We start from the raw sequence: 141,567 nt of genomic DNA, 5'->3' as shown, positions 1-141,567 counted from the left end.
AAGTTGTATTCAGGTGGAGAGTGGGGTGGGGTGGGGTGGGGTGGGGGGAACTCTGTTAATACCAGAAATAGAGCTAGAATGAGGAGTAGGTGAGTCAGGCCGTCCCTAGACACCAGTATATCCGTGGCATTAGAACATTGTTGAAAGAGATTAGAAGTTTGAAGCCTAAAGACACCTTACTTACAACTTCTTACACAATCAGCAAAATCTTAATTCATCTCTGTTCTGACACTGAGGAAGACACCTGAGAGGAAATTTAAAAATAAACATGGTTGGCTCTAATCTGTTACTGTTGATTACTTTGAGGACCCACATGTGCTTGTTGCGGGATCCAGCCGTTCGGCGTACCACAGACCCCACGACCAGCCAAGTAGGGCCTCCTGGAATTGGCAGTCACGGTCAGCTGAAATCCTGAAACCATATGGCATAGTGCTGTGAGTGGGAATCAGTCATCTGTTTTGTTCCAGATTGTAAATTCTAAACTCTCTAATCATGCCTCTAGTGGTGGGCTCTGAGAGTTGCCCACAATACCTCTGTTCCCCTTCTGTAATAGTAGTACACGGCTGTTCAGAATCAAGACTACGTTCCCCCAGCCTCCTGTGCAGCAAGGGGTGGCCATGTGACAGAGGGATGGCCGACGGGCTGTGAGCAGAGCAAGGGACCGCGAGCACGATGCTCGGCCATTTGGGCTTTGGGAGGAGGACAAGCTGATGACATTGGAGCAACACGTAGGGGCTGAGCCCCTGACGACTTCATGGTGGAGAACCGCCACCCAATTCAGGCTTCTGTGTGAAAGAGAAACTTTTATCATATTTCAAAGTCTCTGGACCCCACAGGTGAAATTATTTTCTGAATAATACACCCCTAAAGAAGTTGGTCTGGTCCGTAAAATATATACATGGAATAAATCCCCCCCTTTTTTTAAACGGAAGAAAGTACACAGTTTTAATTCACTTCTGTCAGTTTATTCCTGTTCAACAAACACTTTATCTATCTAAGGAAGACGCCCTTCCCAGGGTGCCCTGGTATCTTGGCTGCTATAACAAAACGACTCTTTAGCACCTTTACCGTAAGTCCTGCAGGCTCCTGCTTCCCACAGCCGGCTGCCCAGCAGGAGCAGATGGGGAGTCTTTGTAAAATACAGATTCCTGGGCGTTGGCCAATTCGTTTGAAGAAGCAGGATATTAGGAATCTGTCATTTTAGAGACCCTTCCCGTCTTACCAGCTGGGTGACTCTGGGCAGGTGATTTAAGGTTTCCTCAGTGAAGTGGGGCCGGGAATGGCCCTGCCACAGTGGGGCTGTTGGGAGGGGGGGTTTGTTTCTTGTCTGGAAGAGACACAGTGTCTGGAAGAGAGTGAGATGCTGGGGCACTATAAACTGACGCACGCTTTCCGAAGGACCATCTGCACCATCGACCAAGATCTTAAACACATACTTTTGGACCCAGCAACGTGGTGGTTGAAAACTTAGCCTACGATTGCTCCCATTCGTCCAGCCGTGTGCACAAGAATGCTCATTCGTGGCCCCGTGCGCTTGTTCAACCAGCGTTTACGGAGCCCCTGCTTTAGTCGGGGGTGAACTAGGGTCTGCGGCGGTAGCGAGCTCCCACACCCGCTGACTGCACGCGCAGAGGTTCACTTCTCGCTTGCGCATTGCAGGGCAGACTGAGGCCTCTTCTCCCTCTCGTTGCTGTGCCGCCCGCAGCAGGTGGTCTCGGAGATGCACATGGAAGCAGAGAGAAAGCTGGAAGGTCGCCTGGGATGTTTTATGGCCCAGGCCGGAAGCGGCTTACGTCACTTTTGCACATCCCATTGGGCTGAAATGAGCCACACGGTTCCAAGCCGACTGCAAGGGAGGCCGGCACAGGCGGGAGAGCGTGTGGACGCTGAGTGAGCCTTGTCTCTGCGATAGCTGCTGTGCTCAACGGCCTGTTCGAGGAGCTGGGGACCTGGAGGCACGCAAGACCAACATGGTCCCTGTCCTCACCGAGCTTCCCTTACTGGAAACCTCTATTCTACACACGACCCCGGGCATATGTCATTCTGTGCCTGAGCAAAAGTTAGCTGAAGGATCCATTTTCAGAGGTTAGGGCTGCGGCATCGAGGGTATGAGCATTCATCACTTCCTCAGATACGGTCCAGTTGCCCTGCACAGGACTGTGCCGGCTTCTGCTTCATTCCCGGCAGCCCTGCCGGCTCGGGGTGTTATCAGACTTGTGGATTTGTGCCCATCTGATAGGTGAGAAATGATCTCTCTGTGTGCTTTGAATTTGCATTTTTTTAATAAAGGAATTGAACATCCTTTCCTATGTTTATGAGCTATTTGTATTTCCTTTCCTGTGTGTTCATATCCCTTGTCCATTTTCTACTGATGTTGTTAAGTGAAAAACTGAAGGGGCAGAACGTAATGCGTGTTTTGGCATATACGTATAAATATTCTTACATATGCATAAAAGTTTTCTAGATGCAACCACAAGAAATCACTAATAGAGGGATGGACTTGGTGTCATTTTTTGTCTGTGAATTAAAAAAAAAAGTTATTCTTATAGTCCCCTGAATTTGGGGGTGGTTTCTTACACCTGAGTGCTATTTTTTGAGCCTTTCTGAACGACTTCACTTTTCCATGTACAAGTGTTAACTGTACTATTTTTTAAATGCCAATAAGAGTTATCTGGCCTTTTTTTGTTTGTCTTCATATTGTTTGTATTTTAAAAACTGTAATATATGTTATTTTAGTTCCAAAAAGCTTTAGAAGCACGCTATATCTGCAAAAACATGACAGTCAGGAATTGAGGCCACTCCCAGGATTCAGGTCAAGTCTTCCACTTTATAAATGCTCAAGAAATATTTGTTGGATTGAAAGAAATAGAAACTTCTCTTTAATGAAATCACCAAAGACCCCAGATGTGAAATTACAATATTCTTTTGTTTTCAAGATCAACAAGAGAGAGATCAAAGTTGCTCTCTTAGGATTCCTTTTAGGTGAGGAGGCTGCTCCCTTTGTCCCATAAAGTCCAGGGCTGCAGGAAACACCGGAAGGCGTTTTCCTGTGAGGACGCCTCTCTCAGTAATGTCTGTCAGTCCTCAGGTTGCATCCTTGATCAAGTCGGGGTCATGTGTCCATCTCAGCCCATTACTGTTGCCAGGAGAGGGACCAATTGGTCACACCCCATTCCTGAAGCTGGGGGCGGAGTCTACACTACCCAAACCACATGGACCTAGAGCAATGGAGGTGTGGTTTTCCCCAAAGGAAAGGCAGAGTGCGAATCCCAGAAGAAGGAACAACAGATAGCTTCCCACGTCTGCCACCGACACTTGCTATCTACAGGGCACCGTGCAAGCTGCTGGGGACATGATGTCAACAAGACAGACCTTGTCCGGCCCTCAAGGAGCTGACTTCTCAGTGGGAGAGACAAAAAAAAAAAAGTGAACTAACAAATGTTTTAAAAATTACAAACTGCAATAAATTCTATGAAAGACACAGACAATGGACTGAGACAGAAAACACTCAATGGGGCCGTCAGAGAGGAGGTGACATCTCAACTGAGATGAGGAGGATGAGAAGGAACAATCGGGTGGCCACAGGGAAAAAGTCAAGCTGGATTTCTACTTCCACCTAAACCAGGACAAATTCCAAATAGATCATAGAGTTAAACATAGAGAGTGAAACCACAGATGTCATAAAATAAAACTAGTGTAAGCCTTTTATAACTTCAGTCTGTAAAAGACCTTCTTAATAATGAGGAAAAGCCCAAATGTCCTAAAATGAGAGATTGATAAATTTGACAACATAAAAATGTTAAAAACAACCTTATTAAATTCAATTCCAAAAGACAATGTGGGCTAATTTGGGCTAATCTCAAAGAGCTAATTTACCTAATATATAAAGTGTTCTGACAAATCAATAAGAAAAAGATCAACAACTCAGTGAGAAAATTGGCAAAAAAAGTCGTTCACAGAGAAAGAAAAACAAATGGCTTTTAAGCATGTAAAAAGATGCTGAATTTTATGCATCATAAGAGAAACGATATTTTTCCCCCATCAGCTTAATAAAAATCCCAGTTTGACAATCCACTGCATTTGTAAGGGTTTCAGAACGTGAGCGCTCTCGTACGTTGTTAACAGGAGTACACACTGATACAACTCCACATAAGGAAGACTTTGCAACAGTCATTTGATTTAAAATGCCTATACCTGTTACCCGGGCAATTCTGCTTTTAGGAATTTATCCTACAGGTTTGTTCAGAATATGTTAAATGACATATACATAGTTATTCGCTGTCACATTGTTTATAATAGTAAAAAAAAAAAAAGGAAACAATGCCTATTGATAGAGGACGGGATAAATAAATGACAGTGTGTCCGTACAGTGGAATACTACTCAGTGGTATAAAAGAAAACGTCAGCTGTGTGTGAACTGGTAATAAAGCTCGTGCCAGGGCTTCCTAAGAGAAACACTGTGTGAACCACGTGTAGAGCGTGTACTCCTTTGTCATGTTTTAACGGGGTGGAGAGGAAATAAGTATATATATTTGTATTTGCTTATATATGCAAAAAATATCTCAGAAGGATCTGCAAGAGACTAACAACCAGATGCTGGAGGAAACCGTGTCTGCAAAAGGCCCCAAGGTGGAAAAAAGAAAGATGGTAAATTCCGAGGCCTAAGAGTGTGTCTGGGGAAGATGACATGCGACAGGTGGTGGCCACATGTGCTGGAGCCTTGCGGACCACCATTTAGGGGTCTGGTCTTGAGACCAAGTGCAGTGGGAAGACGTTCAAAAGAAGAACGTCACCCGATTCACGTTATAAGAGCATCTTGCTGCCATTTGGAGATACTCTTGGAGGAAAGCAAGATGCAAACAGAGGGACCGATTAGGGGGCTGGACAGTTATCTAAGGAGAGAGGAGTGGGCTGGACCTGGAGGAGGCAGTGGAGATGGCGAGGAGCAGACAGATTTAAAAGTGAGTTCAAAGTTGGAATCCATGGGAGGGATGTGGCACCGGAGGGGCCGGGGAAGAGGAGGAAAGCCCGGAGGCTGACTTCTGGATCCCGCACCATGTGGGTGGCCACAGTGTTGACCGAGCTGGGAAAACTGGGGAAAGGGCCCCTGGGCTGGCTTGGGCTGGGGGTGCACTCCAGGGTGAGCGTGTCAAGGTCGAGAGGTCATAAAACATCTAAGTGGCAGCATCAAGTAGACGGCTGGGGGCTTGAGCCTGCAATGGGGGACGCCCGTAAGAACCGAGACGACTTAGACAGAGTCACAAGCACAGATCCTGCAGGGATTCCAAACCGGGGCCCCGTGCCTCCCCTGGAGAAGTGCAGACACACGTCCACCAAAGGCATGTTCAAGAACGTTCGTGGCAGCTTTACTTACAATAGCCCAAAACTGGAAATGGCCCAAGTGTTCTTCAGCAGCAAATGGAGAAATAAATCGTAATAGATAAATAGACGGTATATGCTAAAATAATGAAAAAGAATAAACTAGTGATACACACAACAATATAAATGAATCTCAGAGGTGTTATATTGAGCAAAAGAAGCCAGACACCAGGGAATACATACTATATATTCTATTTACACAGGGTTCTAGAATCAGCAAAACTAACTGTGATAAAAGTCACAACAAGGGTTGCCTCGGGTGGGAGGGAGGGAGGGAATAGACTGGGAAGGAAACAGGAATTTGTGGGGGTTGGGGGTTGGAAATGTTCTTATGTGGATCTGGGTGGTGGTGCCCAGGTGTAAATGCAGGTAAAGAGCATTTATTTACTTTAACGTATGTATGTTGTATCTCAACTAAAAAATGTTTTTAGTAAGTGGATTAGTTTCATCTTAGCAAAAATCAACATATTCATATCAAATTGAAGTAAGTAACTAAAAAATTAATTCTTCAAGCGTCTTATTATTCTGATAACTTTAGAAAAAATTTAAATAAATGAATACTTTAAGGGGTAAAACATTTTTTATTTGAAATTCGAAAATCCCTTCCATTTCATTTTCATTTCTCTCTCCCGTTAAGTGAATGTATAATTAAACATTTTATTCAATATGTCATGTCTACAATTTAAAAAACGTTTCTTGGTGGCACCGGATGCCTCTGAAGGTGGAGAGCAGGGCTGCCCAGCACAGGGGCCTTGGCGGGAAGCTGGTGTCGGCAGGCCCTCCGTCCCCTCTGCCAGCCCGTGTAGCCGGGTGACTACCCCTCCCTCCTGGGCAGGGGTCTGGGGGTTACTTCCTGGAGACGCTGGCATAGAGAGGAGGTCGGCCTCGGGGACATCAGACATGTGGAGGCTGGGAGGAGACAAGGAGCTGAAAACAAATGGTCGGGCCCAGCTCCCTTCCCCAGCTCAGTTTCCAGAACACAGGCAGCCTGGCTCAGGCAGGACCCTGGAGAGTCCTCGGTGGAGAAGTGAGGTGGACCTGCTCCCAAAAAAGACTGGTGGATAATGACGTTTGGGTCCCAGAATGAAAGGACTGGCTCCCCGCCCAGCCACGTTAGAGGGAAACACGTGGGGATTCCAAATCGTTGTTTAGTGCCTCCCTCCCAAATATGAATAGAGGTCTGGAGAGCTCTTGATATCTAAGACACATGCAAGACAGAGAGCGGCATCCACAAACTGTACAGGGGATCTGGGGACAAACCGAGACATTACAGGGAGCAGAGGAAAAGGCGTCCAAGGAGTGACTAGAAACCAGGGTTTGCATCCCAGCTCTGTCACTATCATGCTGCCACAAACAGTTGTGCAAGTTGCAGACTGCCCAACCCTAGGGGGCGCCCTTCATATTGAGATGAGATTGAAATGGTGCCCCAGGGGCTGTACAGTGCATCTGTAGATGGAATCCTGGCCCACTGTCTTTCCCTGGAAGGTCATAATAACAACCTCCCACCGGGGGGCTCCTAGAGGGCAAACAACCATCATGGTTGTTTTCCTAGCCCCCAAGTCTAACGTAAGTCTATTTAGTTGGCTCTCAGTAAATGTTTGCTGACTAAATAAATGAATCAATAAGTGAATGAGTAAGTGAGGGAGGGAGATAATATGTGTCCAGTGATCAACAGTGTCCATAGCACCTCCACCGCCCTCCCAAGATCACAATAAAGCAGACGGCACAGGTAGTGGCCACAGCCCAGGTTCTGGAGGCAGACTGCCTGCTTCAAATCCCAATCACTTGGGGCCGGCCCGGTGGCGCAAGCGGTTAAGTGCGCGCGCTCCGCTGCGGCGGCCCGGGGTTCGCTGGTTCGGATCCCGGGCGCGCACCGACGCACTGCTTGGTAAGCCATGCTGTGGTGGCGTCCCATATAAAGTGGAGGAAGATGGGCACAGATGTTAGCCCAGGGCCGTCTTCCTCAGCAAAAAAAGAGGAGGATTGGCGGATGTTAGCTCAGGGCTGATCTCCTCACAAAAAAAAAAAAAAAAATCCCAATCACTTAATCCCTTCGAACCTCTGTCCCCTCATCTATAAAACAGCAGTGAGAATGATGATGCCTGCCTAAAAGGGCTGTTGTGAGAATTAACTGAGATGCAGAATAAGCACTTAACATGGGCCTGGCCAAGTCTTAGCAGTTAGAATTAGATTTGACTATATAAAACAGAAAACCCAAATAAGTGATTTAAACAAGATAGAGCTTCCTGCTCTCTCTTTCATTCTCTCCCTCCCTGTCCCTGTGTGTGCCCTTAAGAAATCAAAAGGTGTGGCATCTAGGGTTGGAACAATGAATATACAGTCATCAGGGTCCTAGACTTCTATCTTTTTGCTCCACCATCCTCAAGATTAGAGCAAAATGGCTGCCAGAGTGCCAGCCATCATATCCACATTCCAGGCAGGAAGAAGGAGGAAGTGAGGAGGGGCAAAAGGTGTGTACCTGCCAGCTATCAGCCCCACCCAGCAACTTCTGCTTGCTTCTCATTGGCCATCCCTAGCTGCGTGGGAGGCACATTGTTGCCCAGGACAAAATCAGGGTCTGTTACTAAGGACTGGATATTGGGAGGGCAGCCAGCCACCTCTGCCACATGAGGGCTCAATAAATATTAGCTGTTACTATTATTGTTGTTAACCTAATTTTAGAGAGGAGAAAACAATCCAAGAAATTAGGTAATTTGCCCCAGGTTTTATTGAACTCATTCAACACATGTTAACAATATACCTACTATGTGCTGGTCCCTTAGGATACAGATGCTGAATAAGGCACAGGCTCTGCTCTCCCGGACATGAAATCAAGTCATTTCTTTTTAATAATTTTATTTATTTATTTTTTCCCCCAAAGCCCCAGTAGATAGTTGTGTGTCATAGCTGCACATCCTTCTAGCTGCTGTATGTGGGATGCGGCCTCAGCATGGCCGGAGAAGCGGTGCGTTGGTGCGCGCCCGGGATCCGAACCCAGGCCGCCAGCAGCGGAGCACATGCACTTAACCGCTAAGCCATGGGGCCGGCCCGAAATCAAGTCATTTCAAAGAGCATGGCCAGACGGCTCAGAACACACACAAGGTGGCGTGATGGCTGGAAGCCCAGGGGGCACTCAGCCTGGGGTGAGGGCCTGGGGCTGGAGTCAGGGAGGGCTTCCTGGAAGAGGCGGAGATCCTGGCATCGGGATACCAGGTGCACCTACTTCGCAGGGCTGTGGAGAAGATTAAACGAGATACGTTAGTGACAAGCTCGGCACCTCCCTGGCGCACAGTGAGCGCTCCAACCAGCGGCAGCTCTTACGTGACTTGCATTATCGTCATCATCCTCCTCATCCGTATTATTATTACCTTATTATTATCTTGCTCAATTTGCAGAAATAAAAATGGCCGCTTCTCAACTTGAGAGTATTTTGCAGATGAAATGGTCTTCAAAGGGTGCCGACCTCCAGAACAACAGGAAACAAAAATTCCTCCTTTTCCGTCGACTCCGGGCCAGACTCTGACCTTGGGAATGGTAAACTCGTGCCCCCTCAGGAAGAACTGGATTTTCAAAGCTGCCATCTTAAGTTTTTATCTCAAGCACTTCGCTGCCATCCCTCTACTCAATAATAGGACAGAAATAGCAAGGGATTAAAAAAAATTTTTTTTTTTAAACATCAAGAGAGTTTGGTTCTCCTGAAAAGGCCAGAAGAAAGGAGGCTAATTCACGTCTTCCTCAGGCGACCCCAAGAGAAACCAAGTTTCCTGGAAGAACCAAAAGCCAGGCGGGGTCTGTTTAAAAGCAAACGCAGAGTGAAACCAGATTATGTGGGGGCCACAAGGCGGCCTTTACGCTGAACCTCAGAAACAGCGTCTGTCCCCTGGATATTTTGGGAGTGTCCTCGGCAGAGCACGGCGGGAGCCAGGGGCCCGTTGGGACATCTCCTCCGGGGCGCACCTACAGCAGGCCTCGCCCGGCCTCCCCTTGACCCCGAGCCCCACCCGGGCCCCAGAGCTGCGTCAGCAGCAGTATAAATGGTGCCGAGATAAAGGGAGATATTTAAACACTCAGAAATCATCTGCTAATTTAGGAACCGAGCTGCAAAACAGCTTTCTCCCTTAACGGCTTGAGCTGGGAATTTGCATTTTGACCCTCTTCTCTTGCCAGGCCCCCAAAACGTCTTCAGGCATTAATAGAAGGCAAGTGTCAGGCTTCGGGGGCAGGAGGGCTGGGGGTCTTAGATTGTCTGGAATCCAAAGATTCAGACCATCAGAGCTGTTTCGGGGTCCCTTTGTTTACTCCGTGCTTCCAAGGGGTTTATAATCGCCTCCTCGTCACTGCTGCTGGTGCAGTAATTATTAAGCCCTTTAATACTTGCACAAGGAGTGTGCAATCCTTTAGTTACACTAATCCCTGCACCATTGTCGGGGGCGAGCTGGCGTGGTTCTCCCTGTTTTGCACACAAGAAAATGAAGGCAGGTGAGTGAACCAGATCAGGGCAAAGATTAGTCAGCCCGAGGGAGAGGGCAGGACGTCGGGGGATCGGGCAGCTGCTGGTTCCAGCCCAGTTCAGAATGCGTGTGGGTCTAAATTCAAGATGCGTGCCAGATTCTGGACGAGGTGATTAAGGAGTGCGTGCGTATCTGTGTGTGTGTGTGTGTGTGTGTGTGTGTGTGTGTGTGTGTGTCCCTGTGTTGGAATGACTGTGTGTGGTGTTTTGTGAGTTGGTGTGTGGATGTTTTTGTCTTCGTTTATTTCTATGTGTGTGTGTGTGTCTATGTGCTTCTGTGTGTGTATCTATATATCTGTGTGTCTGTCTATGTGTGTAGAAGGAGGGACAGGTGGGGCGGAGGGCGGTCAGCAGACGAGGAGGGAATCAAGTTAATGAAGCCGAGACAGGCAAAGCTGGGAGGCCCCTTAGAATCACCTGGTCCATGTGAAGATCCCGTTGTCAACTTTGGCGGGTGTGATCACAGCATGATGACTTCATTTTTTAGAACAGTGATTATCATGTATTTACTAGTGAAATGACAGAGTCCTGTAGTTTGCTTTAAATTACCCTAGCAAAGAAAGAATAAGGTGAGGAGAGAGAATAAAATTTAGATTGGCAAAATGTTGAAGGTGGGTACCAGGAGTTAATTATACAGTTCTCTCTATTTTTGTATACGTTTGAAATTTTCCATAATAAAATTTTAAAATATATATATACCAGTCCTTGCAAACTAGCATCCTGTAGGTCAAATATCACTCATAAAATCCTTTTTAAAAATTGAACTAGTTGCCAATATTTAGAAATGGGAGATTGCATATAAAAATCTGGATTTCCAGCTTTTCTTGAAAGATCAGAAGCTCTAGTGACTTGGTCCCACACTCCCTTTAGGTAGTCGAGCTGGAAAGCACCCCCTTTAGATGGGGCCTTTGCTTTCAGTTTGTGGCAGTTCCCACCGTTCCCCGTTACTCCTGACACCAAGACTGTAGATCATCACTCTCGGGTCGCTGTTTCTCTTAGTAGAAAATAAGAGGAAAGTGAACAAGTTCTCTTGGAGCAAAGACTGTGTTTTGCCACCCAAATGTCCAATCTCCACTTCTTTCTTACTAATAGAAACTTCTATACTATTTGGGATGGCAATATACAAAAATCACGCTTCCCAGCTTCTCTTAAATCTAAGAGTGCCTCCATGTTTCTCAGTCAGGAGTGACTGTGTGCCCCAGAGAACACTTGGCAATGTCTGGAGACTTTATTTGGTTGTCACAACTGGGGAGAGAGTGTACTACTGACATCTAGTGGGTAGAGGCAGGGATGCTGCTAAACATCCTACAGGGCACAAACCCCCCCAAAACCAAGAATTATTCAGTCCAAAATGTCAACAGTGCCAAGGTCGAGTGGCCAATGCATTGTAAGTAGAAGTTGGTGGTGGGGCTTCCAGAAAAGCCCTTTGGTGCCTTGACATTCTCCTTCATTTTCCCTGAAATGCAAACATGATGGCTGGAGCTCAAGTAGCCATTTTGTGACCTTGAGGAGGGAAGTTCTGTGCTAAAGATGAAAGGAAATGGAATCCCTAACAACATCACGGAGTTACCATACTTGCCCCTTGGAATGCTGACCTCCAGACTGGTTTAATGTGAAACAAATAAATCTCTAATCTGTTTAAGCCTCTGGAGCCAAGTCTCTGTTACTGTCACCCAAGTGCAATTTCTAGACAATATATCTCTGTGCTTAGTTCTCTATGCTAGTGGGGAAAGGAAAGATAGACCAAGAGGGACACATGTTTAAAGTAAAAAAGGAGAAAGCATATTTTTTTTGTGGCAATGACCCAGGCCACTTCCCTCCTTTATGTCACTTCATGGCCCTTGCAGGCATTTGGGTTTGCAACGCCCAGCCTGGTCCAACCCCTTCACCAAAAAGATGAGGAATGGAGGCCCTCAGCAGGTTAATGATGACCTGGGGGCTAATCTACAGCCTGGTCCTTCTCTCCTCGTGTTCCCAAGAAGCCAAGGCCCATGAGCCGGTGAGAATGTGGTTTCTGGAGCCAGATTGTCTTGGTTCAAACACTGGTGCCACCATTTACTGGCTCTGTGACTTTAGGCAGCTGACAACCTCTCTGGCCCTCAGTTTCGCATCCATAAAATAGGTGTGATGATAAAGGCACCTATCGCCTAGGACTGTTAGGAGGAGTCACATGAGTCAGAGGACCAGAAGAAGGAGTGTGTTATCAATGGACTATTTATAAAGGTCTGGGCGGGACGTAGGGGACCCACAGATGCTGCAACACCCCAGGGCTAGTAACAGAGGGAGTGCTGTCACCACTCGCTAGTAACAGGGACATTCCAACCCCTCGACAGTAATAGTGGAGGTGGTATCACTCTAGGCCTGAAGGGACAAAGAAGGAAGTGGTCACTAGGTCTGGAGAGAAGGGGCCCTATGGAGAGGCTGCCTGAAGGAGCTGCGAGCTTCAGTCGAGGGACAGAGCAGCCACGGTGACCCAACAGGAGATCTGGGGGAAAAAAATACCCAGACCTACTCTGCTCCCTTCCTCTCATCTCCTGCCAGTATCTCTCATTGGTCAAACCCAATCAGAAGCCAGAAGGCAAGAGAGCCCTTTGATGCTGTCCAGATAAGTCACAGAGCAGTGTGGAGAAGACTGGAGGAGGAAGAGGCTGGAGACCAGGGCTTGGGTTCCCTGCTCTGTCACTGCGAGCTTCTGGGTTGTGCCGTTCAAGGAACAGATGTGCCTTCTCCCTCCCCTTTACCTATTTCCACTTGCAGGAAGGAATATGGACGTGATGGCAGGAGCTAAAGCAGCCCTTTTAGACCACAAAGTGGAAGCCACCTGTTGAGGGTGCCAAGCAGCAAGACAGCCAGAGTCTGAATCCCAGATGATGTGGAACCACAATGGCCCACTGGATACTAACCCTTGGGCTGTTCCATGAGAGAAGATTCAACTTTTATTTTGTTCAGGACAGTTATTTTGGGTTTTATGACAGCAGCTGAACTGATATCCCAACCAACACAAGATTTAAATCAGGTATTTGCTCGGATTTTGGAACTATTTTAGGCTGAGCTTTTTAAAACAAGCATCAGTGACTGGAAAATTACAGACTCTGCTCAAAAATATTAAGGAATCTGCTCTCCAGGGATATTTAACATAACACAGTAGAGAGTAGTGTTTGGTGGAGAAAAAAACTTCAACATCTAAAACTCCCCTGGAATTGAGACCTTTAGGAAGCCAAGCTCACTTGTCAGCGTCCCAAATGGGAAGGCAGGGTGCTGGCACAGAAGGGAAGGCAGTAGATGCAGGAGGGCCCTGAGTTAGCAAACGTCCTTCATCCTCACAGTATGCAGAGAAAGAAAGTTTAGACGATGGCGTAAAGCGTCGTGGCCCCGGGGGGTTGCTGTGGGCTTTCCCATCAGCCACTCTGCACAATTTCTTTTTGGCGAAGGAAGCAGTGAGCCAGGCTAACGCGTCCTGCCAGCGTTCAACACGTGTGCCTCTCCCGGAAAGTCACTGAGCAAATAGGGGCAAGAGACGCCCCGGGCGCGAGACGCAAGGACATCATTTCCAAAGCTGCCAACAGAGCACCCTCTGTGTTCCAGTAATTTCCTGTGAGATACAACAAAGGGGTTCATTTGAAATAAAGGGGGCAATTATGTCCCACAGGGTGGGGCGTGTGTCTTGTTAATGCCGCGGGAGAGATGGGGCCCTTCCGCCCGGTGAGGACAGTCTTCTGCTTCTGCTCCAAATGGCCTTATTACGGGAGTCTGTTTAGTGAACAGCAGGTGTTCCCCCCTATTCTCGTGGGGAGCTTTAAAGCGAGACTGTTTACACTTGGATCTCACTGACATCTCAGTTTGGAAACCCCCAAGAGCCTGCATCTTACTTTGGATTTCCCCAAAGGCGGACCATGAGACTACGATTCTAGGACGAATTAATTTATTTGGGAGGCAAAAGACACACCCATAGGGGAGAGGAAAGTGAGGCAGGGCAGGGAGGACCACAAAATTAAGCAAGTTATCAAGACGGTTACTACTGTGGGCAACTCTGAGAACACACTTCTGAGAGTTATCCCGCTGGAGGGGCCAGGGAGCCGGGGTGTGTATACACCACCTCCTTCTGCGTTGGCTGACAGCTGTTGGGAGCAAAGGAGGGAGCGTTCATTCTCCGGCACTTCTAGCCTGCTTGACTCCAATAGCCAGGAGAAAAAAAGCAAACTCATGCAGAAAGAGGCAGATGCTAGTAATTAGAAGTTGGGCGGATGAAGCTGGGCAAATGGTAGGACCTGAGGGGTACAGACAGCAACTGCTACTCCCTAGGGGCAAGCCGTTTATGTGGGAGACAATCCAGGGAGGAGCACGTGGGGAAATGAGATAGGGAAGGGAGGACCGCCAAGAAAGGGTGTGTCCCTGAGCTGCTTGCCTTTATGGGCACCTGGGGCTCCGTCCCAGTGGGGACCTCTGGGAGATGGTGTGCAGCACACTTCAGAATTCTCCCTTGAAGTGGTGAGGAAGCTGGGACATTTACCCACAGCACCCATCTCTCGATGGTTGTGCGTAGGGCCATCAGCTCCCAGGCTCTTCCCTTGCGAGCTGCTCTGTGCACACAGAGCACACGGGTCCCGGACAGAGATGCGGCTGGAGGTGGGAGACCACAGGCACGTGCGGAACTGTCCCCCAAGCTGCAGGCAGTCCTCCGGGGTGGGCTGCAGGGGATGACAGTGGGCACAGGTGCTGGCCACGAGGCTCAAGAGAAGGAGGAAAAAGGGAAGAAGGTACAAAACCAACATTTACAAAGTGCAGGTCATTTGACATCCATTAGCACATTTAATCTTGTTTTAAAATTCTCATTTTACAGATGAGAAAATGGGTTCAGAGAGGGAATGTGACTCGCTCTTGGTTAGGTGGGAGTTCTGTGGCCGTGCTGGAATTCCAGCTCAGGTGTGCTCTACACAGACAACGTCCTCTCTCTCTCTTTCATTCTCTCTCTCTCTTACTCATACATTTATTTTTTGCCAAAAGATGTTTAGAGAGTTATCAAGACAGAAGTCAAGAGAAGTCTGCTGCTGTCCTCAAATTTAAAAGATGCTTTACAAAAGATAGTTTCATTTGCACTTTCATTAAGTCGACACATTTATTAAGCACCTACTGTATGCAATACATTCAGACTATGACAGACAAAATCCTTGCCCCTTAGAGTTTATATTATAGCAGGGAAAAGAGGGATTAAACAACTACACACACATATGAGAGGCAAGGGAAGCGTGGATCTTAGAGTGGGGAAGTGAGATGGGGGAGGGAAGGCGGCCAATCAAGGGCGCTTACTTGCCCACAGCTGTGATGCAGGGGTCTGCACTTCAGCCCTATTGACACTTTGGGCTGGATTTTTTTGTTGTGGGGAATGGTCTTGTGCACTGTAGGATGTTTAATCTTACAGAGCTGGGCACTAAATAGGGGAAATCTTACTGTAGGTAGATTATGTCATAATACAAAAAGTAAAAAAAAAAGTATTTCAGAGGACTCTACAGTAGGACTATTAATTGCACATTTAGGGGGAAAAAAATCAAGCTTGGTGAGAACTCGGAAGCAAATCTTGACTCCACTGGGGACTTGTGTAAGAGGGAGAGAGAGCCTGGACCATTCAGACCAGACTTACCTGTGAACACCTGGAGAACTTCACGGAAATGAGGGCGTCTGGTGTTGGATGTCAGGACTGACTTTTCCAGCATGTTAAAAAAGGATTGTTCCAAACAGGTCAGTGCAAAAGCAGTCTGGGGGTGCCCTACCGGCCTTCACACCTGTCTGTGTGAGCTTAGCTCACGGGCAGGCCAACCTTGCCGAAGAAGCCGAAACTCAGCTAGTAGAAAAGAATCCTTTTTGCTCAAACCCTCGGCCATCTTCAGATTATAGATGCGTTTAGTCTCGACTCCATTTCAGAAGCTTTATCAATCTTCGTTAAATGTGTCCTTAAAACCTAGTCTCGAAAGCAGGAGGTTGGCATACAGTTAAGATCTTCAAAATCAGGCAGATTTTCAAAATTACATGTGGCCCATCCAAACCTCAAAGTGAATTGGGATTTCATCTCTTTAAATGAGACACTTTGGTGCCAATAACGATAAAGACTAATGAGTCAATGACCCTTTCGATTTCAAAACTGCGGTTTTCAGCTTATGGCGTGGGGACTTCCACAGAAGTCTCAATGTTAACATTGGAACAAACAACTTAAAAAAATGGCGACGTAACAGAGGCATAGACCAATGGCTCTATGTTTACATGAGTCCAAATAAATCCTATACTAGTGGTATTTCTAAGCGTGACCATAAATGGCAGGGTCAGCATACGTCCCTGGCTCTGCCATTTAATAGCTGTGCGGCCCGAGGAAGTCCCTTCACCCTCCAAGCACCAGCTTCCTCATTTCTAAAGTGGAGATGGTAAGAGGACTGCCTTATAGGGTTGTTGTGAGGATTAAATAAGATACTGTGTGTACAATGTCAATAAACTGATGGATTAGCTTCCTACGGCTGCTGTAACAAATTATCACAAATGTAGTGGCTTCAAGCAACACAAAGTTATTATCTTATAGTTCTAGAGGCCGGAAGTCCAAAAATGGGTCTTATGCTAAAATTCCAGGTTTTAGCAGAGCTGCATTCCTTCTAGAGGCTCTAGGGGGGAATTTATTCCCTGTTTTCCAGCTTCTAGAAGCCAGCCAAATTCCTTGGCTCATGGCACATCCTCCATCTTCAAAGCCAGCGGGGAGGCATCATCTGATGTCTGTATCTGGCCCTGCTTCCTTACAGCACCTTCTCTGACTTTGACCCTCCTTCCTCTCTTTTATAAGCACCCCTGGGCTTACACTGGGCCTACTGGATAATCCAGGGTCATCTCCCCATCTCAAGATCCTTAACCTAATCACACCTGAAAGTCCCTTTTGCCACATAAAGTAACATATTTACAAGTTCAAAGGATTAGGGTGTAGACTTCTTTGGAGGAACTATTATTCTGTCTACTATAAGTGGCTATTAATAGGATTATTAGTACAGTTTTCTGGTTACAAAAACTCTGTGGCAATGTAGAATAATGATGATGACATAATGGTAAAGGGAAAAAAAGATGCTCTTGAACTGCTGCTTGAAAAGCAAAGAAGGAAAGAAGGAAAGAAGGAAAGAAGGAAAGAAGATGGGGAGAGCACACACCAAAATGCCAAGAGTGACTGTGATTGGGGTTAGATCCGTGTAACCAGGGGTGGTGCTTCTTTTCACCATTTTTTATAACACTTTTATATTACTTTTATAATAAAAAATGTTTTAATTAAAATAGTAAATATGAAAATAGAAATAATTATATGTTATATTTGTATGTGGTTCTGGCTATCAGTTGATGCATGACAAGCCACCCCAAAACTTAGTGACTTAGCAACATCAATGTATTGTCACCCCTCACGGTTCTGTGGCTCTCACCTGGGGTCTCCCGTGCAGCTGCAGGCAGTTGGCCACTGGGGTCAACGTCATCCTGACGTGGGCTGGATGTCCAAGACGGCGTCTCAGTGCTCTCCCACTGGAGCGGCCTGGACTTCTTCCACGGTGGCTCAGGGCCACATGAGGCAGGAAGCCCAGAACCAGCCCAGCATCACTTCCACCGCGTTCTATTGGTCAAAACAGTCATGGGGTCAAGGCCGGTCCGGGTTCAAGGAGATGGAAGAGTAGATCCCACGTCTCGAGGGAAGGAATTGATGACGGCCATCTTTGAAGTCCAGTTAATGTACATCCTACTCTTCCTCTACCCACCTCTCCCCCTAACCACCCCAGGATGTTACATGCTTTCCGCCTCCCCTGTGTCACTGTGGGATGTCTCCCTCTTCTTCTTTGGGGGCAGGATCACTGAGGAAGTGCATCACAGTTTTGTGGGTTTTCAGTTAAGACATGAAACTCATCCCCTCCAGCAGCATCAAGAGCTTAAGTTTCTTGGAGAAGTTGAGGTGGGCTTTTGTTTGGTTTTGCTTGTTTAACATCCCTTCCCACTTCCTGGGCCAGGATCCCAAGCTTCCTGTGGGGGAACTACTGGTCAACCACGGTGCCTTGCACTCTGTTAGCCTACGAGTGGGCAAGTGACCCAGGCCAAGCCAAACAAACCCTCTCTGAAATTTGAATCTCAAACAGAGTGACAAAAAAATTCTGAAAAAAAGTTTGCAGTGGACACTGTAGGTGACTCTCCACCGATTATTACGCCCCAGGTGCAGGGAGGGCCTGATGAGTCTAGGCCAGGATTTCTCAGCCTCTGCACTGTTGACATTCTGGAACAGATAATTTTCCGTAGCGTGTGAATGGGGGAGGAGCTGTCCTAGCATTTTAGGATATTTAGCAGCATCCCTGACTTCCACCCATGAGATGCCGTTAACACCCCCCTAGTTGTGATACCCAGAAATGTCCCCTGACATTGCCAAATGTCCCCCGGGGGCCAAAATCACCCCCTCTTCCCCATGCTGATGATTGGTTCGGGGGTGAACAGGCCCAAGCCAGTTTAGCCAAGGAGACGCCAGGATACATGGCCTGGGAGCTTCTGGCAGCAACACTTCCTTGTCTTAAGAGAGAGCCGGCGGAAGCCACTTTCTCTCTTTATTCCCACTGGCTGTTAACAGTTTTGTAGCCTGATCACTACTGGCAGCCACTTTGCAGCCATGGACGGAACCAGCATTCAGATGAAGCCGACACACAGATGCTAGAAGGAAGAAAGAGCGAGAACCTGGCTTCTCAATTACATTCTTGAACCTCTGAGTCAACCAACCTTGGAGTTGCCCTACCTGCCAACTCTCTTACTGCTTAAGCCGGTTTGAGCTGACTTTTCTGTTACTAGCAACCAAAGCATCCTAAGTGACACCTCATCAGAGCTGAAAGAACACTAGCCAGTTTATGCAACCAAGATCCCCCAGGGCATCCTGTTTCCAATCCTTTCCAAACTTGCTTCTGGAGCTTTCTCTCTCCATTTCTATACTGCCTTGCATCTTTCTCACAAATTCCTCTTCTGTGCCTGTTGGTCAGAACCAATTTTGTGATTCACAGTGAGAGGATTCTATTACAGTCATGGGTCACTTAACGACAGGGATGTGTTCTGAGAAATGCGTTGTTAGGTGATTTTGTCGTTTTGTGAACATCATAGCGTGTACTTACACAAACCTAGATGGTACAGCCTACCATAAACCCAAACTATATACTACTAATCTTATAAGACCACCATTGTATATGCGGTCCGTTGTTGCCCAAAATGTCATTATGTGGCACATGACTACCTCAGTTGACTAACTTCAGCCAAAAAAACCCCAACATTCCCCAGCCATCATACTGCAACCACGGGGCTACCTTAGAACCTGTTCACTGAGTGCGACTGACTCACCTGGTGTTTCACAAAGTGCTGCTCGTGAGACCCACGAGAAAGATCGAGCCTCCTGTCAGCAGGTCGATGGGAAAAGCAACACAGAAAGCATTCCGGTAAGTTCTAAAGGCAGCTTTGCACAGAGGGGTCATGCCAAGGGCAGTGCAGTGGGGTCACTCCAATGTCTCCTGAGGACCGCTAGATCGGGCAGGAGACGAGAATTAGGTGAAAGGGCAGAGAGAAGAGCAGGATTCCAAGGTCAGAGAGGCCCTGGCTCCACGACCAGCTCACTCTGTGACCCCGAGGGAGTTGCTTCTCCTCCCAGCTCAGTTGCCTCATCTGTCAAACGAGTGTTATCGGAGTAACTTCTCAGGGTTGGTGTGCTCTGTAACTGGGATGACACACGTCTAACCGGTTTAGGGCGATGTCTCAACTCGTCGAGGTGTAACCACGAAATCACTTTATTTTATAATAACTACTACCAAATACTCTCTGTTGAAACCTCTTTTTGCCCTCTGGGTAATAATAAGCACACTAGAGTCATGGTAGTATGGTAGTAGAGCACCCACAGAGTGCTCCCCATGTGCCAGGCAAGCTCTAAACACCCTGATATATGGACTCACCAAATCCTCACAGTGACCTTCTGAAGTAGACACTTCTGTTATCCCATTTCATAGAAACAGACAAACAGGAAGTCAAGTAATTTGCCCAAAGTCATGCAGCTCCTAAGTGGTGGCTTCCTCAACCTCCCTCTCTCCAATTCCGTAATTTGTCAGGCTCTCTTGGTTGCCAAAGCTGTCTCATTTCAGCTCTGCAAACTCAAAACTCCTCCAATGAAAACATCAGTCTCCACAGTGAGCCACAACTACGCCCACCACGGGGAGGAATCTCGTGGTCACCATGTTGACCGGAGGAAGGCAGACACGAAAGAGCACGCTGCGTGATTCCCTCCATGTGAAGTCCGAAAGCAGGCAGAACCAACCCAGGGTGCCGGAAGTCAGGATGGTGGCAGTCCTCGAGAAGGGGAGGTGGCCGGAAGGGGGACAAGGTGGCTTTCTGGGGGGCTGGTAGAGTTCTGTATCTTGATCTGGATGCTGGTTACATGAGCATGTCCAGTTTGTGGAAATTCTTTAAACTGTATACTTATGTATATTTTTCTGTAGACATGTTATATTTCAATAAAAATTTACTTGAAAAAACTTCTGTCTCAGATTTGATTCAAAATTCTTCTACACCCACCCCTCCTCCATCACCCAGTTCAAGCTAGACTCGGGCTCTAGGGAGTTGGAGCCGGGGTGGTGGGGTAGGAGTGGGAGTGGGGTGCCATTCTGTTGAAATGGCTTCACAGTGAGCCCTGAAGAGAAGTGGCCGCCCCCAACTGCTTGGACAAGCCCTGAACTAGACTGATTGACTCAGAGGGCCAGAAGGCCCCTAACATCACTTTATTGTATATGTGTAGTGCCTGGTGCAAAGCAAGTGTCGTAGGGGGCCCCTAGTTGGAAAGCCAATGTTTGTGATATCTTGAGGACTAGAAGTTGGGATGCACTGTTCTTTGCAAGATGCCAGAAGTTTGTGGAGTCATAGTTGGTCGAAGAAGACACTTCTATTTGAAGCCTTTTAGTTGGAGAAAAGGAAAAGCCTAAAGTCTGCGGTCTTAGGCTGAGTTCCTTCAGAAGCCAACTCTGAGACGAGGATTTGAATGCAAATAACTTACCTGAGAGGAGAAATTAGGAGGCACCAGTTCAGGAGTGGGGAATCGAGGCGGGGAAGGGAAGGGGCACTCACAAGCAGGTTGCCACTCTGGGCCAGTGGGGCTCACCCCCACTGGGGACCTCTGGGAGACAGTGAAGTACATGCCTCTGAGTTGCCCTACCTGAGGAGCAAGGAGCTGAGGGACTTGTCCACCAACTTCCATTTGTCATTGGTTGAGGGCTGCTTCTGAAGGCATGAGCTCCCCAGCACTCCTGGCCAGACCCTAAGGTGAGCTGAGCCCATTTCTGTGGCCAGAGAAAGCTTTCAGCCAGAGAGCTGCAGGCTGAACACGGTGGGCTGAGGGGATGTGGGCAGGCCATTAGCATGACAAGTGAACACCCATCCCCAGGCTTCTTTCTGTGGGGAAAATAAACTCTGATCTGCTTAAGCTGCTCTTGGTCAGACTGAGTGTTACTTGTAGCCAAAAGCGTTCCTAACTGATACACGAAGAGGAAGGGAAGCCGGAGATTGGACCAAAGCAACAGTTTAGAGCGAGAGGAGACAAACGATAACCAGAGTTGGAGGAAAATGTATTCGGATTTCTCAGAAGTATCGTTGGGGGTTGGGGGGGACTTGATTTCCAGCTGCTTCGTCTGATGGGAATTAGACCACACTGACTGGTTATTGGATGACCCCCTCTGAAGGGCGAAGAACTTGGAAACATTTGAGTTTGATAGAGAGAGAAAGAGACAAAGAGACAGAGACCTGGAGAGAGACAGACAGACAGGGTGAAAGACAGAAGAGGGGCTGAGGTAAAGGGGGAGATTGAGACAGAGATGAAGAGACAGCGGGAACGAAAGAAATGTGAAGATATGCTCACCAAAATGGTAACAGCGACCGTGCGGAGCGGGGCAGACTAAAGAGCAAGTTTTCCCTCTTTCACGTGCATGTTTCAAGATTTCTTCATTAATTTTGTATTACTTTTGTGATTAGACAAAGAATTGAGAAAAATAAAAACAACCCCCCACCAATGCTAGAACTTACAACTCTGAGCGGAGTCAATGCCCACTTCGCATTGCTTCTCTCTTCAGCTCGTCCACATTTCTTGAAATGATACAAACACAGTTTCCTTCTTCCCTCCCTCCTGCCTTCTTCCTTTTTTTTTTGAGAAGACCTGGGTCAGAGCTGGCTCAGTGCCGAACCGGAGCTGAGGCTGGCAGTGGGTGGATTAAAGGCAATTTAAGGAGAGAAGGATTAGAAACTGCTTTGGAACTGGGAATTGGATTAACTTCTTCTTCTTCCTGGCTCTATCTCGGCAAGAACTGTCTTGTCCTAGAGTAACGTAGGAGGGCATGGGAGGAAACTGGCTCTGTTTAGAGAGGTAATAAAATTGGGTCTGGATGATTCATTCTTTCATATATTCATTCAACAAGCATTCAGGGAGCACCTCCTCTTGCCCAGGTCCTGAGCTACCCTGGGGATATATAAAGATGAATATTATACAGTCCAGGCCTGTGAGGGGCACCTGGTCAGCTGAGAGACTCACGTGTGGACAGATGAGACCAACACAAGAGGATGGATCCACACTGAAACAGAGGTGTGCACGAAGGCTGATGTTCTGCTTTCGTGCCGCCCAGATACAGATCTCGCTCCCGAAATGAAGAAGTAAGGAGAGACGAGGGAGATTCTTATTTAGGAGGACAGTGGTGACAAGTTGACGCAGGTGGTTTCCAAAAGATCTTGACTTCCAAAGCAGCTGATGCTCTGGGGAAGGGATGTGGCTGAATTTGAGACCCATAGCCGAGGAAGGTAGAGACAGAAGACAAAGACAGTGTAACAGCATGCTTTTGGCTGCGAGTAACAAAAAAGCCAACCCAAAGTGGTTTCAACAATAAAAACGTTTATGATCTTCACAAAGAATTCCAGAGCTAGGTGGCTCCGGGCACGGTTCAACAACTCAATGACGTTACCAAAGACCCAGGTGCTCTCTAGACACATTCCCTCCCGTGTGTCTCTCTTACGAGAGGGAGACCCCTTTCCCAGAAGCTCCTGGACAGACTCTGCTCCACGTCCCGGTGGCGGGAATTGTGTCACCCGTCCATGCTCTAACTGCAAAACTGGCTGGGAAGAGGAACATCTCACCTTTCCAGTTCTGTTATAATGGGTGTGCTCTGCCAGCCAAGAAGAAGGTGGAAGGGAGTGATGAGTAACCAAAAGTATCTGGCAACCAAAAGTATTTGCCTCAGAAGGGAATTAACATTCACTAGGCACTGTTTATAACCCCAGCCGTCCCCAAAATTTCCAGCTTCCCCTTTAATATCTGACTAATAATAGGGCCCCATGACTCTAGCTTTTATCAGGTTCTTTCTGGAGGATATTACTCAGAATGGGGGATGTTCGCACGTCCCATGGACCATCCTTGGGGCTGCTTGGCATCTGTAGTGAGCCATCTCTCTCAGGACTTCTCCTGCCCTTGTCTGCCACTCTTTACTGCCAGCACCAGATGCTGCTCCTGCTCCCAACACCGTCTTGGCTGGAGCAGGTACCCAGCCCGCTTCCTTAACATCCCCCCAAAACATGGCTGGGTTAATTAGAATATAGGTTCGATTTCTGTGACTGAGACTCTGACCAACAGTGGCTTACACAAAGCAGCAGTTTATGTCTAACAATCAGAATGACGCCTGTAAGCAACCAGGATGACTGGACCCGTGCATAGAAGCTGAATGCCAGCCCTGCTTATGTCTCTCTCATGTGACAGTCTGTGGATGATGGGGCAGATCCACAGGGTCCAGGTCCCAGGCGCCTCCTATCTTGTTCTTTTCCATCCCTTGCATGTTGTGCTTGTCTGCACAGTTCAAACTGGAGCCCACTATGTCCCATTCCAGGCAACAGGATGGAGGAAAAGGTGGAAGAAAGAACTTTTCCCTCCCAGCGCCCCCCTGCAGCACCCCCTGGGCATCTGAAGTCATGATTTAGAAGTGGACCACATCACCACCACCCACATCTTATTGGCCAGCATATAGTCACATGGCATATCTAGCTGCAAGGGAAGCTGGGAAATGTAGTCTTTAGCTGAGCAGCCATGTGCACAGCTATAATCCTATTTCTATGAAAGAAGAGGAGAATTGATATTGGGGACACTAAATATATTACCTCAAAGCTAGGATGAGCCCATAGCAGGGAACAAAAGTTTACTGAAGCTGTGGGGATAACAATGAAGAGAAGGAAAACACAAAATGAAATTGTAAATAAATAGCTCCTAGGGCCCAGGTACCTGCATTGCGCTGTCCCTCGTGCTGGTCTTCACCCTCCTTTCTCCCCAGCCTGCCACCATGTTGTGGGGGCCAGCCTACCTTCCCTGGAGGGAGGCTTCTTGCCCTTTCTCTTTAGAATTTAGAGCCCTCTTCTTCCTCGCCTCCCCCAGATACAGGCAGTGGGACTATCCGGTCCTTCAGAGGAAAGCTCCATCCAGCGTGTGGTTCCCCACGGCCCAGGGGAGGCCAGTATGAGAGTCGTAAGCACATTCCCCCAAGCCTGGGTCCCTCTGCTCTTGTTCACTCCAAGTGTGGGTCCTCTCCATGGGTCTCCCTCCAGCACAAGGGGAAGAATATTTCAGGCCAGCGGCCCCCCACCACCGCTCCCCACACAGTTGGGTCTCAAATGGAACACCATTTCTATCTTCAAATACAAAAACTACAGGAGCAAATTCTTGATCAAAAAGATACACATCTCTTCCAAGGACTACCAGGAACACTTCTATCTAAACGTAACCTTGGAAGTTAACTTCTTTTCTCTAAAAGGCTACTGTCCTGCTACAGACACACTCAACTTACAGACATTATGCCGACAGTGCTGTGTGGTAGTAGACAAGTTACATAACCACGCTGTTTCCTCATCTATGAAATGAGGTTAATGACAGACCCTCTCACAAGGTTGTTGGGACGATCTAGGGAGATTATGGAGGTAAAGTGCTAGTTAGCAGAGAGCCTCGCTCACAGTAAACACCCAATACATGTAGCTATTACAATTATTATTACTAAACAAGAGTGAACAACTCAATACAGGGAATCTGTATCTGGAGAAGGTCACTGTGTTAGGACTTCCCCCGAGAGCAGTGGTTCCTCCCAGAATAAAGGAGAAAGACCATTTCCAACTTCAAAGACAGCAGCTGCTTCTACCCCCTTCAAGAATTTGAAAATCTAGACCTCGTCTCCAGAACTGCCTACATAATTTGCAAAGTCCAGTGCAACATGAATATGCAGGGCCCCTTGTTCAAAAATTATTAAGAATTTCAAGACAGCAACAGCAGAGCATTAAACCAAGTGCAAGGCCCCTCTGAGCGCAGGGCCCGGTGCACCTGGCCAGATTGCACACACGCCCCCAAAGCTTGCCCTGCTCACCTCCACCAGCAGGACAAAAACTAGAGATGCAAAACAGCAGGTTGCAACATATACTACAAAAACATCTGGAGGCAGATGGGAGCCTGCTTTTTCCACTCAGCAACCTACACAACCTTAATAACAACAGCCACATTTATTGGGTCCTTGCCATGAACTAGAGACCATGCTGAGACACCATCTCATCCAACCAGCACATCCCTGCCTTAATGTAAAAGGTAATGTAAAGATCAGAGAGGGTAAGAAACCTGTCCAAGGACACACAGCCCAAGTCAGCCAGATTCCAGGACCTGCACCCAGAACCACTATGTGTGCAATAGGAGTGTCCCCCTACCTCCAACCCTCTAAACTGGAGGGCATCGCAGTGACCTCTGAAACCCTCCCAGACTCCTGCTTTGCTGAGAGCATGGGGCCAGGTCTAGTTTCCATCTTGGATCTAACTTCCCTCCTCCAACCTTCCCCCAGGCCTCTAAGCCTCCTTTCTCAGAACACACGTGACCCTCCTAGTTCCCCCTGGGCGCCTTCTCCTCCCCGCACTGGGCAGTCACCCTTGCAGGACAGGCAGCTCTGGATTAGATTTATATATTTAGTGGCTGGAGTAAAGTCTAAAATATTCTCTGGGGGTGGAGGGGTAAGGGAGTCTTCATAAGGCTGAGGAAGAACCCAGTGAGGATGAGAGTGAGGATCTTCTGGGCTGCTCACCTTCTTGAGAGTTCTGAAACACTGCAGAACTCATACGTCTTAGTAGAATGTCAGAACTGGAAGCAGCCCCTAGAGCTAAACTGGGTTCAAAGCCTGGTTCCACCATTTCTTAGCTGTGTGACCAGAGGCAAGTTGCTTAACCTTTCTGTGCCTCAGTTCAAATGTGGGATAATAATAGTACAGGCTTCACCATGTTGTTGTAAGTAATAATTATGTTTACTATTATTATCTCTTCATTGTTGTTATTATTTGTTTAGAGCTTATGAGAGTTCTTGGAGAGACTGGAGAGCATCACGGCTGAGAGCACAGATGCTGAAACCAGACTGCCTATATCTAAATCCCACTTCACTACTTATAGCTGTGTGACCTTGGTTAAGAAATTGACCTCTCTGGGCCTCAGTTTCTTCATTTGCCAATATTTCCCTTGGACAGAGAGACTGGCTTAGAGATGGCTTGTGAGACTCAACTGGACCAATGAGATTGAAAGCCAGGACTTGTGCTGGGACCACCAGGGAAAAGAAGCCCTCTTTTCTTTGGGGTTGCTGAGCTGGCAGGATGTGAGCCTGGCACTGCTGGGGCCATCCTGGTTCCCTCGGGAGGAGAGCCTGCCTGAGAGTGAATCTAACACATGGGGGAAGCAGATAGAGCTGGAGAGAGAGAGAGTCATGATGACATGGTTGGAGCCCCTGGATACGGCTGTGCCTGAAGCAAGCCCCTATTGGACTTCCCAGTTTCGTGAGGCCGTAAATTCCCCATTTTGTGAAAGCCACTTTCAGTTGGGTTTTTCTTACTGGAAACCATCCGGGCTGACCCCAGGAGGTTAAGCAACTTGCCCAAGGCCTGAAAGCTAGTAAGTAGCAGACACAGGGTTTAGAAGCTTTTACCTGCTGTGCTCAGGCCAGCACTCTGTATTTGGACGTTCATTGATTTCACTTCCTTATCCTCTCTGAGCAGCCATTTTCTGATCTGCAAAATGGGATAACACGAGGCTTGCAGGGCTGCTGGGAAATGTAAAATGCAAGATAACACTGTTGCCTAGCGCTGCCGTGGCTGGAGGCCGAAGCTCTGTGAACCCAGTTTCCGGTGCTGTGGGCCTGGGCGTGGTCCCAGGCGAGTTATCCCACCTCAGGGAATGTCTCTGGCTGACCCCACATCAGCCAACCAGTCCAGGCGCCCAAACTCTGCTAGGAGAGCATGTGTGAGTCTCAGAGGGAAGGGCCACTTCCCTTCCTGGCTGTGTGTCCTCCCTGGTGGACAGAGGGAGCTGGATGATGAGGACCCTCGAGCTGAGTCCACGAGGTGGAAAGAAGCCCTGTCATCTTGGTTTCTGGAACCTTCCAAGGACTCATGCTCTCATCTGGGAATGACTCGTAGCTCAAGGAAGACAGCATTGATCCAAATCGACTTAGTTTCTTTTCTTCACGCACTTTACATTTAGTAGTGGAGACGGCCGATAAACACATGAAACAAACACATTACATAACACCACGTGGTAACAGGGGTAGAAGGTACATCCTCGAATGCCTGATAAGTGCTAAGCAGAAAAAGGACGGAGTGACAGGGCTCTGTTTATTAGGAGGCGTCAGGAGGGGCCTCCCTGCGGAAGTGACAGTTCATCAGGGACCAGTCTGCTCTGGCTCTGCCTCCCCAGCTCTCAACACTGCGCTGTCTCCCAGAAAAGAGACTGGGACGGATTTTACCGGGAAACTTGCTGACACTGCTGAGTTAGGAGTTGATGATCCATTGGAGGCTTGGTAAACAGCCATCCCTCTCCACCAACAACTCTTTCGGACATTTTTAAAAGTTTAATGAGTCATTGATTTCCTCCATTAGCTAAATCCTCGAAGGGAAGGCCTGAGAAGCCGCGTGAGACCGTCCTCAGGCACGCCTGCCAGGAAAAGGTTTTAGCCATCACGACACACTGCCATTTGTTTATTTTCTAACCAGTCATCACCGACAGATTCCCAGTCATCGCTATCACATCTCCGGAGGATACCAGGCCTTGGCTGGGAACCGGCAGAGGTCTCCAGATGAAAGCTAAGCCTCGGAGAGTCAAGGAGGATCCCAGCACCTCGGGCCCCTCCTCCAGGCCAAATATCAGGTGCTTGGAACACGGATGAGAAGTTGAGGGCCCTGCCCTCATGGAAGATTACAATGGGGGGCAGGAAAAGGAAGCAAGCCAACAAATAAACAAATGGGAATTTTAAACAGAGAAGAGTGCAATGATGCAAAAAACAAGGTCTGTGGTAGAGAGTGACTGGGGGCTATTGTAGAGAGGGTGGTCAGAAGATCTGTGGTAGAGGTGACATTTGACCCGAAACCTGAAAGGTGAGAAGATCTGCAAGAATGGTCCGGAGGCTAGACAGGAACAGGTAGAGGGAACAGCTGGTGCAAAGGTCCTGAGGTGGAAACTAGTTTGAAACATTAGAGGACTGGACTGGAGTGGAGTACAAGAAGAGAAGAGAGTTTGAGGAGGTGGGCAGGGACAAGGTCACATGGGTCTTATGGGCCAGGGTCAGGACTTTATTTGGGTTTCATTCTAAAAAAGATGGGAAACTATTGGAGGATTTTACATAGAAGAGTTTCATGATCCAAATATTAAAATCTCTCTCTGGCTGCTGCTATGTGAAGAACGGATATAATGGTGATTAGCGGATACCTGAAATTAGGGGTTTCCTTCAGAATCAGTATTTGTGACAAAGTTTCACCCTCTGCCACTATAGTAGGTTGAGTGGGGGCCCCCCAAAAAGGTATGTCCAAGTCTTCACCCTCAGAACCTGGAACATGACCTTATTCAGAAAACGGCTCTTTGCAGATGTAATTAATTTAAGGATCTTAAAATGAGAGCATCTTGGATTACCTGGGACAGCCAAATCATCCTGGATTAGGATGGGTCTTGAATTCAATGACAGGCATCCTTATAAGAGTGAGGCTGAGGGAGATCCGACAGATGGAAAAGACACAGAGAAGAAAACCACGCAAAAACCATGAAAAACCTGGAGTGATGCTGCCACGAGCCACCAGGAGCTTCAAGAAGGATTCTCTCCGAGAGCCTTCAGAATGAGTGTGGCCCTGTCAACACCTCGATCTCAGACTTCTGGCCGCCAGAACTTTGCAAATACATTTCTGTTGTTTTAAGCCAACAAATTTGTGGTGATTTGTTACAGCAGCCCTAGGAAACTAACACAGTCACTAAACAGCCCAAACTTGAACCCTGCTTTAGCCTCCTGTAGCCCCCTCTCCCCCACCAAGATCCTGTGCATAGCCTTGGCCCCACTCAAAGGCCACTGCAGTCACTGGGTGGCCCTCCCTGCGGGCCTAAGGGCCACTTGGGCTCCAGATGGGCATTTTATTTATTTACTGACTTAGCTCAGCCCACAGAGATACGAATGAGCCCACCCTGTTCTCTCTTCCCCCAAGGAGCTCTCAGCCCTGTGAGTTCAGACAAACTAGCACTCAGATAAACCAGGGCAGGAAGAGTACATCAGCCTGGAGAGTCACTAACATGGCTAAGGCATAAATTAGGCAGCTTCCAGGTGTGGGTTTCCCAAACTTTTCACCAGAATGGTCTTCTGTTAATTTCCCCACCATGGAATACTCAGTTTCTAAAGACATTGCCTATCAAAGCAATTGCATTTATTCAATAAGAATTTATTTACCTCTCCATTTGCAATTATTCGAAGGTATATAATAATGAGGGCTATTTATTGATCTACTCACTATACTAAAAGCATTATATTTACCCCTTCAATCTTCACATTGCCCCTACGAGGCAGGTACTTCTATTATCCTCATTTTACAAAGGAGAGAAGAGAGGCAGAGAGAGGTCAAGTAATTTGCCCAAGGTTGCACAGCTAGTATGTAGTAAAGCTGGAATTTGGACCCAGGCAGCCTGGCTCCAAAGCAAGCACTCCCCTGGAGACTAGATTAGAATGCTGGCTTCCACCCAATGACCAATGCTACTCTGGACAGTGACTTTTGCCTCCCTGTGCCTCAGTTTCCTCATCTATAAGATGGGAACAGTAATAGTGCTTGTATTGTAGGGTTGTTGGAGAGGTTAAATGAGAATGTGTACACAGAATGCCATGCACAGTGCCTGCCAAAAGCACTCAAGGAATGAGCTGGAATTCAACCAGTGACCCCAGGCAGCTGCTCTGGGCAGGCTTGAGACGGGAACAGTGAACAGAGATTCGGTCTTCTAGGTTCTCTGACGTGATGGAGTTCACAATCTCCATACCATGTGCCAGGCTGGGAGCTGGATGGCTTGAGGTGGAACCCGCAGAAAGGCAGCCTGATCAGCCCTTCTCATATGTGCTTCAAGGACCACAGGTATAGAATTAGCTGGGGTTGCTGGTGAAAAATACAGATTCCTGGTATCTGAACCCTTTGGAAGTGGGTCCAGAAATCTGCGTTATTGAACACACTGATGCACCATGGAATGGGTGCTCTACTGAGTCCAGTCTGAGCAGGATTTCCTTGCTATTCTGGGAAATATTGAAAATCATCCCAAGACCCCCATCCATTCTCTCCTATGGCGCCCAGGATAGGAGACCCCCAAGGGAAATCTTCCGTTTCACGCAAGGACAGTACCCTCAGAGAGCAATAGGCCTTCCCCAGCAGCCTGGTGAAGCACGAAAAAAGGGCAGACATCTAACCAGAGGTGGGAGGCAGGAAGTGGAGCATGCAGCCCTCCGCCCATACTGCAGCATGGAGCACTGAGGCCAGTACCCTGGGGCTGCAGGAAACATGCATGACCACTTCAAGGTCACTGTGTGACTCAACGGGCGGCATCGAGGCTCGAACTCAAGATCCGCCGGGCCATTGCAAACCCACCCGCCGTGGGCGGGGCTCCCGGGGGTTGCCTAGACAACGGCGCCCGCCACGCCCATGCCGGGAGCCCCGCAGGGGAGGAGGCAGCGCACGCTGCGAGATGTCTCGCGGGGCTGCGGCTACTTCCCTCGGCACCTCCCCCGGCCCCGCCCCGCGGAAGTGCTTGCCGACATTCTCGAGCGCTGATTGGTCCTCCCGCTTGAGGGGCGGAGCCCGCGGCAGCGCGGTGCGTACTTCCGGCTGCCGGGTTGACATGAAGAAGCAGCGGCGGCTAGGGCGGCGGTAGCGGCGGGAGTGGAGGCGCGGTGCGCTCGGGGCCGAGAGGGCGACGCGGCCTAGAGCGGCGGACGGCGCAGCGGGCCGAGGAGGAGGCGCGGCAGCCGCCCTGGCCCGTCATGGAGATGGAGAAGGAGTTCGAGCAGATCGACAAGGCCGGGAGCTGGGCGGCCATTTACCAGGTGCGGGAGCGCCCGGCGCGCGGCGGCCCTTCGCTTAGGCCGCGCGGACCTTCCGCGAGACCCCGGCCCCGCTCTGCCCCGGGCCGCCCTCCGCCTCGGCCGGCCGCCCGAGGGTTCGCCCCGACGGCGGGGGGCCGGCCCCTTCTCCCTTTGTCCCCGGCGGGCCTGCGTCTCGCGGCCCCCCGAGCCCCCACCCACCCCGTATCCCCCGCCCGGTGACCCCTCGGGCCCGGCGGCCGCCCGCCGGTGCTCTCGGCGCCGGTCCTCGCACCCTGACCCCGCCCCCCGCCTGTCCACCCTTTGTCCCCTGGGGTCGCTGGAACACCCCCACCACTTCCTTGTCTGGGCTGGACCACCTCGTCCTCTTTTCCTTTGTCTCCCTAGGGGAAAGGCTTTCTCTCCTCCCTCCTTCACGTTTCCTCTTCTCTAGTCTCTGTGCGTCGAGTCCCGGGGATGACAGTCCCTTCCCCCTTCCTGTTCATTCATTTCATGGAGGTGAATTGGCCTGCCTGTTCCGTGCTGGGCACTGCCTAGGCGCTGGAGGTAATGTTTGCCGGACAAGAGGGCAAGACCCCCTCCCCCCTGGAGCTTAGAGTTGAATAGGGCAGTGAAACACGTCAGCAGGTAATTTCAGGTGGTGACAAGTGCTGGGAAGGAAACGAAACATCATAATGGGGTGGAGAGTGACTGCATAGAAGGTGGGCTGCCTCGGAGAGGGGCGTCAGGGAAGACCTGTCAGAGGAAGGGACGTTTGCTCGTGAGCTGAATGAGGAGCAGCAGCAAGCCCTGAGCATATCAGGCTAGAGAGCTTTCCGGCCAGAAGGCCTGCGATACCCACTCCACTGGGGCCACGGTATTTCCCTTTCAGGCAGGCAACAGGGAAGGTTAACGTTTTTGCCCCATCTAAAAATAGCATCTGTCCCCGGTGAGCATCTTGTCTTTTGGTCATGGCTGAGATGATTGTGTCTTTCCAGTTCTCATCTCCTTGTGGGTTATGGGGGTTCATAAATAAAAAGTTAGGAAGATAGGGTTTCTCACATGTCTCTACAACATCAGATTAAAGACGCGAAGAGATCTGCTTTCACAAGCAGTTAAGTCCTCTAAAGAAAATATGTGCTCCCGATTAAATGTCATTGCGGGGGTTGTGAAGATTAACCAAAACCACACTCGGTATTTTAAATGGGCGATGTGCAGAATAGAGAGATTTTGTTACTTGTGTAAAGGGAGAAGGCAGTTTATTCTGCTTTTAGCTTATAGGCTCAAGAGGCAAATTGTGAGATCCATCAGCTGGTGGTGTTAAAATCTATTTTGAGCCCCACTGAAAAAGGAAGAACGTTTAAGCGGGTCTTTGGTATGCTTGACTGGCTGGGTTTCATGTGGATTTGCGTCAAGCTTACTTGACAGGATTCTTTTTACTTGGACTGTACTGTGTATTAACTTCTGATAGACTAATATTTATGACCCTTGTAATCTGTATAAGTATGATCGATCAATATATAAAATTTGTATTCTGGATCTAGTCTCTCTGAGTTAATTGAATGAATTCCGCTAGTGACTTTGAGAATGTGTAGATAAATTTTCTGCATCCAGTTTAATGCAGTGGAGTCTCAAGTGGCTTTAAATGAAAAAATTGTGGGTCTGAAGTATTCGGGTTGATTATGATTTACCCCATCACAAGTGGAGGTGGCTTCCGGGAGGCATTGGGGACATTGAGTTGGCAACAACAAATTCATATTATAAAAAGTTCTTGGTTGAATTTGATTTCTTAGTATTTTAGGGCAGAGTCTACCTGTCACCCAAGCATTGTTAAAACTGTGTGAAGCATGCCGCTAGCGAGAAGCCTGTTGGTCTTCAGTTAATTTCCCTCCTTGTTCTTGTCTGTCTATCAAGGAGTTAGTCAGTTTGCTGTGTGTTGAGATTTCCCCAGCTTCTTAATGCATTGCCACGTTCCTGCAAGTGGTTTCTTTTGATCTTAGAGAATTGTCCACTATGGGCTTTCTCATCTCTACTGTACAGATATTTTTTTTTTCTAAAATTGCAATGAGAAGCTCTTCTCTTTTTTGACTTTAAAAGTGGCTCTTTATTGGGCAACTGTGGCATTTTTAGAAACGTAGAGTTCAAATGACCTTGAGTCTAAAGTGGCATAGTTTCCAAAGTGTGTGTCAATTTACCAAAATTGTTGTTTTTCAAGAATTCAAAGAAATGTGTTTATGGTTGGTAGAAAATGGCAGTTAAAAAAATTAATATTTTTTAGCGTGTCACAATGTGGGCAGACTTATACAAAGTCATTTTGAGCTTGCTTAGTCTATTGTGATTAGAAGAATAACATGTAATTTTTGCCTAAAATTTTGTAAACAAGGCAGTGCAATTATTTCTCACTGTACTTGTATCTAGAACAAAAAGATGCAAAAACTTGGAAACAATTGGGAAAAGAACAAAGGATGAAGTAGACTTTCAAATGCTGAGGAATGTGGTAGCTTAGAAAACAAATGTTTCAGACAAAGAGTCTCCACTTAACGCTCGCTCACTTTGATAAAGTGAGCATAACTTTTAATTGTCTTAATTTTAATTGTTAATGCTAATAAACAGCATAGATACTAATAAGCATTCAGGTCTATAAAAAGTCAGCGTTGGCATATGTAGATGGCTTTAAAATTGTTTTCTGTCATTTAAACAATTGTATGTCTGGTTTGAAAAGTGGAAGTAATATTTAGTGAGCTGGAGCTTGCGTTGGTTTGATTGTCCGAAAGAGGAGAGAACACAGACCGGGAAAAGGGGTTGGTTTTTGCAGCTAGAATGAGAGAAGAGGGGGCCTGAATGAATGAAAACGGCTCAGAAGCTGCCCTCCATTTGTAATTTACGGTTGGGGTCAGGTGTTTTTCTGTTTCTCTCATCTCTGATTCTTTGATTTCTCTGACACTGTTCTGTTCGCTACTTTTTGTTGTGAATGATTTGATTGTTTTCAGATAAAGGAGATTGTAACAATAGCTCGTGACTTGAGGACAAGATTTATTCCGTGTTAGAGGCAGGCTTTGTAAAATGGGCCACTCTTCCCCTTGACATTTGTTTTTGTAGCTGCTTTCATCATGAAATACGATGTGATGCCTGACTAGGTTGAAGCCATGTTATAACAGTAGTTATTCCTCACTGCTGCATACAGCTCATGTTGTTATAGTCCAGCAAGATGAATATTAAAATATCCCTATGATGTTTATTTAAATAACATTCTCTACAGAGAAAAACTGTTTTGTGCAGAGGAGAAAGATCTATCCACTATGACTCACTGTACTTGAAAAAAAAAAGACAAACGGAAATGACATGGAGAGATTGGGAAGTTCTAGTCATCTTGGGTGACCCACTAGATCTAAATGTTCTTCTTTAGCCCTGGTTTGAGTGAACTAAATTTAGGTGTCTGATCATCACATTGGAAATGGTGTAAAGACCTTTGTAATTGTCTGCACTCATATTAAATTAACTGGAGCACAAGTAGAAATGGTGGAGGGAAGAACTTTTTCTATCATTGTTTGTTTGCCAGCACTGGCATATTTATAGGAATACTCTGGTATTTTTGGAAGTACAGAAACAAAAGCTGGCTGGGGGATAATGGTAGCGCAAATGATTTTCAGTTGCTAGTTATCTCTCATTGGGCTCCATGGCCTCCCCACTGCATTTTGCTTTTCAGCATGAATAGCTCCTCCAAAACCTATAAAATTATCTGGTATTTAATAATGTAACAATGTATACTGAATTTCATGATAGAAATAAATTTAAAAATTTCCTGTAGGGGTTTTTCAGACTATAAACTGATGAAATAACTGTGCCTTCTCTTTTCTTTCTTTCGTTCTTTTCTTTTTTTTTTTTTTGAATTGTCTGTTTTCTGATCTTTTGGATTGAAGAATGCTTTTGGCAGTTTTGTCCTATGCTGTACTTTTAATTGCAGGTACTTTTCTCGTGAGCCTCCCTGGGCCCATTTATGCTTTGCACGAGCTGGCATTCCTCCCCCCAGTGTTGAGGTTAATTCGTTCATGGTAACCAACTAATAATAATGACAAATGGGCTGGGTGTGCTTCTTTATACTGCCCACATTCAGGAAGATGGGAAGTCTAGCGGGGTCGTTGTTTCCAAGACAGTGTAGTTTGGTACCAGTCATTTGGTGTGCAGTTTTGAATATTGAGGAGTGCTGGGGACTTGGCCAGTTCTTGATTCCCTCTGCCACATTTCATTGATTGGTCACCGTGGCATCCTTTCTACTACCCCCGTGGTCTAGGTTCTCCAGTTTTGCCTATAATACTCCTGTAACACTGCTGTCGTTCCTAGCTTCACCCCGCAGAAATGAGTGAAACCAGTAACGTACTAATATGGCCCCTGAGCAGTCTGTCCACATCTCCCCTCAACCCTGCCATGTATATGCTTCACATGATCACTAGAGTAATTCTCTTAAAACAGACCTGAGCCTCTTCCTCCTCTGTGTAACTACTCCTAGTGCTGTCATAGTACCCGTAAGATTCAGACCCCTGGGCATGGCAGCTGGGTTCAGCCATCCCCTTTTCTGTACCTTCTGTTCTGGCCACACCAGCAGCGTTCTCCAGACTGATCCTTTCATTCCTCTGTACCTTGGCTCAGCACTTTCTCTAGGCTGCCTTTCCCACTCATCTGGCTTGCTCCTCCCAGCTCAGATGTGTGCCTCCTCACACTAGATTTTTGCTCTCTCACCTGAGTGTTTCCGTACGGCTGCGTGCGTGTCTCTTCTAAAGCGCTGTCCTGGTGGGAGCTGTTTCTTTGTATCCAGGCCTGTCTTGTCTTGAGTCCAGCTGTTGGGGTCAGCTCTTTCATCTTTCTCGTTCACCATGGCGTCCTCTGCCCTTGGCACACAGTGCGGAAGAAACGTTGGGGTTGAGTTGGTTGACAGCACTTTGCCAGCCCCTGACAATACAAAGACGAACAAGACATGGTTCCCAGCTCCCATTCTGGGTGGGAAGGAGTGGTAGAAACAGTTAGATCAGGCTGCGTTAGTACTTACAGCAGAGGTCCCTTTGGGAGAGAACCACCACATTTTGAGCCATGGCCTGATGAGGCGACTTAGTATTGCCTACTGTGGTGGCCTGGAAGAAAGGCTTGAGTCTTACCCAGTAGAAGTTGATACCACAAGTTTGTTTCTCAGGAACTTTAAATTTAACAGCAAATTTGTACTTGGCCTGAAGTGAACTTAGTAGGAAACTGAGAGGTGATATCGCTGTCTCTCTAAGAATTATTGAATTGCTCTCTCCTCATCACTCTTGACCTGTTCCCACATGCCTTCTAGAAGGGCTTTGCATGTCATTTGTTTGTAAAACATTTTTTGACTGGGATATAAAATATGGTTCTTAATAAAGTAACAACCCTTACCAAGTCTGTGATTTTTTTCAAAGTATAAATGGTAAAGGCAGACATTTTTGGCCTTTGATCAGACCACCCTTTGGGCCAAGAGAGTAGTTTAATCTTTTGCGTTTTCTCTGGTCTCAGCTCTAATGCCAGCAACGCTGACAAGATCCCTTCCTTTCTTTGGCTTCAGTCCTTTCCTTTGTAAAAATGGTCCTGGACTAACTGATCACTAAGTTCATGTCAAGTAATAAAAGTCTTTAATGTACTCACGAGAGAATTTAATGTGCCCGAAGGAATCCTTGTAAACACTGCAGTGGTTACTCAGTTTTGTAAGGTGTGTGGGTGTCAGTGGGTGCAGTTAGGCTCAAAAATTTATAGGAGTTTTGTGACTATAGTGAAAGATTCAAAAGAAGTGAGTCTTTTTTTCCCAAGAGTTTTATTTCCCCAAATTAAACATTTTTAATAAGTAGGGTTCATTTGATATAGTAATGTGGGAAAATGAGTAGCACTGACATAGGAGTTACGCTTGCAGTTTTTCTCTAAGTAGCAATTGGGTGGTTTTTCCTGTAAAAGATAGAGGAACTGATTCTTGAGAATTTACGAAAGATTCAGCCCCAGCTAGGTACGTGAAGAGTAGCTGCCCTTTATGTTGTAATTTTAGAAAGAAACCTACATCTGGTCTAAACTTCATTTGAATAGTATGATAGTTTACACAGCTGCCATGTTTGAGAAGAAAGTACCTAAGTCTCCAGTATTTGAAATAATGCTTTACTTTGTAGAAGTGGGCTTCATAGTTCATTAGCTGCTGCCCTCTCCTTCAAGGCAGCTTGACAGAATCACGAGTATCTTACTGGCAGTTTGTAAGTTTTGCATGTCTGAAAACTGAAAACAAGACCATTTCACGTGGAAGATTATTTTTTCCCTGAAATAAATAGCCAAAGAAAATCTGGCCCCCCCAAATCAGTTGATCTTTGGGATGTGGTACAGGTCACACTGCAGACAAAATTATAACTACTGATGAATGATTTTCAGTATTTTTTTTTAAATGTGTGATATGATTCAGTTTGCAGTTCTGAATGCTTATGATTCTACCAAGGCAGTAAAATTTTATGGATACCCCGTGGTACTTAGAATTGGTGCTGCAAGAAATTGGTTCTGCATTATGGACTCACAAAGTAAACATGGCTTCTTAGCAAAGTGACGCTTAAGGTCTGTATTTTCTCTGGAAACTCTGTATTGCCTGCTACTCTTATCCTAGTAGCGTGCCAGGAAATCCTGAGTCCTAACTGAGGCGTAAGCACTAGTTGAAGTAAACCTTTGGACCCAGGTGGACTTGTGTCCTGGGCCCCTTCTCTTCTACTTGTAGAGGTTTCTTCCCAAGACTGAGTGCGGTGTGTTTTCTCTCACAGATGAAGAAGGAAAAGCCTCGGCTGTGCCTGTGGCTTTTGTGGGTGAGCGACACCACTTGCACAGATAAGATGAGCATAGCAAAGCTGTTTCCACAGTTGTGTTTTTTTAATGTATTAGTTAGTGATTAGAGAAGGAAAGCTCTTTGTTATCTCCATTACTCTGTTATGAAACGTTTCTCCACTGACTTTTTCTCTTACTTTATGGATCTTTGATTGGTACATCTTTTCCTTTTGAAGAATCTCATTTGAAAAATGCCACAATGAGTTCCAGCAAACAGCTTCACTAGTTTTTATTCTGATGAGTACTGATTACTCAGAGAATTATACACTATTGGAGATTGCTTACAGGAAAAGAGAACATCAAGTAATTATTCCACATAGTTGGAGTTCTCTTAAGAACAGGGGGTTACTTAAAAATGTCTGTGGATGAAATCACTTCTGAATATAACTTTGCTCAAGAAAACAAGTAGGCAGGCTGCATTTAGCATATTACGGGAAATTAGCTTTAAATTCCCCTGATGGTTGAACATTTGTCACTGTTATATTTATCACTTATAGATTTTGTACTGCTTCACTATTTAAATAGTCAGGGCGTAGTTTGCTTCTGCAAGGATAAAGGCAAAGTGTGCCTTCACTGGGTCATACATATTTGTGTGGCTCCCTTGTGCACAGAGAGAAGGGACCTCGAAGAAGATATTCAGTGGTCTTTTTTAGGGGAGGATATATTGTTTTGTGTTTTTTTGTTGCCGTTGTTTTGCTTTGTTTTTACCCTGATTTGAACTGTATTTTAACAGCATCTTAGAGTTAAGAGAAGAGCATCGCCATTATTATTCTCCACCACCTGGTTGTCACCCGCATGTTGCCAGGGTCGCTTGGATCATCCTCAGGTGGGGTGAAGGGTTGAAGCAGAATGGTGCAAGATCAGGAAGTTGCGTTAAGCCACATCAGATTTACAGGCACAAAGCCACGTTTCTGGAGCAATCCCCAGTACACCAGGTGATTTAGCCACAGTTAAGGATCAGCTGGTCTACATCTCTCTTGAACATTCTTGGAGAATCAACATCCCCAAGAAGCTGGGTTTTAATGGGTTCTTTAAGTACCTATCATGGTGCCATTTCTAAGTATATTTAAATATTCCTTCGTGTCCTACTAACAGTTTTCTTAATATATCCTAGGAATATTAGTGTCATTAGCAATATTTTATTTCATCTGTTCTCATCACAGTACCCAAGTTTGCTACTTTCCCTTATTTTTCTGCCTGCTGATATGAATGCTTTTAAGAGTTTGAGTAACCCTGTGGAGGAGTGCACAGTGGTAGTTGGTAGATTCTTTACTTTACTCATCTTAACCACTTGTTTCCATCCTTTGTGAGTTTGAATTTCCCCGGAAAACTTATCAAAACATAGTCATCATGCAGAGAGAATCACTGTAAAAGTAAAGTTTAGCAAACCTAGTACCTTTTTTTTTCACGAACGCATATTTGTCAACTAAGCTTCCTTTTGCAACTTGTTCCGCTGCTTGATGACAACAAGCTTTTGTGTTTCTCAGCAGACTTTGTTCATTGGAAGATTTTGCTTTTGAAAGTTGGAAGTAAATGGCTTCAGGAGGTGGAGGCAAGCTTTGGTTTGCAGTAGGAGGCTGGTATGTCCCTAGTTCTCAGTATGAAATGCAGCTGGAGATGGGTGTGGTCCGTCGTCTAAAATTTCCTATCTTCAGTTTGAGGAGGTGGTTACCATTCTAACCACTTAAGAACTGCGCGGTTCATGCTGTTTTATTTACAGGGCAAAATTTAGCTCTAATGGGTTCCCTTATACTTGCCTTCAGATGAATAAAATGTCACTCTCTGGTAATGTTGACATGCCAGGTGCATTTAAGAAGGAAGAAAGGATACAGCTGAAGTTAAAGGATTAAATTGGTATCACACCATTAGTTTTGTAAATGTCTTTAATGTTTGATTTTTGTAGGTTGATCATAAGGAAGTGATAAGTATGCTAGGTTATTTGTGGTTTGAGCTAATTTTAGTCTCCTGTTCACAGCTTGCTTTATATCCTTTGACATTAAAACATGCTTTCTAGAAAGACCGATTTTGAATGTAGGACACAATCTATATTCTGCACTTGCCTACATTTCAAAAAATATTTTCTCAGTACTTTGAAAGCTGGACAGTTTGAAGCATAGTAACATTCTTTTCACATCACTGATTCCTTTGCTCAGTGACGTCTCTACTTTTCCAGCGAGTAAATTAGATTCTTTCATAAAGGCTTGGAACTCTCTCTCCAAGCCAGTGTCTTAAAGGGCATAGTTGATATTACAGGATTTTTAAGAGTATGACCTACTCTGAGATGTATGGAAGCAAGGCTTTGATTGGCTCTGTATAGGAAACCTTCCCCACCCTGTCCATTAGTTGATAGAGTGTTTTGCCCCTAAGGGCTGGGCTCTGTATCTGTCTCCAGTGTTGGTTAGTTTCGTACAGAACAGTTTTGTTTCAGAGCTTTAGTCGCAAACTGCCCTGCAACCCACCATTAACCAACCACCCTGAACATACATCCCCCCAGGGACTTGTGAGGTAATGGAAAAAGAGAACTGGGTTTGGGTTCTGATCTGCCTTTGACTGTTATGGGACCGAAGGAGTTATATGCAGGATCTGTAAAATGTGGCAGTGAGACCAGATAGCCTCACAGCAGGACTCGAATCTGACATTCTACAACTGCATGGTTGCGTGAGGAGCCAGGGGAGGGGGGCAACTCTTCTAGAAAAATTGGGGTTTCATGCCCTACTCGTGTTAGATTTGGTAGCCTTATATTCCGTGATCCCCCTTATCTAAAAGTGAGACAGAACTTGAAATTTTCATATTAACTCAAATTAAAACTTTAAAAATCCGTTATTATGTCCTTAAAAATAATAAAATGCCTTGTGAGAGCATAAGTCAGATTATTTTATAAAATTACTGAATGCCTCATTGGTGAATGCAGTTTCCTTTGAAATTCTTCTCATGTCTAAAGAGGATTATTGGGTTTGGTAATTGGACTAAAATCTCCCATTCAAGGGAGAGACGGCACAGTGCAGTCAAAGTTCTACCCTCATTCATAATCAAACCCGGTAATAGCCAGCGTTTATCGTATTCTGTTCTGTGCCCCAGGCACTGCGCTTTAAAGTGCTTTACATGCAGGACCATTGATTACACACCATAAATGGGTCTGTAATAGCAGGAAATGTTCTAGGAGGACAATTAGGGGTCAGAGCCTCGATGTTCTTCTCTGCCTCAGGTCTCCCGCGTCTTGAGTCCAGCTTGACAGCAGCACTGTGGCCGTCCTCACACTGATACACAGCTGCAGAGAGAGACGGGGCTGTGCTCCGCCGCCTCGTTTCTTATGGCCTAGGAGGAGAGTGTTTGTGGATGTTGACCTTTGCCGGGTTTTCTGATCTCTCACCTAGATGTCACAGATTGGCCACCCACAGTCATATTTTGCTTGGTCCACACAATGTTTTAAAAGAAAGAGGAGTTTAAATTTTTGTCAGTATTTATAAATCAGGAGAAATTACATACAAGTCTGGATTTCTGGGCTTCTGAAAATCGCACTGTCTGAGCCCCCCTTGGCAGTGGTCTGCTGAGCTGAGGCCCCTCCTGCGGGGGGACACGTGTGTGTTCTTGAGTTCACCACACACAGCTCCACAGCGGTCACACTGTCCTCGCTTACAGCAACTCCCCAGCCCTTGGACGCACTTGAGGTTGCAACCTCTACTCCAAGCTGGGTTTTTTCCTGGAGTTTGATGTTAGTGTTAGAATTGAGATGATTTTAAAAAGATACTTAGCCTTGTAAGTAGTTGGTGAACTATCATTAGATGAAATCAAAGCAAGGGAAGACTAGCCAGAGAGAGAGGTTGGTGTCTCATGTGAAGATGCCCAAGGGCGTGCCCTTGACATTAAACCCCAGGATAGAGTCAGGAGCCTTCTTGCCTTCCTGCTCTTCCCCTTTCCCTCTTCATCCTCGGCCCCTTACGCCATTTTGGGGAAGTTGGAAGCTGCCGCCATCTTTGTCCACCTCGGGCAACTGAGTATGACTGTGCTTTTGTCCCGTGTTCAGTTATTGCCACGAACTATTTTTGATGACCAACTTGGAAATTAAGTTGGGTGGTCCGATTAGGATTTGATAAAAGGAATGATTTGATAAAAGGAATGACTTGCCCAAGTATGCCTGCACTGAGAAATCTAAAGTAGTGTTTTTCATGACTCGCTTTGTGACTTGGTTAGGAATGATACCATTTGTCATGTGTCTGAGCTCATGACTAGGTGGTTTCTCTACCTTATCCTCTCTATCACGGGGTGAAATAAATGATAGCCATGATAAAAATAAAATATAGGTTACAAAGAGTGTGTGTTGTTCAAGGTCTCTATCCCTGTTTAGCAACAGAAGTGCATATTACATTGTTGGACCTGCTTTTTCTTTGATCCTTGAACATCTATTATTCCATAGAGGTATGTTGTATATGACAAATTAGAACAAGCAGTAGATAAAGGAAGATTTTTTACCGTTATAAAGCAATGAAAGTCTTTGTTCTAAGTTTTGTACCTTTTCTCCCCAAAGCTGAATCCTAAAAAGACAAAACCAGCTCAGTGTTTTAGCACTCCTGAATCACATGACACAATGGCATTAGCCATTTGACGCTTTTTTGTATTTGAAGTTTTTGTCTATGAAAACACTGAGGAAGAGGCAGCTAATTGAGATTGGGAGCAGGGAAACAGATGGAGGCGCTGTCAGGTAGGGGTAGTCTATACAGGTAGTGTCTAAGTGGAGGTTCCAAGGGCAAGCAGGCCTGAGCCCCATATGTTCTCCGGACCCCTAATCTGAGCTTGCTCCTCCTTGCCGTTCATGTTCATGTGAAATGCTACATTACCAAAGCTTGAAATCATGGGGGCATGTTTACCTTTCTTCCTCTTTGATCTTAACCCTCCTCCTCCCATCTCCTACACACAGTTCATATGCATTTTCTCTCTCTCTCAAGATATACATATATTTTTTCCTCTTTCCCTTTTCTGTTTCCTCTGCCATGACTGCTCACTTTGACTGTGATAATGACCTCTGGACCCTTCTAGTAGGGTGGCACAGTGGAGGTTACATCATGGCGTTGACCTCACTCCGCTGTGGATGAAGTCGTCTGTGTAGGTGTCCGCACACGTTTGTGTCGTCATCGGTTTCACAGCCCAGGAGCTCCAGCCAGTGTGTTGCGCTGAATAGGCAAGTGGTATTCATTCATTGCAGTGAAGTGACAACTTGTGTGTGAAGAGTTTTATTTTTCTTAGCCAGATATGTATGCAGATACTCTTTAGTCTGTACAAAAAGCAGAATTATAGTAGATTTTAATATGCAAAATAAAGATTTTTTCAAAGAATCTTTAAGTATAAGCCTGACTCACTAAGGATACATTGAAAATATGTGACTAGTCCCCTCATTTGCAGCTGACACTATGAAAATAAAAGTCCCATTTATTCATTGTGAATTTTAAAGGATATTTTTAACAGTGTTGCCTGGCTTATCCCATTATGTGGTCTGTTTATTAGCAGGTCTTGGTACACAGATAGCTTTGAGTGATTCTTGCAAGTCAAGTACCTGGTAAATAAGTTCGCTGATAATTATCGTAAGTCTAAGTGTCTAAGTGATAGGCTTTAATTTTTAGGTATTTTACATTTTGGATACGATTACAAATTCTGAGACTTTATGATTACTTAAATTTAAACACAAAAATTATCATCTTGAGTAATTCTGAATGACTTACTGATTGCTGCCTGTTTCCCATTCACATGTTTACTGAACTCTTTCCTTGCCGTGTCGAAGCAGTCAGTTAGAGATCTGCAAGCCATTCCAGTTGTGAAGCAGCTTCCCTTTTTTCCTCCGTCTAATTCTAGCTGTGAGGGTTATCTATAGAAGTAGTCCTAGAACTGATTTTTTTAAAAATAATTGTTGATGACTAGTCACTTAAAGATTTGAAAAGAGAAAAGTTTTTCTTACCAGTGGATGACAAAGTAGAATGAAAGAAGCTGTGACTATCTTTTAGTGGTGAGGGGGATGAGTAATTGGTTTTTCCCCTTCTGGTTTTATTTTGGAGTCATTTATGTGTCGCTGAGTGGATACTGTAGATCATACATGGCAGAAGTAGAGGTAAGGAGTAGAAAAACCGTAGTTCGCAGGCCTCTCCACAGAATCAGTAAACCATAGCCATTAGAGAGCCAAAATGTTGCAGGGGGGACGCAGCTGTTTTTAAGATGAAAGTGAATAAGAAAGAATTATATAAAGAGGCCTCTTTTATAGAAGTCCAGACTCGGCATAAGACCCCCGTGCATTGATCATGCTTTGTCTTCAGATTTGCTCGGGCCCCCTCCTGCTGCAGCTCTCCCTCCCGCCGCTGCTCTCCAGTTTCCTTCTCCAGTGGAAATGTTTGAAATAAATAGGTCACTGTGTCCATTGTTCACCTCCCGGTCACTCCTCGTTGCAGGGAAGTTAGGCTCCACCCTGCCAAGCCACTAAAATAATTCTTGACAAGGTCACTCTTAGCTTCCTTGTTGCTGATCCAACGGATTCTTTGCATCCTTATCATGGCACCATTTAACATGATTGACTTGTGTGTGCTGCTGGAATATTCTCTAACCCCAGTTTCCATAACTCTCTCTTTTTTCCTTTTTTCTTACCTTTTACGTCTTCTCTTTCTCTAGCTAGTCCTCGCTCTCACTCTTGGGCTTCTTCTCGGTTCCTCTGCTGGGGGAAGTTCCTCAAGGGTCTCCGCACGCTGCTCCTTTCATCTGACTGTTAAATGTTTTTCCTAGAGTGTCTCATTTAGTCACCCAGGAAGTAGTAATGGCCCTTGAATTCAGAGCATGCACATACATATTCTCGCACATATTCTGGTACAGCTTTCAAAATACTTTTAGTTCCTGACATGGTAATGCTCTCTGTCTCTCACAGAGCCTTTGCAAACACTGTTTCCTCTGCCTGGAATATTCTCCCTCACTAATTCTCGTTCTTCCTTCCACTCCCGTCTTAGGCATCCTCTTTTAGTATGCTTTCTCTACCTTCCCCTTCCCCCAGGTCCCAGTTAGGTGGCTCAGAGAGGTCTTCCCGTGGCCCCTGTGCTTCTGCTTTCACAGCGCTGGGTGTGATTATACTGCAGTTCTAGCCATTCTGTAATTGCCTGTTTACTTCCCTATTGCCAAGGAACCTGTCAAGTCTACAAGGGGCAGGACGGCTTTTGTTTCAGTCCTGCTGTCTCTCAGTACCCAGTATAGTGCCTGGCGTTTAGAAAGGACCCAGTAAGTAGTTCCTGAATGAGGAGGTAAGCTGTGCTATTCAGAAAGTTCATGAATTGGAAACTGGTTGACAGGGAGGCATCAAGTTTATGGTACTGTGTGAGCCATGTGTTAGTGACCCCCCCATCAATGTAGCACACCCTTTGTTCTCTGTTACCCTTTATAGAGCGTGTGGCATACCCCCCGTGAGACACACACACACACACACACTCTTGATGGAGCTAAGCCTCATCTATAATCCGTCCTTGTCTTCCTCAGCTGGTCCTGCCTCTGTGCCGTGCACAGACCCTACCGCTCTGCCGGGGCAGTTTCCCTGTGGTTTATTAGCTCTTGTGTTCCAGCATGCTGGCCAAGTATGAGAGACGCCAGTGGTGTGAGAGCCTCCCTCGTTCAAACTTCATAGGTTTAGTAGCTGGGAGTGACCAATGCTGACAGGAAGTAGAGGCATTTATTAAAAGCCAGAGTTGTCACCTCGCAGGAAGCAGAGTTCTTGTTAGCTTATGATTTTGCAGTTGGTTTGCTGCTCCTCTGTAAAAGTAAAGAACAGGACAAGAATAGGAAGAGTGTGCTTGGGTCTCTAAAGTTAGATCCTTTTTCCTAACTAATTTGCCTTTAGAGTTTCATTTGTTTGGAATTTCCTGAGATTTTGATCATGCCAGAAAGTTCACAGCAAAGAAATTGTGGGCAGGTGAAGTATTTGCATCTGAAACGAAATCATTGTTTTTAACTTTTTTCTTAACATGTTATTCTTGGTTCAACCCTGAAGCTTGTTCTGTTATTTGTGGGCCTCGGCTTTCCCTCATCTTCTGGATCTTACGAAACGAGTGGTGTTATTTGAATGCCGAAAAGGAAGAGGAATAAAAATAAATGTAAAAGCCTTGTTCTTGCCGAGGCAAGCTTGGCTTTATGGCTCGGAGCAGAACGACACGTCTAGTCTGGTGAAGAAAGGATATTTAGGGTTTGTTTGGCTTCTTATTGTATTTGATGGTTTTTTTCAGGTCTTTCTTTTAAACTGGAATTTGTACATGAATGTAATTGAATTTAGAGTAAAAGCACTTAGTTTCACAGTTTGCAGAGCACTTTCCTATTACCTATTTTAAACACAAGTCATTGTGGTAAATGACTTCGGGCGAGGATTGTTTTTCAAATGACCTGATATCCAGCGTGATTAAGTGGTCACAAGACAGACCTGTAACCAAAAGGGAATCCTCTTCTTCCTGGTCCAGTGTCCTTTCCTCCAGGTGTGCAGCTTTCCTGGAGCCCTAGGATCGCCTTTCATCGGAGTAACTGAGCTTAAATGAATAGACATTTCCTGCTAGACTGCCACGCTCGCCTGCCTCCATTATGTTCATCTCAGTTAGAGCAGTGGTTCTGAATCCTCAGTGTTATTTACTGAGAGTTTTTAAACGTAAAAATGCCTTTTAACAAGATTGAAGGCCAGAGGTAGAACATTTGAGAACAAAACAGAAATAGCTTTAAAGACAGGGTTGTTGGCAGGAGTCTTACAAAACAGGGCGAAGTTGGTGTGGGAAGCACTGAGCATTTGTATTCCAGCGCGCTGGGTTCAGACATCCTTATTCGGTCCCCGTGTTGTAGTCTGTGTGCTGCTGAGTCCCCACCACAATCATACTCTTTGTCTTCTTTTCCCCTCCTTGCTTCCCCTGGTCACCACCCTCTCCCCCCACGGCTACCACAACCACCACTAGCAATTACCGACATGTTGGATCTTGAGGCTGCTTCCCTATAAGGATAACGGGGCGTTGTGGTGTTGGCTATAGACAGAGTAACCGAACTCTGTGGGTTCTTTCCCTGGGTACCTCATGACGTGTGACTGACTGCAAACCAGCAATAAACTGCTTCTTCTGCTGTCTAATCTGTCTGTGTTGCTTTCTACCTCTGTATTTAAGAGCACTTCTATCATCTACCACTGCCAGTCGAAGAGGATGGTGATAGAAGCAAGCACATGCTTAAGCACCTTGGCAGAGATGTTAACAAACAGGCGGAAAACTAACTACAATAGCCTGTAACATAGGACAGGGTCAGTGTGTGGCATAATTTTGTGTTCATGAGTTTTCTTTTTTGTTTGTTTTTAAATATCCTCATATAGAGCTTTTTAAATCAACAGGCTTTGGGTCAGTGGCCAGGGTTTTGTGTCATGGAGTACCTGGCTTGTGAGGCTCGAAGTTTGTTACTATCCAGAGTGTCCCCTTAAACGTTATTTGGGTCAGTTCTCAGGAACAATGTTTAGATGGAGTTTTCTGGCTGGCATGGAGTCAAAATGGTAACCAAGCATGAAAGTACAGGCAGTCCCTGATACACAAGTGTGTCTGCCTCAAAAGCTTGAAAGGTGATTGTCTGGCACTCTGAACTATTTTTCTGTAGAATCAGTGTTATGAATGGTGGTTAGGTTCCAAGCTCACCCATGGAACCTATTTAATCTGCAGTACACCTGAAGTATTTCTATTAATATAGTATGTAATTTCCACATAGAATTACTATATATAATAATGATTACTATATATAATATTTAATGTTACACATAATAGTGATTTTATGAATAAAAACCATTCTGGGTTCACTTTGGGGGGTAATAGGTATGTGTGTGTGTATGTGGGGGTGGGTCTGGGTGTGTATTATTATATCCCCTTCCCATGCAACCCTGGCACTGGAAGTGGACTTTCTCTGCACCTCCAGATAAGTATGGACTCCCATGGATTTTGGAAGACAGGCTGGATTCAAGGATACAGTGGGTAGATGAGAGCTGTGAGGAATACGATGAGGCCGGAGTTTCTGGAGCTGGAGAGCAATGACAGCTAGCTCCCAGGGACACGTCTTGGGTCCGGCCATTTCTTCATTACCCCCTTTTGTTTTCTTCTGGGGTCTCCAGGTATTGGCTTATTTTTTCCTTGGTTACCATTTTTTTGCTTTTTGCCTCTGGTCTGCAACTGAATATCCTATCAGAATCTCCTGTTTCTGAAATAACATATAGTTCTTTTGAGGTTTTCTAAATTAAATGTTGTGGCAGAGTGATCACATGTTAATTTTGCTGTGAGAAATTATAGAATTCCAGATGACTAATCTTTATAAACCATACATGTATTTCAGTCTCATTCTCCTCTGTTGTAGATCACGTTCAGAAAATAACAGCGTTTATAATTAACATTGCCTCCTTTAATTATATTTCTTATTTAAGATTAGTTTTCAGATAAGACCTTTTCATGACAGTACATGAAGCCGTACAGTGCACTTCCTACTTAAACCCTCAAAAACGGTCTGCCAGGAGACTGGATAAACCTTTGGATAAGTCACCTCTGTCGTCCCTGATGGCTCAATTTGTGCTTCCCTTGGTACAAAGCACTGGCAGCATAAGGCGGACACAGCAGACGGGACCTAGGAGAGGATCTGAATGGCACAGAGGGCCTGGCCCTGGCAGCGTTGTGAAAACATGATTTGTCTCTGGGGCACTCATCTCCCATTGATATCACGTCCCCTCCCTGAATCCACAGGCACTCAGCTGGTACTCCATTTTTGTCCTTAGCCAAACACTGCCGAGATCCTAGGGCATTGGGCTGTTGGCTGGTAAAGGTGGCAGGCCTGGGTGTTTCCATTTGGCAGCTCGTGCTCTAAACTGGCTTGTGGAGAGCTGCAGAGCTGGAGGCTCCCTGCTGTTCACATATGACTTTTTGTCTCTGATTTGACGGCTGCTGTTTCATTTCTCAGCAGAAAGGGACACCTGTGTACACCTGTGCACACCCATGCCCACCCAAAAAGGACAGTTTGATGTACTGCTTCTGAAAGGTTCGGTCTGTCATCACTGTAACCAAAAAGATGGGGCAAGTGGTGCTGGACAGGTGGCATGTGGCTGTTCTCCAGAACTGCAGATTGTTCCACAGGTGCATGCTGGCATCGTGTGATGGAGGTTTCTGGCATTTTTTTCCCCTTTAGTAATTATGAGCACAGAAGGGGGTGGGGGGATTGTCTCGCCATAGAAGCCATCATATGAAACAGGAGTTTCTGCTTTTAGCAAATTTTATCCAAATGAGACTTTAGATTTTCTCTAATTTACTGGCAATTCTTATGAAAAATGCCTAATTATTTTTGCCAGAAAAATCACTCAGGCACTTAAGCCATTTTTTACCTGTGCAAAAATGCTACATTCTTTTAAAATAATATCAGAAATGGGTTACCCATACATTTTATATATTTTCTAACACATTCTTTTTATATTAAATAGGTCTCTGTAGACTTTCTCCTGCTTTGGGTTAGAGAATCTATTTTGTAATGTAGAGCACTGCCTTGTCTTGTAAGCTTCATTTTCTTTTTTTTAGCCACTAAGCATTTTTTTCTGTATTGAGAAATTCATTGAGTAATTACAAAATCAGTGAACATTTATGTTTACAAGGTAACATCTGTATCTATCCTTAGTTACACTAACTCAAAACCTACAGTAATCCTCAACTCTTGAATTTACCCTGACATCCAATTGCTTGAGAAGTCTGCCAGCTGTATTCCTGATCTGTGCGTCTGAACCCCCTTGTTTCTCTGCTTTCCCCTTCTCTTGCCTTGCCTCAGGCCTCCCTCATCTCTGGCCTTTACGTCGCCTTCCCGCCCAGGCTCTTCATGGGATGAGAAGTGCCGTCCCCATTGCTGAGAGTATAGTCTCCAGAGCCCCTGGCCTCACCTAACACAGGTGCTGTAAGCAGGTGTGGATAAAGGTCAGCACCCCCCCCGCCCCATCCCCCCACACTCTTAACACGGTCCTTACTGGTGCTGTATCTGCCCCTGAGAGCCGCCACCATTCACCCTCGATTCTGCTCAGTCCCTGCCTCACTGAAGCACACACCTCCCACACCCTACGCTGAGCCAACTTCTATTAAATTCCCTTTTTTTGTATTATGGGAAATATTAGTACGTGTTCTCTACTGCCTCTGTGAACACATTAACTTTGCCCTAATCCACCTGAGGAATCGGTCTGCCTAGGGGAAAATTAGAATTTATCTACAGAAAGCAAGCCACTAGAAAGAACATATTTAGCTTCTGACATGTCAAATAGCATTTTTTGCAGCATGCTATTTCTTTTTAACACTTAATAACATTTTATATAAATTAATATTTTTATTCTGTTACTTACGTATTACTTTCTTCGCTGCTAGAATGTGAGCTCTCTGGGAATATGGAATCTTGTGTCGTTGGCACCTAATGTACCGCAGTGCCTGGCCTAGTGTCGCCTTGTGGACGCACATCATACGCACATTTAACCTTCCTTAGTTAACTATATGTACTGCCCACCCCAAAGGAAAAACAGAGAGAAATTCTTTTAAGTACCACATTGTTCTGTCAAACCACCATGATATCCTCTATAGGGAAAGGGAGGCTACAGCTGAAAAAGAAACAAAAGAGGGGGTATGATCTGGGCTTTAAAATATCTAAGGCTTTGATGCTGGTAATGGAAGAAATTCTTTCCAAGGTTAATTTTAATAGGACACAGTTTTTGCCTCTCAGCTACCTACAGAATTTAGTTGCCATGTAAGATGGGATACCTCTGTAAATCCTTGAGAAACATTTGTGGAGTTAAACCATATTGAAGGACTCAGCACTTAAAGAGTCATCTACGTAACAATGATTTTTGAACAGAAGAGTCCCAATTTTCCCTATAACCCACTATGATGGTCATCTCTAAATTCACATGAATTCTGTAGGCACTTAATTCATTAGAACTTTATCAGGTGACTGCAGTTGCCAGGCAGCGTGGCGCTTACAAATACAGGGGTGATCAGGAACACATGCCCAGGGTCTCTCTGTAGTCACAGGAGGGAGACAAATGCAAATGAGTAATTTTAATTGTGGAGGAAGTGCTGTGAAAGAAAAATAAAAGGTGCAAGGAGAGTGTTGAAGGGCTTTGAGCTGGTGTGAAGGGGTCGTGGATGCCTAACCAAGGCCTGGAGCTTGGGGTGGGTGAGCCTTGTCGTTAGAGGTGGCTTAGCAATTTTCGAGAACATAAGCAAGGTGGGTGTGCGGGCGTGCGTGGCCAGCCGGAACATTGGTCTCCAGGGTACATCACCTCCTCAGATAAAGACTCCTGGAAGTGAGTTATTCATTGGTAGAAAGTGGTACTTCCCCTTTGTTCATCCAGTTTATTTTATACTGGAATTCCATGATTTGTTAAAGAGTCCTGAATGCACTTCACTCATATTCTTTGAGATTTTATAAAAAAAATTTTTTTAAATGTCCAAAGTCTTGATTATATCCTTTCACTCCTTGTTAAGAATTTTAAGTTTTCTAATCTTATTCTGTATTTCATTATAAAGTGACATGTTTACTGTGAAAAACAAAAAAGAAATTTTTCTTTATCCTTATCACTATGCAATAAAAGTACTATAAACGTTTTGTCTGTATTCTGCCAATCATATTTTTAATTGAAATTTTTATTGATATAATTGTAGATTCATGTGCAGTTGTGAGAAATAATTCAGTAAGATTCCTTGTACACTTTGCCCAGTCTCCCCCCACCCGCCATGGTAACATGCAAAACTAGTGCAATATCACAGCCAGGATATTGACGTTGATACAATTTGCCCGTGTTATTCAGATTTCCGCAGTTTTACTTGTACTCACTTGTGTGTGCATTTTTTGTTTTCCGTTGACTCTTGTATTAGTAATGCTATTTTTGATGTGATTTAATTCTAGTTCTTTTTTATTCTGCCCTCAAAAAGCAGCCCCTCCACAATTGTATATCCCTCTCACGCTCTTGTGCGTTTTCTCTAAACCTGTGTAAGAAAGCAGCTACTTGTGAGAGAAATAAATAGATTGAAAACAGGATTGTCAGTCTGAACGTTCTTTACCAGCCTCCTGATTGTAGTCAGTTTAGCCAGTTGATAGTTTCTGACCTGGCTGCTGAAAGACACTCTGGAGGGTTTCTAACCAAGAGAGGACCGTTTAGTGCCATTCAGAACAGACTGAAGTATCAGCAGAGTCTGAAGACGGCCTGACGGTGGTAGAAATGTCTGGTCGCCTGCAGTTTAAGCAAAGTAGAAGATTAAACATACAGGAGAAGTACCAGTAACAAAGGTTTTGAGATCTTTGCTCTTAATCTTGAGTGAATATTCTTCTTGGGTGGTAATAAATTGTCTGATTATCCACTGACTGCCCCTCTGTGGGACACATAACCAAAAAGATATTCACCACTCTGGTTAGTACATATGCGATCAGTTGATTTTCAGTGGTCATATGATTTTCACATGGGGTCTGGTTTTCAGTGTTGCTTGAATTTTCTAAATGAGAATATATTACCTTTTTAATCAGAAAATACCCCCAATTTTCGGTTTGGGGGTATAAAAAGTAAAGAAACAGACATATGGGAAGTAAAAAGGAAGTTGTTTTAGAGTGAGTTTGGAAAGCATGAAGAGAGCAGGAGAGAAGGCAAGATTGATGCTGGTTGTCCAGTTGCATGGGTTAGCTAAAAGCACATCGACCGGATAGTCGGCTGGAAAAAATTTAAAAGTGGTGCTTAACTGCCAAGGGACTCTATCCAAGCAAATGGAGAGGACCTGGGAAGACAAACTTAGTTAGGTATGATTGTCAGGTTAGATTTTGGGTAGTGAGAGAAGGGAGCTCTTTCTGTCCAGAATAGGATCTCTCAGTGAAGTTAGGCTCTAACTGTCGAGTTCTAGCCGGGCTTATTCAGCAGCTCTTAGTAATTAAAACTCAACAACATGAGAATAGACGGAAGCTACTAGAAGCAGGAGAACCTGTTTAACAAACCTGTTAAAGTGCTGAAGTTACTTTTAACCTAATCCAGCTGTTATTGAACATTGTTTGGGAGGTTCTAGATAAAATAAGATAAAATTAAATTATTGCTAAAATATTGGGAGTGACAGATTTAATCTGTTTGCCAATGTGATTGCTACACATAGAAAACCCAGTTAAAAAAACAACATGAGTCAATGAGGGCAGGTTATATGGCTGAATAATAAGATTACATTATAGAATAATGCATATAGTGTGAGCCTGTCTATGTCAAATCAAGCAATAAGATTTGCATGTGTTTGGAGAAAAGTTTGGAAGAGTAGACACTACTAGACTGTTCACATTGGTTAAGTTTTTTCATTATATCCTTGTATTATTTACATGTTATTTTTATAATTTTTGAGGAGAAATTTTATCAATGATTAAGTCTTTTGGTATTTAGGAATGTTTTTTTCTTCTAATGGTTACTTCTTTACTAATATCTTTATTATAGACCCTTAGTGCCCTCAGCTTTTGGCTGTTACTGTGATTCCTTTCGGTGAGCAGTATTGAAGGTACCTAGTAATCATTTGTTCTCCTTCCCTTCCCTCTCCCCCAGCATCTGGTTTGAAGTATTCACAGTTGATATCTGAGGATTCTCAGTTTATATCTGTAAAACCGATCAGCGAGATTATTCTGCTTTTCAAAAACTCTTCCTGTCCTGCCTCCCACACTCCCTTTTGATAGTTGTACACTCTTTATATAGACACTGTCTCCCTTACATCCATCCTTTTGTCTTAGACCTGCTAGTAAATATTAATGCTCGCTCTAAGTTTTTTCCTGCTCTCTCTAGTCAGTGTGGTTGCCTCATTCTCTGCTATATTCTTCAGGAGGGGTCTATGGAAACAATATTCTGTAAATTAACAGTGCACATTCATAAGTTTGTCTGCAGCCTAAATGTTTGAAGCCATTTTGTCTGTGTGTAAAAATCTTTGGATCATATTTTCTTTCCTTAAGTAGTTTAAATTTGCTATTCCATTGTCTTCTGGTATAAAGCATTGCTGTTGATGTTTGACAGTCTCATTATCTTTCCCTTATAAGTTTCCTTAGATTCCCAAAGGATTTTTCATTAACCTTTTATTTCAAAGTCTCTCGTTTATTGTATTTCTTCTGCTACATTGCTTTGGTTTCCTTTTTCAGGGACTCGGTGTGTGTATTTCATCTTCTTTGCTTATTGTCTATTTCTTTCACTTTCTCTCAAAAATTTTTAAATCATTTATTTAAAAAGTAAATGAAAAATTATGAAATATAATTTCAAAAAGTTTTAAATATGATTTCAAACACAGAAAAATTATAGTCGTAGTGCAAGGAACGTATGTCTATTTGATTATTTCTTTTTGAAAATTTTTTTAAAACTCCCCCCATTTTGTTTCTTTTAAGGCATTAAATGTGTTTATTTGCTCTCATACTCCTTCTTGTTTTGTCTTCGAGATAAAATCTGTAGCCAGTCCTCCTCTTTTTTGCTGAGGAAGACTGGCCCTGGGCTAGCCTCCATGCCCATCCTCCTCCACTTTATGTGGAACGCCGCCGCAGCATGGCCTGACAAGCGGTGCGTCGGTGCGCACCCAGGATCTAAACCCGGGCCACCGGCAGCGGAGCACGCGCTCTTAACCGCTACACCACGGGGCCAGCCCCTCTTTTTTGATTTCTTTCACCTCTCGTTTTAAATCTGTCTTTTTTCCAGTTACCTTGTTTCTTGATTTCTCATTCTCACTTATGGTTTCCTTCCATAGCTTTTACCATTTGCTTAATTTGTTTAAGCTTATTGGATTAGTTTTCATCTGCTGTGGGCATCTTCCCAGCTTGCTTTTGTTTTCTGTAGGGATGTTGTTTTGTCCCTTACACTCATTTGTATGGTAATGCTGTGTGGGATGCAACTGCTCCTTGTCTACTGCTCCTTTTGAAGTGAACAGCTTCCCTGTGGTCTTAGGAAGGAAGGGTGGGTCAGACAGATGTTCTCGCTTCAGGCTCTCAGGCTCCCTCTTGAGTTTTCTTTGTGAAGTGATTTTTAAAACGACCTTGGACTTGCTAAGATCCGCCTCCCCTGTTCCTCCCATGCTGCCTTTTATCTCAGCCTCCTCTTTCCTCAGAGTTTTGTCCTGGAAGGGCATTTCCACTGCTTAGTGTTGAGTCTCTAGGGCCCAGACTGCCCCGCACCTTGGGGTCGGGAGCCTGCAGCATCTTCCCCCACTTTGGCTGCTGACACAGATTGGCCTGCCACACTTTCAGGCGAGTTCTTGCTGGTGATTTGGGGGTTCTGCTGATCTCAGAGCCATCAGAATCACCTTGATTCTGCTTCCTCCCACACAAATGCTGATACCACATGGGTCTTAAGAAGTGGCTTGTCCGCACCTACTAGTACTTTCAGAATAGGGTGCCTTGTCCCTGGTTTTGTCTTAGTTGTTGTCTGTGTTCATTTTCTATCCTCATGCTCTGTTTATTTTCATGGAGGAATTCGGGGAGATTCAAAAACTGTACCACTGCTGCCACCATCTTCCCAAAATCGTGAAGCAGGGTAGTCTCTCAAAAACATGTATCTGATTATATCATTCCCTCCTACTTTAAAAACATTGAGTCTTAAGACTCTTCCTTTATGAAAACTTTCAAAGATATAGAAGTAGAGAGATCAGTATAATGAACCCCTCTATATCAATAATTATAAATTGATGGCCTATGTTCTTTCATTTGTACCCCCACCCATTAACCCCTCCTAGCTCTGACTTTTTTTTTGAAGTAAATCCCAGCATCATAACAAATGCTTTTTTCAAAAAAGAACATTCAGGGATCAGAGAACCACCTCTACTTTGGACTCGGAGAGGAAGGTGAAATATCAAGGAGAGGAGATGATACTATGCAGGATCTGGGCCGAGGTGCCCATCAGCCTGGAGGACATTCAGAGTACAGCTTCCAGGGAGCTGATCGTCGTGCCACCTCTGCCGGGCAGAAGGAACTTGGCACAGACAGCACTTGTCCTTCTTGCCTGCATATTGTTTGCAGCAGAGAGCCCTGCTTGTCTTGATTGGGAAGTGCTCTGTACTGTACCAAGTCTCTCCTCAGCCTGGCTTGGGGACTGCATGTGAAAACCTTCCTGATGTCCCAGCCATTGACCTGCGCCTTCCCTAGTTTGTAGGGAGGAGGTAGAGAGCCTGGATTCCATCTCAGGTGGAATATAACCTTCTCCAGGAGTGTACCACATCAGAAAATGGTGCCACCTACGGGAGAAGTAGGAGGGGAAAGAGGCACATTCTTCCGAGAAATGTTTTCTCTCACACCTAGCCCTTCCCTGAGTATCACAGCAGGAAATTACTCATTCCTAGAAAATCACCCATGACTCTTCTGTTGAGGAGGTCAGAGAGCAGACAGAGTTCTCAAAGTTTGTTGGGTCATTGTCATTATTTTGTTTTCCACTGTCATCCTCATGCTATATCTGTTTTCTTAATTCCAAATTCATAGCTCTCACCTTGGTTCTTTCTGACCTGTTTAGTACACTCATTCAGTAAATCCTTGTTGAGGGCCCTCTGTCTACGGGAATTGTGCTGTGCTGATGAACACGCTAGACTTGGTGAGTATCTGCTCCTTGGAGCTGAGGAGTCTCGTTTATCATCTCTTCTGGAAAGCCTCTCCAGCCCTGTTGAGCAGAGGCGATAAGTTTAGGAAGTGTTATGTGTGCCCTGTGCACCCCTAGGAGTCTGGGCACACAGACCTGGGTCGCAGTCCACTGTTATTTGGTGCAGGCCCACTCTCTCCTTCTGACCTTCGGTGTGATGGCAAGGGCTTGGCGAGTGACCGAGCAGCAGGCTTCTGAGGTTGCTGCTGTGGAGAACGTCCATCCCTTCTCCACCCCGGCCCTCATTGCTGAGGTTTCCTTTCAAACAACAGTACTGGGACAGACTGGGTGAAACAGCTTGGACGTAGCCGTGTGATTTTTTTCTTGTATTGACGCCAACCAAAGTCTGCTCGGAGAGGCGACTGGTCCGCTGTGCCAGGAAGATCTCTCTTTCCTCTGCACCAGGTGTGGCTGCTCCGCAGTTGCTTCTGAATTTACTGTTCTCATTCTTACTAGCTAGCCTTGATACCTTTCCCTTCTTCCTGTAGAGTAGATATCCCCTCTCATCAGTACTTTCTGCTCAGCAGTGTTTGTTTGTGGCCATAGGTGGTCTTCCCCCACTAAGTGGGAACTCATTGAGGATGGGACCATGGCGTAACCACCTGCCCCATCAACACTTGGCACAGCTTGAAAAGCAGGGCCAAAATTGGCTGCAAGTACAATGGTATATTGTGGTCTTGATTCTGCTGGTCATCTCCAGACTTGACTTTGACATCTTATGTAAGAGTTTGCTTTAAAGAATATACTTGGGTGGTAAAACCAGTTACCTTTAAAAGAATTTTATAGTTCTGGCTTTTTAACCATCCTGTCCTCCAATGAACGTATCTCATTGAAATTTTATACTCTTTGCTCTGAGTAATCTTGTGAAGATTGCGTTTTAGCACAGTAGGAAAGCAAACATTCTAATAGTGATTTTTTTGTTTGAGTTTAGATATTGCTGTTACATGAAACTGTCACATAGAGACACATTTAGTGTTTCTAAAGTTCTGTTTATCCTGATTTTTCCAAAGTGTTTGATCCATTTGGTCCTAGGGATTTATTTTTCTTCCATCCTGGCTTAGATGTAGTCATTTTGTGAGCCTTGGGAGGAAGAGTGTCTAGCTAACTGTAATATCATTAAAGGCAGAGGTAATAACCTCTGCAATAGCTTCAGTTATTTATCTAATAATAGTGACCCCAGGTTTGTATCTAGCAATCTGTATATAGATTTTGGTTCCTATATAGTTTTAGTTGTGGCATTGAGATATTGAGCAAACCCTCTTGAGGAAGGATTTGGCATCCGTCAGCTTTCAGAAGCTTCTAAAAATTGATGATATGTTATTAGCAAAGGTTTACTGCCTCCTTCCGTTGTATAGAAAATGTATCTTTTATGTATTCAGCTCTAAGAAGGCAGATGACCAAAAGATCATGTAGTTGTTGCCGAAGGCTTATGACTGGAGAGGAGGAAGAGATAGAACCCTTTAAAAAATAGCTCATCTCATGACGTGTGTTGAGGAGGAGGGAAGAGGTACTAATTTAATTTGTTGAGGTACTGCTACTTCATGCACGGTTGTTGTTGTTGTTGTTGTTGTTGTTGAGGAAGACTGGCCCTGAGCTGACATCTGTGCCAGTCTTCCTCTATTTTGTGTGTGGGACGCCACCACAGCACGGCTTGATGAGCTGTGTCTAGGTCCGCACCCGGGATCCAAACCCGCAAACCCGTGCCGCCAAAGCAGAGCACGCAACTTAACCACTGTGCCAGGCCGGCCCTGGGATGTTATTTGAAATAGTTCCTCTGAAAGTTGCTTTTTAATTAAACGTACTTCATAAAATAAAATTTTCTTTGATTAAAGTTAGTCAGATGTCAGGTAACTGACATAGAGAACTCTGCTTTTTTTTTTTTAAACAGAACTGCTTATGAACTTGGTGAACAGAAATGATTTAATGTTTTTAATTTTTTCTTGTATTTCCCTACAAGTTTATACACATAGTAATACATACCAGATAAATGTGGGGGAAAAATGTGTACCAGAGCCATCCTGCCCATTCTTTCCTTAGAGAAGGAAAAAGTAACAGTATTCATTATAACTACTGAAATACTATTGTAGGTTTTATAAATTCTGTATATTTTAATCTCTTCTGTTCCTTTTGATTTTTAATTTGCTAAATAATTGCAAAGAATGAATCTAGCCTGCATCATCTTCTTAAAAAAACGACTTTACCTAATTGTAATGGTTTGTCTATCTCTGAAAAATAGTGATTTGTTCATTCTGAAATCAGAATTATCAGATGCAGCTGGGTTTTCTTACTATTTGAATTTAGGGAGAGGAAGGAGGAACTCTGTAATATACAGTTGGAGCTACTGTAATATACACGAAGATTACACTGAGCATGGTGGAGCTGTTAAGCTGACTAAACTGGGAAAAAACCTGTTCTTAGCATAGTATAAGACTTACAGGCAGTATAACAGGCATAGTTGAAAATTGTAGAGAGAAAATAAATTTCTGATGGATTAAATGTTTTTTAAAAAAGTGATATTACCGTACTGAGGAAGAAGACTTTCTATCATTGGAAGCGATAAAGGAAATTGCAGAGGAAAAGGTCAATAGATTTGAATGCATAAAAATTTAAAACTACTTTGAAACTTCTTATTACACAAGTAATGCATATTTGCTGTAGAAAAAGTTGGAAAACAATAGAAAATGAAAATCATTCATAATCCTGCCAAGTACCAGTAGCGGTTCTATTGTTAATATGTTGACAGTGTTATGATCATCCTCCCACACTTAGGTTTAATTTCCCGCACATAAAATGTTTTAAAGGTACAAACAAATAAATTAGGAAAGTGGTTTCCAGCATAGATAAAGAATTGATGGCTTTAAAATATGTAGAGAGCTTATATGAGTAAGAAAAACACTACTATTCTCAAAGATTGGTGGGCAAAGGACAGAAAGGGAGGAATCACTATGCGTGCGTCATCCTGCAGACATTGAGCGCCTGCTCGCCAAGTTAGGCTTCCTTATTCAAGTTGTGCTTATTGTGCACATCAGCAGCTCTTAGAAGGGACAGACATGTTGTGTTGTTGTCTGTATGTTTTATTCCAACATTTTGAGGCATAATCAAGATATAAATTAAAATGTATGGAAAACCTTTTTCTTCTTTGGTTGAACTGTCAAAAATAACGTAGGAGAATGTATTTATGAACTTGAGATGGGCAAATGTTTCTTAACCGACATACTCAAAAAAGCTGAGGATAAAGGAAGAGATTGATAAATTGAACCACATTGACATTGAGAACTTCTGTTCATCAAAAGACACCGTTAACATTAGGTTGTTTGCAGAAGTAGCCCGAATTCCTCCCACCGCTGTCTACATGCTCTTGAGTGTGACTCGCATCAAGAGGTGGAGAATCACTTCTGAGTTTGTGCTTGGCCACCTAACTTGCTTTGACTGATAGAGTATTGATGATCATGACACAAGCAGAGGCCTAAAAAGTACTTTTGTATTGGGCTTTGTCCTCTCTTGCTGCTTTTGAGAATTCTACAATGGCTACCATGTGAGCAAGGCCAGGCTAGCCTGTTGGATGATGAACGACATGTGGCCCGATTATTGCCATCACCCTTGTCAACAGCCAGCCCAGCATCAGGTATGTGAGTGAGGCCACTGGGCTACCAGCTGACCACAAAGGCATATGCCAGCCCAGCCAACAACACATGGAGCAGAGACGAGCCGTCCCGGCTAAGCCCAGCTCAAATAGCCAACCTCTAGAATCGTGAGCAAATAAGTAGTTGTTGTAAGCCCTATGTTTTCGGGTGGTTTGATACACAGTGAAAGCCACCTCAGAGAGAGCAAGATATTTGCAGTATATGTGACCCCCAAAGGACTTGTGCCCAGAATACGTAAGGAACACTGCATATTATTAAGCAAAAGACAGACAACCTAGTAGAAAAAAGTGGACAAAGGCTAAATGTGATATTATTCCAACTATATGACGTTTCTGGAAAAGGTAGAACTATGGAGACAGTAACAAGATGGGTGGTTGCCAGGGGTTTGGGGGAGAGAGGGAAGGATGAATAGGAAGAGCGTAGGGGTTTTAGGGCAGTGAGATATGCTGTTTAACACTGGAATGGCTGACACACGTCAGTATACGTTTGTCAAAACTCATAGAGTGGACAAAACAAAGCGTGAGTGTTCCTCCAGAATGCCTCCAGGGCCCCTGTGGCCTGGAGCAGGGGTGTCTTGCTTCAGTGTTGGCATTCGTCCAGGTGTCTCGTGAGCAGGTGTGCCCTGTGCCACGAGGTAACCGATTTTCAATGCTGGTGTTAAAAGTTACTTTATTTTAACATTTTATTTTTATTTATTTATTTTGGGGGGGGGCAGAGATCAGCCCTGAGCTAACATCCGTGCTAATCCTCCTCTTTTTGCTGAGGAAGAACAGCTCTGAGCTAACATCTATTGCCAATCCTCAATAGCTCAATCCCAAAGCCCCAGTAGATAGTTGTATGTCATAGCTGCACATCCTTCTAGTTGCTGTATGTGGGACGCAGCCTCAGCATGGCCGGAGAAGCCGTGTGTCAGTGAGCGCCCAGGATACGAACCCGGGCCGCCAGTAGCAGAGCACACGCACTTAACCGCTAAGCCACGGGGCCGGCCCTGCAAGTTACTTTAAAATAACTAAATTAGAATGGCTGTAAAGTCATTCTCACGATGTTACTTTCACTTGCTGCATTCAGATATGCTTTCTTGAGTAGGAGTTTCAAGTAACCCTGAGTATTGTGTAACTTCTCAGTAGGGAAAACAGATAGAAAGCCACAGGCTGTGGGCTCACCTGAGTTTTTTTGTCTCTTGTAACTTCATGATAAGACTAGCATGTCTTGGCATGGTAAATAGTAAGCATTCCCTAAACTGATGGTTTTCGTTCTTGTCAATAAGCCCTCTCTCACCAAACTGGCCCAAAGAGATTTTTCTTCTGAAGCCCTCAAGTTTTTAAGGCCTTTACTGTTTGTTTAGCAACATCCTAAATTAGCTTTATGTCAGTAGAGTTGCAGCTCGCTCATGGATTAGGGTCTAAAAAAAAAAAGATGAGAAATCTGTGTATAGATCAGGTTATCCTCAAATTGCCCATAATGTATAATGTATATGGTTTTATGTATACATATGGTTCCCATGTTCTTAGGCACGTTTCACTACTAGAACCCTTAATTTAATCCACAGGAAGAAGCAGAAAGAAAGGTGCATGTATAGGTTGAGGCTTTTGATGCACTCATTCTCCCTTTTCAGGAGGGATCAGATCCCCGGTGGTGGGGAGGGGTGTAGGTCGTGTCTCCACTTGCTCAGGGGCCTTAATCTGTCTGTTTTACTGTTGATCCTCTGTAAGGTGATGGATAGTCATGGATGTGTTTGTGAGAGTTCCATGTGATGGCGCCTAGCACAGAACCTAGCATCTGTTCATCTGGCTGTCTTCCGTACTGGAACACAAGGTCCATGATGACAGGGCTTCTGCCTCTCATTCGTCTTCATATCCTTAGTGCCTGCCACAAAGTCGTGCTCAGTAAACATTTGGATGAATTGAAGGGACTCATCATTGAATCTAAACCTTGCTTCCTTAATCCACGCCCACAGAGTTCTTTGGAAAACCATGCGAAAGAACCTGCTTCCTCTCTTCCTCAAATTGTCACATTTTTGTGGCCTCACTAAAGAACTATTACTTTATATTGCTGTGGTCATGTCTTCCTTCTTCATCCCCTAAATGGTGTGTAGAAAAGTATATTACATCTAGAAAGTATTTAGAAGACTCATAGGGTTGACAATGCAAAAGCCTTTTCCTTGCTAACAGAATCTTATACTGCTCTTGGAATGTTAAAGGAATTCTTAACCAAAGCTAGTTTCATTTTGACATTCTGTTTTTCTCCCATTCACACTCCTAAATCATGCACAGAAGTATCAGACCAGTTTTAAAGTATGGTTCTCAGTTATTTCAGAGTAGGAATATTGTGTGGGTTCCTAGGGTCCCTCCCTGTGACCGCTAAGCTCAGGGAAATTAACCATGGAGGGAGGAAGCTGGTGGTTGGCAGTCTGGTTCCCTGTAAAGGAAGGGGTAAGCCTTCCACTTGCAGATGTTTGCCAGCTGCTTGTGTCCTTAGTCAGCTGTACCACTGTCCTCCGGCAAAGTGCCAGCACCCCAGAGTCTGAAGTACTTAACTGTCCTTGTGGAAAGCGGAAGGTAAACAAAACAGAAGTGAAAGTAGATTCAATTTTTTAGACTGTTCTCTTACAGGAATGGTTTTGTGGTTCTCAGCATTTGAAAAGATACTGGTTCCAATATGTTTTATTGACATCAATTACTGTAAGTCTGATTCATTTTCTGCCTATTGATTTCTGCCCAGGGTGAAATTCATGACATTTCACAGAAAACATAAGTGATTTTTTTAAAAAAAACAGATACTATTAAGGACTGTAAAAATAAGGTTTAAGTCAGTGACAGTTGAAAAAGCAATTTTTATACCTCTTTGTTAGTGATTCGATTCTGTGTATAAATAATAGAAATAAAGGTTCCAGTTGTTTACTATAATGAACTCAGAATGCGGTTTTCAAATTTATTTTATCTGCATTAAAGTTTTTAAGTAGTAGAACACCGTATCAATATGCTTTCACTAATCACAAAGTTTTCTTAAAGGTGAAACCCTCCATTTCTAAATCATATTATTACAGCTGGAAAATAAATTTCAGTGCTGAAAGTGCATAAGACCTTAGGGAATCAAAAATAGCTATTAACCACAAATACGTAAAATGGCTTTTTTATTGTAAATGATTTAGGGTCACCATCAGTGACAGTGGTCCCTTTCTATGTTTTTAAGAGTTTCTTATTTTAAATGGCTGCCTAACGGTAGAGTTGTTAAAAATCAAGTAAATGACACTGTTATAGCTCTGTTACGCTTCCAAGAGATATTGTAGTTTACTTTGAAGATTCTTTATCCTTATTCTGTAGCTTCACCCTGACCCCAGTGTGTCTGGGTACTGACTTGTCTTGTAGGCACGTGCTGGGGCCTCTATCCTCTGCGTCTCCAGACGGCTCCTTCATGTTTCCTATTTCTCCAGGCTGCATTCCTCTGTCCTAGCTTTCAGTTGACTCATCCTTTGACTGTGTTCAATCTAGAGTTTATCCTCTCTGTTGAGGTTTCTTTTTTTTTTTAATTTCAGTGACTGTCAATTTCATTTCCAAGAGTTCTCATTTGTTCTTTCCTATCTGCTCATTCTGGTTTCATGTCTCCCTGTTTTTATTCATAACATCTTTTTTATACATGATTCCTTCATTTATCCCTGATTTTAAATATACTTATCTTTAACGTGCCTGACAGGCTATACAATAAATTTCAGGTGGAATGGATTTTTCTCATTGATGTGTTGGTTATCTTTTTCAGAACTAGGGGTCTTCCGGTTCCTGGTACCGTGCTTGCAGGCCATTTTGAGTGGGAGGTCTTTTGTTTCATTCTCATTCATTCTCGTTCTGTTTTTGAGCCTGGCTGTGCCTTTGTGCTTTTCTCTGTATTAAATTGATCATTGCTGGGGCTGACCCGGTGGCGCAAGTGGTTAAGTGCGCGTGCTCCGCTGCGGCAGCCCCGGGTTCGCCGGTTTGGATCCCGGGCGTGTACCGACGCACTGCTTGTCGAGCCATGCTGTGGCGGCATCCCATATAAAGTAGAGGAAGATGGGCACAGATGTTAGCTCAGGGCCAGTCCTCCTCAGAAAAAAGAGGAGGATTGGCATCAGATGTTAGCTCAGGGCTGGTCTTCCTCACAAAAAAAATGAAAAATAAAATAAATTGACCATTGCTTTGTGCTCAGAGCAGAGGCTGTACATCAGAGTGTGAAATTGGTCCCGCTGTCTCCACCAGATGTTCCCCTTGCCAGCTTGGTGAAGGGTATTCCATACCTCCCATTCCTGCCCCCATCCCCTCATTTGTGGGGAATTTGTAAAGCAATTTGATTATTTTTTCTACGTCCTTTCCCAAAGGTACATAATTGTTCTGTAGTGGTTTGTAACTCCATTATCTTTAGCCTCGCTCCAGACCAGTGTACAAGATGACCCAACACTTCCTCAGGCTCTGGCGGGGATGATGATTGTAGATCCTGCGGCCTTTTAAATGCTAACCAGTTCTGTTCCTTCCTCCCTCCTCTCTTTCAGCTGCTGCATATGATCCTTAGCTGCTTGGTTTACTTTTCAGCATCTTTTTTTATTCAGTACGTAATCATTTTAAAATTTAAACCAAAACAGGCTTGCTATTGGTTAGCTAAATTTTAAGCTTTTTCTTTATTATCTAAGCATTGTAGTTTATCTTAAAATTTAACAATATTGGGTATATGACTTCTTGCATATTGATTATATAAATGTATAAGTATAATAAAAATATTTTCCTGGGGCCGGCCCGGTGGCGCAGTGGTTAAGTGCTCGCGCTCCGTTTCGGCTGCCCAAGGGTTCACAGCTTCGGATCCCGGGTGCGCACTGACACAAGTACCGCTTGTCAAGCCATGCGGTGGCGGTGTCCCATATAAAGTAGAGGAAGATGGGCACAGATGTTAGCCCAGGGCCAGTCTTCCTAAGCAAAAAGAGGAGGATTGGCATCGGATGTTAGCTCAGGGCTGATCTTCCTCACACACACACAAAAAAAATTTCCTAAGGTTTCTATAGTAAATTATATTCTTCTGTTAACTTCCATATATAAAAGATACAGCATTGCTTTCAACTTGAAAGACATTTAACTCCGACATGGATGATTTGTGTGTTTCTCAGAGTATACTTTGTTATATAGAAATGTTATATTTTCGTTTGTAATGAGATTTATGATTAACAAAAGTTGTTTAACACGTTACTTTGAAGATTTGGTTTCTAAAATTTTACACTAGCCACCCCTTCCCCCCCATTTCTATGTATATTTCTGCATATATCCCCTACTCAGCAGCAACTAGTGCAAGAGTTCCAGGAAATGTACACCCTGTATGTTCACTTACTGCATTTTAAATTATTGTCTTTACTGTACTTCTGCATTTCCCTTCAGTCTGGCTCACTCTGTCCATTTCTGAGAGCTAGTGGCTTCCATAAGGTACCAGGTAACAGCTTGAGTAATCAAATTAGGCAACCATTGGTAAAAGGGGGGTCGGGGGGAGCATAGAAGATGTTGAAGGTGCTAAGGGACTTGGTACTTCACCGAAGTCCTAGCAAATAAAAGATACCAGTGGAGTTTTTTCTTCCTTTAGACTTTTAAAGCAGATCACTGTCAGAACAGTTAAAAAAGAACCCTTTCTTCTGCTTTGAATCCGTGTTTTAGTAACTATTTTGGTACTATCTTGTCAGGTACCTGTGTGGCCCAATTGCAAAGCAAAATAATAATAATAATTCCAGTAACTTCCATTTTGTAACAAGTAATTGAGAAAATAGAATTGGATCAGACATTTGCTTAAACATATTCCCTTTCAGAAACATTTCTGTTCCATGAAATGAAGCATATCGATATCTAGTTAAGGCCTCTTTGAGCTTTGGGAGCCTTTAGAACCATTCGTTAATTCAGTCAACAAAATTAGGTTGGGTACCTGCTCCGGGCCTGGGCCTGGGCCAGGAGGGGATGGAAAGGGGAGAGTCTAGACCTTTCCTGTCAAACTCCCAATTGCTGCTGGGATGCTGATGCTGTCTCTACCTTATCACGTGTTGAATGGTTTTAAAATGAAGACTGCATTTTACCATGGAGCCAGTAAGAGACATTCACCCTATAAACTAACACACAGACAAGAGGGAACAGTTTGGTGGTTCCCAGGGGGAAGGGAGTTGGGGGGTGGGCACAAGGGGTGAAGGGGCGCATTTATATGGTGACTGACAAATAATAATATACAACTGGAATCACAATATTATAAACTATTATGATATCAATTAAAAAAACTTAAAAAAAAAAGAAACATTCACCTGATTGTGGGACTGAAGAGAAAAGGGTGTTACAGCCAAATGCTATGTTTAACTTAACAAAGTGCTCACTATAAACGTGAAAACATTTCTGCAAGGCTGGGCTGGCTTTTATGCCTGTGTGTTTTCAAAATATAGAAATCTCAAATAAAAACTGTCAGCATTTCACGAACCAAGTTTGATTTTTTTGCCTAATTGGATTTTGGAGGTATTTGAATAATGGATAGAGCTTTCCTGAATAAGTACAGAGATTGACTCACTCGGGGCCCTAGTTCATGCTGTTGCCAGAGCTTTATAAGTGTGTTATCCCTTTGTATGCTTTGGAAGATCATCTGTTACCTTGTGAAATGAGTCCGGGGGAGGATGGGAAATGAAGAACTAACTGTAGAAATTATTCGGGTAATGTTGGTTTCTGCCCTGCTCACTTCCTTGGCTCTTTTAAGATTTTCAGTTCAGCACGTTTTGTATAAACTTTATCAGACATTTCTAGCCCCGCTAAATCATAATTTTGAAGGAACTTGCTTTTTTTCTCTCATGAAAATGGTTCACTATAGAGATGATTCAGATCATTTTGGGTGCTCCATGCCTCTGTAAAATGACACAGTGTAATTTAAACCATTTACGTGTAAGCTTTGACTGAACTTGGGCCCGCTTCAGTAGCACATTATCAGATTTATTCTCAGAAGAGCATGAATGTTTGACATCTGTTACATATACTGTTTTATTCTATCACACTTCTGAAATCTACACTAAGACGAGGAAGCAGGCTTTTAAAAAGCTGGTAAGGAATTGGCTTGGGGAGGGAGAAGGTAGGTAAAGAGTCTGTTTGTTCCATGTTGGTATGTTTAATTTCCCACTAGTAAAATTTCCAATCTAGTGTGATCCCATCCCTGAAATGCTGAGATATACTTGGAATGATGTCTGGAAATGTTTGGTGTTTTTGTTTGGGGAATACTTCTGGGAACCTGTTTGATGGCAAGTTTATTATTTCCTTTTTGGCTCGAGTCCTAAAGTTACCCGGCTTTCGTCTTCTCAGAGTCAGCTTTTAAGGCTTTGTATTTTCTCTCTGTGGAAATTTTACATGCTCTCTGGATTATTTAATCTTGATCAGCATGGTAAAAGATCTTCTAGGGGTATTTTATGCTTGTGGTGGAAGTCCCCTTAAACTTGTTCGTCAGTAGTCTGCCTTTTCTCCAGCTGTTGGGAAGTCAGCTTACCTTTGATACAGTTTTACAATGCACAAGTCTTGTTTTGCTGTAGTTCTGTAAAGTTGCATAGTATACTCATCTATTTACTGTCTTCTAAACCACTATTATTTATTTACCTTTAATTTTAAAGATACTTTATCCCTCCTCAATTTTAAGACTATAATCCTGGCATTTTATTTTACTAAATGAAATATAAATACTTGTATTCAGAACATGCATATATTTCCCATATGCCATTCTAAAGTCAAGAAACTCTTAAATGAGTATATTTTATTATTTGTAAATTATACCTCCAAGTTGGTTAGAAAAACTTATTGAAGTGTACACTTAAGATCTGTGCATTTTACTCTGAGTGTACCTTAATATTTCCCAATATCTTTATTAAATGACATCTCCAAGTTTTACTTTCTCTCTCTCTCTCTCTTTTTTGTTGGCACCAAAAAAGTAAATATTAATAATCCTTTGACTGAATACAATCAACTGCACACTATTATTGATATTTTGGCCCTTATTTCCTCAGAGTGGATATTTGTTAGTTCAGTGGTTTGTCCATATCAGTTATTTCTTCCCTCTTTGTCCAGTCACACCAGCTGGACTGGCCAGATTGTTTCACCTCACAAGACAAAATTCATACCTGTTGCTGAATGCTTCCAAATAAGAAGTAGAACAACAAGTTGAAGACTTAGATTTTTTTTTTTTTTTGGAGAGAAAGATTAGCCCTGAGCTAACATTTATGCCAATCTTCCTCTATTTTATATGTGGGTCGCCGCCACAGCGTGGCTGGTGAGTGTGTAGGTCCGCGCCTGGGATCTGAACCCAAGAACCCAGGCTACTGAAGCAGAGCGCAGGACCTTAACCACTACGCCACCGGGCCAGCTCCAAGACTTCGATTTTTATTCCTTCAAGTTATTTTTCTGTGCTCTGCAGCACTTACCTGAAAGCTTAATCTCATCCATAAATGATGTGACAGGTGTGTTAGTACTAGATTTTGTTTAACCTCAGGTAGGTTTATAATCTATCAGCATGCTTTTAAATTATTAGCTCATCTCTAGTTTGAGTCAAAAACTCCTCCCTGCCATTTTGCAGTTTTTTAGATAAGTGGAATAGCAGGTTGTGGAAATTCTTTATTATTTTTAGTGCAAGTTGAGTATGCACATGCTTTAAGAAGTTAAATAGTGCCATAATTGGTTTATAATAAAATCCAGGGTTTGCTGCCCACACCTCAGCCCATTCCTTCAGTCTTTCTCCTCGTAAAGACCATTTTCATCTCTGAGCTGCTGATTCTAGCTTGTGTTTATCTCCACATTTCTAAGGAAAATGTTTATCTTTTGATTCATTAATTTAACCCTTTACTAAGGTGGCAGATTTTGTTTTCTTAAATATCCCTTCTGCCCTTCCTCCCCTTTGCGTCCCCTCCCCAATTCTCCCAATGTGTTACACCTTTTGGTTAATACATTCTTTGCCTATGCACAGTCACTGATGGTGTTGTATTGTGGTGTTTCCTTTGTAAAAATTTTCCTGTACTAATAATGGCCCTTTTTTTTTCATTTGCATAATTTTCTTTGTACCTATTGCTGATTCTTCCCATATCTTCTTGTAGCCTCTCAGAACAATTTTCCACAAGGTCAGTCAGCACTGTCCAATAGAAATACAAAGCAACCCACATGTATAATTTTACCCTTTCTAGTAGCCACAGTAAAAAGGTGAAAAGAAGCAGATGAAAGGAATGATATAATTTACTTAACCTAATATGTTGAAAGTGTTATTTCAACAAATAATGCTTAAAATATTTGAGATATTTTACTTTCCCTTTTGGTACTAAATCATCAAAATCTGATGTGTCTTTTTACACTCACACAACATTTCTTTTCAGACGGGCCACATCTCACGTTATCCCAGTGGCCATGTGTAGCGAGTGCTGCTCTGCTGGACAGAGCAGCTTCAGGGGATGGCCGAGTCTCAGCATTTCTCTTGAAGCCCTTTGTGCTGGAGACCGCCGTTCTCCTGTCTGGAGGCCTGCCTCACACAGCTGTCATCGTGAGATGGCCTTTGCTTTACTTCTCGATTGGATTCCCGATCTCCTGCATTTCAGGTCTTTGGTAGTTCCGTTGGGTCACGGTGGGGATGGTGGACAGAGGCACACTGTTGACACATCTGTCTCTTGAGTCACGCTGCTCCCATCTGGCCAGCCTGCCTCCTGGGTACGTGCAGAGTGGTCGTCCTGGGAGCGCCTCCCTTCACAGTTCTTGTGGAAGTTTACTTCGCCTTTGCTCTTGTATCAGATGTTTTTTTCCTTGTGTATCTTACATCTTTGTCTTCCTTGGTTTGTTTCTTCCCTCAGGTGGAACACATGCTCCGATGGATTGCTGAGAAAAGAGAGCATGGGTGGTAAAGGTTTTGAGACCTTGCATGTCTGGAAATGTTTTCATTGTCCCCTCTCACTTGATGATCGTTGGGCTGGATATAGGATTCCAGGTTGGAAATCATTTTTCTTCAGAATTTTGAAGGCATTGCTCCGTTGCCGTCTAGCTTTCAGTGAATCTGGCAAAGTCTGAAACGATTCTGATCCCCTTATTCTTTGAAAGTGAACTGTTTTTTCTTCCTGGAAACTTATAGAATATTCTTTTTGTCTGCAGGATTCTGGAATTGCACATTAACGTGCTTTAGTATGGGTCTGTTTTTATCATTATGATGAGCACTTGATGGGTCTGGAAAATTTCCTTGAACTATTTTTTGATGTTTTCTTTCCTTGTATTTTGTTTTGCCCAATTTTCTATTGTGTGTTTTTGTTTTGGGGTTTTTTTTGGCTCTACGTTCTGGGAGTATTTCTTCTACCTTTATCTTCTGACTCTTCAGTTAAGCTTATCATTTCTGCTATCTTGTTTTTAAATTCCAGGCGACATTTTTATGTTAAATCCTGTTCTTAATTCATGGATACAATATCTTTTCTTATCTTTCTGAGTATATTAATAATATACATTTTTTAAAGCTTTCTTTTCTCTACAGTTTATTTCCTCCAAGAGGCTTTTGTCCTGTTTTGTTTTTCTCATAAATCTGTTTTATATTAAAGGCTTTCCGCTTACGTCTGTAATCAGTGGTTGTGTGTGCACAATGAAGAGTAGGGTCTTACAAGGAAGATGGAGAGCTCAGAGCAGGTATAAGGGGCTGTTAGCACTCTTCCCACCACGGAGCCTCCACATAGGCTGTTAGTTACACACCGTGGTGACAGTATCTTTTGGTCTTTCCTCTTGTCTGCTCAGATCGTCTAGAGAGGACTCTGCCTCCTGAGTTACATTTTCCAGAAAGTACATCTCCAGATTTCTGCAGAGGCGTGAGGCAGCAGTCACCCAGCAGCATGGAAGGGAGGGGGATAGTCGGGGTGGTGGAGATCCAGCTCTTCTCAGACAGCTCACGCCCAGCCCCTGCAGTGAATCCCATCCTTCATTCCAGAGCCTTTGGAGGATTCTGTGGTGGAAATCGGGATGGTTCTCTGTTTTCTGCACTGCTGGCTTGTAATTGAACTTTCTTGGACCTGCCAGCTACTAAATTAGTCTGATTTCCAGCTTCCAAAATTCTGGTGCTGTTGTCTTCTCTGCTCTTTTCCCCTCGTGGGTTTGCCTTTTTTTTTTGTAATTGTGGTAAAATATACGTAACATAAAATTTACCACTGTAACCATTTTTAAGTGTACAGTTGAGTGGCATTAAGTGTATTCACATTGTTATGCAGGTTTATCTTTTAATAATAATAAAATACAAATTAAAAAGAAGGGAGTTTTAATGTGATGACAGTGGTGTTCTAGAGAGCACAGCCCCCTGCGTGTGATCAGTCGTGCAGGGGCGTTTTGCGGGTCTTCTGCTGGCCCAGGTAGCTCCCTTTCTGAACGTTCGGTGTGATGGGATTTGTTTACCATCTTCTAGAAAAGCAGTTGGATAGTTTGTTGGCATAAAAGTGCATTTTATCTGCTCTTAATAACTGTAGCTTTACAAAAGGTTGCAGATGGAACTCCCAGGTCTGACATTCAAGGCTCTCCCAGATCTGGCCTGCCCACCTATGTGCTCCAGCCAGCTGTCATTCCTCCCTGCCGGCCCCCTCACTGTTCTTGCTTAAGGAGTGAACACCAGCCCCCGTTCCTTTGCTATGCTGGCTGTTCCCGGGTGAAATGCCGCCTCCTTGTCTGTCTTCTTGCCCTCCTCCACATCTTTCCAGCTCCCAGCCCCATGCCACTTCCTCCCAGCCCAGGCGTGTGGTTGTTCCTCTTCTGTTTTCCTCCCATGACCTTATACATGCCTCTGAACTATCACCATGCGTTTCCCATGCTGCGCGGCACCCTTTGATGTCAGTTTCTGCGCTGGGTCTTCTCAACGCCTGGCACACAGGCCATGCTCGGTTAAATGTCGGGATGAATTCCTGCTGCCAGAGATTTCAAAAGAACTCTTGATCCTTGTTTTGTAGGACATCCGACACGAAGCCAGTGACTTCCCATGTAGAGTGGCCAAGCTTCCTAAGAACAAAAACCGAAACAGGTACAGAGATGTCAGTCCCTGTAAGTATTCACATCGCCATTACTGGTCTCACTGCGTCCATTGCGTTGGCACTTCCTCCGCTGCAGGGCCTCGCAGTCACGAGCCCCGGGGTTTGGTAACAAATCGATAGCAGTAGAGGTTATGACTTGATTGTTTCGTATAATAAAGGCATTAGAGACTTATAGAAATGGGTCATGTTTCCACCATTGTCGAAGGAGTAAGGTTTCAGTTTCTGGAAAATTCAGCTAAGTTCAAAGCTCTTTTTTTGACTTGGACTATTTTTGATGAATCATTTTCCTCCAGCTGAAGCAGAGTGTGGTGGGCATGACAGAACCTCTCCTTGATGACTCATCAACCGTGTTACTAGACCCCAAGCACTGCATTGAAACGTAGTGACGCCCTGCACTGCATTAGGGCTGGGAGTGGTTCACCCCTCTACTGAGGACGCAGGTCAGCTCTGCCTGTTGAGTCCCACCCTCTACCCCACCCTGCCCACTACTGCCGTTGTCATTTTTCTAGCTCTGTCCTGCTGTTGGCTCACAGTGTGCCTGCTGGCCTCTGGCAGCCTGCTCTGCCTGCTGAGTAGTTGGCTCTTGGTCTGCTGCTATCTCGAAAGTAAATAACTGAACACATTAGAATTCATATAAAGCAAGAAAAACGGGGGCTGAGTAAAGGACGTGAACTTGGCCATCTTTTCGAAGCCACAGAGGACTTGTCAACTCACCTCCAGGGTTGTCAGTCGAGGGCTTGTAGCTGCCGACATCACCCGTGGCAGTATTATCTGCCAGGGACATAGGAGATTCGGTGGGTTATTCCTCACACAGAAGCCCACCATGCCCCTGGCTGTGGGTGGTGGCTCTCGGTGCTCTCTGTGGGCGAGTCGACAGTGCGTCCTGCCCCGAATTGTACAGTGCCCAGGGAGGGGAGGAATGGACCTAGAGTGGTACAGAGCAGTCTGCCTCCGACTGCTGCCAGTTCCCTTCCAGGGTTTCTGTCTCAGCCTGCCACTTACAGCTGTGTGGCTTTGGGGAGTCTGTCCTCTTCACTGATGGTCCGTAAAACATGAGCCACACCAGTCTCAGGACTGTATGAGGATGAAATGAAAGAGCGTAAGCTACTCAGCCCGGGGGCTCGCTCCTAAATGTTGGCTGTGGTTAGACGGCTGTTAACTGAAGGTGCATGCCAGGAACATCTGAAGTGCGATTCTGGGTCATCGAGTGACACCCGATAGCGCCCCAGCACCCGCCAACCAGCACACTTGAGTTAGCGCGGCTAGGCTGTAGCTCCTCATAGGTTTTATTTTGAAAAAACCGCAGGTGATTCTGCTGTGAGGTCCTGGCCAGCTGCTCTAGGCTGGAAAGAGCACTGGCTGTCCGCGTCTCGCACACACTGCCGGGAAGTACCCTGGGTCTCGAGCTTTTGTTGTACTTGCTTGAATTAGGCAGTAATGTTGTCTTTAATATTCCTTTGCTACATTTTTGATCAGTGCTCATCTAAATGGTTTCATGAACCAGTTTTACAGAGAAAAACCAGCATTTACTTCCAGGGAACAATTTCTGAACTTTTTCATCTCTAATCTCACTCATATTTTCTTTTTCTCCCCTACCTCTACTCTCCAATAGAAAAAAGTAATTTGCTTTTAAGGTTGTGGGGGAAGTGGGGAGAATGGTTCCAGGTGCAAGGTGATCTTGTTGTCTTCCAGCGCTCAGAGGATGAGTTGTTCGCCCAAGGTCCCCTAGTGCTGTTTGAACCCACTCATGTAACCCACCAATGCCGGTCACATAATTTTTTTGAGATCTTCAGTCTCCATGACCCACTTAAATATTACCCAAGGGTTTCAATTTGTATTAACCATCTTCGATGAGAAACATTATTCCAACTGGCAGCTAATTTTCAAAAACATCTCTTTGGAATCTTTTGGAACAGAAAGCCCCAAACTACTTATCCCAATTAACTTCTCCTTTCCCACTGGGCTGGGGGAGAAGATACTATTTATGGTGGTCACCTGAGTTCATCATCCCTTGTGTTGTACCAGAAATAAAAACACCCACTTGCTCTTGTTAGCTGCACCAGCAGTATAAGGAAGGTGGCCCCCAGGGAACCATTGCTTTTGTGACAAAGTCATGGTAAAAAGAAAAAAGAGTGGCTGTGCTGTTTCAGTAACCTGGGGCAGACCTTCCAAATGAGAGTTTATTTTTGAAAACTATTCTGAAAGTTACATTTAATATACTTTCAGTGTTTTAGATTCAGAGTTTATTTTTTCCAGTTAAACTCTCTTTTGAATGTCTTTGATCAGGACAGGTTCTGAATATGAAAGATTTAGAGTCATTTAAGTATATCGTACTTGAACTTTTTAAAAAAACCTTGTATAAAGGAATTCAAGGTCAGACTTTTCACACTGCTGTGAACTTAGGTAATTTAATGTTCAAACCATTGGACATAAGTTAGGTTGAGGTTCGATCATAAATTCTGCCTGCTGCAGCTCATTGTACCAGCTGGAGCTCTGGGGACTAGGTGGAATTTTTGGTGGATTTTGTTTCCTTTTAAAGATTGAAGCCACTACATTTTTTTACCCTGTTAAAAGTATATATTAGGCATTAGAGAACAGATCCCTTGACACTCCCTCCACCCAGCCTACCAAGTTGTGGGGATGGTAATAAGTATCATAGGAGGATATGACCTAAGAAGAGATTTCCCAAATAGGACGTAATCCATGTTTTAGTGTATTTTATCTCTGTTGCTAGTTAGCGTTAAGTTTCAGACACTCCAAAAACCTTTCTGAAAATACTAGTCATCCCCATATTGATGACTAATCTCATTTAAAACAGCACAGCCTCAGCCATTGTGAGCACCTTGAATGCCACTCACTCTCCTGCTTTGCTTCCCTAGGGAGTGCACTGCCTGTGTAGACACTTCGGTCCTCCAGGGTTAACCTCTGAGTTCTGGTTTGCCTTTCAGTTGACCACAGTCGGATTAAACTACATCAAGAAGATAACGACTATATCAATGCTAGTTTGATAAAAATGGAAGAAGCCCAGAGGAGTTACATTCTTACTCAGGTAAACAGATTGTCCGAAATTTTTTTTTAATCATTTTTGCCTTGCTTGATGTCATCCTAAGAGTGCTATTATCTACACCTCAAATAAAATCTGCCACATACTTTAGAAGGTCAGGTTTTAAACAACCCAAAAAAGCAACAAGGAAGGAAAAAATCTTCCTTCGGACATTCAGTTTTGTTGTAACACTAGTCTTTTCTGGGAAGTATGACATTGCTGGGCTTATAAAAAGAGGCATTAAGATGCCAGAATTGCCTGTGGTCTGTGGACAGAGGAGCAGAGCCGTGGCTAGAGAAGGGCCTGAACCTGTATTGATTCCTTAAGTTTTCCCCTCAGCGCCTTGAGTGCTTCTCATGGGAATCTTAGAGGCTTAGCGGTAGACCAGGAACCTTTGCCCAGATATCCGTTCAGAATTCCTGGGCTTGGTCCTCATTCTTTGGCCCAGAAAAAAGCATCGTTAGATTATGTGAACAAATATGCAGAATCACTTAAAAGTCCCCACTGGCTTTTGGCATCTCTATGAAAAAAGAAATCATAAACGTGGTTTAATAATTGACCTTCTTATGAAATACTTACTGGTATATGACCCAAAGCCCATGAATATCTGGGAATGGGGATAAAGGAGTTGATTTTTAATTAATTTTCTCACGTCTTAATCTGTTACCTATAAGTTGGTCTAAACGGTCTAAATTTCTCTCTTTTTTTATTTTATTTTTTATTTATTTATTTTTTTTTGTGAGGAGATCAGCCCTGTGCTAACATCTGCCAATCCTCCTCTTTTTTTTTCGCTGAGGAAAACTGGCCCTGGGCTAACATCTGTGCCCATCTTCTTCCACTTTATATGGGACGCCGCCACAGCATGGCTTGCCAAGCAGTGCGTCAGTGGGCGCCCGGGATCCGAACCGGTGAACCTGGGGCCGCCGCGGTGGAGTGTGCGCACTTAACCGCTTGCGCCACCGGGCCGGCCCGTCTCTCTTTTTTTAAATCATAATTTTTGTTTTCTCATTCCCTACCAGTTTATCGGTCTTATTATGGCTTTGGAATATAGGCTGATTTGAATATCATAATTCTGCTTAATATTTGGAGATTAAAATGATGATGAAGCCAGAAAGCACTATGAGCAAAGGCTGCTCTGGGGCAGGGAGTTATACCAGGGCGTATCCAGCCTGGCCTACATCACTGCCCCTTTCTGTCCTGTCGCAGTTCCTTTCCTTCCATGACCACAGTCAGCCCAGGAGCCTCCCAGTCAGTGTATGGAACGTCAGCCAGGCTGTGTTCAGTCCTGGGGGTCCATTGAGTAAATTCTTGGTATATGAGTAGGGGGCAGGCCTTTACCAGCCCCTCAGCCCATGGGCCTCCCAGCCCCCCGGGGTGGGCTGGGGTGGGGTGACAGAGATTCCTGGTGGTGGCAAGCTGCTGGGAAGAGGTTGAGGCAAAAGTGGCTTCTTCAGAACTTCTCTTTTTAGAAGAATCGAGTCTTACTTCCTGATTTCGGCCATTCAACTTTAGTATGGGGTCAGGAAGCCCAAAGCAAAGATGGGCAGAATGTATGAAGTCAGGTGGAGCTTAGGAAATCACCATGGAAATCACAGTGCTGGCCTCCTACACCCGGTCCCTGGCGGTTACTTGGCACAGCTGAAGTTCTGTCTGTGTTCTAGGTGGTACCACGGATGTATCTAGGTGCTTACGTGGTCTCCTTTTGCCCTGGGATTTACAAAGGGGATCTAAGCAGCCTGACCCCAGAGTTGTACCCCTAGACATTGTGACTGAAACATTTTCGAAGCCACTAAACCAAGAAAGGCCTGCCTATTTTTTGTTTTCGTTGTTGTTCGTGATGCAAATAATAGAAGTCTATAGTCTCTTTCTTTGAAGCCAGAGGTGTAGAAGTGTAGAGAATCATGTCAGAGGTGCCCACCTTCACCTCCCCTGTGAAGGGTTGGCTAAGTTTGGTGTGCGTCCTTTTAGATCCTATGTGATTTTTAATTCATCAGACTCATTCTGGACTGGGGTGATGTTGGGGGCTAGGGAAGGTGACAGGCTAGTAACTGTGGAGGGCCTGGTGACAGAGTCCACATGATTCCTGCCTTCCAGGAGCCGTTTTCTGTTAGTTGGGGGGAAGAGATGCACACATAATCCCTGTGGTCTGGGTCCCTGCAGCACAAACATGGGGTGCAGACTTCGTGGCTCAGGCAGCAAGTCCAAGATGAGTTCAGGGAAGAAGGTGAGAAGGCACTGAGGGCTCTGTGGTCGAGGAAAGTGTGGTGAGGGAAAAGATGGAAACAATAAGGAGAATTGGGGTGAAAATAGGTGAGAATGGAAATCATTCGAGAATAAGTGGTGCTGGCCAGAGGAGGTGGCACGCTCTGACATGGAGGTGACAGGCGATGTCCCTTCCAGGCAGCACTAAAAATTGAGACAAACTGGAGGCATTCGTACCCTTGTGTCCAGTGAGCATCTCTGTCCCTTGCCAGGTGGGGTGGAGTGAGACAGGCCATGCCCCGGTGCCACTGTCCTCCTTGGGCCACCTGACTGACCATTTGTGTGTCCACATCTCTTATGTTCCATGGTCCAAGGATGAAGGCTCTCTGTGGTCAAGTTCGCCATTATTGATAGTAATAGCTAAAATTTTATTGGGTGTTTGCTGTGTTCCAGGTACTGTGGTAAGGCCTTTATATATATATGAACATAGTTAATTTTCAAAACCCTATAAGTGGGGGCTATGATTAGTCAAGTAAGATAGATGGAGAAACTGAGGCATGGAGAAGTGAAGTGACTTGTCCAAGGTCACACAGATGATAAGTGATTGGAGCTGGGACTCGAAGGCCAGAGTGTCTCTGTTGATCACTTCCCCACACTGCCTCTCGCCTGCACCAGTAGTTTTGTCCAGTATTCCACCCGCCTTTGGGGATGGACGTCAGTGGAGCCCCTCAGCTGGCCAGCCCAAACCGGAAAGCAGGATCAACGTGTCCTCTCCTCTGTTGCTCAGCCCTGAACCAGCCCTGAGAAGCGGAAATGACCTTTCACTGTGTGTTAGAAAATAGAATTGTGGTTACTGATCACTAGGCAGGGAGAGAGGTGGGGCTCTGTCCCAGCCTCAGCCACCACCCTGCCTGAGGGCACTGTCGTCCCTGAACCACCAGTTGTGAGCTGTCACCGAGGACGTTTCTGTGTAAAACAACCTGTGCTTTGTGGATTGTGTGTTTGCAGGGCCCTTTGCCTAATACGTGCGGTCACTTCTGGGAGATGGTGTGGGAGCAGAAGAGCAGAGGCGTTGTCATGCTCAACAGAGTGATGGAGAAGGGCTCGGTGAGTCCTGGGTTTGTCTGCTGTTTCTGTCACTGTCCGTGTGTATGTCAGCCCATAAAGTTCACATTTTTGTCTGTTTATTTCTTCAAATTGCTATTATATTTCTTTTATGTAGTGTCTTTTTTATAAGGAAAATTAAAGAAGCAACGTGTACATGTTTATTGTAAACAAGTCAGATAAATAAGCAAATTAAGAAGAGGGAAAAAAGGAAAATTGCCCTTGACCCATGCCCCCCAGGGCGTCAGTGGTCTCCCTCCAGAGTGTGGTATGTCTTCTGCTCTCCTCTCCCCTGTGGTGCCTGTGCTGCTGCATCATCACAGAGCTGTGCCAGCGTAGTTTTATTTTGAAAAGCAGGTTGCTACTGTACCTTCATCGTGTCTGCTTTCCTGGCTGATGTAGGTGCCTCCCGTCCACGGAGCCCTGGAAGCAGCTGGGCTCTGGGTGCGCCTCTGCAAACCCCCTGGCTCTCGGCTGCTGGCCGCACCTCTTTGATGTGGGCGGTGTCTGCTTGTGCCTTTACTTCCGGGTTTGCGTCATCCTTCCTTCCAAGCTCTGCAACTTAAAGCTTACCTGGGGAAGGGGGCTAGAGGTGTACATTTGTTTAGGCCCCTGCCCCACGTGCATCCGTCCCAGGCTCACTACACCTCTTGCCAGCTGAAAACCTTTCTGGGGCTCCCCACTACCCCCAGGATGTGGCTGCAGGTCCAGCGTGGTTGGGCCCTGTTAGCCTGGACCCCCCTCTCACACCTCCAACCCCAAACTTCAGTCAAGAACAAACTATTTTTTTTCGTTTCTTGCCATGTTCTCTGGGCTAAGGATCTGCATGGTGCCCACCCTCACTCCTCTACGGGTGTCCGTCTAGGGCTCGTGCTCTCCCTTCCTGCACGTCTCACTCTGTGGGGTCTCCCGGGTGAGACTGTGTACGTGTGCAGGGCACTGTGGTGTTCAGCGTAGTGAATAGACACCACATCCCCGCTCCCCAGGCTGCGACACCCCCGCATTTCTGGGGCTCTGCAGCCTCGGAGAGGAGGCCCCAGGAGAAGGGGAGCTGAGGATTTGGAGAGCAACAGGAGCCTGTGACTCGGGCAGAGAACTGGGTGTGCCGGCCTCACCAGGTGCTGGCCTGTGCTCTCTGGGCCCATCGGGCACTGCTCACACAGCTGTCCTGGCCACCTCGGGACACAGACATGGCTTGCCGCAAGAGCATGAGGGCTCCAGAGAAGCCACCCCTCCAGAGAAAGCACAGTCATGGCCCTAGAGGGAGAACTGCAAGTGCAAAGAGGTGGCACGTCAGAGGAGTCCTCAGCAGTGAAAACTCGCAGCCTTCCCTGCAGAGCCACTCCCCTCCCCCGACAGACGCCGTCTGAGTGACGGCAGATGGTCCTCTCGCAGCAGCATTGCTTGAAATCCTGTTTGTCTTGGCCCCCTTTTCTTAAAGGAAAGCATTTATTTGCTCAATAATAATAGATAAAGAGCTTGCCTGAGTGTTCAATTAATGAAATAATGTTTCTTGTCTTAGAAAAAAAATTTTTCCGTGAAAGTGGTTTTTGTTTTTTTCTGCTTCGGTGGCTTCATTAGTAAAACGTGAAGTTGCAGATGTGAAGCAAACCGCCCCCCCGTCACCGCTCCTGTCAGCAGTTTTGAATAAGGAAACAAAACATTAGGTTCCCACCTCGCACACTCTCCCTCCACAGAGGAAAGTGAAACGTGGCGGCTGTGCAGGTGTCGGGGCACAAGCACCCAGGGTCTCTGGGCCTCAGCACTGCTGACCCGGGGGCTGGATCGTTCTGTTACAGTTGCGGGGGGCTGTCCTGTGCATTGGAGGATGTTGAGCAGCATCCCTGGTCTCCACCCACTACATGCCTGGAGCACCCCCACCCTGATTTGTGGCAACCAAAAATGTCTGCACACACCGTCCAGCATCCCTGGGAGGCAGACTTGCCCCCTGTTGAGAACCACTGTTCTAGATGGTACTGAGGGTTGGGAGTTTTAAATCAAGACTGACTTACTCAAAAATCATCGTGGATGGTAGCATTTGCTTTTTATATATTTGTTGCTAAAAGTTCAGGTGAAACCTCTTTGCCATTTGCACACAGTTTGCTTTAGCTACTGTTGTCACAGTCCAGCAAGGAGCCGAGTCCTGGCACTGTGGTTAATGTCCCTCACCAGGCCTTGCTCTTGGTTGTCTCCCACCCAGGGCTGACCATACATGGACCACAGATCTACTGTGACAGCCTTTCCCCTTGGATTGCTATGTTGGCCGTAAAGAAACATGATTGGTTGGTTTTGTTGTAGTTTACTGTGACAATGTGACAGTAGTCCCTGTTTTCCTTTGTAACCACTCTTTCTACTCAGGGTCCTTGGGGCTTGCAAATTGGCATGAAAAGCAACATATGGTATGAGATTCTTAAAGTTGCCTTGGGATCAACATTTTCAGTTTGGCATCAACGTTATCACCCCTGTAAGGGCTGACTGGGAAAAAATATGAGAAGTTGCAGCCTCTTATTTGCTTCGCTAATCTAATTATAAACTATCCACACAGCCCGTGGTAAAAACCAGCCTGCGGAGTGTTTCCATTTAATGCATATTTGTTTTCTGGTTTCCTTCCTTCACCAAATAGTATAGGATGTTCCCCTCTTATTTTTGGCAAACCTGCCTCTTACCCTTTGGGGACCCCGTGCTTCCTGGAAAACAGTTGTCACACAGTGATTGTGTGTGTTAGACGGGAGTCGTCCACATGGCTCAAGTCCTCTTTGGTTTGATTTAAAAATTGAGTTTAGACTCGTCAGTGTAGAGTGCGTACGTGTGTAAGGATTGGGATTGTTGTCTGGGCTGGGGAAATAAACAAGATGAGTTTACCTTGCTATTCCAGAAGCATCGCCTGTGTCTCTCCTGAAGTCCCTACTGAAGATGCTGTTTGATTTAAGGTGCTTTTGTGCCTGAGACTGGATTTTGTCTTGTTTGGGACCTTAGGCCTGGTCCAGCTCTCTCGTACTCTGCTTGGTTAGTTCTCTGTGTTCATCATTCTTTGGGAATACCAAATCATCTGTCACAGGGTCACCCCAGATGACTTTCTTAGAATTTTGTTAAGGTTGCCTAGCTATTTGTTTTGGAAGGCCCCAAGGACTCTCTCTCCCATCCGCCTTCATGGTGGTAATGGCAGCTGTGACAGACGCCAGTGTGTTGGCGCTGCCATGTTGCTGTTTGGTGCCAACCCAAGACGTGCCTCAATTTGAATCCTGGTGAAGAACTGCTTTCTAATAAAATAAATCTCCTTTTCAGGTCAATATGTATCAGTTTAACAGGCTAACAAGAAGTAGTGATCTTGTGCTTATTTTGTTTTGTTTTATTTTGTGTGTTTAAAACAAAAATTTCTACAGGAAATGACAGAGAGCAGCGCGTGGCATGTTACTGAAGATGCGTAAGAGTTCTTAAAAATAAATACTGGTTGATTGCCACTTAGTATGTGCCAGAATTCCTCAGTTGTAGAGTTCCAAAGTCTTGGTCTTTACCCAGATTACAGAGATTTATTGGGCTTTTTGTTTGTTTTTGAAAGTGAGTGCTTGCCAAGTGGAGGTGGAATTTAAAAGACTCCTCTTCCCTGCCTGTGAGACGTGAAAACATTGGCCTCTTTGGTGGCGATTGGCCATTCTGCATCTCTGCTTCTTTGCTTCCCTCTCCCTCTGCTTGCTGCCTTGGGGGCCCACCCCAGCACCCACCAGGGCCATCTCTTTGTTTCTGGGGTCTTAAGGCATTACCCAAGTGTAATTATTCGAAGTGTGGGAATAAATGCATCCTTTAAGTGTCTTCAAAAGTCATGCTTTCAGCTGCCCCAACACTTTGGCTAAGCGTGGGATCTTGCCGTGTCACTCATGCTTCCGTGTCCTGAGTGGCAGAATTGCCTCAGTGCCAACAGGTTGGCCTCATTCCGGGGGTTGGTCTCTGGCAGCTCGTCATCAGTGTGGGGAAGGGACATGGGTGGAGCTGGCCAGGACTTTCAGGTGGGCCGTGTCTGGGCTCGTTAGAAAGCCCTGTCAGCCTTCTGTTTGGGCACCGTGAAGTCTGATGCTGCATCGGCATCACACTCTGGTGTTCCTTGATTTGTTTCTCTCTCTCTCTGCCTTTGTGCTGTTTTTTGGTCGGCGAGCAGCTTCAGTAGAGCAGGACTGATAGGCATTTGTGGTTCCATCTCCACCTCCTTGAGAGCCTGCTAGTTCCTCAGTGTCCCAGGTGAGGTGCTGGTTCCTGGGCCCGCTGCCAGAGTCGGGCGTGGTCTGGGCCTCCGTTAGCCACATCTCCGCTGCTCCTCTGAGACTGGCTTCTTTGCAGTCACTGCCTAGGAAATCCTAGTCATCCTTCAAAACACGCCTCTGTCAGAGGCCGCTTCTTCCGTAGAGCCTTCTCTGATCTCTCTTTCTCGTAACCTCAGCCAGCCTGAAAGGTTTATCTCCTCTGAATTCCCATGGCACGTCCGTAGTGTTTCCCTCGGGCCACCTTGTCACTGCTGCAACAGTCTGCCCTGACAGACAGGCTGGCCCTGGAGGGCCTCCCTCCACCTGCTGTGGCCTTTCAGGCACAGTCATCCTTTGCCCCGGAGGCGGATTTGAGTGGGTCAGTGTGTGCTGAATTACAAGTGTCTTGAATTTGTACCATTTACCAAAGAGCTGTTTACACACACTGATAGTTCACTTGTGGAAATCGTAGTGTCTTTGAGGTTCCCTCTGTCCAGGCGGTGCCATCCTTCTGGCCCTTGGACCTGGCAGCTTAGCCCCGTCTACCTCCAGCTGTTGTCCAGAACCGTCATTGGCGAGCAGTCTGAGTAACTGGTGCAGAAACTTAGCTCAAGCAAAGGATGCCACAAAATTGGAGTCAAATTTTCTTTCTTAAACTCCAAACGAAACCAAATCTTTGGGAGTTTTCTTGCTTTAAAGAAAAGGTTAATGTTACATTTAAATCAAGACCATCACGTAGTTTCTGAAATTATTAAACTAGAACTTTGAAAGTATTTTTCTGAACTGAACCAAACCAGAATGAAAGGGTGGGGTGGGGCAGTGGGTGGTGCCAAACCGTGGAGGAGCCCCTCTCAGGCCTTCTCGGGACGGTAGTTTGCGTTCGATCACAGCCCTTCACTCTTCAGGGGTTTCACGAGCAGGGGCTCCTCTGGGCTTGTTCTCACTTAGCCTGTTATATTCCTCAGGGGAGGGATGTACCCTATGCCAGCGGCACTGAGCAGTGTCTTGGCAGTCATTGAAATGGCTACGTAAGGTAGTTTGTGAGCGACTGAACCTCTTGTGCAATCTGGCTCCACCTCGTCGATGAGAAGGAAAGGATCAGACCCCCGAAACACCTCATTGTGTGCATAACCAGGAGCAGCTTGGTTTGGAAGTCTGAGCCTTGTGTGCACAACTAGCCCTGGCTAGATCTTCATGGGCCCCTCCGCATCTCCTCAAGAGGCAGGCAGGTTACGATGACAGCAACTTCCAAGGTCAGACGACCCCAAGCCTTTGGGTTATCATAAAGCTCGTGGAAGGTACACTGAACCTCCTGTCATAGGAAAATAGTCAATTGCTCACAGTAATTCAGTGTTATTTTCTCTCCTAGTTAAAATGTGCACAGTACTGGCCACAAAAAGAAGAAAAAGAAATGATCTTTGAAGACACAAATTTGAAATTAACATTGATCTCTGAAGACATTAAGTCATATTACACAGTACGACAGCTAGAGTTAGAAAACCTCACAGTGAGTATGGCATGCCCTTGATTAAGTCCTTCAGATGGTTATTGGCTGAGACCTCTCTTCCCTTGGGTGATACTACCTAAGGCCAGTCTGTCCGGGTTTTGTTTACGCTGAGCAAAGTGTGGTTTGGACACCATGGTGACCAGAGGTGCCTGAGGGGGCGGGAGGAGGGTCGTAGGTACCTCCTTCTCCATGGAATTCTCTCCAAACTTTAACACCTACTTCACACCAGTTCTTAGGGAGAAGGGAGTTTCTTACCTAAAACTTATCTATTCCTGCCTTTGCAACTGCAGAGGTCCGGAGGGGGCAGCCTGCAAGTTCCGTCCCAGCAGAGCATACTGCCTTCTTGCATTATCCACAATCTCTTTAGACTGAAGCAGGGGAAGAAGGGCCCTCCTTTCCAGGGCTGACTCGATTCATAGCCCGTGTAAGTTTTCTAGGTGAGGTCTTGGGTTCATTTGTTGTGGGAAGGAATTTATAACGCCAGCTGCTGGCTGTCAATAAAAGGTGGTCTTGGGACATGACAAGGCACTATTCTAAGAAACAGCACCCCGGAAGGCCCTGCCCATGCGGATTCTGAATAATTCACCTAAGCCATCACTCTGAGGGACCCGTGCCAGTACAGGGAACCGTGGAAGGGAGCCCAGGACAGCTCCTGGGGGCGCCCTCAGACACAGTCGTCAGCCACCACACTCTGGAACTAAACTGCCTGGGGTTGATTCCTGGCCACCATATCAAACTGCCAGACTGTGGGCAAGGGGGTGTCACGTCTCATGGTGTCTCAGTTTCCTCTGCTGTCAGATTGGAGGGGGTGATATATGTGAAGTGTTGGAGCACCAGGGTCAGAGCGCGCGAGGGAAGGGTTAGCAGGTCCCGTGGGGTTATTCGAGGAGCAGTGCGGATGAGCCATCAGAAGTAAAGGTGGGGCGCTGGGAGGATCACGTGGTTTGGGGCTTGCTGGGCTGTGTTGAAGAGGAAGATCTGCTTCTGAGCTACATTCGCGTCTTAGTTTTCAACTTTCTGCTCTACGGTCACCATGACTCCTGGTGTTGAAGTAAGATCGAGAACTTAGCACAAGTTACTGTAAAGCAGAGAAAAGGTTAAAATCGCATGGCTGTTGAGGAGTGCAGCGGTGCACTTTATCTGAGTGCTCTCTCCTCTCCCGGTGATAGCAGGAGCCCTGCCCTTGCCCTGCGCAGAGGCGCTGGGGACATGATTGATGGCGGGGTGTGATGGAGGATTTTCAGGAATAATGTTGGCAGCCTATTGGAATGTGCCTGGAGGATTATGTAGCAGACTTTTTAAATGCTTTTTAGCGTTTGCAAGCCTGACGTTTGAAGAGTGACTTCTGGTAAACACAAGAAAATCTCTCCTGCTTATTGAGAGAAACAGACATGGGACAGAGCAGAAGAGGCTGGTGCTGTTCGTGTGGCGGGGTGAATGCAGCCTGTGAGGCTGTGATGTCTGGAGAAGCTGTTTGCTCGATCAGACTTTGTTTCTAAAAAGTCTGTCCTCAGACATGTGTATCTGTTGAAGCACAGGTCTAGAATGAATTCCCTGAGAAAGAAGTGGGCAGGCGTGAGGAGGGTGTAAACAGGTGATAACCCACACACGTTTTTAAGGATTAAAAGAAAGAACTTACTTTTGGCATGTTTTCTTATGCAGTTTTTTAAAATATATTTTTAAGTGCTTTTCTTTCCCTAAAAAATAGAAGAGGCATTAAAGTATAAGGAGATTATTTTCTAGGGAGGAAAGAATGGAGTGCTTTGTGTGATCCCATAAGTTATCCTGCTGTCATATGCGGCTGTCTCCGGCTCTGCAGGCAGATACCAGTGTGTGTCGTGGCTGGCTCAGGGTTGAGTGTGTGTGTTCTTTGCTAGTTAGTTAGGTCGTTGTGTTCATCACAACAGGGTCAGGGAGGGTTGTTATAACTAAGCTGTGAGCTCTGGCGGGCAGAGTGGTGTCTTCACCTCGTCGTTGCCTGGCATGGTGGCTGGTATGTGGTTGCCACGTGGTGGACACTTCCCAGATGAAGGGAGATGTTGTCGGTAAGCAGGTCTCCCACCTGAAGCCTCTCGCCGTCAGCTGCTCTCCAGGTGGCCTGGGCACTGAGCTGGCCCTTGGCACCTCGCAGCAGGAGACCCTCAAGGCTGGGGTGGCGCCTGTCTGCAGGCTTCCTCTGTGCCCCTCCAGCACAGCTTGCAGGCCTCCCTTCCCAGGGACCTCTTCCCTCTCACCGTGCCCCTAGCTCAGGAAAGATCTTGGGTGCTCTCCTCCCGGCGAGGACTGCGTTTTGATCATCGCTGCTGGAGAGCACTCTCCACTCTGGAAGTGGACTCTCGTAGGCTCGGAGTAAGGAGCAGAGCTGGAAAGGGCACCCGAGCCCATTCTTCTTTCTGCTTCTTGGAGATCAGACCGGGCCAGGGGGAGAAACACTTGGGAACTAGAGCCGGGGTCCTCCTTTCAAAAGTTCTGGAATGGGCTCTGAACGTGGGCTCTGGGGTCAAGAGAACTTAGATTTGAACTCCTACTCCCCCACTTAATGGAAAGTTGGCCTCCGAGCCTCGGTCTCCTAATCTGGAGAATGGGAATGATGGGAGTGCATGCCTCGAAGGGCTAGTGTGAGAACTCAGTGAGCCGAGGTGCCCAGCTCTGAAACAAAGTAGCTCTCAGGTCATGGGGCCGGTTGTTGCTGGTCTTGTCAACATCCTCCTCATCATGGATCATCTTCCGCCAGGTTGTGAGCCACACATGGCAGCCATCAGTGAGTGGCTGAGTTAATTACGTTATCGTCTTATAAAGCCCCGAGTTCCCCAGAGCTGGTGCCGCACACGTGTGGGTTCATTTTCCCTCGGGTGAAACTCCTGCTTTCTGACAAGGCTATCGTGGGGGGCAGTGCAGCATCCTTCTGACTCGTGGGGTGGAGAGAAATCATTGTGACCATGAAGACAGCAGAGGTGATGGGGACATTGGAGAAAAGAAGTGGGCGAGACTGTCCCGTCCTAAAGGAAGTGAAGTCAAGCAGGTCCAGCGTGGAGCACAGGGCCCAGCGTTCGTGCTTGGTGTGTGTGGACTAGACACGTGACCCCTGGGAGGAGGCCTGAGCATTGAAGCTGCTCTCAGAGATTGATGGGCCGGAAGGCTCTTCGTGCTTACTGGGAATTAGTCATTTCTGTACAGGTGGTTCTCTTAGAAGCGTCATGAGTATTTTTCTCTTTCAGTCTCAAGAAACTCGAGAGATCTTACATTTCCACTATACCACGTGGCCTGACTTTGGAGTCCCCGAATCACCAGCCTCGTTCCTGAACTTTCTTTTCAAAGTCCGCGAGTCGGGGTCCCTCAGCCTGGAGCACGGCCCCATCGTGGTGCACTGCAGTGCTGGCATCGGCAGGTCGGGGACCTTCTGTCTGGCCGACACCTGCCTCTTGCTGGTAAGGAGGCCCTCGAGGACCCCAAGAAGAGAAGGGACACATTGACACCTCTGCTCTGGCCTGGCCACAGCTTCTCTGTTATCATCTCTGCAGTAAATCAGCTTTGATCTTTGCTTTTTATAACTTCCTTCCCATGAAAGTAGCGTTGTTTGGCAGGATGCTCTTAATTTTAAAGTGGAATCCAGGAAGATCCAAAGAATCCCCCTCTCTGTCATTCTTTCCCCTGCACTCAGTGGTCCCAGTTTTGCTGCCTTTTCTCACCTTTTCTAGTACTCAGCCTTCCCCACTGTGGTTTCCCTGAGTAGAACGGGAGCTCTCGTCCAGAACGCACAGTCACACTGTGCTGGGCGGTTGGAGCTGGCTGAGTTGCGTAAGTCTCCTCTCTGGCTTTCAGATGGACAAGAGGAAAGACCCTTCTTCTGTTGATATCAAGAAAGTTCTGTTAGAAATGAGGAAATTTCGGATGGGACTGATCCAGACAGCAGACCAGCTCCGCTTCTCCTACCTAGCTGTGATCGAAGGTGCCAAGTTCATCATGGGCGACGCTTCAGTGCAGGTCAGCATTGCTTTTGCTTTTGTCCAGGTGTGTTGACTGTAAAGTTTTGTCTCTGAAGAAGGAGGCTGTCAGTTGTCAAAGTTCAAACACTATCATATGTCAGAGGAAATAGCTGTCCTTTGGTTTAAACAGCTAGAAAGTTGTGGAGATGTTCACCGTGTTCCAATTTGTGCCTTTGAAGTACTCACATAGAGAACATTGAGAGGGAGAACAGACTGTTTTCAGATTTCATCTTCCGAGCATGTCTGGAGACCCAAGGAGCAGAGAGAGCCCCTCACCAGCTGCTCACTAGCCTGTCACCTCTGTTCCTTGAAAGGGGAGCAGATTTCCTGGCGAACCAGCCAGACGTGAACAGTAATGGGACTTCCTCTTGCTGCCTTTTCCAGGAGCAGTGGAAGGAGCTCTCCCATGAGGATCTGGAGCCCCCACCTGAGCACGTCCCCCCACCTCCCCGGCCACCCAAACGAGTCCCGGAGCCACACAATGGGAAGTGCAAGGAGTTCTTCCCGAACCACCAGTGGGTACAGGATGGGACCGAGGAGGAGAAAGACGGCCCCATCAAGGAAGAAACTAGAACCCCCTTAAGTGTGCCCTGCAGCATGGAAAGGTAATGTGAGGGTCCTGGCTTATTGGGGGCGAGGGGAAATGACTTTCTGTTCCAGAAACACATGTTGATATTGAAACCCTGTGGACACAGCCTCCTCTTGGCACACAGCACTTTTACGTCCTTGGGGAACGGGGCCCCTGGACCATGCTGCCCGTCCCCTGGCTGGAGGACACGGGGATCGAGCCACGGGTTGGCCCAGGAAAGTGATGACTTCAGTTGGGGTCTAGCACCACCTTGTGGTCTCGTTGGAATCAGGAGTTTGTCAAGGCTGAGTGGGGTCTTGCCACCCTTTAAATGACAGTGCCCTCCTCCAGGCTTCTAGCCAGGCCTGAAACGTGATGTCCAGGCTTGACCACGGACCTTCAGCCCCCAAGATGGTCCTTTTGGGAACTTGACCTTTTCATGCAGTTGTGATTAAAGTGGTTGTCATTTTGCTTCCTTGTAGTTTAACAAAGATATTGAGCACCTGTTGATGCCTGTGACTCTGAGATAACTAGAACGTGGCCCCTCGTCAGTGTTCTAGATCATCTTGTTGAGAAGGGCACGGTAGATTGTAGTGGAAGCCCGTGGACAGTGATGTGATGGGGGAGCCCTCTGAGGTGGTCAGCCTTAGAGAAGAGACGCTGAACCTTCCCAGATGGTCAAGGAAGGCTGCTTGCAGGAGGTGGCACCATGTGGAAGCTTAAAGAATAAGTGGGAGTTAGCCGAGCCTGAGACTGTGGGGGCAGTGCCCTTGCTGCCTGCTTTTTGGAGGGCAGTTTAAGATGAGTGCACGTTTTGACTCAGCATTCGGATAGTTCTAGTAATTGAGCTTGCAGCAATTCTCAAACAAGTGTGCAAAGAGATGTGTAGGTAGAGTTGCTCGTTGTGGCGGCATCTGTAATGGGGAAAGTTAGAGATGAGCCCATGATGTATCCAGAGATTAGATAAATCATGCTTTCTCTCTGTGTTGGAGATTCTGCAGCTGTTAAAGAATGGGATCTGGGGCTATCAATGTGGCCAGACATTGGGGTTACAGTACATGAGAAAGCGAGTTACCCACGCTGTGTGCCCCACTGGGTCCTCTGGCTAATTTCATCATCAGAATCTCACTGGGCACCTTGCTAAATGCTGATTGCCAGGCCCCAGTCCTGACCCATGAACCTGAATCCCCAGGGTTCTTCGTGCCCCAGGTACTTACCATAGGAGCACAGGATCTGGCTCTGGGGCTTGAGAGACACTTGTCCAGTGGGGCCTTCCAGAGCAGGTGCCATGTGACGTGCTGAGCAATGGCTCAGTGACTCTCCCCCAGTGAGACTGTGCCCAGCTTCCCAGGGCCTCTGTTGACGTTCTCAGGGTGGGCCCGTGTGCTCCATCTGAGGGCTCTCTGAGGGCCTAGGATGAGAGAGACGGGAGCTGGCAAATGACTTGTGTCACATTCATCTATGTGTTCTGTTTCTTTATTCATCAAAACTTGTGGAGAGTGGTGCCTTTCACACTGTGTGTGAAGGTGGTAAGCAGGGAAGTGTGGATTTGGGAAGCTAAAAGGCAGAAAGTGCCAGAAAAATGGAGTGCCAGAAAAATGGAGTTGTACCAAAAACATAAGTGCCACTGGACACCAGTGGGAGCCCACGTGCACACAGGCCTCAGTCCTGCAGCCAAGGCCTCGCAGGGTGGGTGCCAGAAAGCAAGGGCTTCGTGCAGCCTCCTCCTGTCTCCAGGCAAGGTGGTGCCTCAGGTGGTCCTGCCAGTCACACAAGATGCTGCTGGGGTGGGAAGGCCGTGGAGATGCACATGTGAGCCAGGACTTCTGTGGCCAGGGCCTCCTTGATGGAGACAAGGGTGGACAAGGAAGGGCCTAGGGAAGGGAGGAAGAGGAAAGCCTGGCTCCTCATGGTCCCCAAGCCTTTGCTGGCCTCTCTCGAGAGCCCTGGAGCGAGAACACAGTGCACGTCGTCCCCGCCGGGTGGCTCTGGCTCGCCACTAGGAAGGCAGCTGACAGACTGCGCACAGAACGCCTGGGCGCCGGTCCTACTGGCAGGATTGGATTGGTGCTGGGGACTCAGACCTGCAGTGGGGTGGGCAGAGGGTCAGTGCTGAAGGGCAGTGGGAATGCATGGTGTCTTCGTGTCAGCAGTGACAAGGGCCCTGTGAATCAGCACCTCTAGGGTGCCCAGGGTGGAGATGGTAGCCTGTGGGCCGTGCCGTTGCCTTCCCTGATCTGAAGGGGACCATTCCGTAAGCAGACCCCAGGGCAAAGTTAGCACCTGTCTTTGCACCAGTGGCTGTATTTCTCCTTAGACCCTACCACCCTCTACCACCAAGGAGTCCGCAGGTCTCCAGAACCCTACCCTGGCTGTGGGGGCCACCTGGGCCCCCGGGGGGAGGCGGTGACAAGTGGGCTTCAGGCCACTGTCAGCATTGCCGTGCTCGTATTTTCCTAGAACTCCTCCCATAATGATCGCGTCCTTGCCATCCTTTTCCCAGAGTGAGTAACCGCTCTCTGCCCCTCTCATTCCTCAGCACGAGTCAAGACACTGAAGTCAGAAGGCGGGTCGTCGGGGGAGGTCCTGCCCAGGGGGAGCCGTCGCCACCTGAGGAGCAGCAGGACCAGGCGCTGACTCACTGGAAGCCCTTCCTGGTCAACATGTGCATGGCCACAGTCCTCACAGCCGGCGCGTACCTCTGCTACAGGGTATGTTTTCACTGACGGACATGCTGGCAAGACCGTGTGTACAGAGAGCACTGGCCAACAGCCTGGCGTTAGCGTCCAGCGCTGTGCAAGGATCTGAGCCAGTCTCAGAAGAAACAGATCAAAGGTTTTTAAAGTCTGGAACTGTGAAGGGCTAAAGAGAGAATTGAGGATTGATGCACTGGGGTTTTAAGGAGCCCTGTGGTCCCAAGAATATGAGAGTCTAATCTCAGGGCCTTAACCTATTCAGGAGTAAGTAGAGAAAATGCCAAATACGTCTCTCTCTCTCTTTTTTTTTTTGGTTCATTTGTTTTTGAAAAAAAAATAGTAGAATTACAACACATTGTTGTTTTTAACCTTTATAAAAAGCAGCTTTTTGTTATTTCTGGAAAAAAAGACTAGGCACTTATGAAACTTTCCTGTACCCGTACCCTTAGGTGGTGTAAGCAGATACACAGTTTCTATTTGGTTTCCCAGGGAAAGACTCCACACAACGAATGTAAACTCCTCTGGAGAAGAGGGTCTGAGGGTTAGGACGCCGTCTTGCTCGGTCTCTTCCTCTGCTGTGCGCACACTGAGCATAGACCGTGCCCACAAGCTTTCCCGTTTTAAGAAGAATAACAAAAAAGGCCATCTCTACAAAACAAACCTGGCCTCTGCTTTTGCTCAGGGTGTCCCTGCTGGTTTCCATCGTTCATTTCTCCATCCATCCCTTCTTGTTATGGCCATCTTGCTCATGTTCTGCCCTCCTCGCTCCATCCCCAAAAACGGGGTTCCTCGAGGCCCCTGCCTCAGGGTCAGAGGTCACCACAGGGTGGCCACCAGATTTCACCCTGCTGTCAAGATCCAGAAGGAGCAGTTTCCACCTCATTTGGGATATAAATACCATTTCAGTAGAAGTCCACACATTAAAAGTGTGTTGCTGTTAAAGTGAAGAGAGAGGATTAGCCTCAAAACTCTGGTCACGGAAATCACCTCACAAGACTTTTTTTTTTATGATTTTAAATATTTTACCTCTTTCGAAGCGACCATCTTTGAGTGCATCAGATGGTTTAGCAATGAGCAAACAATTTTTTCCTTAGAGGTGAATTTTGGGAAGGGGAAGCTATCGTAAAAAAAAAAAAAAAAAAAAAATTAAAACCCCCTTCACTGGGGGCTGGAGTGGCCAGGGGTGGGGTGGCTGGGCTGGGACGTGAGGCTGTGGCTCTGCAGCGGTGGGTCCGGGCTCATCTGAAAATGTTTGGTTTCATTCCAGTTCCTGTCCAACAGCAACACGTAATCTGACCCACCTCCACCCCCCTGTCCGCCTCTGCTCGTGTAGCCCGAGCTCAACTAGCAGGCAGCCGTGGTAGGTAAGGGCCAACAGACAGCATAGCCAGCCGTGACCCAGACGGACGTTTGTTGTGCACTAAAACTACCGTCCGCAGGCTGTTGGTCTCCTGCCTTATCCTTTAATTTTTTTCCCCCTTTCCTTCCTTTGAGTACCAAATCCACACCCATTTTTGGAGGAGAGCACTGTGCTGGTGACACAGAGAGGTGGCCTGCGCACGTCATGAGGTTCACCTCACGCGGTGCTCCTGCTCCGTGTGTCCCAGGCGGGCGGCACACGACGTCCTCCCCATAGACCTCCACAGGGACTGCGTGTAGGAGCCTCTCCACTCGATATTTATTTTTTTCCCCAAAGGCATCCATAGTGCACTAGCATTTTCTTAAACCAATAATGTATTAAAATTTTTTGATGTCAGCCTTGCATCAAGGGCTTTATCAAAAAAGTACAATAATGAACCCTCAGGTAGTGCTGGGGACAGAAGACTTTGGGGTGAGCCTGTGTGTCAGACCAGTACTAGAAAGGAGGACCGTTGTAAGCAGTCGTTATTTGGTGACACTGTGGGTAACATGAGAAGAGGTTCGGCAGATGTTTATAGAACAGTGGGGTAATATATAATGACCCCTTGGATATTTAAGATACGTGATGTGAAGATTCCCCTCTCCTGGTCGTCCCCCTCCCTGGTTATCTGCTAGACTCCTGTTCGCGGTCACCAGTCACCGCTCCCCCTGTGTGTATTAGAATGCATGTACCGTCTTCCTGTGTCCAGATCAGATACCACGTGCTTGAAATACTTAGATCTCTGCTTACTTATGTGCCCCCATGTACAAGTCCAGTCTGCCTTTGCATGATCTGATCATTACATGGCTGTGGTTCCTAAGACTGTTGCTGAAATAATCGCCATTCAGCAATGGAGTGATGTTTTCCAGTAACAGATATTTGCCTAATTCCTGGCATGACACTCTGGTGACTTCCTGGTGAGGCCCAACCTGTCCTGGTCCAGCTGGGTCCCACTGTAACTCAGACATTCCGAGGGTGTGGGAAGCCATAGTCACACCTCACACTCTGGACATTGAGCCAGGCAGGGTCTCCCCCCCAGCACCTTTGGGATCAGCCTTCACTCTCCAAGTTCACATTCTTCTTGAGTAGACCGTGATTTGGAATCAAGGCAACTGTTGGAAACCACACTTCTTGAAACAACCTGGGTGTTTCCCTTAGAGTCGGCCTGCTGCCGTCTAGGTCCGGGGGGCCCTTGCTGAGAGAGGCGTGTCTGCCCCTGCCCTTGACCCTGGGGACTGATGGTGCTCACGACTCTTCCTGTGAGGGGAACTTCAGATCTCCACATTAAGTGGCTTTTTTAACAAGAAAAAAAGGCAGCTGTAGCTCATGAGCTGCTCTTTTGCCAGCATTTTCACATTTTGCCTTTCACGTGTTAGAAGCCCGTGCAGAGAAATTCTGTGGTGGGAACATTTGCGGCATCGCCCCGCAGAGCCTTGGTGAGGTGTGGAGAAGGCTGAGATGCCAGGCTGTGAGCGTTTCTGAGTTGGGCCTATTTGTTTGTTCCTGAAGTCCTGTATATGTATGTAGTAGTTTGGGTGTATATATATAGTAGCATTTCAAAATGGATATACTGGTTTAGCCTCCTATCCTTGGAAAACAGATGGCTCTCCATCTTGTTACATGTATGTTAGAGAAGTAGCGAGCTGCTCTGCTATATGCCTTAAGCCATTATTTACTCATCAGGTCATTATTTTTTACAATGGCCATGGAATAAACCATTTTTACAAAAATAAAAACAAACAAAAAAAGTGAGGTGTTTTGGTATAATACCTTTTCAGGTGTGTGTCTACGTGGATGCATGACAGGGTGGGGTGGGGGGCGTCTCAGGGTCTTCTGTGACCTCACAGAACTGTCAGACTGGACAGTTTTCCAACTTGCCATATAAATGATGGGTTTGCATTTTAGTTGCAACAATAAAATTTTTTTTCTAAAGAATGTGGATTTGGAGTGCTTCCCATTTCTTTGTCTAATGGGCCTAAACCAAGATGGGCACCTCCTGTCCCTGTCCACCCCTGCTGATGGGAAGCAGACATTGTCCGTCCAGCGGGGTCGTAGTTGTCCGCGTCTCAGAACTATGGCGGCCTCTTGCAGTGGGAGTGCCTTTGGGCTGGGGGCACTGTCCCTGCCTGGTGAGTTTATTTAACACTTCAGGCCTCAGCCCATTTCCTTCAACAGCAACAAACCCCACCTTTTGAATGGATAACTTAAACTTCTACAAGTTGTTTGAAGAACTGTTCAAACCTCATAAGAATGTGTCCCATCACCAACCGCCTGTGAGACACAATGGTTATCCCATCTCGGTACCTCCGTGGAGGCATGTTTGATGTGGAATTGACATAGAGATGATGATGAGATGTAAAAAACTCTTGTAGTCTTCCTTTCGTGTACAAGATTAAATGTAAATCCTAAAGTGATTTTTAGACTTGGTTGTGAAATAATTTCAGACTTGCAAAATGTTGCAAAAATAGTACAAAGAATTCCCTGTAGCTTCAAGGCTTCCTGACTGTTTCAAAGCTGGCCGCCAAGGAAGCTGTTTGTGCCATGGCCTTGCAGCATGCCCCGTAGGAGCAGGCATCGGAGCCTTCAGAGAGCACCGGGGAGAGCCCAGGGCCACACTCCTTCACCCCACCTGCTGTGGAGACCCGCCTCACCGAATCCACACTGGAGAGGGGAGCATTAAGGGACAGGAGGGGCCGTCCCCCCACCACCACCCCAGGAGGTTTGGGGCAACGGCCACTACTTTCTACTTTTCTCAGGTAAAGTAAAACACCAATAAAAATCGTTTTTTTAATTGAAATTGCAGAAAATTGAACATATGAACAAGGCAAATAAATACTAAGTTAAACCAAAAAGCACAAAATATATACGGGAAGTTTAAATGAGAACGTTTAAGTTACAGAATTTTCCAATGCCACTGTTGACAGCCACATTCAAACCCAGGTTCTCGACGTTATTCACACAGACAGCTCGGGGCATGGAGCTTTTTCAATAGACTTAAATAGGCAACTAATTTTCTTTCTTTAAACATGTTCTTCAGTGAAACCTTTCTTCAAGCCAGCCTGTGGCTTCTGAAGCGATTTATTTAATAGGCCCTCAGTGGACTGGCTTCAGAAGTTGGATTCCATGTTGATTAGTGAGGTCAGAGCAAGTGCTGCTGCTGATGTGACACTCGAGGCTTCGTGGCCCGGGGCATCTTCTTTCATTCATGCTACTGACCAGTAGAAACAAGGCCCACGGTCAGCAGGCTCCACCGGCTCCACGGTGGTGTCTGGGCTGCAGCTCGTGTTAAGAAAGTGCATCGTAGAACCCTGGTTCTGTGTGTCCCCACCTCCGGCTCACCAGGGGACAGTTTGCTGCTGTTGAAATAACTCGGCCCACCACACTCGCCTTAGCACCGGCAGTTGGCCCGCTCGCCGCCTCAGTCCCAGTCTTCAGTGAACCGGCAGTGCTGGGTCAGCCGACCCGCAGGGAGATCTCAAGTTCAGCATGTTCGTCTTGGAGCTTTTTATTCCAGGCCTCCACCTGCCTGGCCTTGGCCCCTTCATAGCATGACTGGCTGGCGCTGACCCAGCTCTGCATCCTGGGAAAGGTCAGACCTTGTCAGAGCCAAAAGCTGATGGTCTGATGGAAGTTGTGCCGCCCTCGGAGTGCAGGGTGTCACCTTTTCCTGCTCCCGTGCAGAGGCCTCACTCATGCCCTGGGGCTCTGTAACTGGTCCAGAGACTCAGGGAGTGGCTCTGGCCAGCTTACACTTCTGGGGGAGCACACAGGGTGCCCCCACCTGAAGCTCAGTCCCCGTGTCGAAGCCGGGCAGCAGCAAACATCAAGATGCCAGATTTGAGCTCATCAGCTGAGGCTTCTTAAAATATCGTGATTTCAACATCTGCCTCTTGGCAAAAGGCTTCTTTTTGTTCTGAGCAAAGTTTGTCCATCTTCTCAAAAGCTAAGCGTCCTTTTTCACCTGAAATATTAAGGTGATCTGTCACTGGATTGTCCCCCACCCCAGTGTTTGCTACTCTGGCGGGCAGAGGTGGCCTTGGGACTTACTGACGGTCTCGGGTGCTGCTGTGAAGGGCAGAGGTGGGGAGCCCCTGCCAGCCAACCCGCATGGACCCAGTGCCTCATCCCTACATCCATGACAGTCTGCTGCACTTTAGTCCTGCCTTGCATCTGACTCAGGCCCAGGGGTCATAAACTGAAGCTTAAGAAGGAAATCGCTTCTTGCCACCCCAACCATGGAGGAAGCCTGCCTTGGTCAAGTGCAGGTGAGCGGGTCACTGACAGGGCCTGTCCTGTGTGCTGTTTTATATCTTTTGAGGTCTGGCCCTGGCCTCGAGCACAGCCTTTCTAAGGACCTGGGAACCCCCTGCACCACACACAACATTTCATGCTGGACTTTACCAAATGACAGTGTGGCTTCCCGGGCTGCTGCTCGCACGGCCTCCAGGTCAGACTGGCATAGGCTGGCGATCTGATCGATGCTTTCGATGCCCTGTTTGAGGTGGGGTGAAAGAGGGTCCATTAGGGGGCATTGTAAGTAGCAGGTGGAATCCACTGTCATAGGCCCTGCAGGCCCAGCCCCAGCATGGTCTTGGGGGCCTCAGCCCCTTCCCTTTCTGAAGGCTTCCAGGTTTCTTATGTGGCTCACGTTCCTCAGAAACACCATTGGAAGCATCTCCCCTCTTCAGCCCTGACACCTGCAGCAAGCCAGGCCATCAGCAGAGCTATGTGAACACACCTTCTGAAAGGCCGGCCTCCCTCTGGACCTTCCCACCTCCCCCCTGCTCTGCCAACCGTCCCCTCCAGGGCAGACTGTGAGAGGAGCAGTCAGGGCCCGGCTCAGACACCTGACCCCAGTGGCTCCTCCGGGGCCAAGGACCAGAGAGCACTTCTGCTCCGTGTTGGCACCCTTCCCCTCTTACTGGCTGTTGGATTACCACCAGATGGTCCTGCTAGAATTTCCTGTGGATTCACTCCAGAAAGAGTAGGGTGAGTTTAATCAATATGGGACTGTTCTTCACCTAGCAAATGGGCAATGGTTTTTTTAAATGAGAGTTCCAGTGCAGGTGAGGTTGAGGTAAAACGGGTGTCCCCTCACTTCTGCTTTTGGGAGTGCCAGTGGGTGTGCTGTATCAAGAGTCTTGTTCATATTCTCGGGCCCTGGAGTGACACTTTGGAGAGTCTAGCCTAAGGAAATAATTCAGAACTCTGTTTTAAAAGCTTTATGCACAAATGTGCTCATAATAACGTCATAATTTAAAAAATGGCCTGGATAGCTCAGTTGGCAGAGCATGAGACTTTTAATCTGAGGGTCCAGGGTTCAACTCCCTGTTCAGGCGTTGGCTCTTTCTGTTTGGGGCCAGCCTGGTGGCGTAGCAGTTAAGTTTGCATGTTCTGCTTCGGCGGCCCAGATTTCGCTGGTTGGGATCCTGGGCACGGACCTGCTCACAGCTCATCAAGCTATGCTGAGGCGGTGTCCCATATAGAAGAACTAGAAGGACCCACAACTAGGATATACAACTATGTACTGGGGGCTTTGGGGAGAAAAAAGAAGAAAAGAGGAAGATTGGCAACAGATGTTAGGGCCAATCTTCCTCGAAAACAAAAACAAAAAACAAAAAAAAGGATAAAAAACCTAAATTTTCTACAGTACGAGTGGGGGTGTAGATTAAGGTATAGACTTGATAGACCCTTCATAAAGAATTCTAAAGCACACCAGTCTAACACAAAAAGTTCTTATTTTGCTCATTGTTTTTAAACTATATTTTATTTATTTATTTATTTATTTTAATATATCTTTTTGTTTGTTTGTTTGTTTGTGAGGAAGATCAGCCCTGAGCTAACATCCATGCTAATCCTCCTCTTTTTGCTGAGGAAGACCGGCTCTGAGCTAACATCTGTTGCCACTCCTCCTCCTCTTTTTCCGCCAAAGCCCTAGTAGATAGTTGTGTGTCGTAGTTGCACATCCTTCTAGTTGCTGTATGTGGGACGCGGCCTCAGCATGGCCGGAGAAGCTGTGTGTGGGTGCGCGCCCGGGATCCGAACCCGGGCCACCAGTAGCGGAGCGTGCACACTTAACCACTAGGCCACGGGGCCGGCCCTAAACTATATTTAATGTGATCAGCAACTTGAAATGCTCCCACACCCCCCCAAGCAAAAATTATATATACCAAAATATCAATAGTAGTTTGCACTGTTGTATGATGGATAACTTATCTTTTACATTTCTGTATTGTACACTCTTTTTTTTTTGTTTTCTACAATGAGCTTATTGTGCTTTTGGAAATTTTTTAATTGAGGACATTAAAGCATATTATAATCGAAGAGCTCAGAAGCGGGTCCCTGGGCCCACCTGCTGCTTCAGGCAGAGCCAGAGCAAATGCTTACTGTTGTTGGGGGGCCTCCGCTGGTGGAGCTCACGGTTGCACCTCCAAAACCAGCTCTTTAGGTGTTTCCTTGCTGGCAGTGATGTTCTTATTTTGGTCCTAGTGGAACCACTTTGAAATGAACTAACTTGAGCCACAAGCCGCCTTCTCCATCACCAGCGAGGACAGGCTCAACTCACCCTGAGATGTCGCAGTGCCACGCATGCGGCTTGCTGCAGTTGTGCGTCGTCCTCCGTCAGGGCGTTGGTGTAGTAGAGCAAAGCCTGGAAAGAAGGTCGCTGTGAGGGGCCCTCGGCTCATCCTCCAAGTGCTGACCATAAATCAAGCCCTTCTTGCCTGTTTCTAAACAAAATTGGGCTGTGATCTATTAATCTCTGGGCCAGGTGCACACAGTCTCTAGGTGCATATACTACAGTATTCAGTGTATCTCTAAGAACCGTGGTCCCAGGGCTGACGGAAATCAAACGAAGAAAGCTCTTGTTGTCTATAATGTTTACCAAATGCATTCTAGAACTGCCATCTACATAAAATGCTAAATTAGAGAAATCAGATGTCCAGCCAGGGACAACAGAAGAACTGGACAGACAGAGGAGCCATCCTGGAGGCCGAGAACCCCCTCGGGCCAGGACAGCTGCCCTCCTCTCCCCGCCCTTTTCTGTTGCAGCTCTGAGCCCGCCCCCGACAGTCATGTGACCATGGCCGAATCACGACAGCCAAAGAAGGCTGGCACTTGCCTCACAGAATTGTTGTCTAGATGAGTTAGGAAGCACATGGGGATGTAGCCCACTATAGTAAGGCCCCAGTATTGCCCTTCTCCTCCCACCTTGGGGGCCGGTACTGCAAATCTATAATAGTCACAGGTCCCAGAACCTAAAAGGCAGAGGCTCCCATCTCTTGGTTTTCAAATGGACCAAACACAGTGAAGCAGCCAGCCACACGTACTAATTGAAAGTAAATGAAGATGACCTTTAGAATCCTGAGACAGGAACATTCTACACGCAGGTCACATCTCTGAGACCGAATAGAGGTGTTGCTTTAGAAACACAGATGAGCCGGGTGGTAAGCTTGTGGTGTGTGGTTATGTGGTTCCCCAGGTGTTGGCCAGGCAACCCCAGCCCACAGATCCCCCCCAGGGCTGGCGTCACCGATGGCGACGGCATGGAGGGCCGTGGTCACGTTTGGAGCACCCCTAGATCAAAATGTCCTGCAGTGAACGCAGCCCCTAGTCACTGAGTCCTTTGTATTGTTCAAGAGAGAAAGCCTCCCTCCCCCACCCGCCCCCACACCTGCACCAGGGGGCTGCCACCACCCCTCCTCCCCCGTACCTTTTCCCGAAAGCTCTTGTTCTTGGCTGCGCTGGCCAGGCGAGCACTGGCCACCCTGCACACCCGCGGGGGCCCGTGCAGCTGGAGCAGCGCCCAGGCCCTTAACGTCTGTGGCAGGGGCTGGAGCTGGTCCAGCCGCTTCCCCTGCAGCTTCCGGGCTGTCTTGACCTGCCCTGTGCTCTGCAGCTCCTCAGCGAGTGTTACTGGAAGAGACGGAAGAAGTGGGCCCGGGCTCCCCTCCGGCGGGTTGGGCTGGGCAGTGGCAGGTCTGCTTGGCCACTGCAGCTGCCGTGCAGAAGCAAATCCTGGGGCACACCCAGGTGATCACGAGGCCCCATCTGGATGGTTTCACAGGGCCCTCCTGGAATCTCTAGGAAGGCTTTCCAGCAAGGGATCAAATACACCCTGGAAATTAGTAACCCCCAGCTCATAGTTCAGGGCCTCCGGCCAGCCGAGCATCCCCCCATATCCAGCTCGACCTCTGCTCCTGGCTCTGTGGAGCCTTCCCGTGGAGCTAATTTGACTACGTGGGCTGCGCGTGGAATCAGGTTAAATCTGGGCTCTCAAAAGAACAGCTAGAGGAGAAAGACAGTGGTTCTGCTCGAGGGCCCCCCGTGTTGTCACTGTGTTGCTCTGAGGTCTCCTGCCGCCCGCCCCGGCCCTACCTTCCTTGGTGAGCTGGGTGAAGTGCTTCTCCAGGTCGGAGACACTCTGCCTCTGCAGGTAGCTGTGGAACTGGAACCAGGTGACCGTCTGTTCTTCGGGGGGCCGGGCTCCGCGGAGCAGCCCGCCGCAGCTGACCACCTGCTCCAGGAGCCTGCGGCACGCTGGCGGGACACGAGAGGGCCGTGAGGAGCCGAGACCGCACCCCCTCGGGGCTCCTCAGCCGGCGGGGCCGCGCCAGTTTAAAGGCCTTCTCATCACACGAGAGTGGGGGTCCCTCGCTGTGAGAAGGAGCCTGCTCCAGCTGGCGGCCACAGACCCCGAGTCAGGCGGTCTTGGGGGTGCAGCCCTGTGCTCAGTGCCCCCACTACACCCGAATCTGAATCCTGGGCCCGGGGCCTGGGAATATGCAGGCCAACGAGGAGCACAGGCAGCGGTTAGGGCTGCGTAAGTTCCAGAGCCACTGCCCGGAGTACAAGTGTCACCCTCAGTTGTCAACAGAGAAAAATGCTCCGCATTCTGAGGAAGAGTCCAGCCAACGTTTCAAGACACCTTATTGGGCAGATAAGCCCTGCCTACCTTCCAATCGAGGTTTTTTCTTAACCCCTGGAAGGTTCTCGTGGAAGCTATGGACTATGTCCCCAGAAAAATGCATGACCCCACTACTGTTTGCAGCTTCAGGGTTTCACAGACCCTCCTTCCTCTCCCCAGGAAAAGGAGGTGACTTGTGCTCAAGCTGAGAAACGTCCTCCATTTGGCCGTGAAGACACTGGTGGAGGTGAAGACAGGGCCACCGCAAGGCCCACGGTGACAGCACTGAAGGCCCTGAGACTGCACAGCATTCCTGTGGGGAGGGCAGGTACCTATTTCCAGCTGTCCCGGGTACTTCCCTCTGACTTGGTGCAGGAACGTTCTCTTGAGCTGGCATAGCAGCGCCGTGGCGGGGCAGGACAGGACCCCGCCGGGCTCCGTGCACGCTCGCCACAGCCTCAGACACCCCTTCCTCCGGGCGGCCTGTGGGAGAACTGAAAGCCCAGGCTCAGAAATCTGAAGGGCTGAGCGAGCGCCGGGGAGGCCCAAGAGGCAGGGAGGGGAAGGATGGCAGGGCTGAATGCAGCGTCCCTTTCCCACATTCCAATGTGACACAGAGGACAGACGGCTGACCTGGGCACCACCCACAGTTCTCACAACAACCCTGGGGTGGCTCCTGTCACCAACGTCTCCTTAGGGACAAGGGGAGGTCCCGTGGGGGCAGAGGCAGAACTGAGGCCACTGTTTATTTGAGTGTATACTGTGTGCCTGGACTGTGTCCTGGGGACTGCTTCACTGAACTCTCCCCAGTGGCCTCCCCATTATACAGATGGGGAGGCCAAGGCTCAAAGAGGTGAATCATTTGCCCATAGTCACACAGCTGACCGAAGAGCGTGTGCTGCTTACTCCAAGGCTGTGCAGCCTCCCTCCCCGCCCCCGCTGTGTGTGTCTCCGAGCCCAGCCCAGCCACTGTCCCCAGCCGCACCCCCTGGGCTCTGGTTAGCTTCGGACGTCGGGAAGGGACGAGGGGTTCCCCTGGACTTCAGGCCATTCACACAAGCAGCCTGGGGGTGGTGGGCAGTCACTTACTCTCTTCAATGGAGGTCGCCTTGCTGACCTTCTCAAAATCAAGCACAGAGAGCGTCTCCAGGACCTGCTTTTGCTGCACAGCTTCTTCCAGAAGGTGTTCCTGGACCATCCTCGACAAATTAGGAGAGGCCAGTTTCTGGGAAGCAGCCCATGATGCTCCAGGTTAGCACAGAACATGCCCTCCGACGTCAGCCACCATGCCCATGGCCCCCACCTGCCCTGTGCCCATCCTTCTGTCCCTGATGGCCATCTGGGGATCCCCCTTCACCGAAGTGGCTGAGAGAATAGGATACAGGCTGAAGCTGCCCGGGGCTGCCTTTGCCACCAGAAGGGGCCAGTCTGCCTGAAAGTGTAACCAACGCACACAGAAAATCAGAGCTGAGGGAGGGAGAGCTGCAGTCATGATGACATTTGAAACCCTGGATCCACCTGGGCCTGCAGCCCACCTCTGGGCTTTTCAATTCTGTGAGCCAATAAATTTTCCTTTTGGTTGAGCCAGTTTGGATTGGAGTGCTGGCATCTACAGCTGAAAGAGTCACAGCCACCGCCTTTGATTTAGGGCATGGGCTGCGTAAGAGCCACATGACTATCCACCCAGGCCTGGCCTGAACCTTCCACAGAGGAACCTCCTCACTCTCATTGGCTCTCAGGGCGTGGGTCTCTCGCTCCTGCACCATGCTCCCCACCACCTTCTAGATCAGCCTTTTGCAGAGAGGACTCCCAGCCCCGGCCCCTGGGCAAGCCCTCCCCACTAGGCCCCGTCCCTCAGCACCTCCAGCAGAGCTTGGCAGACTTGGAGGTGGACCGAGAGCAGCATGTCCAGCTCCGGGGCGCCGGCCGTGAGCTCCTCGGACGAAGCTTTCAGTGATGGCGGTGGGGGTGGCGTCCTGTCCTTTCTGAGTTGAATTGAGAGGAACGGGGTGACCGTTCCGGTTAGCGATTCTGCTCCCTCCGAGAGTGGAGGACACCCTCCCTCCCCGGAGAGCTGATCAGGGAGGCCAACTCTGGGTCCAGGGCGATGGAGTGCGACTGAGGAGGAAACTAAGAGGAAACTAAGAGCAGCAGGAGGTGGCGGCAACTCAAGTCGGGTGCGGATGGTGTGGCCCCGGGCCCCCACCCAGGCTGTGCAACCTGAGGCCGAAGCCTGCCCTCCAAACTAACGCCCTGCTCTGTGACGCCGGGCACGTCCGCCTCCACCAGCCTCGGTTTACTGGTCTGTCGAGTGGGGACAGGAGTCCCAGGCTCAGGGCAGTGAGGGGTCAGGGAAACGCTGCCCACAGGTGTGCCCCTCACAGCGTCCGCTCCGGGTGGAGGCTGCACCCTTTGCCTGAGGGAGGACGGGAGTGACACGGGGACACTGAGTGGGAATGCCGTGCCCTCCCCGTGGGGTTGCGAGAAGAGGAGAAGTGTAGACTGCTGCTGCGCCCCTGTGCTGCTGAGGTTGGGTGCAGGAGAAGCGCCCAGGCCCACGTGAGGGGGCAGTGGGGGAAGGAGGGTGGAGGGTGGCGGGGGATGGTTGTGCGGAGGGACGGGGGCACAGGTCACTGCTGCGCGTCGGTTCGGGGGGAGGTCAGAGGTTCTACTGTGCGCTGGATGGTTGTTTTTTAAGATAAAAAAAAAAAAGCCCGTTGCTCGCAGCAGAAGGCTCAGGGCCGTGCTGAGGTGCTCTCATCCCACAGTGGTCACCAGGGGCCTGCTCTGTGCCAGGCCGTGGACACGTGGGGACGGGGTGGGGGCACAGTAAGCAATCAAAATAGATACAAATCGGGCCTGGCAATGGAGCTGGAGGCCAGCAGGCCAACAGGAAGCATAGCGCTCAGGCTGGCCACCCGGGGCAGCGCTGGGCAGGGTGCACTCACCCCAACAGGGACAGCTCATGCGGGGCGAGGTCGGCGTTGAGGAAGGCGAAGCTCTCCAGGATGCACTCCATCAGGCTCTCGGCGGAGGCGTGGTCCTGGCGCGCTCCCCGGGGCTGCGGACCGAGCGGGGACACCTGAGGGCCGTGCCAGCCCCCTACCCAGCCCGGCACACGGATCTGACCTGCGTCCCAGCCACGGGCACCATCCCTCAGCAGGGTCCCAGTGCCCCCAAGTCAGGGACGGGCACTCCCGAGGTCCCTCCTGAATGGCCTGTGACAGGTGTGACACCAAAGGTTGAGGGAGACATCTGAAAAGCCTCACCCTTGTGTTTGTGACCCTTTGGTCACAAACACCCACAGGGACAGGACCAGTGACAGGAGTGAGTGGTCCGGGGGGACCGTGGAAAGAGAGCGGGACCCTCCCCCAAGAGGCCTGCTGCTGCTCTGCGCCAGCTGCCACCCACCACTGGGAACGGGGGGGGGCCGGTGTTGCCAGCTCGTTCAATTTTCTGAGAAAAGCCGGAAACCTAGATTTTTGTGGGAGGCCATCCAGTTTATAAATATTGACAACTAATTCCAAATTATTTTTAAAATAATGTGTGGGTCAGGCCAGACACCTCTTGAGGAGGCTCAGAGGCGGCCGGGGGAGCCCCTGGACTCCGGCGTCTCTGCGCTCAGGAAGTGTGGAAGGAGAGGGGATCGGAGGCGGCCCCTGACTGGGAGGGGAGGCCTTGGAGCCACGGTTCCTGCCATTGGTCCTCAGCCTCCCGACAGCAGGTCCCGTCCTCGGCTTCTAGAAGGCCACTAATGGGGATCCCGGTCTTGTCCCGATACGTGGCAGGCCTCGGGGGCTGGCTCCCGCCCCGTGCCCAACTCAGCCAGGCCTCGTCCCAACAAAGTGCGCTGACACAGCCCGAGCCACGCGGCCCAGCGAGTCGGAGCCGCCATCCTGAGAGTGGGGCCCACAGAGGCGACCTCGAGCACCCAGAGAAGGCCTGTGGCAGAGCTTTCCCATCCTGGGGGATAGTGCATGTGTGTGTGTGTGCACATGTAGCTGGTTCTCGTTATTCTCGGTAGTCCCGGTCTAGAAGTCACCAAGGATCCTGAGCCATTGCTCCTGGGGACCGCAGGGGCTGCGAGCCACAACATTTTCACAGCCGATCGACACAGAACCTCATGTTATGTGGGTTTCTGTTTAAAGACACCTTATTTCATATATACTGTTGATCCGCTAACATTGAACTCACGGCCAACAGCACTACAACTGAACAAAGCTGATCTAACACTCGTGTCTTCCCCCTGGGGCACATCGCGGCCTTCCTGCGCTGAGCGACACGAGACAGCACTTCAGCTCTGCACTTGGGGGCCATTTTACACAGCGAAATCGCCAAAAATAAGTACAAAAATGTGAAAGCCACAGCACTAAACAGACCGTGGAAAGGACGCTTGCATACTGTGGGAGGCTCAAACGGGAAGGCAGAGCGTCCCCTCGTCCAGCCTCCACTGGAACACGCATCAGGTGACTCAGATCCTTCCCCTCTGCACGTGCCGAGGGCTGACTGTGAAAGCATCATGGGTATTGATTTTGGGGTTACAAGTAAATTTTAGCAAGTAGGTGAATTCACAAAAACAGAATCCATGAATAACGAGAATCAGCTGTATAAATATATACGCACGTATATATTTATACTCATATAAGTGTGTGTATAATTTCTCTTTAAAAAGTCAAACTAAAAACCATAGCCTATAATCATTTTTATTGTTCTAACTTGGTTTGCCAAAAAAAAGAAAAGTTCCTCAAAGACATTTAAAATTACTGCCTTATTCCAGTCTTATTTTAAGATTTTTATGTAAAGTAGGTATAATTTTTCAAATTACAAGTATGTGACAGAAGCTGCCTGCAGGGTGACTCAAAGTGTTCTACAAGATAAAAATGCTGTTGAGAGATACAAAAAAGGTGACATTATTTCTTAAATTTTTTTCTTCAAATTTTCAGGCAGGGGTCTTTTTAAAGACCATAGCAGGGGTAAACAGTGAATATATTTTTAAAGTTACTGGACATGAAATGAAAAATTCAACTTCCTTTCACTGGTGCTGTTTGCAGTGTTGAGGGTAGGGGGAGAGAGAAACCAACCAGAACTGATTTTTGAAGAAAGCCGTGAAACTACGTCTGTGCCAGTTTGTGTCCTACACGAGACAGTGGTTTCATACATTAATTGATGTATAAGTAGGTGCTGGAGTTGAACGTTTTATTTTACCTATATTTAAATTTATGTAAACCAAAATAGAATAATCTGCCCGGGCCAGCACCTCTGAGAGCCACCCGAGAACAGGCATGGGCCCTGTTGAGAAGCTTCTGTGTGGGGCGTGTGGCAGTTTGGGGCTGTCCACGGTGCCGGCTCTGACCCTCAGAACACCCCAAGTGGGGGCCGCCCCGTGGCTTATCGGTTAAGTGCACGTGCTCTGCTGCTGGCGGCCCGGGTTCGGATCCCGGGCGCGCACCGACGCACCGCTTCTCTGGCCATGCTGAGGCTGCGTTCCACATACAGCAACTAGAAGGATGTGCATCTATGACATACAACTATTTACTGGGGCTTTGGGGAAAAAAAGGGGAAAAAAAAAGGAGGAGGATTGGCAATAGATGTTAGCTCAGGGCTGATCTTCCTCACAAAAAAAAAGAACACCCCAAGTTTGGGATTTTAATGCCAAGCCACAGCCCCACCCAACCGGGTCAGAAGATGCGAGATGGGGCTGGGTTCTGGCTGGATCCACTCTGAGCCCTAACTTCCTCTTACAGTCCTCCTCCCAGGCCAATAAGGCTGTTGTCCCCCCTTGACAGAGGAGCAAACTGAGGCCCAGAGAGGAGACATCGCCCACCCGGGTCACCCGGGGTGAGGCCAGGATGCCAGCCCGGGCTGGCTGCCCCCGGAGCCCACTCCCAGTCGTTACACCATCGGCGAAGCAGGGTGCCGCCCGGCAGAGGGGACGTACCTTCAGCCGCTCCCTGAAGCCGAGGACCTGGTACTCCAGCTCCCGGAGCCGGGGCTGGGCCGAGTCCATGGACCTCAGCAAGTCCAGGACCTCCTGCAGGGGCCTCTCGAGGGTCGCCCCAGGCCCATCCACTCCGTCCCTGGTCTCTCCTTCATCCCGGCCTTCCTGGCCACCCGGGATCCTGTGGCTGTGGAATGGGGAGCCCCGTGGCAGGATGGGGCTCTCAACTCCCAGATTCCTCCAGCCAGGCTGCTCCACCAACGAGCCTCCCGCCAGGTGGGCCATCTCCGGCAGGAGGCCCAGGGGTGGGGGGTCCTCCTGGGCCTCCTCTTCAATGGAGGCGTCGGGGCCAGCGGCCACGGACAGGAACCCCACGTCCGAGGTGGATGCCGACGTGCTGGTCTCGGCGTCCCGGGGGTCCTCAGAGCTGAAGGAGTCCATCTCGGGCAGCTCCTGACTCCGGCTCCGCAGGCCGGAGCCCTGCAGGCCGCTGTCCGACAGGCAGCTCAGGACGGAGGGGGCCCTTGGCCTGCCCGCCAGCAAGGCCCGCTGCGCTGGCTGCTGCAGGACGGACTGGAGAGAGGGACACAGGACCAGCCTCACCAGCCACCCAGGGACACCAGGGGGGCTGCCCCGCCGACACTTGCTCTGCGTGCCCACATTCTCGAGATGACTGAGGCCCGCCAAGGTGACCGGCCGCCCGGAGGTGCTGACAGGACCCTGAACCTCTGCCCTGTCCCCCGTCACCCCTCTAACTCACTCCTTTGCAGCCCCAGTGGCCTCCGTGCTGTGCCTCACCCCCTCCCTCACACATTCCCACCTCAGGGCCTTTGCGCTGTGTTCTCTGAATGTCACTGAATGGTGACGTGCTTCCCCATGTCTTTGTGGCTTGTGCCCTTGCCCCCTCAGGCCCTTACGCAGATGTCACCTTTCCTGGGTACCTTTCCCTGGACACCCTGTCTTAAATAGTGGCTCCTACCTTGCCCCGGCAGTCCCCTCCCCTTCCTGCTTGATTTTCCCATGGCCCTTGCATCCTCAGCCGGCTAGAGCCTGGCACTTGGATTTGAATGAGTGAAGTGAATGAATGATTGAGGGGCCTGACATACAGCACGTAAGGAGTGTTCATCATTGTGACAGCAACAGCTGTCTCTAAGCGTTTGGTGTCACCTGCCCTGTCCTGAGGGCCTTCGGCTCACACCTCACTCCCCCTCACACCTCCAGGAGGCTGCACTGCTCTGACCTCGCAGGGGCTGGGCCCCACCTCTTCCTCGGGCCACAGGGTAGGAGCAGAGGGCGAGAGTTTGATCCAGGTGTGCTCACACCAACCCTTGCCCTCTGCTTCCAACCAGGCCCATCCTAACGGCCGATGTTCCTGCTGCCCCGTCTCTCGCCAGGCGTTCTCTTAAGCACTTCTCATTATTAATCCCTTTACCCCTCACAAAACCCCGTCAGGGTGGTGCTGTTATTCTCATTTCTCTGATACAGAAATTGAAGTCCAGAGAGGTTGAGTGACTTGCCCGAGGTCACACAGCAGGCGAGAAGCACAGACAGAATTTGGACCTAGGCTGTCTGGCTCCAGAGCCCAGGCTCTTGACCACAGATGAGGTTTTAACTGAAGGACACTGGGCCCCACCAGGGCCGGACAAAGTTTCCTCTAAACGCACAAGTTGCTGGGCTCCTATAAAGCCGCCCTCCCCACCTAAGGTCCAGGGGGCAACAGGGGGTTTGTCCAGCTCAGCGTCGCCCCCACCCTGCCCATCTCTGTTCCTGGACTCTCACTGGGGCAGCGCCTGTGGGGAGATACTCGCCTGTGGGTAGAACGGCCTGTGTACAAGGTTATTGACTGCCTGTCGCTGGTGATACCAAAAAACGGAAACAGCGTCAGTGTCTTGTTAATGACACAGCCACATGTGGAGATGGCGTCAAGAAAGACTGAGGGGGCCCTGGGGCGGGCGGGATCAGTCTCCTGTGCCTCATGACGTGAAAAAGGCTGCTCTGGAATAAGACAGAGTGGAAGATGCCTCTGCTCCCAGGAGGCAGGAGCACATCAGGAGAAGCTGACCCAGTAGCTGGCGCTCCGGAGGGGACCCAGATTCCCGGAGGCCACAGGCAAGAGGTACTGTACGTGTTGTCAAAGTATACCTTCTAGAAACACGTATTAAATTTAAGTTTAAAACAAATGACTTGGAGGCCAGGGCCATGGCTGAGGTGGTGGAACCATCCAGAGAGCCCCATTCCAGGCATCCAGGAGAAGCAGCCAAGCCCAAAACCGGGTCCAGGCCTCCAGAAGGGAGGGGCCCGCAGCAAGGAGGAAAACACCAGGATAACCCCAAAACAAGGGCGGTGAGCCCACAGCTGGCTACATCGGAGGCGGTAGGCTGCTAGCCCAGCCCCACGTGCCGCCTGGGGAGTCGCCCCATCCCAGCCCAGCCCTCAAGGCCCACTCACCAGGTAGTACCTCTCCCGGAAGCTGGGGGTGCTTGGGGGCGTCCAGTTGTACAAGGAGCCCTTCCGGCTGCCCAGCGAGAACTTGCCCGTGGGGCTGGGTGACACCAGGAAGCTCTCAGTATCGAACGGGCTGGAGAAGAGAACAGGTATCATGGATCCTGGGAGGACATTGGAGCAGACGGGACCCAGGGGACGTAAGAGGAAAGGGGGGCTGGGGGAGGGCAGGCCTTGCCCAGGGTCAGAGACACCACCTAGGAACTCTAGGTCCACGCTCTCGACCCTCTTGGAAATGCCTCTCAGACGCCCACCGCCCTGAGGGCCCTCAGCCAGACGGCGAGGGGCAGTGATGGGGCCACCACACGTGTGAATGACACCCCCCCTTTAGAGGCTCCCTCGAGAAGCTCAGTGGTGGACACTCGCTTGTGCCGTTTTCTGGGTAAATCATGTCACCATCCCTCTCGGATTCCCCATCTGAAAAGGGGCGCCATTATAGAGGGATCCGTGTCAGCCCCTGTCACAGGTCGGGCTGGGATCCAAGGTGCCAAGGGATGCCCAGCCTGGCCCCCGCCGACCCCGCCTGTGGAGCAGGTGGGTCTGGGTAAACCCTCCTGCCTTATGGAGACCAGCTCGCTCTCATCTGCACAAAGGCCTGGCTCCCAGCGTCGGGGGCCGGCTGACCCCGAGGGCCTGCAGCTCAAAGGCTGCCCCTCCGGGAAGTCCTCCCTGCCTGCCCAGGGCGGCCACGGGCCAGCAGGATGGCTGGTCCTGGACTCGCCTGGCCTGAGGTTGGATGGCACTGGGCTGCCCTCGGCCCTGTGCACTTGAGGGGGCTCCCAGGGGAGAGTGTGATCAGCCCCACTGACAAATGGGGATACCGAGGCTGGGGGTGGTCACTCACTTGAATTCACCAGCTCCGGGGGGACAGCAGCAGGTCTCGGGACCCCAGGCTCGGAGCCCACCCCACAGGGAAAGGAGAGATGGGCCCCAACTGGTCAGAACAAGCTCCAGAACAGAGGAGGCACGTCTCGGCCCCTTTGCTCCCGCCACGCCCACCCCGGGGAATAAGGAGAAGGGGAGCCCCTTGAAACACAGGATTTCATTCGGGAAAAAGGGCTTTGCTGAAAACCAAACCTTTGGAAACTACCAGCGTTCACGAAAATGCTCAATGCAGCGCCCCGACCCGGGCAGGGGTGTTCTCATGCGTGTCCACCATCTGTGGGGTCTGTGGCCCAGAGGGGACTCAAGGTGACCGCTCAGCCCTGAGCCCGATGGCAGCAGGGGTCAGCGAGGCATGAGGTGGTGGGCGCAGTAAGGAGGGCCATCCCGGGCAGAGGCGGGCTCCTCCGAGAACCCAGACCAGGAGGCCGCGGGAAAGGGTCCTGGGAGCCCGGGGCTTTAATACCCACTCGTTCCAAAGTGAGAAGGGAGTTAAAACTCGGAGGGGCGGGGGTGGGTGGGGGGCAGGGCCTGCAGAGACGGTCTGGGCCCCAGCCTGTCCGTGGGGCAGGATGAGGGCGGGCATGTCCCTGCGTGGATACTGGGGCGAGCTCAGGCCACCAGGGGGAGCTGGCGAGGCCCCGGTCTCTCCTCTGGGTGGGAGTTGGGGGCTGGCCTGGGGCTGGGGGGCGGCAGGGTGGACGAGGAGGCTGGCCCCCACTCACTTCCACAGCACCTCCAGCTGCAGCTTGATGGTGCCCAGCTCCGTGATGTCCACCACGATGACCTGCGGCCGCGTCGTGAAGAAGTCCGTGATGTCGCAGGTCACTGCGCCCACCGCCAGCGAGCTCAGGCCCCGCAGCTCTGTCACCTGCGGGGGGAGTTGTGGGTGGTGTCCGAGCCCAGCCTCTGGGCGCCGGGCCCCGCCCCCAGGCCCCGCCCACCTTGATCTCGAAGTTCTCGTGCAGGGTGGGGATGAAGGCCTTCTCCTCCTCGTCCCAGGTCTGGCTGTCGTCCGACTCGATCCGGCCCTTCAGCTTCCAGCGCTGGCGGCCCAGGCGCATGAGCACCTGTGGGCAAGGGCCAAGGAGGGACGGGTCAGCCCCGGGTGGGCGCGCCCCTGCCAGCTGGGCGCGGATGGGGACAGAAACCCAGCCGGGACCCTGGTTCCCAGCAGCTCCCAACCCCCAAAGCCTGGCGGGGAGCCCTGAGGACGGACCCCGCAGGGTGGCCATACCTCGTACTGGTCTCCAGGACAGAGGCGTGCGTAGCCCACCAGACCTGGAACAAGAGACGGCTCATTTCCCCGCCCTCCTCTGTCCCGGCCCCGTGCATCGCGGGCCCTCACTGGGGGTGAAGTATCAGTTTCAGGGAGGGGTAAGCCATCATGACGGACACTGGACAGGTCTGGGCCCTCACATCCAAGTCAGGGGACAGGACTTGCCTGAGGTCACTTGTCACACGAGTGGAAACCCAGGGCCCGGCCTGGACCCCTGGGATTCTGACCAAGCCGCCCCCCCAGCAGAAGTCCAGAGCCCTCCAAGAAGGCCTGACGCCCCACCCAAGCTGGCCTTTGCCCGCCCACGCAGCCCCGTTACCTTTCATCCTGACGTGGAACTCGCCCAGGTGAACCTCCAGGGCCCCCTCGATGAGCCACATGTCCTGCAAAGCCCCACACAAGGTCGCTCACGCCCGCCCCCGGGCTAGGCCGCGGCGGGCACGCATGGACCCTGCGGGACACAGGCCCGCGGGCAGAGAGACGCTTCCTCCGGCCGGGGAGCCCCCAGGCCGGGCCCAGCCCGCCGGCCTCCCGCCCCGGCCCACCTCGGTGCACTCCTGCAGGCTGCGGCCCAGCTCCTGCAGGCTCTCCCGGGAGGCGCGGCTGGGCGGGCACCGCGAGAAGGCCCGCTGCATGTTGGAGGCGCCGTCGCGCAGGCGGCACTGGATGCAGTAGCCCTCGTAGAGCTCGTCCACCTGCGGGGCACAGGCGGGTGGGCGCTGCCCGGGCCGGGGGCGGGCCCCAGGGCCGCCCGCCTCCGTCGCCCTCTGGGAGAGGCCCCGAGCTGACGTCCCCACCCCAGCCCCCGACGGCGGCCACGCCCTGCACTGTTCCGCCGCCCCACAGAATGGGAGTCCAGGGGGGCAGGGACCGCGTCTGCCTTGTCCCCTCCGCATCCCCAGCGCCTGGCAGCGGCTGGCACGCAGTTGGTGCACAATAAAAACTAGTGAACTGGACGGTGAATGCATCCCTTCCCCCGCCCTGCCCCGTTTCTCGACTGTGAAACAGGGGAGGTGGGTTTGTGATATCTGCCCAGCCCCTGGGGAGGAGTAAAGCCGGATCATGGAGGACTCTGCGGGCTTTAAAGCTTAAAGGACTCGCTATGTGACCTTGGGCCAATCCTTGTCCCTCTCTGGGCCTCCACTCTCCTGTCTCTACGATGGGGGCCCTGGACTCAACCTTCCCAGTCCTCTAAGATTGAGCCTGAGGTTTTCTATCTAAACTCCACAGTCCTGGGGGCGCCCCAGCCACCCCCCTCACCCCCATCTCAGGGTTCAGCCCTGCAGTCTCTGCTCCTCCTCGGCTTTCTCCAGCCACCCAGCACCCAGAAGCCTGGGCACTAACCCGGCGGAGGCCCGGCCCCACCCTGTGACGCCCCAGGAGCCGGGCTGACCTTGCTGATGTGGAACTCCATCTTCCGAATGTGCCTCTCCACGGAGCGCGTTTGCTTCTCCCGGAAAAAGAGAAGATGCTGTGAAAGGAGCCTGGGCCGCCTGCAGCCCCCCAGCCCCCACCACCCTCCTACAGGTCCTAACACAGAGAACTGGGCTCCAAGCCAGGCCAGCCCCTCACCATCCTGGAGGAAGGCTCATTGCTGAGCCTCAGTTTAGTAAACCCCAGTATTCCTCTTTTAGGACGGCCGGAGGGTGGAATGCGAGCGAAGATGTTACATTCATCAGCCAGGCACAGCCTCAGCCCTCCTGACTTCCCACGTGCAGACAGGGAGGCTTCACTCACCTTGTCCAGGTCGTAATAGAAGGCCTGTGGGGGAGGAAAAGAGGGAAGAGAGGTATCAGGGTTCTGGATGCTCCTCCAAGACCCATGAGGCCATATCCCAGGAGCGCCTGAGCCTAGAGGACAAAGAAGCCCGCAGCCTCTCCATCCTCTGAGGCCTGCAGTCAGCCGGCCGTGGTCCAGGCCACAGAGGAGGGGTGAGTAAACACACACACTCTGGGGAGGCAGTTCTAGGCCTGGCCCTATTTCTCAGCTGTGTGTCCCAGGCAAGTTACTCAACCTCTCTGAGCCTCTGTCTCCTCATGTAAATGGGGCAGCCATAGCATCTACCCCACAGGGTTGCTATGAAGAATGAAGGACACAGGAAGCACTCAACAAAATGGGGACCATTGTGCTTTGATTGTTTAAGGGGTGACTTCAGCCATGAGCAGAAGAATGGAGAGTGGGGAAAGGCATCGGGCACCACCCATGAGTTCAGGCCTTAGGAAATGGCAATCCAGACTGGTCCATCCACACCAGGGGCCAGGGTGCGGCCAATGAAAAGAATATACTGTTGGTGTGAGCAAATCTTTGTGTAAAGGGCCAGAGAGTAAATACTGTAGGGTCTGCGGGCCATGTGGTCTCTGCCATTGCAGCATGAAAGCAACCACAGAGAGCACGCACATGATGGGTGCGGCCGTGTGCGGTCAACTTTATTTCTAAAACAGGCCCTAGTTTGCCCACGTCGATTAGAATCACCGTGTCTGAGCCCGGAGGAATTTCCACAAGGTTGAAAGATGCTCTAGGGAGAAACAGCAAGATGTGGTCGAGGATGTAAGTGAGATTTCATTTTTATGAGACAACTATGGACCAAAACCCTCTGTATGCATTTGTACGTATGATTACGTGACCAGGGAGAAAATAGGGAAAGAGAAATCCTAGATTGTGTCCTCAGGGTTCAACAGAGAAGACAGGGGGCCTCCAGCAGAAAGGAAAGATGGATTAAACCCCGGAAAGTCTGTGTTTTCCCGTGTATGCGTTTATGTGAAGTTGTGCGCGTGGGATTCTGAAATGAAAATTCCATGTAAGAAATAAAGAAATAGCACAGTTCCCAAGCCTTTCGAAAGAAAAGTGGCTGTACAACAGCTTCTCGGAAACCGAGAACCAGCCGCGTCCAGGGAGGCGGGACCCCACGTCCATCATCCCGCTGCGCGGCCCCAGTGCAGTCGCCACCCCTTCCCCGGCCTCAGTGTGCCCATCTGTGAAATGGGAGCTGCTGAAACATACAAACCCTTCTACACTTGCCTACCTTAGAGTTACTTCTAGAACCAAGAGAGAGAGGCTGGGGGCCTTGAGAACAGCTGCCCCTGCCTGAGGGCTGGGCCAGTGCTGGGCAGGGCTGGGAACAGGGAGCAGGATCTTGGCCCCATCTGTGCTGACCATCCGCCCACCAAGGGCAAGGCGTGGCCAGGCGTGGCTGAGCCCACCTGGCCTGTCATTCCCCACGTGGGCGGGCACACCCGTGAGGCTGGAGGCCCTGCCTCCACCCCACCGACCCGAGGTCTTCCCCACTGAAGCCAGGACACAGAGGCGGCCGGATGCTATTTTGATAGAAAGATTCGTTCCCCTTTTCGGCTTTGCAGTCCCTCCATCAAGCTGGTGGCTGCTTCATGCTTTGATGCTTTGGGGGAGGGATGTGGAACAGGCAGCAAGGCCTCCTGGGTTTTGTTTCCAGAAGTCTAATCCCATTAAGGATGGCAGGGGCTTTCCCGAGGCAGCAGTGGGGTGGGGGGGACTTCCCAAGACTGGAAAGACAGAGCCTCCGCTGGAGGGACAGAGGTCCTGGCAGTGGGATCTGGGCAGTGTGAGCAGATACAATACAGGATCCCCAAGACAAGGACATTTCCAAGAAACAATGACTCATTTTTTTTTTAGTGTAAGTATGTCCCGAAGACTGCCCAGGACATGCTTATACTGAAAAATATTGTTGTTTATCCAAAAGTCAAATTTAACTGGGCATCCTATTTTTTTGTTTGTTTGCTTTTGGTCTTGGTTTTGGGGTCTCTTTTTTGCTAAATCTGGCTCTGCTAAGGGGGTAAGTCTTGGGCCAGACAGGCCCCAGGGCAACCTCAAAGACGCTGGCCTCAGAATGGCAGGAGAACCACAGGGGCGCTGGTTGTGGGGGGGCACTCGGGCTTGATCAAGGCCACATCAGGGGCCACGGTTGACACACCTAGATTCCAGCCTGGCCCAATTTCCCGGCATGGCAGGAGCCGCCCGGATTGCAGGGCACCCAGATGGCCAAGGCCTAGAAAATAGGGCGTCAAAACATACACACCTCCATACACCCGCCTGCCTTACAGTCACTTCTAGAACCAGAGAATGGAGCTGAGCCCTGAGACAGGGTGAGGGGGTGGGGAAGCTGCCCCCAGCCTGTGACGGGAACTCATCACAATATAAAGCAAGTCCTTCCTCGGGCCTCTGGGTTCCCAGACCGGGGTTCACACCCACGATGCAGGCAGGGTGGAGGGAGGGTCCACCCCGAACCCGGCCATGGCTGCTGGGTGGGGGGAGTCTCACCAGCCTGGAATTCCTGTGGGTGTCCTTGTGCCGTCCCGACAGGTACCCCAGCTCGGCCTGCTGGACGCACAGATGCTCCCTGTGAGGAGAACGAGGGAGGGGTTTGAAAAGGAACAAGACGACAAGAAACAGGCGGGTGACCAGGGCTCGGCGGGGGCAGCATGGAGGGCAGCGGTGGTCCTCAGCGGGCCCCGAGGTCAGAGGGGCAGAGCCATCCCCACCCGCCTGGCTCCAGACCCCGCAGGCTGAGGGCTGCGTGCCCGGCGCTGTGCGAAGTGGGGGATCCCGGTTAACTCCCCAAACAGTCCCACGGACAGGTTCTGCTGCTGTCCCACCCGTTTTAGAGAGGGGCAAACTGACCCTTGAGGACACCAAGTGACCCAGCGCAGGTAGGAGGAGGCTGAGCCCAGGTCTGAAAGCAGGCAGCGGCCTGCAGGGGCCGATGTCTCCACCGCAGCACAGGGGAGGTCAGCGAGGGCACGCCTCGCTGGTGGACAAGGACAGGCCGTCCTGCTGTCCAGGTGCCCGGGCCAAGGATTAGAGCGGGGCCTGGAGAACCCAGTCTGGGGAGTACAGAGATAGCCGTAGGCCGGGGTGGGGGACATTCCAAGGTGTGCTTTCCAGCCAGAGAGACTAGGACAGGAATCCCGAAGTCTGGACTTGGGGGCCGGAGTGGGGCCCCCATCCTGTTCCACCATAGATTTGCTGGGTCACCCCAGGAAGGTGACTTGCCCTCTCTGGGCCCACTTACACCACCTTCTGCCGGGCCACCGCTCGCTCAGGGGTCGGGTTCCTCAGGAAGAAGGGGGTGCTGTTGACCCCAGACAAGTCTCAAACGTACAGTCCTCCAGGGTCACCAGGAACTGTCCTGGGAGACGAGCACCTCCAGGCAGGCCTCCCTCCACCCTCTGGGCACAGCGCCAGCTCCCACTCTGCACCAGCGCGGGGCTGGGGCGTGCAGCGCACATCACAGGAGGAGGGTGAGGGAGGCGCCCTGGGCAGGGAGCCAGGCCCCCGGGGTGGGGGGACGTGACACTGACCCCGAGCCCCGGGGGACAGCGGGGCAGGCCAGCGTTGGCCCCGGAGCCCCACTCCCGGCTTCCCGGCCGTGGGCTCCCGGACAAGCTGCTTCCCACCTTTGGGACTCAGTTTCCTCGCCTGGACAAGGAGGCTGAGGTTCTCTCATAGCGTTCTTTAGGGGTTCAAGGACACGATGCAGGTAATGCCCCGAACAAGGCGTGGCTGCTGTTATTATTATTATTATTTTTAATTGGTGAGGCGAAGAGGTGGAGGGCTGGGCAGGGCATCCAGGAGGAAGGAACAGTGTTCAGTCCTGCAAATGCGCGTGCAGGACTAGAGACTCGGGGAGCCGCAGCCCCCCGTGCCTCTCCACCGCCCAGGGGCTGTTTCCCAAGAGCCAAGGCGCAGACTCACGAGGGAAGAGGGCACATTTGGGAATACGCTAAGGGTGGTGGGGACAGGAGTGAATAATGAAAGAAAAGTCTAGAAAGGTTGAAGGTCAGAAAGGACCTGAATGCCCTCCCGAGGGCAGTAGGGGCCACGGGAGAGACTGAGCAGAGGAGGGAGTGGCAGGTGGGGAGGGGCTGGGCGGGCTCGGGGCCACACGGCGAGGGCGGCGGGGCGGAGTCGGGGAAGGAGGCCGCCGCTTGATCCAGGGCGAGCGCGCAACAGGGCCCAGGCCACGCGACCCGCTCACGGGAGAACCCGCGCTGAAACCTCGCTGCTCCCGAGCCCGACTGTGCCCCAGCGGCCTCCTGTCGTCTCCTCTCGGGCGCGCTCTCCCCGTCTCCACCCCTCTCCCGTGCCCCTCTCCCATCCCTCAGGAAATCCTGTCCGCGCCTCCTCCAAAATGTGTCCCGGAACTGCCCCTGTTCCCCGCCCGCCAGCTTCACCTGGTGAGTCCACCGTCACCCTCCTCCTGACCACGACCCGACACCTTCCCACCACCCTCCCCACTCTGCCCCGCCCCTACAGGCCATTGTCCACAAACAGCCAGAGGCTCTTGTTAAAACCAAACTTGGATCTCGTCCTCACCCCTCTCAGAACCCTCCATGGCTCCCTGCTCACCCCGACTGAACACGAAGTCCTCACCACAGCCCACAAGGCCCCAGATCATCTGGTCCCCATCACCCCCAGGCCTCACCACCCTCTCCCTCCCTCAGCTCCCAGGCTGGCCTGCTCACGGTGCCCCTAATGTTCCAATCATGCTCCTGCCCCAGGGCCTTTGCACATGTGGCTTCATTGGCCTGGAATGTTCTTCCATTATCTGCAGGGCTCACGCCTTCACCCCTTCAGGTTTTTGCTCAAATGTCACCTTCTTAGTGAGAACTTCCTTGAACACTTTACAGTCGTGTGTCACTCGACGACGGGGACATGTTCTGAGAAATGTGTCGTTAGGCGATGTCATGTGAACATCACAGAGTGGACTTACACAATCTAGATGGTATAGCCTACGACACACCTAGGCCATAGGGTACTCATCTTATGGGACCACTGTCGTATATGTGGCCTGTTGACTGAAACGTCGTGATGCAGCACGACTGCAGTTAAAATCAACCCTGGGCCTTCTTACCCTGGTGTGTTTCCCTCCCTAGCACCTACACCAGCTGACACGCCCTATTTCTTACTTTTCTGCATTGTTACTGGCTGTCTGTCCCCCACTAGGATGTCAGCTCCACAGGGGCGGGGATTGTTGTGTTTCGTGCGCCTGGCACTTCACAAGCCCTCAATAAAGATACACGGAGGGAGTGACTGAATCTTCCTGGTCTGGCCTCTGTCCAGCTGGTCAGTCAGTCTCTTCTTCACTCAAATCCAGCCACCCTGATCTCCTGCTGGTGCGCACGCTCCCACCTCAGGGCCTTTGCACCTGCTGTTCCCTCTGCCTGGGATGCTTGTCCCCGAGAGGCCAGCATGATGCTCCTTCTCAGACCATTCAGGTCTCAGGAACCATCAGGACCCCCTCGGTGAGTCTCCCTGGGCCACCCTGTCTGACAGGCCTTCCACGCACGGTCTCTCCATCACCTCTCTCTTATTGCACTCAGGCTGGTGGAAGTTACGTTACTGATCACATTTGATTGCCATCTCCTCCTCTACACTCTAAGCTCCACGAGACCAGGGTCCTCCTGCCGTCTTCACTGTGTCCCCAGCAGCCAATAACAGGGTCGCGCATGTGGCTGCAACAGGACATGCTTGTTGACTAAATGAGTAACCAGGAGCTCCCTCTGCAGCCTCCAACAGATGAGACCCAACCACGCGCCCCAGGAAGAGGCAGAGAGGAGCAGGCGGCCAGGCCGGAGAATGCGCTTTTTGAAGGCAACAACACTCATCCTTACTCGAGGCCTCTCTTCAGCGCTTCGAAGATCTTCTTCACTTGTTGCGGCTTGGGGTCGGGGCCGACAGACCCCTTCCGCAGCGTGCCGTACATCTTGGAGGATTTCACAGGCATTCGAGATCTCACCGAGTTCCTGTGGATGGACTTCCTGTGAGAAGGGATGAGGGGGTCAGAGCAGGGGTCTCGAGCAAGCCTTTCCCAGGGGCCGGCTTTGGGAACAGTGGCCAGAGCCCCAGGCAGTCAGGAGACCTGGCTGAGTCCCACCCCATCCCCACCATGCTACATGGTCTTTGGAAAGTTGCCTAGACTCCCTGGGCCTCAGTTTCCTCATCTGTAAAATGAAGGCTTGGATTTGAGGATTAAAAGAATGACAATAACCTGATATGAAAATTAACTTACAGTGAGAAATACAATCAAGCAGCCCAAATGTCAATGCTCTCTGTTCAGCAAGCTCTGTCTGTGCAGGCAAAGCAACACGGGAGGCCAAATCGTAGTCCTGTGGTGTGCCCGTAGAGTGGGCATCTGTTGGCTCTGCCTACCCCACAGCCACCCCCCTCCCTCTGTTAATAGCACCTCATCTTCCTCTGGGGCACCTCCTCAACCCTGCTCTTTCTACATGTGGTTTGGAGGGAGGTAGCCTAACAAATCACCACACACACACATGCACACACACGTGCCCATGCACACACATACACAAGCATTCTGAGGCAAACCCATGTCCTAGGCCTGGGTGGGTCAACCTATTCCACTCCCCTGGCCCAGGGAGAGGCATGGGACACAAGGCTGGCCAGTAACCCTGCCAGGAGTTTGGTTCCAAATTCACAGGAGGGGGAAGGGTTCCTCCCACCAGCATTGCTCATCTGAAGGCTCATACACCTGGAGCTTCCAGCCGCCTCCTTTGCCACCATGTGGGGAGAATGGAGCCAACACAGAGAGGAGCAGACAGAGGCAGACCAAATTCATATGACAGTGAGTTCCTGGATCCAGCTATGCCTGAAGCTAGAGCTGTCCATGGACTTTCAGATACATGAGCCAGTTGGTTCTCTTTTTTGCTTAAGCCTATTGGAGTTGGGAGTGTGGACTGGATGATCCTGAGAACTAACGTCTCCCAGCAGTGACAGCTGTGTCTCTCAGCCCCGTAGGGATTTGTACGGGCATTTCGGGATTGGTTACAGTAGTGCGGGGTCAGGTGCCCTCATTACAGTCCAGAACTGGTCTCATTGGCATCTAAGCCCCTTCTAGAATCTTATGATCCTATGCCTTGTCCGCTAAGCTCGAGACCAGGGCTGGCTGACGCAGCCTGCACGCCCCACCAGATGTGTTTAAGTCCATCTTATCCCTCGACAGACACCGTTTCCCAGATGCCCCTGGACCACCTTCTCGCAAAAGAGACAAGGGAGGAAGTGACACATAAAACTAACTTCTGGGTCCGTTTCTTAAAGGGGAGCTGCTAGCCTTTCTCTCCATATCTCTCCTTCCCTCCCTGTCCTCCCCAGGTACACTGAGGAGCCAGCTTCACCTGTGTGCACCAGGGCCCCCACGCAATGGCTGAGCAACAACACAGAAAGACCGACCCTGGACAGCCTGTGGAGCAGACCACCCACTGGCTCTACTCTGTTACAGCAGAGAGGGAGGAATAACCGATCTCGTTTAAGCCCCTGTATTTTGGGGTGGGGGGGTTCTTTGTCAAAGCAACTTCACCTCTACACTAATACCTTACTCGAGCCTCAGTTTTTTCATCTGTAAAATGGGAAGACAATAGAACCTAAATCAGAGGAGTGCTAGGATTTCTGTTAGATACCAGGTCAAACATTTGGCACAATGGAGGCACTCAGTAGGTGCTTAATAAATGTTCGCTATTGTAATAATAACCACATACCACCTGTATCTTCCTCTGCACCCACAGCCTGGGAAATAGTAGGTGTTCAGTAAATACCGAGATAAACTGAACTGGGAAATAGAGCATATGGGGGACTGGAGAGCAAAGAGACCCCGGGACCCAAGGTGTTCAGCTGGACCTCGAAGGAAGAGCAGGACAGAAGCTGCACCCCAAGAAGAGTGTTCCAAGTTGGGGGATAGAGTGAGCAAGGGTGGAGAGGAGGAGCTGGAACAGTCTGTGTGTGACGGGGATGGGCGGACACAGGGAACCACAGAGAGGCTCAGCGGCGGCCAGGCTGTATTTCCAGCCCAGCCAGACACTGCACATTCCACACACAGACGCAGACCTGCTGTCGACGCGGCAGAGCGGAGCTGTCCCGGCCACCCTGCTGACGGGGACCAAGCCCCAAGACCCGTGCTCCCCACACGCTGCACAGCCGCGTTACCGACCAGCATGCCAGAAACACAGGTTCCAGGCCACCCAGGCCCGGTGACAGCAGGGTCTCAGAGGATGCTGCAGCAAGGAAGGATCTGGAACCCCGCCCCAGACCCTCAGGAGCCTCGCCAAGCTGGGAGCCCATACTGTCTCGTGGGACACAAGCTCTTGGTTAGTCGTGTGTTCAAATCCCAGCCCCAAGGCCACAGACACTCAACCTACTGGAGCCTCAGTTTCCCCATCTGTAGAAGGGGAACAGCAAGCCCGTGGAGCTGTCATGAGACAGTCACTCTCTCAGCAAATCCTCACCGAGCACAACTGTGCACCAGATGCCATTCTAGGGGCTGGGGGTGGAACAGTGACCAAAACAGACAAACCCCTGCCCCGTGAGCCGCCGGCCAGCTGGGGGGACCATGGGAGCGTAACAAGTGTAGGCTCCAGAGCCAGAGGCCCGGTCTCTAGCTGGCTCCTCCAGTGACCAGCTGTGTGACTTTGGGTAGGTTACTGAACCTCTCTGTGCCTCAGTTTTCTCATCTATGAAATGGGGACCAGAGAAAGGGTTGCTGTGGGAGTTACATGAGTTAATAAATGTAAAGGGTTTCAAGCAGTGCCCAGCAAAGAGAATGTGCGATATATACGTCAGAGCTGAATAAGATAATAAAAAACACTCACATATCACATAGTGCCTAGTGCCAAGGAAAACAATAAAGGAGGAATACTGCACTTAAATAGGATGGACAGAGAAGGCTCCTCAACCAGGTGATGTTGAAGTAAAGGTACTGGGCACAGAGCCTGGTACCCCGTTAGTGCTGTGGCTGGTAGTCACATCTTATACGTCAAGTGACACTTTCCAGAGCCCGAGAGGGGGCTGTGCGTCCTCCTCCCTCACCCTCCCCAAGACCACATCACCCACCTCTTGGAACAGGCCCTACACAGAGTTGCCATCTCCTGGCCGGCAGAGGGGCAGGGCTGCAGCGTCCAGAGAGGTGGGTTTCGGGTTTCCTGGGACAGGCTAGGGTCCCGGCAGGAGGGCGGGCGCGCAGCTGTGAGTTGGGGCTGCAGGAGCCGCGCTCACCGGCCAGCTCCCAGCGGTCCGCAGTCCTCGGCAGGTGCGTGCGCTCCGCGGGCCCCCCTTCCTCCTCGTGGAGACCGCCTCGCCCTCGCTCCTGCGGCTGTGCCTGGAAGCACCGGCTCCCGGGAGCTCTGAGCCCAGTGCTCTCGCCAGAGCCTCCACGGGGCAGGCGTGGGGCCACCCCGGGGCCGGCCCAGCCGGGGCAGGCGATGCTGGCGCAGCCTCTGGATGGTGAAATCGGGCTGCGTGTCTGGCCCGGGCGTCACAACCCGGGCTTCAGGGAGCGACCTCCGGGGCGGGTATTTTCGCCAGCGCTGGGAGGACTCGGTAAACGTTCAACAGCTCCCGGCTCGCCGGACGAGCGTCCAGACGGGCACGCGAAGCCCTGGTCCCGCCCTCACGTGAGGCCACCGGGGCTGTCCCTGCCTGGCGTCTTGGGAAACACTTAGTCTCCAGTGGGGACTGGAGGCGGGCGTGGGGCGACTATGGGGCCGCCTGGCCGCGCTTCAGGCAAGGACTCGATGCGACAGCGGTGTGAGCTAGCCTGGTCTCCCACGTCCGGTGGCCCCAGGTGGGCGGGGACGATGACAGACACGCGGGGCCCTGGAAAGGTTCGCGCCCGGCTCCGCGTGCTGAGCGTGCGCTAGCGCATTTCTCCCCACGCACGGCTCTGGGGTCTGGCCCTTTCTACAGTCAGGGAAACTGAGGTTCGGTGACGGCCTCTGGGCCCGGAGTCTGTGCCCCTCACTGCCCCACACGCACGGCGCAGTGCGACCGCCTCCGCTGTGCGCTCCTTCTCCGGCCTCCTCTCCTTGAAAACCAAGGGCTGCTCCTCAATCTTCACGGCCGCACGGCCCAGCCGTCCCGACGGAGGCATCCCCAGGGTGGTGAGGACATTGCGGTGGCCCTGGCTCGGGAGGGTACCTGCCTGACAGCCTGGGCGAGGGGATACCTGGCTGAGGAGTGGCAGAGAGGGGTTCAGAGCGGCTGTGCCTGTCCTCAGGGCAGAATGGGACAGTGTCAGGGCCTGGCCCTCCTCTTCGTCCCCCTCACCTTAGTATATGGGGCCTTATGTTATAAAATATTCTTATATGTTCATTATACATGGCCTTATTATAGCAATCATTTGCACCTTAGTGTAAAATTTCCCCACCAGATTACTTCACCAAGTGAATGCTTAGATTATGAAATTAAAAGCCCTGTCCAGAGTCACAGGGGTTTCAGGTGTCAGGGCAGGGGCGGGGACTGGGGACAAAGGGGGTGTCAACCCGCCAAGTGGAGCCCTGCTCTCCCGCTCTCCCGTCTAAGGTGATTTTGCCTGACCGCCCCAGCCGCGGAGTGCCTGGCAGCGTGCCTGTGTTTCAGCCTGGTCAGATTACCTGGGAAAGAAGGCCAGAAGGTGAGGCCTGAAACCCAGCCCGGGCCATCCAGCCCCAGGGCCAAGGGTCCAGACCCCTGGGAGTTGGACAGAGACGGGAAGTTACAAACAGATGTGCTCTTCCCTATCGTCGTGGGCAGCTCTGTTCTCGCCCCCAGACAAGGGGGCTGCAGAGGCCGAGGCCAGATGGCGGCCATTCGGGGACCTCAGGACCCCCTCCAGAATTCCCCGAGGGGGACCCCCAGGAGGAAGAGCCCCCAGGATGTTTCCAGCCATCAAGGCCAACTTTCTCGGACTTGGATGGACCTCGCGGGACCTGACTCAGCCTTGCTGATGACCGACGGGCCCTAGTGTTGTGGGGTCGGATCCCCTCTGTTCTCTCTCCGCCCAGAGAGCTGACCCCAGGAATCCAGGACGGGGCCCACCGAGGGGCACTCTCGGGCAGAGCTCCCGACGGGGCCTGAGGGGACATTTCCCATGGATGCGGGAGGTCCAGAGGCCCCCAGAGGCCTGGCAGGAGGAGAGCTGCTAGAGAATTCATAAGGCCCAGTGCAGAAGAAAACACATGACCCTTTGTGCAAAACTTGTTCTGAATTTCTAGATGGCGACAGCAGATCGTTAAATCTACGCGCAGGGCCCCATGTGAGTGCGGTCTGTGGACCCCTCCGCTGCTGCTGGACCACGGGGACAAAGTCCCCACAGCACCTCTGTGTGATCAGAGAGAGGTCCCCCTGGGTGGAGCAGCTCCACGCCGGGGCGCGCAGCTCGGGAGGGTCACAGGGGCTGGATGCCCCCCGTGGCCAGGCCACCTGCACGACTGTCCTCAGCAGCCCTGATTACAGACCCCGTGGAAGCCCAACCAGAGGCAGCTCTGAAACAGCATCACTCGCTGGCCAGTATAGCCGCTCTCAGCAGCATTTATGGAGCACCTACTGTGTGCCTTCCTCGAAGTGGCATCACGCTTTCTCCTCTGGGAGCCTCGGAGTCAGGGGCTCTGGCTGCTCACTCCCTCTGGGGCTTTGGCCAAATTCCTTCCCATCTGGGGTTCAGCTTCCTCTGCTTCGGCCCTTCGGCGGCTCCCCTCACACTGCGAACGTCTTCACTGTGGCCCACAAGGCCCTGCAGGGCCCTCCCCCTCTCTCATCGCTGTCCACCAGCCAGCCACACGCCTGCTTTCTGTCTGTCAAAGCTCATTCCCGCCTCAGGACCTTTGCACTCGCTGTCCCCTCCACCTGGAAGGCTTCCCCAGCCCCACACCCTGTCTGCACAGGATCGGCTCCTTCTCTTCTCTCTGGCCTTCGCTTAAACACTCCCCTGCCTCACTGAGGGCCTCCTCCGAGACCCCTGCTGCCCTCCCACGTGCCCTGTTTTAATGCCTTCACAGCACTTGTCACCAGTTGAACTCGTCTCAATTATCGTCGGCTAATTGTTTGCTGCCCTGACAGGAGGGCGGGGCCTGGGTCTGTCCCTGGAGCCCGGCACGGGGCCGGCTGGAGTAGGTGCTCTGTAAGTCTTTGTGGAATGAATGAGGGATTCCTCAGGGCGCTTCCCTCTGGGACACTCAAGGATTTCAACCCCGAGATGCCACTCCTCCTGGGCATACCTGGGAGCTGACGGCCAGGAGACAAGGTGAGAGCTGGAGGGCCTGACCGCAGGGCCAGCACGACTGGGGGGGCGGCTACTGTGCAGCTTTGAACCCTAGGAAAGGGCTACAGGAGGGACCTGGCCTGGTCTGGGGCTCGGTGGTCCTCCCCAGGACGTGGCGCTGAAGCCAAGGCCGGAGAAGACGGAGCGGGAGCTGGCCAGGTGAAGGGCAGTGGGCGGAGAGTTCCAGGAGGAGGCCACAGCCTGTGCAAAGGCCCGGAGCGGGGAGGTCACTGTGGCTAAAGCACAGGGTTAAAAATGAGGCCTGTGGGGCCGGATCACAGGGGCCGCGAGGCCACTTGAGGGACTGGATTGTGTCCTGCGTGGGCTGGGAATCTGGGAATGTAGTGCAGGGCTTCAGGGAGGCGATGCCATGATGGGATTTGGTTGTTGACTGGCTCACTGACCAAACAGGTCCTGCGCCCTGCTCTGCCTGGGGGCCGTGCATGTCCACTACATCTGCTGACACAGGCGGATGTTTGGGCCCCTCAGGATGCCCGGGGACCCCCTCCCCAGGCCTGACAGCCAGCAGGCGGCTCCCCAAGGGCTTGCACAGTGCCCGACGTGAAGCCCTGGAGCCAGGGGGCCAGGCAGGCCTGGGCTGACCGGGCTGTGGCCCCAGGAGCAGAAACGCGCCCTCCTCCCAGGGACCCTGCAGCTGGAGGGGACACCCCGCGGAGAGGCCGTGGATTCAGGTCACAGGCTCCGCCCTGACCCCAGGCCCATCTCTGCAGAGGCTGTACCTTCTCCTTTGAAAACTTTCCACAGGGACCTGCCGTGTGCCAGCGTGTGCCAACCACTTGTCATTTGTCACCTCATTATACCCTCATGACAACCCCTCAAGGGAGGGACATTCGTGATCTCTGTTTCACATATGAGGAAACCAAGACTCAGAGAGGCGAAGTCACTTGCCCCAGGTCACAGAGCTGGGACAGGTGGCCCCATTTCCCATTCTATCAAACAGGAAGAACATTCTCTCCTAAGCCCGCCCCTAGGAGACGAAGTTCCAACTCTGACCAGTGTCGCTGTGTGACATTGGGTGAGCGGCTCCCCCTCTCTGAGCCTCAGTTTTCTGGTCTGCCAAGTGAGTCTGATAAGCTCAGACAGGTGGACTTCAGGGAACAACCACCAGGAGCATGTGAGGTGACACCTATTCAGGCCTCAAGGAAATTACAGGTTTCTCCAACACCGAGTCTCTCTCTCTCTCACACACACACACACACACACACACACACACACACACACACACAAACTGCCTTGGGCTGCAGGCCTGGCAGGAGAGGGAGCCTCAGGGTCACTGGCATGGGAGGAGGATGTCCCTGCCGTCCCCGCCCGGCCCTCGGACGAGCCGGCATCCGCGACTGGGCAGAACTTACGCGATCCTCCGGCTCTGCGCGCTGCGGAAGCCCGCGAAGGAGGCACTCCGGCCCACGACCCCCACGGCCCCCGCGTCCCCGGGGGACAGGAACCGCACCCTCACCGACATGGCCGTCACCTGCGGGAGAGGACAGGAGAGTCACCTCCACCGTCACCTGGTGTGTGCCCTCCACCGTGGCTCCCAAGGTCCTCACGACAGCCCCAGAGAGGGGGTGGCCAGCACTGTCCTGGGTCAGAAGAGGACACTGAGGCTCGGGGGGGTGAGGGAACCTGCCCAGGGCCAGTGCAGGAGCGAGATTCGAACCCAGGTCTCTGCACTCTGCACGCGGGCCCTTAATGCCTGAGCGATGCTGAGTCCTCGTGCAGCAGGAAACAGCTCCTCCTGAACCCGGCTCTTCTCACCTCCCTCGGCTGCTCCTCTCTGCCAATAACCCGCACCCCCGGAACAACCTCACTGAGCACCTACTGTGTGCCAGACGCGCACTAAGCAAGACGGGCAGAGTCCCTGCCCTCCAGGGCTCCCGGTCCAGCAGGGAGGCTGACGAGCCACCAGACAGTCACAGTAGGGAGCCTACAGTGAAGTGATGGGGGGCCTGGGGGCACCTGACCCAGCCATGGAGGAGGCCACTGAGAGCTGAGAAGGAAAGGCTGAGGAGGGGAGAAGGGAAGGGGAGGGGACGGAAGGGAAGGGTAGAGGCAGAAGGAACAGCATGGGCAAAGGCCTGGAGGTGCAGAGGACGTGGTGTAATCCAGAAACAGAAAGAAGTTCAGGGCCGGCCCCGTGGCTTGGCGGTTAAGTGCGCGCACTGTGCTGCCGGCGGCCCGGGTTCGGATCCCGGGTGCGCACTGACGCACCGCTCCTCTGGCCATGCTGGGGCCGCGTCCCACATACGGCAACTGGAAGGATGTGCAGCTATGACAGACAACTATCTGCTGGGGCTTTGGGGGAAAAATAAATAAATAAATAAATCTTTAAAAAAAAAAAAAAAAAAGAAGTTCAGGGTGTGGCTTCGGGTGAGGTTGGAGAGGTCAACACAGCACAGATCACGGGGGACCTTGGTGGCCCCAGGGAGGAGTTGGGCCTTGCAAGTGGGCAAGGGTAACTGGGAGCCATGGGAGGGTTTTGAGCAGGGAGTCACAAAGCCCAATTCACATGAGGCCAGGCTGCTGACAACAAAGGCTTCCGGAAGCCCCCCACCCATTGCCCCGTCTCTGACCCAGGCTACAAGGAGACCAGCCTGGATCCCTGGCTGTCTTTTGTTTTTTCCAAACCATCTCTAGATTGGAAAAACGCCACCACGTCCCTTGGGAATATCGCCCAGTGTCTTCCAGCACAGACAATCGGAAAGTTCTCCTCCATATCTACCCTAAATCTCTGCTGCTACAGTTTCATACCCTGCTCCTCAGCCAGGGTGGCGTCCGTCCAAGGATTCCAGGGGCCACACTGCCCAGGCCAGCCCTGTAAAGAAGCCCCATTCCGCCAGCTCCCTCGCCTTCCCACTGGGTGAGGCCCCTGCCTTCCAGCACCCCCTCACCCAGCAGCCGAGTCCAGCCCCCACGCCTTTGCTCACATGGGGGCCTCTGCCTGGGGCAACATTCTCTTTCAGGCTGCGTCTGTCCAGCGTCCAGTCCTGCATTTGGTCTGCAGTCAGCCCCCATCATAGGCTCCAGAGCCCTCGCTCTGACCCCCCGGCAGATCTGTGCAGCCCCCCATGGCCTTATCCTCCTCCTGCATGTCCATAGCCCGCAGCCCCCCGAAACAAAAAAGCCAGACCTGGGCTCCAATCCCGGCTGTAGCTCTGCCTCTCACTGGCTCGGGGCCTCAGTGATCATGTCTGTAGAATGGAAATTCAGAAAAGGACCACGGAGACGATGTGCTGAGAGCACACGGTGCCAAAGAGATGCTCAGAGAGAGCCGGTCGTCTCTGTGCAACTGGCCGACGAAGACCCTGGCCCTGGAGGGAGCTGCTGAGCAGATGAGTGACTTCCAGCCCCGATGACAATGACGGGGATGCTGGCAAGTGCTGGCTGAGCACCCACTGTGTGGCTGCCCAGGGCAGGGACTGTCACCCGCTATAAATCCATGAACAACAGCACTGCGCGCAGATGGGGAAGTCAAGGTAATCTGGCAGTGGAGGCCTCATCTGTTGAGTGCTCGTTACTAAGCCAGCCTGGCGTAAACACTGAATGTAAACGACCTTATTAAATCCACACAGCCCTCAGCGGCGTAGGAGCTACTGCTAACCTAACTCGACAGATGAGGAAACCGAGGCTCAGAGAGGTCACACGACCCACCCAAGGAGCCCAGCGGGGAGGTGGCAGAGCCGGGTTTAGAACCCGAGTGTGACTGATGCCCAGGCCAGCGCTTCTCACCGAGCAGCGTCTGGGGCCCTGCACCTAGGGGTCTGCCCCACAGGGGGGTCCCCACAGCGGCCGCCTGTGCGGGGCTCCTGCCAGATTGCACCTGCTCATGGGGGTCGATTGTTCAAGTTTCAGGAATTTCGGTAGCTTGAAATCACCACGGTAGGAATATTTACCGAGTGGAAATCCACAAGTGCTACGAATGAGGGCTTTTCTTTCTGCTGGTTGTTAAACACAGACCAGACCCCACTGCCCCCACTTCAGCACCTGCTCTGGGTGGCACTGGGAGCCTTCTCAGACTCCCGACAGCCCTCCCTCCATGCCACCCCCAGCCCCCACCTTCTGGGCCATTCCTCTGCCTCCTCCAGGTCTCTCCACTTCAGGTAAGAGATGGGCAACTGCTCAAGTTCCTCCCCACGCAGTTTGCTGCAACACACCACCTCCTTCCCGCTCAGGGTCCGGGGAGGAGGCCCGAGGACGGGAACTGAGGTTCCGTGCAGACCATGCCACATGCCAGCCCCCGACCGCGGGTTCATGACGCACGACCGCACTCTGAGGTTTGGCGACCCCACTCTTCATAGGAGGAAAGAGCTCCAAGGCTGAAGAGGCTGGCTCAGGGGCCCACATTCTTCAAAGTGAGGTCTGGCTGCCACATGGGGATGGGCCTCCTGGCTCACCCCTCCTCCTCTTCCAGCCCAGATGTCACCTCCCCCAGGAAGCCATCCTGGACCTCCCCCCAGCCCTGGGCTGCCTCCAGTCACAGTGGACTGTGAGTGGTGACTTGTCGGCCCCCCCACTAGACAGAGAGCTCCCTGCAGGCAGGCCCTGGTGCTTGGAGGATTCGCGGCATGTCTCTATGGGGCCTGAGAACAACGACAGCGTCCCCCATTTCCCCAGGCTGGGCCGCCTGAGGCGCAGGCAGTGGAGGAATAAGGATAAGAATAGAATTTCTACTACGTGCCAGACTCCAACACAGGGGCTGGCAACCGTTTTCTGTAAAGAGCCAGAGAGTCAACTTCTTGGCTTTGTGGGCCCTGTAGTCTTCATCACAACGGCTCCACCGTTCAGAGCCAAAGCAGCCAGACGATATGTAAGTGAACGAGCCCGGCTCTGTTCCCATAAAACGTCATTTACAAAAGCAGCACCCATGGATGGATGACCCTTGGGCAGCCAGCACAGCCTCTGACCCCTGCGTAGCCAGCACAACCTCTGATCCCGGGGTAGCCAGCCCTCTGCCTGCTACCTGCTCTAAGGGCTTAAAATCTCATTTAATTCTCCCAACACTATATGAGGCAAGCACTATTATTATCCCCATTTTACAGATAAAGAAACCAAGGCTCAGAGAGGAGAGGAAATGACTCAGCCAAGGTCACGCAGGTAGAAAATGCCAGAGCTGGGATTTGAACCCAGGCAGATGGACACTTCATGCTGGGCTGCCCTTGCTTCCCCAGGGGTTGTGCTGAGGACATGCACCCCATCCCCCAACTCCCATGAGCCAGACTCCGGGCTGAGGGGGAGGGAAGGAGGCCCTCGAATGGAAGCAGGTTCGAGAAGGGAATCTGCCGAGCTAGAACCGTGGCCCTGGGCAATGGCCGAGAAAAATCCAGCCCTGGCCCCTGTAGGCTTCAGGGTGCAGGAGCCCAGGTCCCTGTGGGTCCTTTGGACCGGCACCAGCTCCCAGACAGCTCGGCTGCTGGGCGAGTCCAGGCTGAGACCCCTGGACCCTCAGGAGCCTTCGGTGGACAGCTCCCGACAAGCCCTAATGACTGTCACCTTGACCGAGAGCGGTAATTCCTGATGTTTAATCATTGACACAGTGGGGGCACTGACCACTCAGAACAGAGGCCGGGCACCTGGGAGACCCCCCTCCCTCCCACCTCTCCTGCGGGGCTGCCGTGAGCCCTTTAGCTGCTGGATCGTGGGCAGGCCTGGGAGGTCCCTGGGTAGGGACACTCAGGCAGCTCGGGGCAGCAGGCTGCAGGGCGTGAGAGCTGGCCAGAGACCTCGCTGGGCCCCCGGGCAGAGGAGAGAGGCACAGAAGCCATGCAGGTCCCAAACCTTCGGTGGCAGACAGGATGGCCTCTTCCCCAAGTGTCCCTCGCCGCCTCTCGCTGGCCTGGCACCCCGGGCAGCACTCGCTCAGACCGATGCCACCTGGACCCAGCCGGTGAGCGCAGGAGGGCAGGCCAGCTGCTCCCCGACACTGGGGACGTCCCGGGCCTCCCCCTCAAGGGGCAGCTGCAGGAGCCGGAGCGTCTCCGCGGCGTCCGTCCTGCTCACCGCGGCCACAGCCACCCGCCCGCCCGCCGGCCAGAGGGAACCTGCAATTTCACCTCATTTGGAGGTGAGGCTTCTAAATTTAACGGCGTGGGCTCCCAGGGCTGGGCGGCTTTTATGCCTGAGTCCCTCCCTTAAGGCTGTTTTATATCCGCCCAAATGCCAGCCAGGCCTTAGTTTGCTTACAGGAGTTTCCAAAATAGCCCCTTTGGGTTAGCATGGAAGGAAACGGCAAAATAGCCCAGGATGCGGAATGCGAGTTTATACAGAGGAGGGATGGGCGGCCCGCGGAGCTGCTCTGGGAACCAGACTGTCTGCCCCGGACGAGCCCAACTCCCTCATCTTACGGCCGGCCAGACCCAGCCCAGAGTGGACACGTGACGTGCCCGGATCACCCAGAGGTGAAGGAAGAGCCGAGGCTCTCCTCCCCGCCAGGACCCCAGGACGCAGTCCCCTGCCCTCAGCCGGAGCCCACCGCCCAGCCTTTGCACTGGCTGTGCCCTCTCCCTGGCACGCTCTTCCCCCAGGTCTTCCACACTGCTCCCTCCCAGCCTTCAGGCCTCAGCACAACGGTCACCTCCTCAGAGAGGCCCTCCCTACCCCGCTGGCTACAGCGGCCTCGCCCCCACCCTATTTCAAATCCCTCAGAGAACTTATCATCACCCCAAATCGTCTTACCCATTTGCCTGGTAATTTTGGGTCCCTCGCAAGAGTCTCCCATCTGTGGGGCAGGGACCCTTCTGTCTTCACACCTGCGTGCCCAGAACCTCACCAAGGAGGAGGCCTCCAGTAAATGGTTGAATGAGCCATCGCTTGAATAAACGAATGACTGAAGGACATCTCTCCAGAACTCTCTGGGGTTCCTTCACTCAACACACGTGTATCGAGTGCCTACTGAACGCAGGCACTGGGCACACAGCTGTGAACCAGTCCAGCGGGAGACAGCCCGGGAGACGGACAGTTAGGACACGAGGTGATGAGACTGTGCTGTGACAGGGGACAAGCCGAGGCCTGGGGAGCAGACAAGGACCCCAAACACAGCCCTAGGGGAGTGACTGGGGAGATCCCCTGGGGGAAGCCACAGCTCATGTTGAAATGGAGGAGGAGGAGGAGGGATGTCTACTCTGCCCAGATGTCTACTGCTTGCAGAGAGAGGATGGGATGGAGGAGTGTCCAGGTGTTAGGAACAGCATGTGCAACGGCTCAGAGGCGAGAGAGATGGGATCAGTTAGAGGAACTGCAAATAGTCTGGTCTGTCTGTCTGGAGCGCCGGGTACAAAAGAGGACCCCTGAGGGCTGAGGCGGGACCACACTCTGGGGGAGGGGTGGGATTATGCTACATCCAAGGAGGAGCAGGCAGGGCAGGCCTGCAGCCCCCTCTGGATTTTGGCAATGGCGCCCCTTGAGTTCACTCACTCCTTCGGTAAGCCCCACTGCACACCTGGCCTGAGAATGCCGGGACGCAGTAAATGAATGAGCACCTGCTGTATGCCGGGCCCTTGAACACCACACTTCTGTCCAGGGGCTGGGAGTGGGGAGGCCTCTGCCCCTTTGGCCCACGGTCCACGTCCCCTGGGTCCACACAGCCCACCGTTTATGGGGAAGCCCAGACACCCTGTGTGGCCCACACCAGCTGGAGCTGGGTTTTTGCCCTCTGCACTCGGTCCCTGACCCCGCCCCCCCTTGCTTCCCCGACAGATGAGGGCCAGACATTTGATGATACCCAGAGAGGGGAAAGCCGACAGCCGACCCCTGAGGACAGAGGCCACGTGGGCTCCGTGCCCAACAGCTTAGGTGCCCCCCCCCAGCTCCTTGGGCCCTGCTCAGTGCCCCCCGCCCCGGCTCTTTCAGACGCCTCTCTTCCGACTGCAAGAAAGGCATCTGCTCAGCGCCCCCTGAGCCAGGTGCCACGGGGCTGGGAAGGCTGGGAATTCCTGCCCAGGGAATGGGGGAGAATGGGTTCCAGCCGCACGCACATGATCGTGAACAAGCTCCCTCCCCTCTGAGCCTCTGTCTCCCTGCCTGGGAAATGGGAGGATTGGGCTAGAACTCAGGTTGCCCCAAGCGCAGGACACTCTGGGCCAAGTGAGGGACGCCCAGCGGACCCATGCTCCCTCGGCGGGAGTTACTTCTGCCTATAGTCCCCTTTCCGTCCTGACTTCAGGCTCTCTGACGCTTGTCACCCTCCCTGGTCAACAGAGCACAGAGCTGGCCCCAGCACAGAGCCAGGGACAGGCAGAGGGAAGAGCGTGCATAAGCCCCTCGTTTTGTTTTGTTGGGCTTCTTTTAAGGTAAACTTCCTTTTAGAGCAAAGTGTCTCCTGTTTGGTATAAAGTATTTTTTTAAATAATAACATTTAATTGAAGAGAGGGACAGATTTGAAAGACACTTGGTTTAAGTAGGGCAGGTAGGAGCCCGACTTCCTGGCAGCCCACATCCCTGGGTCCTGCCCCCCAGCTCTGCCCCCCTCTGGGACCACGGAGGAAGCGAGGCCTAGAGCCGGGAGGGGACACCCACGGTGTCTCTCCGCAGACGGCCTGATGGAGAGCCAGAGGAGCGGACGGCACTGGTTTCTGGTGTAAGAGAAGAACAGGCAGCTCCTTAGGGAGCCCCAACTGTCCCCACAGAGTTCATTGTCCCAGGGCTGCAGGGCAAACAGAAACTTCCGCTGGCCAGATGGTCCAAGACCAGGCCCTGGGATCCATGAGGGCCCCTTTCCTCAGGTTATCACACAGTCTACAGCGCCCCGTGACCCTCCTGCCCAGGGCAGGCCTGGGCGGTGCTCATGTCCTGCTCCAGATCAGGCCCGAGGTTCATGAAGGACTGGTCACATGAGGGGACAGGAAGGCCACCTCAGTGGGCTTCACACACACCTGTGCCCGTTTCACAGATGAGACCGTGGGTGCAGCTACAGATGGCCAGGTACAGGGGAAGGGTAAGCAACCCACGGCTCAGCCATACGGAGGAAACGGAATATGATTTTGAGGAATAACAGCGTGGGAAAAGACAAGATGTTCAAAATAAGATGCCGAGTCAAAAAGAGTAAGATGTCAACTATACACAACATGGTCTCAGATTTAATTTTGAAACAACACCTTACAAATGTTCTACAGTAGACATGTATTCCCTCATAATTACAAAAAAAATATTAATTTAAAAAAATCAGAGGTTAATTAAGCTGTGCTTGGTTGCACAGTAATCAAGCCTTGAGGCTGACTGTGTCCTCCCACCTAGAGAACCTTGCTTTTCAGGACGAACCTGGGATCAGAGGAGAAACTTTCCTCTTGGAAAAAAAAACTTTTATTTAAAGGTCCACGAATATGGTCTACACCCCCAGCTAACTCCGCCGGGGTTTTACGAGGTGAAGATGATTCATGAATTTCTGTGAAATATCCAGAGGGTGTTTTAATTTATATGGCCCCCTCCCTGCCGTGAGCACCACCGACACACTCCCGTCGCCGGAGTCGGCCAGGGGTCGCCCAGGAGAGAGAGACACTCTTTGAGGAAGGAGCCTCCTGAGGCCACCATGGGGGTGGGAGCGTGTGCGGTGCCAGGGGCCAGGATGGGGAAGACAGAGCCCGGATGAAAGATAGCAGAGACCGAGGTATGAAAGCTGCGCCTCTGGGAGGCCCAAAAGGGGCAGCTGAACCCCCCTCAAACGGCCCCACCACCTTGGTCTGCTGTCGGCCCAGGGATAAAACCGGGGCGGGCAGGAGGGTCTGAGACGAGTGAGAGCAGGGACAGCGGACGGGCCGGAGCAGAGAGACCCCTCCCGGCCCTGACTGCACGGGAGGATGCGGGGAGGCCGCGTGGGGGTCACTGTTCAGGTCAAGCGCCTCAGTTGATGTCAAAAACCGAAACCAGTAATAACAGTGATGACAGTCAACACCAGAGAGCGCTTCCCGCGTGCCAGGCGCTGTCCTAAGAATCAGCTCCAGGGTCTGTTGCATTACGGGAGGGTCTCCCGACCTCCGGCCCACTGGCATTTGGGGCCAGATACCTCCTGGCCGTGGGGGTCATCCTGTGTCTTGAGCAGCATCGCCACTGGCTGCCAGGCGCGCCCCCTCCAGTTGTGACAACCAAGAGTGTCTGCAGACACTGCCACGTGTCCCCTGGGAGGCAGGATGGCCTGCAAAGTCTGCGCTCGGGGTTGATGGATCAGCATACCGGCGTTAGGAGTGACTTCCGCGGGGACAGGGGGTCCTGAAGAGACGCGACTCGGTGGGCTACGGACACTGCGCAGGTTCCTCCCCCTCACGTGACCAGGCCGTGGGAATCCGGGGCCCAGCAGCCCGGCGTTTCCAGAAGGGGTCCTGGGCCTGCAGCTCCCGTTGGGCCTCTGCCAGCCCCACCCTTCACACGCACGTGCACATGCACACACACGCCAGGACGTGGACAAGCGCCTGGAGGCCTGAGAGCGAGGACTTGAGCGTGGAGAAGAGGCTGGACTCCCAGGGGTCTGTCTGCTGTGACATCAGAGGCCGCGTGACAACGGCCTTCACTGCAACCCCCACCTGGCAGCCGGGAGAAACCCAAAGATGACCCACCTTTTTAATCCTAAAGAACCTAATGTTGACGAACACACCCTGGCTGTGGCAGCTCAACGCAGGTGGCGTTTGGATCCAAACCCAGGCGGCTGCACTCCGAAGGCCCTGCGGCGAGCCCCCCCACCAGGTGACAGCCCCAAATTCTCCACTGTCTCAGGAACACGGACCCTCCCGGCAACCACCCAGCTGGACGTCGGAGCAGCAGCGTCTCTCTACAAAACAGCCCAAAGGACTAAGTGTCTCTGGAAGAACAGCTAGGTCCGTTCCCAGGGCCGACTTCCCCACCAGCACAGGGGGCACAGGGCATAGGGCCCACAGAAACATTTGGATCACTTTTAAAATCAGAAGACAAAAAAATGAACTTTTAGGTCAAAGAAAATGTTTTAGTATATAATATTGTATATGTATTATAATAGTATGTATTTTATTATATATCCATCTTTATACCAATTCAGTTATAATATACAGTAGTCCCCGTTATCCTCACTTTCACTTTCCAAGTTTTCAGTTACTCATAGTCAACCATGGACCAAAAATAATAAATGGAAAATTCCAGAAATGAACAATTCATAAGTTTTAAATGGCGCACCGTTCTGAGCAGCGTGGTGAATCTCGTGCCAGCCTGCTCCATGCCACCGGGCCATGACTCATCCCTTTGTCCAGCGTGTCCACGCTGCAGACGCCAGCCGCCTGGTGGTCGCTTAGCCCTCCTGGTTATCAGATCAACTGTCCCAGTATCACAGTGCTTGTGTTCAAGGAACCCTTATTCTACTTAGCAATGGCCCCAAAGTGTAAGAGTCCAGATGCTGGCAATTCAGATACGCCAAAGAGAAGCCGTAAAGTGCTGCCTTTAAGTGAAAAGGTGCAAGTTCTCGACTTAATAAGGAAAGAAAAAAAATCGTATGCTGAGGTTGCTAAGATCTAGGATAACTTTTATTACAGTATATTGTTATAATTGTTCTATTTTATTGTTAGTTGTTGTTAATTTCTTTCTGTGCCTAATTTATAAACTAAACCTTTATAAATTAAACCTATGATAACATAGGTACGTGGGCATAGGAAAAACATAGTATATACAGGGTTCGGCACTACTTTTAGATTCAGGCATCCACTGGGGGTCTTGGAATGCATCCCCCACGGATAAGGGGGGCTACTGCACACTACATAATGTTTTTTAGGAAGGAAGAGTTCCATGAAGGCCAAGGTGCTCGGGGCCCACGAAAGTCATCACTGGCCCTGCCCTTTGCCCTTTCCTACCCCTCCGTCGAATCTGTCTGCCTCCAGAACAATCCTTCCACCTCCAGCCCACAGGCTCCCTCTCCAGCTCCTTCCCCACCCAGGCCCTTGTGATGCAGATCCAGTTAGCCCCTGCCGCCTCCCTCTCCTCGTTTCCACTCGCCACTTCCACTGCCAGCTCAGAGATGCTGAGAGAGGCCGGGAGACCTCGCACTTGACCCGCATTAGCTCATGTGACCCTCACCAAGATGTGGTGTAGGTTCCACTTTGTGGTTCTGGGCCTCAGGTCAAGGAGGTGCAAATAGCAGTTTAAACCCAGGCAGCTCGGCTTCAGCCCAAATTCTCAACCATAGGCCTCAAACTGCCAGGTCTCTGAAATGGGCTCGGGGCTCCTAGCCACGGTTACAACAGTACCACTCTCCCAACCTGAATCTGGTGTGGGGTGTGGGGGCCTCTCCTCCTTAGGGAGTCCTCTGGTCTCTGAAGAGTGACTCAATAGAGGGTGGGCGATGTTTTCACTTGCGTTTCCCTGACTCCTAAAGAGAGGGAGCATGTTTCCACGTGTTCGTTGTCTTTAGAAACTTCCTCTTCTGGGACTCACCAATTCATATTCCTTTGTCCAGTTATCCAGCTTTTTCTTCTTGATTCCTAGACGCTGTCTATAAATCCTGGACGGTGAGCCTTTGTTTTCTCCCAGCCCCTCACTCACCTTTCAACTTGTTCTTACGGGACGTGTGTGTATAGTAGAAGCTTCAAATATTTATGTGACCAGATCTGTCAACATTGTCCTTCTATGTGTTACAGTTTGGAAACTGCTTTCTCCACCCCTAAGATTAAGTTTCTCATCTGTTGACACTGAAGTTTGCCTCCCTGGGTGAGAATTTTGTCTTCCCGGCCAGGCTGTAAAGTCCTCAAGGGCATCTCTGTCCTGTGTAGAGGGCCTGGGTCAGGAGATCTCACTGTCTGCTCTGCTGCTCAGAAACGCCCTGAATCTGTCCCCTCCTCCCACCCAGGACCAAGCCCCCCTCACCTCTCGGGTCTTCACTGGTCTCCCTGCCTCCACCTTGCCTTCTGCCCCCTCCTGAAACCAGAGTGAACTTGCAAACGTCCATCACGTTTCTAACACTCCACCCCAGGCTGGGGGCCTCTGGGCACTCTTAGAATTAAAATCTCAGCCCTGCACCAACCACAGGCCCTGAAGGAGCCCCGCCTCTGGAGAGGCCTTATTCAGCGAGGCCTAAGGATGGAACCCAGACCGGGATGGCCGAGAGCTCCCTCCCCACTGCCCAGGAATGCAAGAGCACCCATGTGCCCCTTCCCACCCCTCAGAAATTAATCACAACTGGGTCTTGTCATAGGAAAGGCAGGGTGCCGGGTGGGTAGGGGGGCTTGCAAAGCCTTTACACAATCTATCCAATTTCCACCCAGCCTGCAAGGCAGGAGGAGATGTCAGCCCCCCGTCCCACCCCACCCCGGTTACAGCTGAAGTCGGGCAGCTCAGAGAGGGGAGGTGGTGTTTCCACACTCACACAGCACCCAGGGGGGAAATGCTGGCGTTCACACACATTTTGAGCACTTGAGTGGTGAGAGGTGAGGGGGTAGGAGGAAAGGGACCACACTGGAGGGCCCCACAGGTGAGTGAGGGGCTAGGGTCGTGACTGGGGAGCCCCGTGGGTATCAGCAGTTCCAGTCCACTAACCACAGTTGCTCTCCATTCCTACCACACCCGGCCGGTTGCCTAACCCAGACCCTGCGTCTCCGTGAGGATCCATAGCCCAGTGGTGCTGAGTCACCCCCCTGGAATGCCCGAGGCTCCCCCACCCCCGCAGCAGGCCTTGGGACTCCTGCACAGGCACGTGGGCCAGTGGAACAGGACTGTTTGCTCACACAGGCTGTTAACAGCACGGGAAATGGTCAAGGGTTCAACAAGAGATGAGCCATCTGGTCGTCCTGAGGTAAACAATTTACAAGAGACAGATCAAGCCAGCCCGCTATTCTGGTTTTTCTTTCGACAGCACAACCGACGACGTACGGTTTCCTTTTCCTCCTGGAGCCAAATGGAGAGAGAGAGAGAGAGAGAGAGAGAGAGAGACTGTCCCAAGCACCCTGGCCCCAGCTCCGGTGCCTCCCCGGGGGCAGGGAGCAGGAAAAGTGAGATTTTTTCACACCTTTATGCCCGATGGTTAACCCGCAGTGTAAAGAGAGCGGATTTCCTCCCAAAGGAACAGACTTATTTTCTAGAACCCAAAGCCTTGAATTTCAAGCATCTCCAGCTTTGAATCCATTTCCTGCTGGAAGAAGACCCCTACTGGTCTCCCCGGGTACTGCAGCCCTGCTCTACCAGCCACCACAAATGCCCGCACAAAAGCGAGAGAGGGGATCCACTCTGGACGTTCAGAGTGAAGCCAGTGGCTTCCCAAGCATGCGGGATATGTACGTGGCTTAACAGCCTGAAATAAACAGCTAGTGCTGGACTTGTAATCCTGGAGTTTCCAAAAGTGTTGCAAAACATTCCAGACAGACACTGGAGTGTGTGTACTACAACTGTTTATCAATTAATTCCTTCTTTGCCAAACACTCTTACTCGGGTCTACTGGGAGATGATTTCAGTGGGAACGCATCTTCAATTTTGTAATGAAACTCACCAGGGAGAGAGGGCTTGCTTTACAGAGCCTCCTATTATGGAAAATGCTGCCGGAACAGGTAGTTCCCATGTGGACAAAGATAGGACTAAGTTTTGAGCTCATGTAATGAGGAAAAGTGACGTCTGGGGACCAGGATTTTGGGACTCTGCAATAACCTGTGAGATACACAATCACAGATTCACAGGAGGGTGACGCGTACAAGTCTTGGGGTCAAAGACCCAAGTCCAAGTCCAACCTTTGCCTCTTTCTGGCTATGGGACTTGAACGAGTCACTTATCCTGGGGCCTCAGTTTGCTCATCTATAAAATAGAAACCATTGACATGACCCTGCAGTCACCTTACTTTACACCTGCGAGGGCATGCCTTTTTCGCCTC

At 49.7% G+C, this 141,567-nt stretch overlaps 2 protein-coding genes and 1 non-coding gene across 5 annotated transcripts; 2 read left to right on the top strand and 1 right to left on the bottom strand.

Annotated features, from left to right (window-relative positions):
* Nucleotides 1–31,113: 31,113 nt before the first annotated feature.
* Nucleotides 31,114–95,129, top strand: PTPN1 (protein tyrosine phosphatase non-receptor type 1). Of its 3 annotated transcripts, XM_087445120.1 has the most exons (10): nucleotides 31,114–31,316; nucleotides 70,258–70,391; nucleotides 72,370–72,460; nucleotides 75,399–75,499; nucleotides 78,704–78,802; nucleotides 84,404–84,541; nucleotides 87,760–87,969; nucleotides 88,364–88,525; nucleotides 88,912–89,132; nucleotides 91,635–95,129. In XM_087445120.1, the coding sequence occupies exons 2-10, from the start codon at nucleotides 70,326–70,328 to the stop codon at nucleotides 91,819–91,821; spliced, it is 1,275 nt and encodes a 424-aa protein (XP_087301246.1). In that variant the 5' UTR covers nucleotides 31,114–31,316; nucleotides 70,258–70,325; the 3' UTR covers nucleotides 91,822–95,129. The 3 variants fall into 3 exon arrangements, with proteins under 3 accessions (XP_087301246.1, XP_004430331.1, XP_087301247.1); XM_004430274.3 differs by lacking the exon at nucleotides 70,258–70,391; XM_087445121.1 differs by lacking the exons at nucleotides 31,114–31,316; nucleotides 70,258–70,391 and having other exon boundaries at nucleotides 72,370–72,440.
* An 840-nt stretch (nucleotides 95,130–95,969) lies between these two features.
* On the bottom strand, nucleotides 95,970–128,238 carry RIPOR3 (RIPOR family member 3). The gene is made up of 21 exons (XM_087445122.1): nucleotides 128,126–128,238; nucleotides 120,343–120,489; nucleotides 116,990–117,068; nucleotides 114,434–114,457; nucleotides 114,090–114,143; nucleotides 113,242–113,391; nucleotides 113,016–113,079; nucleotides 112,655–112,698; nucleotides 112,362–112,487; nucleotides 112,143–112,288; nucleotides 110,482–110,611; nucleotides 108,034–108,606; nucleotides 105,044–105,156; nucleotides 103,957–104,080; nucleotides 103,185–103,320; nucleotides 102,428–102,589; nucleotides 101,567–101,728; nucleotides 100,902–101,104; nucleotides 99,756–99,839; nucleotides 97,592–97,682; nucleotides 95,970–97,151 (listed from the first exon to the last, which is right to left on the bottom strand). The coding sequence occupies exons 1-21, from the start codon at nucleotides 128,233–128,235 to the stop codon at nucleotides 97,051–97,053; spliced, it is 2,823 nt and encodes a 940-aa protein (XP_087301248.1). The 5' UTR covers nucleotides 128,236–128,238; the 3' UTR covers nucleotides 95,970–97,050.
* On the top strand, nucleotides 98,457–98,529 carry TRNAK-UUU (transfer RNA lysine (anticodon UUU)). The gene has a single exon. It is a non-coding gene; the product is annotated as a tRNA-Lys (tRNA).
* Nucleotides 128,239–141,567: the final 13,329 nt, after the last annotated feature.

Source organism: Ceratotherium simum, chromosome 21 (genome assembly GCF_057802395.1).
Source record: "Ceratotherium simum simum isolate JZ-2026a chromosome 21, ASM5780239v1, whole genome shotgun sequence".
NCBI classification, from domain to species: domain Eukaryota; kingdom Metazoa; phylum Chordata; class Mammalia; order Perissodactyla; family Rhinocerotidae; genus Ceratotherium; species Ceratotherium simum.
Note: the sequence above shows the minus strand (reverse complement) of the source record. Positions and strands in the feature narration are given on the sequence as shown.

What these genes read in the sequence shown, in the direction of transcription:
- PTPN1 (XM_087445120.1), top strand. Translation starts at nt 70,326, where the DNA reads ATGTCTGGAAATGTTTTCATTGTCCCCTCTCACTTGATGATCGTTGGG. An exon ending in GAGTGATGGAGAAGGGCTCG is followed by an intron (nt 78,803 to 84,403) that starts GTGAGTCCTGGG and finishes TTTCTCTCCTAG; the next exon opens with TTAAAATGTGCACAGTACTG. An exon ending in GTGCCCTGCAGCATGGAAAG is followed by an intron (nt 89,133 to 91,634) that starts GTAATGTGAGGG and finishes CTCATTCCTCAG; the next exon opens with CACGAGTCAAGACACTGAAG.
- RIPOR3 (XM_087445122.1), bottom strand. Translation starts at nt 128,235, where the DNA reads ATGTCGGTGAGGGTGCGGTTCCTGTCCCCCGGGGACGCGGGGGCCGTG. An exon ending in TCTGCCAAGCTCTGCTGGAG is followed by an intron (nt 103,321 to 103,956) that starts GTGCTGAGGGAC and finishes GCTGCTTCCCAG; the next exon opens with AAACTGGCCTCTCCTAATTT. An exon ending in CCCGGGACAGCTGGAAATAG is followed by an intron (nt 101,729 to 102,427) that starts GTACCTGCCCTC and finishes GTGTCCCGCCAG; the next exon opens with CGTGCCGCAGGCTCCTGGAG.